The sequence below is a fragment of the Lepidochelys olivacea genome (assembly GCF_965140295.1).
Source record: "Lepidochelys olivacea isolate rLepOli2 genome assembly, chromosome: 22".
NCBI lineage: Eukaryota > Metazoa > Chordata > Testudines > Cheloniidae > Lepidochelys > Lepidochelys olivacea.
Genome location: NC_140432.1, coordinates 18072333 through 18179294, shown reverse-complemented (window position 1 = coordinate 18179294; position 106962 = coordinate 18072333). Strand labels below are relative to the sequence as shown.

General features: G+C 49.5%; 2 protein-coding genes, 1 long non-coding RNA gene and 1 pseudogene across 4 annotated transcripts; 2 read left to right on the top strand and 2 right to left on the bottom strand.

The window, feature by feature from the left end:
- The first annotated feature begins 1655 nt into the window (after positions 1–1655).
- On the top strand, positions 1656–23780 carry LOC311511338 (G protein-activated inward rectifier potassium channel 4-like; annotated as a pseudogene). Its single transcript, XR_014714608.1, has 7 exons — positions 1656–3457; positions 4485–4593; positions 7563–7807; positions 9951–10044; positions 16776–17037; positions 18364–19607; positions 23426–23780. The product of XR_014714608.1 is annotated as a G protein-activated inward rectifier potassium channel 4-like (transcript).
- On the bottom strand, positions 21855–29201 carry LOC311511340. Its single transcript, XR_014709264.1, has 3 exons — positions 29122–29201; positions 26879–26976; positions 21855–24000 (listed from the first exon to the last, which is right to left on the bottom strand). It is a non-coding gene; the product is annotated as an uncharacterized lncRNA (long non-coding RNA).
- A 260-nt stretch (positions 29202–29461) lies between these two features.
- On the top strand, positions 29462–49060 carry ZW10 (zw10 kinetochore protein). The gene is made up of 16 exons (XM_084611884.1): positions 29462–29645; positions 30753–30887; positions 32040–32141; positions 33038–33115; positions 33270–33429; positions 35099–35248; positions 35980–36171; positions 37136–37299; positions 38443–38625; positions 39207–39445; positions 41412–41483; positions 42941–43110; positions 44365–44495; positions 45011–45142; positions 46655–46857; positions 48180–49060. Exons 1-16 carry the CDS (start codon positions 29529–29531, stop codon positions 48298–48300), a joined length of 2349 nt encoding a protein of 782 aa, XP_084468010.1. The 5' UTR covers positions 29462–29528; the 3' UTR covers positions 48301–49060.
- Positions 49061–55971: 6911 nt separating this feature from the next.
- Positions 55972–71455, bottom strand: TMPRSS5 (transmembrane serine protease 5). The gene is made up of 13 exons (XM_084611799.1): positions 71186–71455; positions 69565–69688; positions 68347–68454; positions 67608–67730; positions 65798–65933; positions 64303–64416; positions 63357–63400; positions 62067–62229; positions 61740–61918; positions 61112–61210; positions 60660–60802; positions 58784–58936; positions 55972–57557 (listed from the first exon to the last, which is right to left on the bottom strand). The coding sequence occupies exons 1-13, from the start codon at positions 71261–71263 to the stop codon at positions 57549–57551; spliced, it is 1473 nt and encodes a 490-aa protein (XP_084467925.1). The 5' UTR covers positions 71264–71455; the 3' UTR covers positions 55972–57548.
- Between the last annotated feature and the right edge of the window lie 35507 nt (positions 71456–106962).

Here is a 106962-nt window from a genome sequence, read left to right as displayed (position 1 = left end):
AAGGAGGAGAGAGGGAAACAGAGTAAAGAAAGAAGCGGGACAGAGAACTGGGAGAGCAGGTGTGGGAAGGGGAAGAGGGAGAAGAGGAGGCAGAGGAATTAGGGGGTCTGTGCTAGTGGAGAGCAGGACGGCAAGGCAGAAAGGAAGAATGGAACTGGTGCAGTTAGATTGTTCTCAGGCAACACATCTGAGAGAAGTTGTCCCTAAAAAAAGGTTTGGTGGAGAGAGGAGGGTCTGGCTCTCTGTGCAGGCTGTGTCAGTGTGCTAAAGTCAACCTAACTACAACAGGCAACCAGTCCCATTGAGTTCTGGCCACCACTCCTTACGCAAGAGGGTTAAGCAAAAGACTGACTACCCCACCCCCACCAGGCCTCAGAAACCCTGCAGTGAGAGGCTTGGCAGAGAAAGTACCTCTGAACAAATGGCAGCTCCAAGAACAACTGGGATGGGGTGTTGAGAAGAACCCTTGAACAACTAGAGATGTGGAATACTTGAGCCAAACACCTCCTCTCCCCCCGTTAATGACTCCAGCCTGATGAGTGACTCTCTATCCCATTCTCTCTATCCCATTCTCTGAGGCTTTTTAAAGTGTTGGCCATTATTCAATCATTAAATAAATATCAAAGGAGCTTGGCATGCCACAGTGAGAAATCAATTGTGGGCAGGCCTTTATGAGAAATCCCGTCATCTGCATCTCCCAGGGCTCGCTTGGCATGCCGAGGGGAAACGCGACCTGTTTGCTCAAGGTGGGAGTTGGAAAGACTGCCGGCTGGGCAGCACTTTCGTAATAAGCGTAATGACAGTGATCAGTTCACCTGCAGCACTTTACCTTCAAGGAGCTGGAGGCCATTTACAAACTCTGCTGAATTACACCTTTTAACCTGCTCTAGCGGGAGGTGGGGAGCATGTTAAAATGCCAGTGATCTAATGCCAGGGTGCTGGGCATGATGCAAGAACTTGAAAGGAACAGCCAGCTGCCTTACCCAGATGGGGGAATGAAGGCAGAACAAAGCGAACTCGCTTGCCCGAGGTCCCACCCCATGTCAATGACGGTTGTAAATTCAGGAGTCCCGACTCCCAGTCCTGCTGCTTTAACCACTAGGAAAACTTCCTTTGGTACATATACTTGAAAAAAACTGTTTGAATTCATCTCCTTGTTTCACAGGTGTCATGGTTTTTGCAACCAGGCAGCGCCAGAAGGAGGGAGCCCATGGTCTGAGATCATTTAAACTGAATGGGAACCGGCTCACAATCAGAAAAATGTATCTGTTTGTTTGGTATGCATTACTCTGCTCTATTATTGAGCCAGGCCCATTGGTCCCACCAGATCCACCCTCCCTTACCCAGCAATGACTCCAGCCTGACGAATGACTGGTTAGCAATGGTCACTAGCTGATGCTTCCAAGGAAGGCAAAACATCCCTTGCACTGGTGGCCAACTTCTTCCTGTCCCCAGCTGGTGAACGGCTTCTGGCTTGATGCTGTGTCCAAGGAGATAGTAGAACTCTGCCATCTATGGTTGAACCCATCCCCACCCTTCCTCCAGATGCTGCAGAACCCGCCCTGCCCTGGAAACACTTGTCCATGCCCATTCATATGCTCCCAAAGAGCCAGCTTTTTGCCTTTGAAATACATCAGGTAGCAGAAAATGGGTAATCTAGAAGGGGAGACCACAATGTTGTGGATCCCCAGCCTTCCCTTCTTTCTCAGTGGGATCCCAGAAGGTTCTGTGAATTGCAACCACATCTTTGGACTTAAAGCCTAATGGCACGCCACATCCTCAGGAAATGCTTTGCAAGGATTGATCCTCATGACAACCCAGGGACTGGTCCATGTTGTTATCCCCATTTAAGGGTTAGAGCAACTGAGACACAGATTGGTGCAAATCTATTCCAGGAGTTGGTGGCAAAGCTGGGATTAGAACTGAGGGACTCCTGGATACAGGACATGTTTTGTTGCTGAAATAAAATACCCTGTTGTTTAAAAAATAAATGATGGAATACGTCATAGGGAAGGTCTTAAGTTTCTGTTTCCATTCAGTGCCCATCCATCCCTCTGTGCACAGACGTACAAAGGGAACACAATGTCCAGCTTTTAGAATTCTGTCTTTATTGGGGGATTAGTGACTCTAATTTCTCACTCACTCCTTTGTTATTGAGAAGGATATTCAGGGACAAGGCTGGTAAATTACTGCATCTCCCTCATTGTGGCGGTGGTGTTGGGGATACTGTGGTCTTCCAACTCCACTTGAAGGATTTAGTCTCAGATCATCTACAGCTTGAATTTACAAGTTGTGTCAGTGTTTCCTGTCTGGTTCCCCCTCCAGTACCTGTGTTTTTAGGTGTGGATGGTGAGAAGTTATCTCAGCACCGAAAATCCATTTGTGGCTGGACGTTAGCTACTGGAACTGAAGCTCCAAGTTTGGCTCCTATTTTGTGTTTGGCACACTGAAACCATTGGGCTGCTGCTTAGGACCTGCCCCTGTGAGGCACTGAGGGCCCTTTGCGGGTTGAAGAGCACGCAGCGTCTTGCAGGCTCAGGCCTTTGTGCTGCAGACATTCCAAAGGGAAACCTCTGCTAGTTTAGCTGCCATTTTGCATTGGATTTTCAAGGGCTCAGCAACCACCACTGGGGTCAGATTCTCAAAGGCACTCAGTCCCCAGCAGCGCCCAGTGTCTGAAGAGCTCAGCACCCAGTGCGCCGAGCTTCTTAGACAATCTGGCCACTTACATAGGAGCCTAAATGGGAGCTGAGTAGGGTGACCAGATGATCCAATTTTATAGGGACAGTCCTGATATTTGGGGCTTTTTCTTATATAGGTGCCTATTACCCCCACGCACACACACACACCCCTCCTGTCCTGATTTTTCACACTTACTAACTGGTCACTCTGGAGCTGAGCCCTTTTTGAAAGTCTAGTTCCAAGCGCTCTTGTCCTTCAGCGGGTACCGGTGGCTGCTATTTGGTAACATTGTCAGGTGAGTTTGGCATTGATACAAGCAGCTTGAAGGGGCCATGCCAACGGGGTGGGGGGGACTGATGCATCCCTTCCCAATCAAAGTCACTGTCCTCATACTCCAGATCCCTGTGCGGGAGCCACGGGAACCCCCACAGTAACAAACCCTGGGGCTGACAACTGCACCTCTCCGGCAAAGTATGGAGCACTTTACAAAAATGTGGGCATCAGGATGCGTTTGTTTAGTCTGAACCATTGCTAGCTTCATTCTTTGGGGTAACCATGTGTCCTAACCTCCTTGGGAGGGTTTCTTTCTTCTCGTTGTCTCTGTTTGTTCTCCATTGTCAGGGCCCCTGCTTTCCTGCTCCCTCGGCCAGGCTCCCACCAGGCTCTGCTGTTTAATGTGGGAGGAAAACTTGGAGCCTGTGGCTCGGCTCTTGGCCAGCGTGTGGCACTGTGTGCTGAGAAGCAGATCTTGCTTTCCAGCCCTGGATGCAGTGAGGTGAGGAGATGGCTCTGCAGCATGTAGCTTGTCATTCTGCCTGGCTTGTGAGGTGTGACCTGAATCCATAAACTGCAGCAACTTCCGGCTGTGCATAGTCATCCAATCTGAGCACTCGCTGGCGCTGAATCCCCTCTGCTCCCATGGGAGTCCAAGGCCAAACTACCATTGGTGTCAGTGGGAACCAGATCAGGCCGTCTTAGGGGAATGCAGCTCCTCCATGCACTGCAATCAGCAGTGGGGGAATCATTTCCTCCAGCCACTGCGGGAAATGGCTCTGGCAAGGGGGTTTCAAAGGAGCATAAAGGAGTTAGGCAGTCACCCCCTGGTGAATTTCAGCTGAAGGCAAACTCCCTTCAGCCCCTTAGGAAAGCTCAACCTTTGTCACTGTCAGGGTTCAAAAGGCCAGGCACAGCTGGGATTGGAGAGGGAGTACAGGTCTTTGCAGAGATTCTTCCCCCGGCTCATGGGCACATACACGGGGTCAGGAAGCACAGTGGCATGTGTTTGGGGGAGTAAAATCCCTGCAGGACTTCTCAGAGTCAGGCCAGGGTGATGCTGCCCAGCTGGGATGTCATTAAGTGCAACTGAGCTCAGTGAAGGTCAGAACCGCCTAAAGAATTGGTGGAAGGGGTGGAGGACCTGCTGCCGAGAAGCTCATGGACTGTGTTTGCTATTGAAGCATTTACGGCCCATGCAGGGAATGTGACCAGAGGCTGTGCTAGGGGTTAGTTTACTGGTGTTCTTTAGACTGTACAAACCAAACCTGAAACCCCAGAGAGGGGGCTACTTAACAGGGGTCCCCGGGGGATCTTTCCCTCTGGCTGCACAGGCTATGGCTCTTCCCCAACCTCAACCTCTATTAATGGCAAAATGCTCCAATCCTGTCCCTTTGGAGTGTCTTGGGGAGCAGGTGTTGCTGCCAACACCTGCAGCCTGTTTTCCCCAAGGGCTCTGGGCACAGTCAGGATTCTCAGAAGCACCATGAGGGCTGTTCACAAAGTCTCTTGTATTCTTTGCATGACAGGTCAAGGGCACCAGAACAATGAAGTTCCCGAGCAAATCCTCCATACCGATGCATTGGGCAATGTCTTCTGCTCCTCTTGTGAGAACATTGGCAGAGAGATCGGCTCCAGGTGTGTCTTCCCCCGGCCATGGGGAGAGGTAAAGGGGACTGGCCCGGTGCACGTACCCCAGTGATGTGGAAGGTGCCATTGAACATGCATGGAGCATGAGAAACCTGTTTCTCTTCATTTTTCAGTCCCTGCTGCCTGTCGCTTCATTTGCAGCATTGACATTTTGGCTCCGTGCCCCCTCTTTGTCTCTCACCCCCCCACCCCACCCCACGCCTGCAGAGAGGGGCTGGTTCAGCCTCTTGGGGCTGCACTGTTGCTGAAAAATGAAGAGAAGCAGGCTTCTCATACTCCAGGAGTCTTCCGTGGCACCTCACTTGTCACTGGGGTACACCTCCTCCGCAGTGCACGTAAACCCCACCGCCCTTCTGAGCTCAGGGGGAGCCCTGGGTCACTGGGACCCAGGGAGAAGAGGGGAATTGTTGGCCAGGGCAATGAAACCCACCCATCCCTATCTCCCTCCTCCAAAAGGCACCTCCAGCGTTCACCTGGGACAGCTGTAAGGGACCTGGCCTGGTGTTCCCTGGGGATGGCACTGCACACCCATGGCCCTCTTTAGCTCCTTGCTGCACTGTCATCGTTGGGTCTGTGCCCAATTTGTGGCGCGTGACTTGGGATCTCACTAATCCCGAGGGGAGGAAATTCTGCATTCTCTTCTGGCACAGGGCCTTGGGGCCTGGCAGCCGTTTGGTTAGAGCAAGTGTCCTAAGGGCCAGAATGGGTGTGGGGGAGCGGTTCGTCCTGATCTCTGCGCGGGACTCCCACTGCTCTTTGTCGGGGTATGTCGAAGGGGGGGCCAACCCCCACATTGTCACCGAGCTACATCCGAGAGCAACCTGGGAGTCACTCTCTGTCGCTGACATCACAGCGTGGGTGGCTCCAGGGCTGCTGGAAGGGGGCGGACCAGAAGACCGAATCCCTCGGCACCCGGGGACAGTTCCAGCACCGCCCCCTCTTCCCTCCGCTGCCCTTGCTAAAGGGACCTATCCCTAACCCAAAGGCACCCCCTGGTGTGAGACCAGTCTCCCAGGCCCCTTCTCTCCTTGGGGCTTCCAGCCATGCCACGGTGTCTGGGATGTGGGCATCTGCTCTTTGGAACCCGATTTCACTTCACACAGGCTGCTGAGCAGCCAGCAGACAGCGGTGGCGACTTCCAGTCACTACTGACCTGGGACGAATTTGACATACTGAACATTGAATCCAGCTGATACATCCCAGGCCCAATCCCTTGAGGCAGAACACTTGGGATTGTCACTTACTAGTAAACATGTTACCTAGGACTGTGTTGTTTATTTCCATGGCCTCCTTCATCCCCACGATCCCAAAATGCATGCAGGACTCCGCACTGTTGTTTGGGAGGGTAGGTTTAAACATACTAGCAAGGTATTAACCGGGGGGGAGGGGGGGGGAATTGTATTGGTTTCCAAACTGACCTGTAAATTAAGAATGAATTTGATGTCTTCAGACATCATTTACCTGAACTCTGACTGCAAGTTACTAACTTGTACTGTATTAAGTACTAAACTGTACTGTATTAATAACCCTCGAGCCGTTTAAGACACTGGCTAAGCAGTTATTTATAATGGGGATGCTACCTGTGCTATTTTTAACCTTCCCTCTGTAGGGAACTAGGTTTAAATGTAGCATGTGGCTGCTTTTAACAGCCCCAGTAGCTTACATGGCACTGAGGCGGTATTGATAGGCTGCAAGCTGTTAGTTACCATTACCAGACAACACAACACAGTGTTGTTAGATCCTGAATCGTTAGCAGAGCTGCTGGACAGGCCTATGCTACGTAACCACATGGTTGAATGAAACACTCACAAAATGTCAGTTCTTCGTTTATGGACCTGATGAGAGCTGGCATTGTGGGGGGAATGAGGGGTTGTGTTTCCTAGCGACAGCTGACCCCTACCACCCAAAGACAGAGAGGGAATAGTCCGAGATGGGTGGCATCATGAATGCTAGAGCAGGGAAAAGTCCCCCTTGCAGAACTCCTTATCAGAGCAGGGAATGGTCTTCTAGTTCTTGCCCAGCGGGCCCGGGCCAGGGCCAGGGCCCTGCTCTCATTATGCGTTTGGTTAGACCACGTACTGGCACAGCCATTTCCCCACTACCCGCCTCTGACTGCGGCTTCTTACACTCACTTGCTGCATCTTGTTTTTAACTGAACTGTGAGCTCTTTGGGGCAGGGACCGTGTCCTCCTCTGGCGCATCCGCACACCTGCAGAGCAGCCAGCACCACGGAGGTGCCCATCCTGGCTGGGGCTTCTGGGTGCTAGACAGTACATAGAGCTCCCTTCAGGGAACGCAAGAGCGGCATTGGAGAATCCCAGAGCAGGAAGGGGCTGAGCCTATAAACCATTCTCCAGGGTGGGTGACTGGGGCCACCTGTCATGCTGTGACCCTGTTTGAGCCCCTATTAGAAACCGAAGAACAGCTCTTTCCCCACCTCTCCTTGTCCCAGTCCTTTCCCCTTTCTTGCACCGTCCAGCATCACAGGCAGGAGCGCACGAAGCTCTGCAGTCCTGCTGGGAGTTGGGTGTTATCTCACAGTTCACAGATGGGGAAACGAGGGGTAGATTCTTTCCAAGGGTTTGTGCAGCATCTACCACTGTGGGGTCCTGATCCAGGACTGGGGCTAGTAGGTGCTACCACAGTACAAACAATAAATAATTATTAACGTCTCAGAAGTAGAACCGAGAAGTCCTGTCTCCCAGTGCTTCAGCTATCTGTCAGTACGGTGCTGGGAAGGGCAGGGCTCGTGTCCTTGGGCGGGGGGTTAGCGAACATTTTGTTCAATACCCTTCAGTGTGTTGCACGCACTGGATCAGAAGCCCTGGGAGATTAACCCTGCACACTCCAGCTCTCCCAGGCATGTCTCCTCCTTGCCCAAGCCTTCCTGATTAAATCATCTTGAGGTAATTTTGCGTGTCATTGAGACAGATTAACTGGTGACCTTCTTCTCCCAGAGCGGGATTGGAAGCTGACACTGAGCTCTCGTACCCTGCACACTGCGAGAGGATTTGCATCCAGAACTGATGGGAAGATGCGTGGAGGCAGATGGGATTCCAAACCGTAGGCTGGCCCCAGCCCAGGGACGAGGTTCCGGATTGTGTCGGGAAGGTCGGTGGGAGAGTCGGCTGGAAGAAGAGGGGTTGCATGCCTTGAGCCCACCATTTCCTGCCCTGGCAGGGCACTCAGCTGGAAAGATGAGGTAGGTGCATTGCTTCCCAGGAAGTCTGCAGGCTGTGGGCTCTGAGCTGCTATTGCATGGTTACCGTAGGGGTCCTCTTGGCTAACACCAATCTGGAGGGATTTGTCCCAATGGGAAGGTGCCAGGACGAATGACTGAGCCAACCTCTGTTGGGAAACCTCAAGCAGGTCTATAACATGAGTCTGTTCTGCAATGGGAGTCTGGGGAAGGGAGCTGAACAAAGCATTTGGGGTGCTAGGTGTAGGCCAGAGGAAGATGATGCATGGAAGTGGGGTCTGCTAGGCAAGACAGAGTGGTTTGCATGGCCCTGTGCAGCAGGGATGTTGTTAAGTAGATGGCGTCACTCTGGGAGACACTTACACAAAAGGCTTGTCAGGTGCCAGGCTCTCCCATGTCAGTCAGTCTGGCCTCTCGGCAGCGCGGGATCATGTGCTGGAGGGAATGTGCATTGTCTTGAATTGATGCGCAGCTAGATTGAACTGCAGCTGGGTGCTGCCTGGAGGGAGATTAGAGGCAGGGTCATTTATCTGAACCCCACTCCTGCAATCTGGGGCCCAAACTGCCCTCCCCCAAAACCACATTGAGGAGCAAAACAAAAAAATCCCCCATTTGTCCATTTCCACCTGTAGCACCGTGTCCCTTTACTGTCTGAGTGACCAGTGAGTGCCTGGCTTCCATGGGGTGCAGTGCGGGGCCGCCTCCGCTATAATCCCAGATGATTCTCTGCCAGGCGGAGGCTGTAGGACCCAGCTCGTAGTCAGCATTGATTTAAGATATGCTGTTGAAGCTCAAGGGCTGGCTTTGTGAGCTCTGAAATACTCCGCAGGCTGGTGAACTTGGCTTGGTCCCAAGCAACTTGTAGCTCACCACTTAGTTTAGTATATAGTGGGCAAGACCAAGGGCTGAACAGAGCCTGCTGCTTCTGTCCTGCCAGGACAGGTGGATACTGGGCAATTGCATTAGTGGCAGTAGTTAGAACCTGGGTGCAATTCCCAGGCACTTCTCTAAATAGCAGCTTAAAGTACAGACTAAGTTCATGTGGCAACAGTTTCTTACAAAGTTTGAAATTTTGTATCTCATGTCCCACGTTACATGTTGGCTAGAATCCTTCCCCAAATATACATTTGGGCCCAGTTCATCCACATTGGAATGACAGAACGTGGCTGGAGGGAAAACAACCCCAGCTCCCTACCAACATTGGGTTTCCAGCAGTGGGGTGACTCCGACCCTTGGAAGAATTTTAAATAGCAACTCAAAGTAAATCTGCCCCTAGCTGGGATAGAAATGTACAAGGGCTATCAATTCTCATGCTTCAGGGCATAAACTGATCAGCATCTTAGAGGAAAGATGGCCCAATTGGGAGGGTGCTAGCTTGGGACTCAGCAGATCCATGTTCAATTGTCTGCCCTGCCACAGACTTCCTGTGTGATATTAGGCAAGTCACTTAGCCTCTCTCTGCCTCAGTTTCCCATCTGTAAAATGAGGGTGATAGCACTTCCCTACCGCACAAAGGTGTTGTGATATATTAATGATTGTGATGTATCCAGATCTTGATGGGGGCTAGATATTTACTTTAGACAGACAGCACCTGGGAACAGGAATGCATTTCTCCCTGGAGTTTGCTGGTACTGACCACTGTTGGAGACAAGACAGAGCTAGATGGGCCATTTTCTGGTTTGGAACGCCTCGCTAAATTACTGTATGTAGAACCCAACAGCACTCTAGCCAAGCAACAGTGGGGAAGGACTTTCATGAGTAGCCAGGAGCCAGGCTAATCGTGTGGAGAGGAGACCGGCTGGATGCCCTAGGTGCTCTGCCAGACGATGACAGTAGCTGTTTAAAGTGTGGCGGGCATTTTCCAAATCCCAAAGAAGACCCACTTCCTGCCCCAAAGCGTGTACAGTCTAAAGAAAATGACCAGTGACAGCAGCCCTGTCTGCCCAGTGCTTTGCTGGAGTGTCCTTGGCTTTGAAGGTGGCTGGGGGGCTCTGTCTCCTTTCAGGGACCCCATGAATAAGCTAGCAAGTCCCTGAACACTTGGTAACTCAGACCTACACAGAGCTCTGTCTCAGCTTGGAAGCTTGTCTCTTTCACTAACAGAAGTTGGTCCAGTAAAAAATACGAGCTGCCTTTTCTCTCCAAGATCCTGGGACCAACACGGCTACAACCACACCGCAAAGAGCTGGAGGGGACATTCGAACAGCCAGATGTCCAGCTGCTGTGTATGCGAGTCTGAGGTCTGTCCCTTTTCACTTTGCAAGTCCTAAAGGGCCCATCCAGTTCCAGTTCCCCTTTTTGTCTGAAGCTGATCACGATGGTAACTGGTTTGGGGAACTGTAGAGAAACCAGCTAATGCTGGGGGTACAGCAGAGCCCCTCTCCCCCATGAGCACGGCTTGGTGTTTTGCTGCCTCACTTTCCAGGGCGGATTTCCAGGAACTTGGCATTTGGTAATATCTGCCTTCCTGGGATTAAACCTGCCACAGCTGAGCTGACTGTGGAAGAGAGGAGCTCAAAGCTGATTGGTGCTGAGTGGGACGGGTTTCCCTTCCCCCTCCCACAGCCTTTTAGATTTGAAGCACAAAGCTGAGATGACAATTCTCAGCAAGGAGATGTCTGGGGAAGGGTGTTGGGACTCCACCATGCCTTCTCAAGTGTAAGCAGGGGATGGTGAATCTTGTGAATATTACTTTACAGCCAGGAGTGACTGATGGGGTGGGAAAACTGAACTGAGATCTCTCTTCATTCAGTGAGTGGGGCAAAGAGCAAGTCCCAGAAGAGGCTAGCACATCCAGGCTCCCAGGGGCTTGACCAAGGGAAAGCCACTCCCAACCCAGTCCAGTTCTTAAATGCTAGCTGGTAAATGTTCAGAGACTGAGGTGCTGTTTGGAGCTGTCCCTGGGCCTGCCCAGGCTTGGGGTGACAGAAGAAGGAAGCTAGGTGCTGCTGAGGTCTCCCTTTGCCACAGCAAAGGACGCAACAGTCCGTGAGTCAAGCCAGTTGTTCGCCAGTGCTGCCTGGATGCTGCCAGAGTGGGAGGGCAGATGCCTGTGTCTTCACCGTGAGGTGTCCCTGCCCATCTGGCATTGCCAACACGGGATGTTTCTCCCCTCACACCGCTTTGCTGTTTGGAGATGCCTGCCACATAAACCTCCCGGTAGGCAGAAGTTTCTCCTGATCCCCCCCTCAGCCCTTTTGCTGCCTTTGGCCTTTTCTTAACCCACTGCCTCTTGCTCCTGTGCCTGTGACTCTCAGGAGATCTGCACAACTCTGCCACAGACTGCCTGTGGGACCTCGGACAAGTCACTTAGCCTCTCTGTGCCTCAGTTCCCTATCCGAACTATGCAGATAATAGCCCTGTGCAACTTCACAGGGGCCTTGGGAGGATGAATGCATTAATGATTGCAAGGAGCTCAGGCCCTACATGGAAATGGGACCATTGCAGGCCCTAGACAGACAGGTAGTTATGGTCTCCATGTTCTCTGCCCTCTGGCTTGGTTTGAATTTCCTTGTGGGCTCACTGGTTCTCTGGCAGGCAGAACAGAGTAGGAGTCTCTGCTCCAGACAGGGCTAAGCTACCATGCCAATGAGTCTGTCCCCTGACCTGCAACCTCCACTGCCAGGCACAGCTTCCTGCCACTAGTGTTTGGGCCAGGGGCTCTCGCAAAGCATTCCCCCTCAGCCTGGGACAAACCCACGTCCTCTGAGAGGAGCTCAGTCCATTCAAACAGGAGGAGCCAGCACCACTCAGCAAAGGGATTGATAGTCAGGATCCTTTTTGCTGGATGTTTATATCTTTGCTCTGGGAAAACACCTGAGCCTAAAGACTGTGTGGTCCAGGAAGGAGAGCAGGCGACTGCCATCGTAGTGAGATTGTCACTTCTTCCACCGCCAGGGAATTTCTTATTAAACCCCGGACATGCGGTGCGAACTGAGAGTCATTCCAGCTTAGTCCTGCCCGGCAGGGGTGATCCCATCAGAGGCAGGGAAATCACCTTGCCCATGGGCCCCCTCCTGCCCAGTGTGGAGACCCAAGGTTATGATGGCCCCTGGCTCTCTGAGTGGGTAGACACCAGGAGCTCTGTGAGATCAGTCCCTAGTAGGTAACACATCAGTGTGAATCAGGAGACCCACACCAACCAGTGTTTAATGGCCTCAGTAATGGGGTTTATCTGGGAGGTTAAACTGGGTTTAGCCTGATGCTCAGAACTCTGTTGGGGACGTGGTAGACTCCCTCAAGGGAGGCAACACGGGTCTGTCTAGTTCAGAGCATCTACTGTGTTCTACAGGTCATTGACCTAGTTGTGTGCACAAATGAAATTTAAAACTAGTAACAGTTTGAGCTGTAGTCTCCTTCTGCATGTTAGAGCTGGATGGGCGGTATCGCTTGGGGCTTGTCTGGATGAACAGTTAATGCTCCGCAAGCTGGGTGTCATTATGCAGTGCTGCTGCGCACTGTCTGTGTGGACCCTGCTGCCACGCACTCACAGTCCCCGAGTGTGCATTGACCTGTTCGGTGGCAGGGTTCCTATGAACTGCGAGCACGCAACAGGTCAGTGCACTGTAGATTTACACCCTATCTTGCCATGCACTGACCGTTCGTCCAGACAAGCCCTTGGATTACAGCAGCACCTCAAAGCGCTGACGAACCAGGTGTTATACAAAACAGATTGCCAGGGATAGTCCCTGGTCTAAAGAGCTTACTGTCTAAATAGACTAAAGGAGGCAGGGGAAACAGAGGCACAGAGTGGTGAAGTGATTGGTCCAAGATCACACAGACGGTCAGTGGCAGGATCAGAGGTGAGGTCTCCTGACTCCCAGTCCAGTGCTCTGTCCACTAGGCCATGCTGCCTTCTCGGACAGCCCTAGAGGCTGAATTTTCTACAAGAAAATTACCTCCTTGGCAGTGCAGGCTGTTGCCACTCTGACCCCTAGAGCGTGAACTTTCCAAGTGATGTGTGCGCCACGCTTGCACATGTCTGTTCTCAGCTGGCCACTGCAGCCTGGAAGAGGGGAATAGTTAAGGCCGATAATTATTTCTGAGGTAAACTACCCATCCCAAAGCCTGAGAGACTGTTCCTCCCACCCACGTCCAGAGATGGGCAAACAGTGAGAGAGAAAGGACTCTCGGATATTTGTTGGCCATGTCTTTCACATCAGTACCTTGCTTATTAAACCATGCTCCTCACCGTTTTACCTGCACCCAGCCCTGTCTAGCTTGGTTTGCGTGTCCGTGCCCATCACTGCAGGATAGGAGTGCTCTGCTTTTGGGGCCTGTGCCTACGAACATCAGGTGAATTAGTTTACTACTAGAACCAAAACAGGGCAAACTGTGGGCCAAACTACGCATTGCCAGACTCTGACCGCTCTCCACCTCCCACAGACCTGAGAGCAGCTCCTGGGGAAGGCCAGCTTGCCTTGGTGGGACGCAGAAAGCACCCAGGGAGACAGTTGTCTCCTGCTTTGATAGCTTGGGCAATGCTGTTATGTCACATAACTGGCATTGCACTGGAGCCCCCCAGCCTCTCACCCCAAACTCTGTGTCCCAGCTCTGCCTTAAATTCATTATCTTAACACACTTTGCTGGCACAAGGTTTCAAAGCCAGACCCAAACTCCCAGAGCCACCTTGGGGCCAGACTCTCATGTCTGTTCTTCGGTGCTTTTGAACTGAGGCTTCCCTGGCAGCATTGCTGATGGATGGAGCCCTGAAGAGCTAACAATGGGGGATTTACGGCTCCTGGGGAGGTGGTTGGTCCTGGCCCTTGCTAAATGTCTGCCAGGCACAGTTTGGGGGCTTCCAGCAGAGTTCTCTTCACAGCCCTACCCCTAATCCTGCAGACCTGGCAGTGAGGAGGGGAGGGGGGATGTCAGAAACCAGGAGGATTGGGAGAGACTTGAAAAACCAATATGCTTGACAATTAGCAAATGTTTCAAGTACGGTTTGGAAACACCCTATAGATAGAGTTCTGCTGGGTCCATGGTGGCGTTACTATTAAGTGCTAAGTGTTTTTATTACTAATAGTAATAACTATCCCTATTTTATGATTTGTACTAAGGTAACAAATAGAGGCCCTAATCATGGATGGGATCCCCACTGTATAGGGCAAGTCAATTAGTCTTTCTGTACCTCAGTTTCCTATGGTTAAAATGGGGATAATAGCATTTCTCTACCTCGCAGAGGTGTGGTATCTCTTTGCCTCACACAGGAAAGGTTTCAGAGTAACAGAGCTGGGACACAGAGTTTGGGGTGAGAGGCTGGGGGGCTCCAGTGCAATGCCAGTTATGTGACATAACAGCATTGCCTCACACAGGAAAGGTTGTGAAGATACTACGGGAATGGCTGCCATACGTGAACCATAGACAGATAGAGAACCACTGTGCTAGGGCCCATGTTAGGTAGATCTGGATTTAAAATAGTTCTACCCAGTGGATCTAACAAACGTGCGTCTGTAGATGGCAGGCTTCTAGAGCCATTGTGACCTGCCCGCTGTGACATTCGTCTTGCTCTCCTTGGTGCTGTTTGTGTTTCTAAGTAGCAGTTTGGGCTGCGTCCAGCTTCCCTTCCTATGAAAACCTCTGTTAAAATAAACACAACTTTGGGGAGTGAGCGAAACGTGATCTCAAGACAAAGCGCTGTGTCTCCATTGACGTCACTAACGCTGGCAAAGGATTTAGAGATCTGTCAATGAAACCCTTCTTTTTTTAACCTATGGCTTTGGGCAAATAGTGGGGCTGTCATTAGTGAATGGCCTGTCCCTTTTTTCCCCCTCTACTGAAGCAATCATGCAGAACAACAAGTTCAGGGGATTGATTTGCTGGGGATTTATGTCTTGCTTTGTTAATCCACCTCCAAGCCCCACGTTGTGTGTGTGTGTGTGTCCCACCCCAGATTGTGTCTGAATCTTGTGCAAGGTGCTGCTTCTGTGCTAATGAAAAGTCTGCAGTTCATCTGGGACTTGGCTTACTCCCTCAGAGTTCAGGACAGATGCTCTGGGTTATTAATGCTGGGCGGCAGCACGAGGGGTGAACTACTGGTGAATTTCAGTGGGGCCCTTTAGCTCTGCAGCCTTAGCACACATACAGAGGAAGGTGAGGGGGAAGCGTCAGGGCTCCCCAGTCATAGAGACTGGACCCAAACACTGGTGGTGGGATAAGGCCCAGGGTAACATTTGCAAAAGGATCTAAGGGACTGAGGCACTTAAATCCCATTTTCAAAAGAGATTTGGGCACCTGTGTCGACGCTGCGCAAAAAAAACCAAACCCCACAGCAACAAGTTTCAGAACCCGGGTCAACTGACTCAGACTTGCGGGGCTCGCGTTAGGGGGCTAAACATATCTGTGTACACGCTCCCACTTGGGCTGGAGCTCGGGCTTTGAGTCCTCCTGCCCTTGCTGGCTTTCAGCGCCTGGGGGCAGGCCCAAGCGCGAACGCCTGCACTGTTATTTTTAGTCCTGGAGCCTGGGCTCTGAGACGTGCTGTCGCATTTTGTTGTTGTGTTTTTTGCAGTGTAGATGTCCCCTAGAAGCCTGAGGCCTGGCCTACACCTAAAACTGGGCTCGACGTTGCTCAGGGCTGTGAAAAACGTCATGTGGCCTGTGTGGCGGAGTGAGATCGACCAACCCCCCGGCAGACTCAGCTAGGTCAATGGCAGAATTCTTTTGTCAGCCTCGCTGCTGCCTCACAGGGGGGTGGATTCACGACAGTGACGGGAAGCCCCTTCCATGGCTGTTGCACATATTTACACCCCGGGGATGTCGATGCAGGTGTGCCCCTGGAGCACTGGTAGCCTAGATGTACCAGGAGTCCGTCTGAAAGTCACTGGCCGTAGGCTTCTAAGCGCCTGTCTCTTTTGAAAATGAGACTTGGGCTCCTCAGTCTCTGAGGAGCTGCTCCCCTTGTCTGTCTTGGGAGGAGGTTGCCCTGCTGTAGTTACATCAGTGCTAGCCTCCCGTGTGGCAAGCTCCACGTGAAGTGTCTCCACTCGGGTTTTGCACTGGTATAGCAGTGTAGTTACACTGGTGCAGACTTCCTTGGCTAGACGAGCCCTGAGATTGGCTATCCCTGGTTCCCTTAGAGAGGAAGGAGTTAGGGCATTTGCCTGGAGACCTGGATTCCCATCCCTGTTCTGCCACAGCCTGCTTGTGTGACCTTGGGCACGTCACTTAGTCTCTCTGTGCCTATTTTGCTGAAAGGGGTGAAGGCTGCCTACCATCTGAAAATCAGGCCCCTCTAAGGGGGCTCAGCGTATCCATGCTTCTGTCTCTTTTAGTGATTATCGGGAGATATTCAGCAATCTCCAAATCATGTTGGAGGCTACAAGGGACTGTGGTCTAGCAGTTGGAACAAGTGACGGACTCAGAAGACATGGATTCATGTCCTAGCTCTGCCACACACTCCCTGTGTGACCTTGAGCAAGTCACTTATTCTCTCTGGGCCTCAGTTCCACATCTGCAAAATGGGGATAATGATCCTTCCCTCTCTTGCAGGGGGGCAATGCAAGGAGAAACCCACTGATATCTGTGAGGCACTTCGATATTTCAGTGACAAGGGCAACACAAGCAGCTAGCTAGAGACAGACAGATCAACTGAACTTCCCCCCCAGCTCAGGAATGTTGGGTTCAGACACTATGCAGCCTCTGCAAGTTCAGGGGCTTCTCTGGAGTCGGTCTGTCTGTCTGAGAGCAGGCTATCTCATGGGACCGAGGACAGCCTTTGTCATATCCCCTCAGTGCACCCAGCTCCGGTCAGCGGGACATGGGTGTGTCTGCAGCACTAAGCCATGCTCAGAGGTGAGCACCTGGGCTCTACCAAGCCAGGCTGGCTCCCCTCTATGCTGAATCTGAATGGGGTGCATGTACGACTCTGGAATGAGGACCCCAACCTCACTGACAGTGAGCTGGCTTTTGGTACTGAACTTGCCCATTCGCTGGTTAAAATAACCCCCATCTCTGTGTTCTCACACGGCAGGATTCCCCACTGGCGAAGGTGCAAAGCCCAACACTGAAGGTCAGCCATGGTGCTGCCCATCGCCAGCAGCAGCATGGAGCTGCAGCAGGACAACGGGCTCTGTGTCCACAACAGCATCAGTGGTTGCTGGCTGAAGTACGAGGAGCCTCGGAGCTGGAGGAACTCCATCCCTCCTGTGCAGACTCCCACCGCTAAGCACATGCTTGCCTACCTGCCTCGGCCCCCGATGGACACCAGCAGATATGGCGCCTTCCCTCAGAAGGTAAGGTTGCTCCCATCATTAAAGGACACATCGAGGCTGGGCACCTCCGTTTGACATGTAGCCCTGCCTGATGCAAGCGACGAAGAAATCCTGCCCCACCCCATTGCCCACAACAATCCTGCTGAGTCCTGATCACTCTTCTACCCATGTAGCTAGGAAGGTAGACAATGGGACAGCCCAGACCAGTTGGGGACAATGTTCTTCCCAGCTCCTTTATCTGAACGGTTCTTGACACAGCTGAGGGGTGTGTTAGCTCCAATCATGGGTGATTCCATTCTGCCTCGCTTGCTTTACCCCCAACCTCCAGCCCATTGCAGTGGATTCTTCTTCTGCACTTCCTGTCCTGTGCTTCTCGGCAGCTGGAAAACAGCCACATGTTGCTCCCAAGCGGGGGGCTCCATTTCAGTTAACGTAACTTCCCAGCTCTTAAATCTGTCTAATGTAGCTATCTAATGTATAGTACCCATTAATGTGGCATATGCTACCCTGAACATATATATATTGGCTAAGACGGGGTGGCCAACCTGGGGCTCCGGAGCCACACGCGGCTCTTCAGAAGTTAACACGCGGCTCCTTGTCTAGGCACCGACTCTGGGGCTGGAGCTACAGGGGCCAACTTCCCAACGTGCTGGGGGGTGCGCACTGCTCAGGCCCTGCCCCCACTCCACTCCACCCCCCCCTTGCCATGCCCTCGCTCCTCCCCCACCCCGCCCAGAGCCTCCTGCACGCCATGAAACGGGTGATCGGGAGGTGTGGGGAGGGAGCGGGAGGTGCTGATCGGCGGGGCTGCCAGTGGGCAGGAGGGGCTGGGAGCTGATGGGGGGCTGCTGACGTATTACTATGGCTCTTTGGCAATGTCCAGTGATAAATTCTGGCTCCTTCTCAGGCTCAGGCTGGCCAGCCCAGGCTAAGAGGTATCTAAGTGTTGTACAAGTATTCAAAATGCAGCTGCAATGAGTTTGCTCGACATAGCGAAATTCTTGCAGTTTTCCCTCCTTCCTTCTTTACCTCTTGCTTCCTACTTCCCATCCCTCTAGTCTCCTCAGTAATTGGTTGTTCCTGCACCGATGCTGCTACTGGGCTGGGAAAGGCTTTATCACAGAGATGAGGCTTTTATTTAACTCTGTCATGGCAAGGGCTGGGGACTGAATCTGGTATCAGTATTAATAATTGTGTGTGTTAAGGTAGCACCTAGTTGCCCAGCTGTGATTGGGGCCCTATTGTGCTGTACCATAGACATGAAGTGCTTAAGGTTTAAATAGACCAGACAAAGGATGGGAGGGAAAACAGGTGCATTTCTCTTGATTGGTTCTTTTCCTCTTGCAGCCTGAAATGATGGTCATCCCAATGGGCCTATCAGAAGATAGCCAGCAGCAAACAGACCCTGCGGCTGAAAAGAAAAATGCCCTGATGTCAAACTTTGTCTCCCGCTCCTGTGGCTCAAACATCCCCGATGACAGATCAGTCCTTCAGAGGAGACTCAGCATGGTGGAGCAGAGCAGCACAGGGGCAGTGGTACCCGTGAAGCACCGGCCCAGCGTCTCCATCAACACTGAAGATCTGCCCAAGTACCACCAGGCATCGCACAATGATCCCCTGCCTCCGCTCCGGGACATCAATACCTGGTGGTACCCACGACATGCCCTCAGTGTGCCCAACATCCCCAACTCAGCACGGAAAAATACACCCACCCGGAGCATTGTCTCCATGACGCCCTCAGAACCGGCGTGGCGAGCTCGTCGACGACGATCGGCAGTTCAGCTCCTCCAACAAGCAGCAGCGGCAGCGCTGTGTGACCAAAATGGGCAAGTGCCAGGTGACTCTGGGCCGCTTCCAGGAAAAGAAGAGGTTCCTGTCAGACATTTTCACCACCATTGTGGACCTCAAGTACCGCAGGTTCCTCTTTGTCTTCATGATGTGCTACATCGTCACCTGGGTGATCTTTGGCATCATCTTCTTCTTTGATGCCTGGATCAGGGACGACATCAACCACATAGGAGACCCGGAGTGGAAGCCTTGCATCGAGAATGTGGACAATTTCATATCTGCCTTACTTTTCTCCGTGGAAAGTCAAAGGACCATTGGTTATGGCTCCCGGATTGTGATGGCCAATTGCACTGAGGGCGTCATTTTGCTGATGGCCCAGTCCATCGTTGGGTCCATGATAGATGCCCTCATGGTGGGATGCATGTTCGTCAAGATCTCCAGGCTCAAGAAGCGTGCCCAGACCTTAATATTCAGCAAGAAGTGTGTTGTCTCCCACCGGGATGAGAAACTCTGCCTGATGTTCCGCATTGGGGACCTCCGGGACAGCCACATGGTGGATGCAAAAATAAGGGCCAAACTGATCAAATCCAGACAAACCAAGGAAGGGGCGTTCATCCCCTTGGAACAGTCGGAGCTGAACCTGGGCTATGACACAGGGGAGGACAGGCTCTTCTTGGTGGAGCCACAGATCATCTGCCATGTCATCAATGACCATAGCCCCTTCTGGGAAATGACAGCAGAGTTGTTGAAGAGGGAGCAGTTTGAGATCATCATGATCCTGGAGGGCATCGTGGAAGCCTCAGGTGGGAGCTCCGAGGAGGGTAGGCAGACCCCAGGTGGGTTTGGGAAGGTGTTATCCTTCCCTAGCTCAGGGGCTGCTCCATACTACTAGACCCAGGGCATTGTGTTCGGGTTTCCTTCCTTTCGCAAACTATCAGGAGTCAGGGTACAGTACTGGCAGGACACTCAGTTCTAATACTCCCTCCCTGTGTGTCCTCAGGCAAGTCTGACTCGCTCCCCCATTGGGACAATGAGCCTTCCTTGCTGGGTTGAGGGGGGGTGATGTCAGTAGGGTCTGTAAAGTGCTTTGAAGATGGAAAGCTGGGAGGTGATAAGTATTATTCACCCGTTGCTCTGATCCAGGGCAGCGGGACATTGATGTCTTGCTCAGAGAGACAGCTGGTGGGGCAGGGGGCTAGAGGACCTGACAGTGTGATCTGCTACAACAGGAGGTGCCATATCAGTCTAAATGGCCCAGTCACCTAACCTAGTTCAAAAGATTAGATCCCACACTCGTTGGTCTCTTCATCTGTTGTACTGAGGTGGAGGGTGGAGTACCAGCCTAGATGGTCTGTCCCCCTGCTGCAGTGAGGTGGGATGCTGCATGACATGAACTTGGCTTTGTTATCTCAATCCCTGTGTTCCCCTAAACGGTTACTTAACACAGTGAGCTGACTCAGGGATTTTGTTTGTTTGAAAGACGTCCAAAACCAACCACCCAGGCAGCCGTTGTCACCAACTGCTTCTCCCGCCTACACAGGGCGGGTGGGCAGACTTGGATCCTACACGTTCCACAGAGCCTTGGCACCATCCCAGGGGAGAAGGAAAAGAGTAGTTGGGATCCAGCCTGCCCTGAAGAGAGATGCTGCAGCTCTAGGTGGTACTGCAGGAAATGCCCATTCCCCTGCTAGGTGGCGCTGGGCAAAAACCAGATATTTTGGTTCACTGGCAGTTTTGAAAAGCTGAAACAAATCATTTCAGGTCAGACCAAAAATTAACATTTAAAAAATTTTCAATGATTCAAAAAGTTAAAAAATCATTTCAGGTCAAACAAAATGTTTCATTTGACTCACAAGTAAATGTCTGTTTGATTTTGAGCATTTTTAAATGTTTGAATTTTTTTTAACAAAAATAAATACAGAGCAACAGTTTGGTTTGAAATTTCCTTTAAAATGAAAAACTGTGAAATGTTTCATTTTGAAAATGTCAAAACCAAACGTTTTGATTTTTTCCCCTTGAATGCTTTTTTGGGGTTATTTTCAGAACGAACAATTTGGCGAAACGGGTGCGAATCCACACAACATTTGTTTCACCAAATCAACCTTTTTTTCCCACTGAAAAAAACATTTCGGTCAAAAAATTTCATGCAGCCCTACTGCTACACAGTTTTAGCAAGAAAACGGCCTCCGTTGCCACTACCTGTACAGCTGCAGTCAAGTTCAGCAGCCTGTCAGGTAACCCTGCTCTGAGCCCCACTTACTGTGTTGGCTCCCAGTTGGCTGCTGGCGCAACATCCCTCAGCCCTGACTGGGAAGCACTGGGAGGGATGAGAAGGGAGTTCACAATCCATGGCCCAGCTAACCCGTGGCATCTTTTCAGGATTCCGGCAGAATTAGCCAGAACATGCTCATCAGCCAGGTGGCTATGGGGACCAGTACTGAACCTTTCCCCTGGAGGTCACTGGCATGACTGGGGCACAGGTGGGTAGTGAGGAGTGACCAAAGGTCGTTGCCATCGAAGGGTTGCTGGGAAGCCATGAGGTGACCCAGGGGTGGAGCAGTCCATTTATCAGTGGAGAGAGAGTTTCATTGCAGAAACCATCACTGCAGCTGGTACTGATTGACCACCTTGCTAACAGTCTCAGCAAAAATGCTGTGGACTGAATGGGCCCTTCTCCCCGTTTAATGAGAGGTCCCTCCAGCTCGGGCCTGTAGCCCAGTGTTGAGCTGACGTGGAGGAAGCCTGCTGTGGATTCCCAAAGGACCCAGAGGGGTGAGTCTGGCCCTTTTCACTAGCATGATATTCACTTAAATATGGTGGGAAACTGTTGGAGGGAGAAAATATCCTCCTAACTCTCATGATTTTGTGGGGGAGGGGTGGAAAGACCATTCTTAAAGCCCCAGACTGGAATCATAAGATAACATGAGAATCTCAGCTTTTGTTTGTATAAATACTCACTTTTTAGCCCTCACGGTTGTGGAGAAAAGCTTGAATTTGTGCACCCTAGAGATTCCAAACCCAGAAGACAACTTGAACAAACCAGAAATTGGTTATTTTTAAAAATCTCTTTATTTTTAAGCCCATCTCATGTTCTTTTTTCTTTTCGGGAAGGGGGGGGCACGGTGAGGGAAGAAGGGGCTGACTTGTGATTTTTGAATGCTTGGGGTTGGTGACATTGGAACTGTGTTAATTACAGGTGTGTGGATGGATGATTTGATGTTATGGTGCCCAGCTACTTGATATGAATTTTTCATGTCAATGTTTTAAGCTGCTTCTTCCCCCATCCCATTTAAAAACCCTTTCTTTTTGTTGTTGTTCTTTATCAGTTCTCCACCTCTTCTCTCTCTCCCATACAAACATGCACGCACTTCTCATGGAGCACACACCCTTTCTCAATCTAACTCTGCCACCCTGCTCCCTTGCTGTTCTATTCTTCATCACTTCCAAATAGATTGTCAACTGATTTGGGCTCCCTCTGCTGGTCTTTAGCTCTTGGGCTTTCCTAGAGTCAAAAATGGTGATTTAAAAACACGAGCTGCCAGTTCCCATCTAGTGTTCAAACTTGTTCATGATAGGGATGGGGCGGCAGAGGGACCTGGGTGTCTCCTCCCCCAGAGGGAAAGTTAGGGAAAACTTGCTGCCTTTTAAAGCAGTCTGGCCCATTCTAAAGGCAAAAATATTAGAGATTCACAAGCATTGTTTTGAGGCCCAGGGACAAATCTTCTCTAGCAGGGACAATAGAACCATTTGCAAAACTATTCCCTTGCTACCTCTATCAGGGCAAGGAAATCACCCCTTGCAATCTGGTGACACAATATTGATCAGGCGTTCCCAAAAGCCCTTCCCAGTGTGTAACTGATCTAGTCCCTGCCAGTACATGATTGTTCCCTACAGTCTATCCTCCAGATAGAGTTCTTTCTAGCCTAGTTTCATAGCGAAGCATTGGGGAGACAAACATGTATATGAAGAACTAAATAGCTACTGTCAGTCTACATGAGTCTGACAGCAATCCTAGGACAGGTCAAGTCAAACTTCGGGCTGAGAAGAGAGCCCCGCTGGCCTAGAATCACAGACACAGCAGACATATTTGGTTCCATCTAGTTCATAGCCCGGGGAGCCAGCACAGGATTGGTTTCTTCTTGTATATTTATCTGTATATTGTCCAGTTTAGTTCAAATGTCCTGGTTTTGGTGCACAGATTAGCACTGTCTGCTCCTGTATAATACGGGTCTATATCTGGCCCCCACAGCTGTGCTTGTCTGAACCTAAATATCCATTTCACATGCCTCAATAACTGCGCAAATACCCATTCAGCACAGGAGACTTACCCTCAGAGGCTGAACAGGCACAGGGGAATTGCCAGGTTGTTCAGACCCACTATATGAGTCCCATATCCTATGTCCAACACTCATCAGTACCAGCTGGCTCAGAGGAAGGTACAAGAAACCATGCAGCTATGGGATAACCTGTCCTCAGGCAAAGTTTCCTCCTGACCCCATTAGTCAGCAGTTGTCTTCTGCCCATGAAGCATGAGGGATTATATATCCATTCTGTGTCCCTTTTTGCAATACAACCTGCCCAATTAACGTTCCTGTCTGCATATGCTTCTTTCTCACTGCAGGAATGACATGTCAAGCCCGGAACTCTTACACAGAGGACGAGATCCTTTGGGGATACCGGTTCGAGCCCTGCATGACCCTGCAGAAAGGAGCCTTTCGAGTAGACATGTGAGGTGCAGACCCCAGGAGCTAGCGCCAAGGAGATGTAGGAACTGAAGGAGATGGAACATCAGGACCAATCCACCCTGAGCTTGTACTGGGACCACCTGCTTCTCAGCTGAGCTGAATGATGTCCAGCAGGATGAGGGTCCCCATGAGGAAACCCTGGCCAGGCTGGGCATCCCCAACATCAGAGGAGGAAACAAGTGCTGCGTTCCAGAACCAGATGAGTGTCTGAGCTCCTCCAACACAGAGTGACGGGAGACACCCCCGTGCAGCCACTCGCCTGCCCCAAGGAAGAGTGCCGCTGCTTTGCGGCCTGAGATGTCCCTGGTGCAAGTGGGGGGAGGGGCAGGGGGAAATGTGCACTGCTGTTCTCCGGCCAGCCTGAATGTGCATTGAAGTCTTCACCAGTGAGCTCTGTGGTGGAGCCATTGTGCTCTCTCTCTCTCCAATATGGGCAGTTGATGCTACCTTCCTACGGAGGAAGCAGTGGGGTTAGAGACTCCTGTAGCTCCCTATTGGAGGCTGGGGTAAGGTACCAGGGAAATGTGGAACAAGGGCTTGGGTCACACAGCCAGGAAGCTCATCAGCCATTGACTGTTATGGTGGAGGAAATGTCACCTTCTCTGTGAGTATAAGGTGATGCCGCAGGCTAGGTTATAAGCAGCAGGGATCTAACTTGAGACCTCTAGATCTAAAAGCAGGAGCCTCTACCACCTTGCTAAATGACCAGCTCTGCTAGCTCACAGGCTGTAGCAGACAGCCCTACTGTGTAGGTCACAGGACAAGAATTAATAATCCCACCTTCAGTCATCCCAGGGAGTGCTGCTTGGAGGGGGGGCAGGGAACCCCTCTCCATAGTCTCAGATTCCCATTGGGCCCACATCAGTCACTCGAGGGTTTATGCAGCCCTTTTGGTTGAACACGTTCTCCTGCCACATCCTTCATGTACTGTAGGTACCTGGAGCTGGTGCTTCCCCCAGACGCAGCTCAGGCACTCACGTGGAAGCGTCTCACACTGACAGTGCCATATGGAACTCTCTCTCTGTACGGTGTATCCCTCACCCTGCATCTTCTGACCCGCTGTCCCTAACCTGTAAACACATCCTGCCTCTCAAGGTCTAGCTGCAGCAAAGTGGAATTATTTTTGCAATGTCTTTTGTAATAAAGTCATGGAAAAACAAAAAATTCAGCAGGTGATTAAAATCTCATAGACGCCCAGAGAGTAGTGTTTTCTGGGTGTGTTGGTACTGTGCATGTGTGTTTGCAGACGCAGAGGGTGTCTGCTCAGTCAGCTGAGAATGGGAACAGGAGCCTTCTACCCCTTGGGATATTGTTTCAGATCTGAGCCCAGGTCCTTAAAAGTATTAGGCAGCTAACTCCCACTGAAATTAAGGGAGTTAGGTGTGTAAATATCTTGGAGGATCTGGCCCTTGATCTCTCACTCCCATGTTTAAGGGTAAGCAGGCTGAGGCAAAGACCGAGCATGCCTGCAGGGCTTTGTTGCGGGGGAGAGAAGCCCTTCTGTTGCTGCTGTGCATGGTTCAGCATTCTAGGAATAACCAGAAACTGTTAGGCCCCAGCACTACAAGCTGACACCTTTTGCCAGCATTGCAAATTTGCTTGTGTGCAACCTCACTTCCCAAACTCAAAGATCCATTGGAAGCATCTTCTAGCATTTCCCTCCATCTATTCATAGCAACAGGATTTTCCCCTCCCAGTAATTAAAAAGGAGCAAATTCATCTGTATTGCTCCTTCTATCTGCCACCAGCCTCTGCAAGGCCTTGATCTTATATGATCAATGGGAATGAGGTTATATTTTTCATAGTGTTTAACAACCACCAGGCAAAATGTATAAAGCCAGCACTGAAGGCCATCAGATGCCAACTTTGTCTGCAAGAAACTCACAATTTCTTTGTATCTAGGCCTGTAGACTGTTCTTCAGTTGGGGGTGATCATAATGCTAAAATATAGGGATGAGAGATTATCTCCTACCAGTTATTTAATGAAAGTTCAGAGGAGAGACTATAGATACCTGCTGATAAAATTTTATGTGAGAAAGATGGCTGACTGCAGCATTAAGACTAGTGATTTCCCTCTCCAAACTGTTGGGGAAGGCAAAGCAGCTGGGCTTGCCTGCTACTGCTTGCACTGTCTGAGATACTTGGCATCTCTGCACACTCAGTCTGGTAAATGCAGCAGGGTCACAGGCAGCTGTCCAGATTAACTCAATGCATCCATTGCAAAAGCAGAAATGCAGGGGAGGGAAACTGACAGCTGTTCTCATGAGAGTTCCCTGCAGTTGCATAACAGAGAATGGAAAGTGGGTTAAGTCTGTTTTCCTTTGCTGCTATTTCATAAAATGAGAGATTGCTAAGGGTATTATCTCAGTCATATGTTCCTTGTGATTAGCCCAAATATTATGCAATCAGCCAAAAAGAACCCTGTTTACCACTCACTGATCCCAGGTTTACTTTGAGCTGTTTAGTATTTAATTGTACTGAAGTCTGCAGAAAAAGAATTGCCACTCTGAGATACAACTACAATCTGTGAAGAGTCTAGCCAGTGGTCAGCTGTATCTCTTTAGTTAATTCCCCAGTTATCTCCCACTCCACCTGAAAAATATACTCCTACCAGCTGCATATTATTGCTTTGCTGATAGAACTGTAGGGGGGAAGCAGATAAAATGCAGGTTAAAGACTTTGTAGGTCTCACTACTTTTGAAAGACCAGGTCCTTTTGCATCCAGGTTTAGAAGGGCTCATTATTACTGAAAGCAACACCTCCACTGTAGTTATGGGACAAGAAGAAGAAAGGAACCAATTAACTGGTTGATAGATTATCTCCTGTTTTGTGTGTGAGCAGATGAGGACAGCAGCAGGTTATAATGCAATCTTTTCTTCAGGAGACATGCTAGCAGTCCTGCTCTACCTCCCAGAGAGAAGTTAATCTGGAGAAGGGTGAATGTTAGCTGTATTTCTACCCTTTACAATAAGCGTGCAGGGCCTAATCTCCCTTACAGTATGTTCTGCAGAGAGGACCAGTGCTAGCAGTTCATAGACCATAGCTCCAAGTGGTCATAGATTTGGATTACTTAGGTGCAGGCCTCTTGCAGCTTGCCACCCTGAATCCTAATTGAGCCAACTTTGGGCATCTTTCTCTGCAGCTGTGTTGATAAGCACAGGGCAGGTAGACATTTGAGTTTAGAGGTTAGCAGTGTAGTTTCCTCAGATGCTGGTGGCTTTGTGCAAGCAGAAAAGAAAGAGCACAGTACAGGCTTAGCCACCTACAAGAAAAACAGTCTGCTCTGCCCCAGAAATACACATTCATTTATGCAGCACCCAACCCCTTACCTTGTGGATGTTTGTGTTGCAGCAAGGGTAGGGGACAAACCATACAAGGTTTCTGCTCTGAAGAGCAGACAATTTTAGGTAAGTCAGGAACACCAGAGCTGGTGGAAGAGGGAGAACAGTTAGTGATTACCCTAGAAGATCGCTTTGTTAGAGGGCTCTGCAGCTGGGTAGATATTTGCAGTAGATCTGATTTCTACTACCAAACAGAGGTAGTTCAACCCTGAGGCTTCCAACTCCTGCAGCCTCTTAACTAGGTGTAAGTAAGTCTGACTCTTTTGGGAAGGTCCATTTACTGGAGCCAGCAGCCACCCATCATCCTGATGGCCTTGCAAGCCCAAGCTCTGTGCTCAAAATCTTCTACTACTTACAAGTCCCTCAAGCTACACTGCTCTGGAGTCCCATCAGCCCATGGCTCAGTTCTCAGCTCTCCCTGCGAGAGGCTGAGGTCAAACAGCATGTAAAGGTTACCTGCAGAGAATCTTGCATCCTTCACTTTTAGGGTACACAAATAGCCTCAAACATTTAGCTCTAGAGCAGCAATACTCAGACCAAAGTAGTTCAGGAGCCAAATTAACAATCATTACCAAAAAGCCCCAGAAGTGTGTATTAATTGTTTCATTTACTATAGTTTCATATTTAAACAGTATGACATGGGAAATCTTTAGTTTTTCTATGTTCACAGCAACATCGATGGCTTTGTGCAAATATAGGGAAAGCACCCTGAGTGGTTAATTAAATCAGTGTTTTAATATGTGCTGCAAAGAGCTGCAAGAGACAAATTAAAGAGCTACTTGTAGCTTCCAAGCTGCAGTCGGAGTATCACTGCTCTAGAGTTTGATGTCTCAGAACATGGCGTCCCTGACAGTTGCTGGAGAACCAGGGGGATGGTGTTCTCAGGGAGGTTAGCCAAGCCAGCTGTGAGGGATTTTAAATCAAGCTTCAAAACCTCCAACTCAGAACCTCATAAGCAAGGGGGGAACCACCACACTGTAGCTGGTTGGAAGTTTTGCTACAAGCTTTTCTCTCCCCCCCTCCCAAAAAAGAAAAATCCAACACTTGTGATTAAAAGTGGAAGCTTTTACTGGAAAACCAAAGACCCTTGAAAACCATTTATTCCCCCTGGTTTCTGCTTTTTCTAAAAAGAGTGAGAAATTGACAAGTAAAGTTGGTCTGGAAGGTCACACAGTAAGTCAGATACATTTCCCAACCAGATCTCCCAGGAGAGCCAGCCCCCTCCACACCGGAGGACAGCGGAGTGCGGGTGTCTGATGCAAAGCCTGAGCAACCTTGCAGCAGGTAAGGGCAGGTGCAAAGTGCTTCCCCTTCACCGGCCGCTTTTCAGAAGCCGCCAAAGGGCTCTTCCCCCTTTGCAGCTGCCGCCTCCCCAGCAGGCACCAGCCCAGACCCCTGCCCGAGCCGCCGGCCCCCCCAGCCCCCAGCCCCGGGCCGGCCCCCCCAGCCCCCAGCCCCGGGCCGGCCCCCCCAGCCCCCAGCCCCGGGCCGGCCCCCCCAGCCCCCAGCCCCGGGCCGGCCCCCCCAGCCCCCAGCCCCGGGCCGGCCCCCCCAGCCCCCAGCCCCGGGCCGGCCCCCCCAGCCCCCAGCCCCGGGCCGGCCCCCCCAGCCCCCAGCCCCGGGCCGGCCCCCCCAGCCCCCAGCCGCGGCGGCCCCCCCAGCCCCCAGCCGCGGCGGCCCCCCCAGCCCCCAGCCGCGGCGGCCCCCCCAGCCCCCAGCCCAGGGCCGGCCCCCCCAGCCCAGGGCCGGCCCCCCCAGCCCCCAGCCGCGGCGGCCCCCCCAGCCCAGGGCCGGCCCCCCCAGCCCCCAGCCGCGGCGGCCCCCCCAGCCCAGGGCCGGCCCCCCCAGCCCCCAGCCGCGGCGGCCCCCCCAGCCCAGGGCCGGCCCCCCCAGCCCCCAGCCGCGGCGGCCCCCCCAGCCCAGGGCCGGCCCCCCAGCCCCCAGCCGCGGCGGCCCCCCCAGCCCAGGGCCGGCCCCCCAGCCCCCAGCCGCGGCGGCCCCCCAGCCCCCAGCCGCGGCGGCCCCCCAGCCCAGGGCCGGCCCCCCAGCCCCCAGCCGCGGCGGCCCCCTGCCCAGCCGCCGCGCCCCCACCCCCGCCGCGCCCCCAGCCCAGCTCCCCTGGCCGAACCCCCCCGGACCAGGTCCTGCTCCCGAGCCGCCGCCTCTGGGCTGCTCCCGCGTTCGAGCCACATCTGGCCCGCGGCACCGCCTCCCCGCCCGCCCGCCCTTACCGCCTGCTCTGCGCGGCCCAGCGGCAGCTCCGGCCCCGCTGGGGAGGCGGCTCCTCCCGGCCGAGGGGCGCCGGGCTCGGGTCTCCCGGTTTATATTCCCCGCCCCGCGGCAGCGGCCCAATCAGACGGGAGGGCTCGTTCCCTCGCTCGGCGGCTGCGGACCAATAGAAAGAGGGGGGGAAAGAGCGAAACGTTCTGAATCGGTGCGTCCCACGCCGGAGCTCGTAGGCCCGCTCTGCGTGGTGCACTCTGGGAGTTGTAGTCCCGCCCGGGCCGCCTCAGAGACATTCATGGGTATTGGAGTCCCGGAGTAGGGGGCGGGCGGACTCGTTTTCCCGTGGTGCCGCGCGCTGGCGGGCCGCTGATGCGGAGGTGGCAGGGGGTCTGTGACCGGGCGCTGGGTCCCCATGGCCGCCCCGTCCCCCTCGCTGGTGGCTGCGGTGCTGGCGCACTCGGGCCGGCTGGAGAAGGAGGATCTGGGCACTCGGATCGCCCGGCTCTCCCGCCGGGTGGAGGAGCTGAAGGTGGGGCCGGGAGGGTGATCGGGGGGGCTGGTTGGAGGGGGGGACCCGGGGGGCAGAAGGGGGATCCAGGGGGACTGGGGGGGATCCAGGGGGCCTGGGTGTGGGTGGATCCAGGGGGACTGGGGGGGACCCGGGGGGCAGAAGGGGGATCCAGGGGGGCTGGGGGGGAACCCTGGGGGGCAGAGGGGGATTCAGGGGGACTGGGTGTGGGGGGACTCGGGGGGGGCAGAGAGGGGATCCAGGGGGGCTGGGGGGATCCGGGGCGCAGAGGGGGGATCCAGGGGGACTGGGGGGGCAGAGGGGGGATCCAGGGGGGCTGGGTGTGTGGGGGAACCCTGGGGGGGCAGGAGCAATCTGGGGACTGGAATATGGGGGGGACCCCAGTGTGTGTATGTGTGTGTTGATAGGGGCAGAGTAGGGGTGCTGGGAAGGGGGGAGGAGAGAAGGGGACTCCAGGGGGAGAGGGAGTGCTGGGGGTAGGGGATGATTGTGGGATCGTGGGAGGGGGGAGTTGGGGAGTAAATTAAGGAGGGATAGAAAGGCTGTCGGGGGGGTCCAGAGAAGGGAAGGGACAGGGTGTGAGTATGGTGGTGGTGACACTGGAGTGTCGGGGCACCAGGCATTAGGGGGTGGGTAACGCTGAGGGGTGGTGCATGAGGATCTGGATGGTGGGGTGCTTTTCCTGCCAATGTTTGCAGGCTGTAGTGTTGGGGGATCTGTGCTGCTCCCACCTTGGCCTGTGAGACGTTCCCTTTGAGCTACTTGCCTTTGTCCCGCTAACTGCGAAATCATTCTGCCCATCTCAACAGTGTAGGGTTGCAGAGAGGGCTGTGATGGGGGTGGGAGGCTTTGGCCCTGTGGTCACAGCTTTGGGGTTTCTCTCTGTGGGTGTTTAGGGTTGCCAACCCTCCAGGATTGGAGTCTCCCAGAATCGGCATCAATCTCCTGGTGACTATTGAAAGAAATCTGGGAACTTTTAATAGGGTATTTTAAGAAAATGACATTACATCATGTTGGAAAAAAATATCTCCCAGAATAGCTTCAGTCAGAGTTGGCAACCCTATGGGTGTTTGTTTTTCTGATCCTGAGTCCATCCCTTCTTCCTAGGGCGAAGTCTGCAACATGATTAACAAGAAGTATAACGAGTTCCTCCCGAGCATGCAGAGCGCTGAGGACTTGGTGTCACAGGTGGACAGTTTGTCCAGCAACATCGACCTTCTGAAATCCAGGATCGAAAATGAGGTGACACAGCAGCAGTTTCGCTTCATCTGTATCTAGCAGCTTTCATCAAAGCAATACAACTCCACTGATATGCAGCCATGAGCATGCTGCACAGGAAGGCAGGGGAGGGGGAAAGAAAGATCTTGACTAAGGATTCCAGGATGAATCTCCGCCTCTTATAAAGGGTGCCCTTGACTGAAACATACCAATTTATGATGTGTCAGACCTGGGATATAAATAAAGGGCGGGCTGTAGCTTATTCGTTAATTATGTTGCTGAATGGTTTTCCGTGATGCTCATCACAGTAGTTTCAGAGCCCCTCATGTATATTAATGTATTTATCCTGTAAACCTCCCTGCATTGAGATAGGGAGGAATCATTCTTATTTTGCTGATGGGGAAACTGAGGCACAAATAAGTGGAATTACTTGGCCAAGGTCACAGGAAGGTTCTGTGCGGAGCTGGGAATTGAGCTCAGATTTTCTGTATATTGATTGCAAGTCTGTCCTTTCCCAGCTTCCTGTGGCAATTGACCTGTTTATATTTTTTGTGTGTGTCGTCCTTTCTATACTCCTGGACTAATTCTCTTCGCTGTCCTCTGCTTTGCCACTCTGGCTTTGAAATGTAAGTTAGAAAGGCTCTAATGCAGGTGGGATATAAATCTGGATTTTTTTTCTTCGCAGAGGAGCATGATCAACTCAAAAATCACACAATGTGAAAATAACTTTTACATCTGATACTAATTATGCTATGTTAAAAGTGAAAGAATCTTAAACATCCACTTTACTTGTCTCTGTTTATTTGTTGCTGTGTATTTAATTTATGTTTCTTAAGGTATACAGTAACAATCAATGACATCAGTTACACTTGTCTGTAGTGAATTTCAGCTTCAGCTTCCTAGTGCTGCAGTATTTAAGGTACAGACAATGCAGGAGATGAGCATGCAGTCAAATGCACTAGGTAAATACAATGGGGAAATAGAAGCTTTTCCCTTCTAATGTCTTTCAGTTAGAATAACCTTAGGTGTTGGCTGTAACTTTGGGGGGTACGTACGTGTCAGGCAGCATGCTGGTGTTGTCATGTCGGTGTTACTTTTGAAATAGAAATGGCTCTCATCGCCTTTGGTTACTGTAAATGAACTGCTCAAGGCTTGAGGTCTGTGCTGCTGTTCTAGGTCCAGCAAGACCTGAATGTGGCCGTTGCAGAATTTACTGAATTGAAGCAGCAGCTGGAGCGAGACTCGTTGGTTCTGAGTGTGCTGAAACAGCTACAAGAGGTGAGGAAGGAGACTGGGGAAATGGCTTCAGATTGCTATGTGTTTCTGTATTTTTTTTTCACTGACATCTTTCTAGGTCTCCAGAGTGAATAAATAATCATGATTCTTCTATCGCTATTCATGTCATGATTTTAGAAAGTGCTCTGTAATCTTAGAGCTGAAACTTATTTGTGTGTGATTATAAAATCATAGCAATGTAGGACTGGCGGGGACTTCACTAGGTCATCTCATCCAGTTCCCTGCACTGAGGCGGGACCAAATATTATCTAGACCATCCCAGATATGTCCAAACTGTTCTTAAAAACCTCCAGTGACAGATTTCACAATCTTCCTAGGTAATTTGTTCCAGTGCTTAACTACCTTTACAGTGCTTAACTTTTTCCTAATGCCTAACCTAAATCTCCCTTGCTGCAATTTAAGCCCATTGCTTCTTGTCCTGTCCCTCCTCAGCCTTCTCTTCTCCAGACTAACCAAATCCAGGGGTGGTTTTTTTTCAATCTTTTCTCATTGATCATGGTTTATTGACCTTTAATTATTTTTTTTTGTTTTTCTCCAAATTGTCCACATCTTTCCTAAAGTGTAGTGTCCTGAACTGGACACAGTACTCCAGTTGAGGCCTTATCAGGGTTGAGTAGAGTGGAAGAATTACTTCTCGTGTCTTGCTTACAACACTCCTGCTAATACATCCCAGAATAATGTTCACTTTTTATTTGCAACAGTGTTACATTGTTGACTCATATTTCGTTTCTGATCCACTATAACCCCCACAGTACTCCCTTTCCACAGTACTCCTTCCTTGACAGTAATATCCCATTTTGTATTTGTGCAACTGATTATTCCTTCCTGAGTGTAGTACCTTGTATTTGTTTTATTTAACTTTTATTTAACTCTTTCAGTTTGATACAGCTATTAAAGAATATAGCACTGCATTACTGGAAAAGAAGTATGTTGCAGCAGCTCGCCATCTGGAAAAGGTAGTAACAAGCTTCTCAAGTATATGTAATTATATCTCTTATGAATATCATCAATAAATATCCCGTGATTCCCTTATGTTAGCACTTGCATGCCATCGGATCAATTTGCCTGGTGCCCGTGCTCTGTGCATAACTGTCGTCCTCTTATTGCTAGGCACGAAGTAGTCTGAAAATGCTAGAATCCCGCAAAGGCTTTGAGCTGAAGGTTCTGAAAGCACTAGGGACGGAGCTGACGGTGCAGACACAGAACATGCTCTATCACCTGGGAGAAGAGTGGCGGCAAATGGTTTTGTGGAAGCTGCCTCCGTCAAAAGGTGCTGAACATCTTAGTTTGGTTCAGTGACAGAAATGATCCTGGCTTGAAAACCTCTTCAGAGCTAGGAAGTTAGTTAACATAAGTGAGCTAGGATGGATTCAGCTAGCCCTTCCGGCCAGTGGCATATTCCTAAGTGAGAAGGATTGACTGGAGGCAGTGCTCTTTGAATTTCACACCGTATGGGGGTGGTTTGGAGCTATCACAGGCAGCTTGATACATTCAGTGGCTCTTAAAATTTACTTGAATTGTTTCTTCTGGCGCATACAGCAGTATTTCCTAGTGAGTGATACAGAGAAGCCCAGAGAGTTCTCTGCCTCTAGCTCCTTTCTCAGCCATGATGCAAAACCTGAGAGGTTGTAGGATTTCCCCATATTTTATGTGCTGCTCATCTGCTCCTGAGGAAACGAGCTTGGACAGTATCAGGTTGTGCGTTACTGAGAAACTGACTTGGCCCATTAGCTGGGTGAGGCTTCTGAAATCTTTCGTCAAGATGAACATGCTCGCCCAGCATAGACTCGTTTGGCAGGTTACACCCCCTTTCTCCTGTTCCTTGGAGCCCGCTCTAGTCCCAGGGTGAGGAGGCAATGAAGGAATAACAAAGTGCTGTTTTGAATGAAAAAGTGTAGTTATGGTGAGGAATAAAATAGAAAGGATAAGTTTCCTCTGACCTATTTATGGTAGAAATTGGGCTTAGTTTGCCAGATTGTTGCACAGGTAATTGAAATGGAAAACTGCTGGTAATTGAAACTATGTCTGAAGTGATACTGATTCTTTAACACCTGTGGGGTGTTACAGCTTCCTCTGTTCCATGTAAGAATACCCCGTCCATATCCACATGTTAGCATCTCTGTTCAGAGTGAGCTGTGCGGGTGCAGCATGTCTGATGCAAAAGGATTTTTCCAATTTGGTTTTCTGAGGAAGTTCTCATCCTTGGAGACCCACTTCAGTTAGATCTTTCAAGTGACTTCAGTTTCATTTTCTTGTATATAACTGTAGCTCCTTGAGCATGTCAGGAAATCCAGATTGCTTAAGCTCAGCCTTACAAATTCATCATGAAAACTTACCAGTCCAGGCATTAAAATAGACTCACCCACTCTTACCATGACGATTATGAACACACTAATGATATTTGACTTCAGGTGAGCAGAATTTTGCCAAGCTGCTTTAGATAGTTAGGAAGAGGGTAAGCAACTGACACATAGCCAGTGCCCAAATGTATGTATCTCGGTACCCTCTGTACCACAGAAAGTCCTCATTTAAAAAAACAAGCTCATGCATCAGTTGAGTTTATATTGGAGGAGGAAAAGTCATTAGGGCCAAAATGTTCTTTACATCTTAAATTTGCATAGAAATTGAAATGGGGAAATTGTCTCAAGACCCGTGTAAAAGACCAACACAAGCAGTTTGCAATATGCCGCTATTCAGGAGATAACGATTCCGGTGCCAACTCCCAAGGCCGGCAAGGGCTGATCATTATATGGGAACCAGGAGCAGGACACTAGATCCCAGCCACTCTTGAGATCTCCCTGACTTATGGTCAGGGAAATGAGGTAAAGAAAGGAGAGCTTAATGTTTTGTTTTAGTGCCCATCCAAGAAGTCCTGTAGACTGTCAGCTCCTCTCTAGCCCAGTTTGCATTGTAATGGAGATGGCTATGCTCTCTCTTAGAAATCAGCAGTGCAGAGACGGTGATGCAGACGGAGTTGCATTTATGCACCATGCCATTGAAGGAAGATCAGATCGCTGGACCACCTGTTGCTTCTGTGCTCCAGGCATTTGCTGTCCTTGGAGAACTGCACACCAGGCTTAAACTTTTTGGTAAGACAGGCCTTTGTGTCCCATTAAAATGAGCTGTAGAGAGACCTGCTGTTAAATAGTGAATTTGTTTCAAGAATCTGCCAGCGTGGGACTGGGTTCCATTGTCAGTGCAAAATAAGGAACAGAATGTGGGAAGAGGGAGGCATTTTGTTAATGGCCTAGCCCTTGGTCAGATAATTCAACCCTTCCCTTGTTACACTTTCCTCTTCCCATGACTCCTATTAATGTGCAACTGCCCTGAATTATTTATCCCTCCCTGTCAAGTTGTTTTATTACTTCGTTTTGATCTGTGGTTTTGTGGCTCGATGGGCTCATGTTGAAAACTGTTTTCTGGTTGTAGTCCCCTCCCTGGCACAGAGCCAGGCGTTAATTTCAGGCTGTTGCAGGTGATTATAATCGCAGGTTGTAGTAAAGCAATTAGCGAGCTCTGCCAGTTGCCAGCATACAGTTTCACATGGCTGGTTTTGTAAATAGTTTATCATTTGATTTATAAAATCGTAGGCTCTATGTCTGAGTCCCCAGTTGTATTTATATGAATAAAACATGCTTAAACCAAACACTCTGCCTCAAGAACACTCCCGATTTTACAGCTACCCCAGGGGAATGTTCCTCGTCCTGAATTTGAGCAATCCTAAAACCGAGGTGCTGGTCATAGCTAGTCCACTACTGGAGCAAAGAGCCTACTTGACTGCATATGGCTGCTGAAGATTATCTTTCTCTCCCTTTGTCAGGCCAGTTACTGCTGAAGTACATCCTCAAGCCACTGATTTCTTACCCCTCCCTTCGGCCCCTGCTGGAGGAGCAGCCTGACACAGTCGTCTTGCATTTTGAGTCTGCGGAGCCTAATCTGGAGCATCCATCCCCAATAGAGGTTTTTGGCAAGATCTCGCTGGTGCTTGAAGTTCTTCACACACACTTGTTGAGTAAGTAGTTCATCCCCTGAAATTAGTGTGCGATGCTGCTCTCCACCGCTGGCTCGTCGAGCTGTTGTGGAGGCCACTTGGAATGGTTAGCAGGAAAACAGCACTGGTTTCTGCCAGGGCGCCACTGCTCCCCGTAGCAGTGCCTGGGAGGTTCTGCTATAGCTCAGTGAGGCTTTGCAATGCTTGGGCAGCTTTGAACACTGCAAAACTGCGCTTGGTTCCCTCTCCTTTGGGACCCTTTCATCTATCCAGCTCTGTTGTGCTTCCTCCTGGTGGCTTTGCAGACCGTCTTACCTCCTCTTTTCGTGAGAAGTGTGTGGGGTATGGGGAGGGCATTGATACTACCAGAAGATGGGAATTCCTGAGCGAGGAGTCACTTCTTGAAGACTAGTTTAATTTCCTGGTCTCTTTGAGGAAGGAGCCAGCAGCATTGAAATGAGAAAGTGGGGTTTGAGTGACAGCATCTGCAGTGACTCTGAGCATTCAGGAGAAACCAATACCATGAAAATGAAGAACAAAGAGTACTTAGCTTGTAGAGGATCTAAGAAATGTTTTATTTCTCTGTCGAAAGAGTTGTTCTCAGATGACCAGTATTACTAGATCATTGCTTTGTGAGAAGCTCTGGGGAACTTGAGGAAAAAAGCTTGAAATGCATGATACAATCTACGCAAAATTCCATAGAGGACTAGTCATGGTGGAGGATCTCTTCACGAAGAGTGAATGGGGCACATTCCAGGCACTGAACAAACTCCATGGGAACACAGGTTCAGTGTACATTAAAAATCTGTTAGTGACTCAGGAGGCAGGGAATTCCTGTACGTGGCCCGAGACCAGAGAACATCAGATGAAATGGAACCATTGACAGTTCCTGTTCTGAGCTCTCAGTGGGGTGTGGAAGGGGTTGAGAGGTCTGCCCCCTGGACCATATTTAAAAACCCATTTATGTTCTTTCTTTTGAATCCAGATGTGTCTCTCGATGAGTGTGGGGAAAATGACAAGGACTCCAAAGTGGTATTGGCAGAGATGCTGGGTGACATGGTTTGGGAGGAGGTATCTGGCTGCCTCATTCAGGAATGTCTGGTGTACTCGATTCCAGCAAACAGCAGCAAACTAGAGCAGTACATCGAGGTAGGACTCAAAACATTTAAAATCCATGCAATGTAAAGCCTGGAAAGGCAGATTCTACAATAACGGGAATTGTCTCTGATCTTTATCCTCTGCTTTCAATAGGAACTTTCAAAGTCCGTCTCTGCCTTAAGCAGTGTCTCATATTCCTGCAGTGCCAGTAATGGTGCAATGTTTTTACTACGTATTTTGCTCTCTTCTGTATCCTAGCATAGAAATCAATCAGATGCAGTTAAAGATAGCAGCCCTGAGTCTGAACAGCAGCTCGAACTAGCCTCAGACCTCTTGCTTTTGCTAAACAAGCTGCAATCACCACAAACACTCTTGTTATAAAGAAGAGAGGGTGGCAGTGAGGGCTGGGACTTACTCCCTTCATCGTCCAAAGTTGACCAAATCTGTTGACTTGCAGGGCATGCTGCTGAAGGCATACTTCCTAGATGATGAGGAAGATTGGTAGCTGGCTGACAAGCCAAGTTCCTGTGGAAATTATTTCAGTGCTGCTGAAATTTAATTGAATTGTGTTTACTGTATGATTAATTGTGTTACAGCTCTTAAAGCCCTGGGCAAGGGTCTTTATTATTTTAAACCTAAATAAATAAAATAGAACTTAGTCCCAGTTCACAAATGGTATTTAGTGCCTAACTCCTGTAGAAATCAATGGGAGTTAGGCACCTAAATACCTTTGCGATGCTGGGCCCTAGTGCTGGTGAAAGGTGCCAGACTGACACCTGGAGTCTTTTCCCCAGCAGAGCAGGTAGCAGCAAAGCTTCTCCCATGCCGCTTGTCTGCAGGGAGCCCCTCTCTTTTCAGTTTCATTCACTCCTTGGCACTGTGGTTGAGATTGCTAGCACAGGGCGGACAGTTAGTGTCCACTGTACTATTTTTGTTCTGGACGCATGTTCAACTGAAACAGGGCCACTGCAGGGCTGTCAGGTGGTCACAGTTTGGGGTCATTACTGACTGGAACCAGATCCAAAGCTGTAACCTAGAGCATTTCCTACCCTTGTACTTCCTTTGCACCCACTCTGTGCCTTCTGTTGAAGAATGTCTGGAGAATGTCCAGCTGCTTTTGATCCTGCCTCTTGGTTATTACAACTCACAATCCATAAGAGTGTGAAAATGGTTTGTGTTTAACTCTCTTCTCAGGTGATTAACTCCACTGAGGAATTTGAAAAAAGCTTGAAGAACATGGGGTTTTTAAAAGGAGATGCCACGGACTTACTGAAATACGCCCGCAATGTCAATTCCCACTTTGCTAACAAAAGATGCCAGGACGTGATCATGGCAGCCAGAAAGTTGATGACCTCAGAAATACACAACACTGTAAAGGTGCTAGAGATCACAATTTACAATGCGTATTTCTAAGAAACCATCTAGCTGTTGAGGGGGAACAGCTTAAAAACACTGAGTCTGGTTTTTATAGAGGATTGGTTTGTTTTTGTTATTTGTGTGAACTCTGCAGGAAATGGTTGTTCCTTAAAGCTTTGGGTAGCCCTCAAGTGCATTTTCCATAGGGCTGATATTCTAACTAACAAGCTGAATATGATTTTTTAAATAATGGAATGAAGCCTTCCTCAGAACGAGAGAGCTGGTTTTCTGAGGATCATGACAGCTAATAGAAATGTAAAGAGAAAAGATCCTTTAGATGGTGCTTAAGAATGAGATAGTTGCCTAGTATGCATCACACATTCAGCTGTTATCATGCCATATACATTTGTGAGCCCCTTAGACTAGCTCCCGTGGAGTCCCGTGGAATTCACAGCCTGGTGTGTGTGTTAGTCTCTAAGGTGCCACAAGTACTCCTGTTCTTTTTGCACATAGGGTCTTTGTAATTCACTGTTAAACTGCCTTATGCTGTCTCCGTTCTCTGGGAACTAAGTTGTGATGTGTGCCTCTTGTTTCCTCCTTAGATCACACCTGATTCCTCGGTAGCGATACCAAAACTGCCTGACCCTGGGGCAGGTGATAATTTAAAAATGCAAAAAGCCTCCAAAATGCTGCACAACAAGCTGATAAATTTGGAGAATGAGACCAAACTGAGCCAGCACACATTCTCTCTGCCTACCTGCCACATCAGTGTATCTGTGGAGAAATTAATGGAGTTGGCTTATCAGACCCTGTTGGAGGCTACAACCAGCACAGATCAGTGGTAAGAATTCTGAATTGGTGGGTAAAGCCCAAGGGACGCTCTTGGTATCAGGACACCTGATTACAGGCACCAATACTAGAACGGGCAGAAAATGTAATTCACGTAAAAATAATCAAGGTGAAATTGTTAATGAAAGCTGCATATTTGCCAGTTGGAGACTGAATCCCCAGATTAATCCAGCAAACAGGAACAGCTGCCATGCAGCCTTCCTTGCAGTGCCCTGGTGGCACAACATCTAGTGGTGATGGCCTCTAAGGGTGTGTTGAGATGGGCTTTATTTAGCTAACATGGTAAAATGCTAGTGTGGACAATGCAGTTCGTAGTTTTCAATCATGTTAGCAGATCAGGATAAAAACCGGTGCCTTGTCCATGCTAAAATCTTACCATTTGTTAGCTGACAATTAGTGAAAAGGACTTTTTTCCCAGCCAAGACAAGGTGTTAGAGTGTCATTGCCGGTGAGGGTGAGCTGCCTGTTTTCTTACCACATCATCACCCGAGTGAAAACAAAGAACCTGAGTTGTGCATTAGGCAGGGATTTCGAGGAGCCAAGTGTCCAAGGCTGTATTTGTCTGGCCTGATAACTGGAGACTGTGGCTCTGGTTGGGGAGGGAGGATTGCGTACAGAGTGCCCACCATTCTGCAACAGCAGAGTGTTAATTTTTCAGGCTTGTGTGTGTGTGTGTGTGTGTGTGTGTGTGTGTTCGGAGGGGAAATGCTGTCTCCCTGGTTAAAGATGGATTTCAGAGGTCTCATTCCTGACATGTGGTCTGTGGTTCTGGAGTTGGCCTCTATCTTGTAGGTCTTCCTTGGGTAGCATTGCAAAACTCTCAGGAGTGCAAGCAATGCCAGCTGCTCAGCCTCGATGTGACAGGCTTACCAGAGAGCTTGGGGGAAGCCTTGGTAAGATTTCCAGGATGCTGCCTGTGGCTTACAGACTGTATTTGCTTTCAGAACAGGTCTGTAAAAGCCTGTGCTCTGGGGGTAGATTGCACACTGCCTAGCACATTGGTCCATGAAGGGGGGCTCCTGTTCGCGACCGTAACACAAATATTTGATAGTAATAATAGTTGCTATTCACAAAAATGTGTGCCCCTCGCTATTCCCTGTGCCGTGATTATTATGTTAGTGGAGGTTCTTTTCCCCCTACCCGTGAGGAAGAAAACACGTGGCAAATGGCTGTCTGCAGTTCCAGAATGAACCGTGCTTTCAGCAGTGTGTGTGCCCTTTGCAATGCGCGTTGTGGAGAGAGTGGCATTCATTGGACCTTAGCGCATGAATATAGAGGAACTGCAGGTGCAGCAGGACACCATGGTGAATGAGGTTGGAGCCCCAAAGTGTTTGGTGACTGCTCTTCCTATTCAATATGCAGCTAGGTCTCCAAGTGGAAAGGCAGAGCTAGTGAGGGCCAAGGGTTTACCATATCTGCCTTGACCAAGCATCTCGGTCATCTCCTCTTTGCAACCTCAGGTACGGTTTTCGGAAGTGTCTCTGGGTGTGTCTACACTGGCGCTCAGAGTGTGATTTCCAGTCTGGCTTGAGTTCTGATCAAGTTAGTGCGCTAAAAAGAGCAGGGTGGCCACAGTGGGACAGGCAAGCCGCCCGAGCACGTACCCAGAGTCTCATATGGGAATGGCTAGCCCATCCTGTCATCTGTGCAGCTCTGGCTGCACTGCTATTTTTAGCATGCTAGCTTGATCAGCGCCAGCCCAGATGTGTCTCTCCACGCTGGGAATTACACCTGGAGCACGACGCCCAATTGCCTTCCAGTGGAAACTTGTGCTGCTAAGTTACTTAGGCACTTCTGAAAATCATCCCTTAGTCTCTGCTGGTTATGTTTGATGTCAGGGTCCAAAACACAGCCATTGAATTCTTTCTCCTTTCAGCACCGGATTAAGAATGCGCTGCTTGCTGCATGCATTAGTTCCAACTAGAAGATTGTTAACATGAACTTTGTTTGCCTTGCAGTTGTATACAGCTCTTTTACTCGGTGCGAAATATCTTCCATTTGTTCTATGACGTCGTGCCAATTTACCACAAGTAAGTGAGTGAGTGTTACACAGGGGCCTGCTTTGCGGGGGAGGAGCCAAGCTATTTATGTATAATACTCCTAATGTATAATACTCCTGGGCTTGTCCTGGGTGATCTTTGGTTTGGTGGACGGATACTCCCTTCTCCCTTAGGAAAAACAGCACTCCATCTCTTTTAAAACCCCCTCATATAATAATAATACATAGCTTTTATATAGGGCTTTTCATTAATAGGGCCACTGGAGAATCTTTGACTGTCTGCAATCTTACAACAAAGGGAAACTGTTTTTTGTGTGTTTCATTAATGTGAATAAACTATTTATATCCCTTCTGGACCCTGTGTATGCTGGAACAGTCAGTGCTAGCTACCGCTAAAGCATTATCAAGCCTGGTAGAACAGCTTTTGTCAGCTGTCACCAGACATGGCCGAAGGTAGCTTAGTCGAGTACTTCTTTGTGGACTGGTGGATTGGTATCTGTTAGCACAATTTAAGCAACAATTTTTTAGGCTAACCCCTACATGGAAATGGTTTGTATGCAGCTCATGTTACAGTTGGGTTGGAAACTTCATTCCAAGCCTTGCTATGGACACTGCCCATAGCCTTTCAACCCAAGTGTGGCTTGTAAGACTGTTCCAGGATGTGTTTCCCTGCCCCCATCTGCTGGTGTCTTTTCCTTGGGGAAAAGCAGTGGTAGGAAAGGGTTAAAATCCAAGGCTACAACTGAATTTGAGGACCCTTAGCTCTGGCGGGCCCTGCCACAACCCAGTGCTTTCCTCTCCTTTTGACACTGGTGAGAGTTTCTTGTCGCCTCCCTTGATTTCACCTTCCTGCTATCATCAAATGGCTTTCCTGCTTCTAAGTCTTCACATTAACTATCATTTGAATCTAGACATGGCTAGAGTGTGGGCATGACTACACTGAAAACACTACAGCAGACCTGTGTCGCTGCAGTGCGTCAGTGTGGATGCTGTCTGCCCGATGGGAGGGGTTCTCCTGTTGGCCTGGGTAATCCACCTCCTTGAGAGGCGGTAGCTAGGGTGACGGAAGAATTCAACCTAGTGCTGTCAACATAAGGACTGAGGGCAACTTAACTACGCCGCTCAGGGGTGTGGACTTTTCACCCTCACCCCCCTGAACATCGTAGCTATGCCGAGAGCAGGTCTACAAAGGAAATGATGTTGTGCTACCCTCTCAACATGTAGTTTCCATGGTGTGTGAGAGTCAAGAGGCCACATGCTTTTATTCTCGCTAACTGTCCCCCATGATGCATGTTGCTTTTGATTAGTTAGCATCAGCATTGATCTAAGAGTGGAGGTAGCCTCTTGCCTATTGAGTGTCTGACCTCTTGAGCATTTCTGAAGTATAGAACAATATCAGGATATTTATTTTATTTTTAGAGGCCCAGATCTGATTTTAAAAAAGTCTCTTTATTTCTTCCCTTCTCTTCCTCCACCTTCCTTGGGTAGAGAGAACCTTCAGAAATTACCACAGCTGGCTGCCATTCATCACAACAACTGTATGTACATTGCCCACCACTTGCTGACCCTGGGGCATCAGTTCCGATATCGCCTTACCAACATCCTGTATGATGGAGCAGCTACTTTCGTAGATCTGGTACCTGGCTTTAGGAGACTTGGTAATTTTACCTTTGAAACTGAAACATACTGACTAGCATCTCATCCCAGCATTTGTAATTGAGTGATTTATAATTTAAATGTGACTTGGTGGTAAAAGAAGTGGACTAGGAATTAGAAATCCTGGCACTGTGTGACCCTCAGCAAGTCACTTAACTTCTTTGTCCCTCATTTTTGTTATCTGTGTAATGGGGTAGTGCCTCAATGGGAGATGGGGGCTAGCTCTGAGGCTTAATTAAGCTTTATAGAGCATTAGAAGAAAGGTGCTACAGAAGTGCTGAGTATGATTAATGTTACACAGAGTAATATTGGTCATAACATGGTTTATTCTACATCAATATCCAATGTAATTTGTTAATCCTGTTGATTTCAGTGGGAGTTTGCGTACCCAGGTTTACATTTTCAGTTCCCTGATGCTGTCAGCAAGGAAGTTGCTGTGCCAGAGTATGTCTTTGCCAACTTCCAGGTAGCATTTGAGGTATAACAGAGGAATTCCCGGAGTGCAGAATCCTAACATTTGGTCTGTGGCCATTCCGGTAATGCTAAGGGGTGGTCTCCTGTTCTGCCCTCGTTTGATTAGAGCAGCCTTCTTCTTTGGCTACTGGTGGTATGAATCGTTGTTCTGAGATTACATATTACACCCCCTGCATTTGATGAGAAGGCTGTTCTGTTTGGTAGAGCCCTCTGCCACTTCACAAGTTGGCAAGATAGCCTTTGATTGTCCCTTTCTGTATAATGATGCACAGTTCCAGGAATGATTTTTTTGTACAATCAGACACCAAGCTCACATGGACACTCTGGAACCTGCTGTCCTCTGTTCTGAACATTTGCTAGATTGTTGTAAGAAGCCAAAGAAACAAAATGCAGAAAAAACTTTCAATGTATTGATCTGACAAAAGCAGGGAATCCATAGTTAATGCTTCTGCTCAGATTTTCAAGTTGTTTATTTTATCTTGCATTGTAGGAATCAGATTTGTGTGAGATCTCACATACTGTGGGTGGGTGGGTTATGGGTGCAATTTCATCTTCCCTGCCTGTGTGACGGACAATGTATGCCTGGCAGAATGGTACCATCTGGCTGTTCTGTGAAACTGGAAAAGGCGAATGTATTAGTCTTGTAAAAATTGATCCTAATTTTATGGCAGGTTTATGATTCCAGTGCTGAATGTCTCGGAATAGGCAAATCAGATTTAATGCGGACATCATCTGAGGCTGTGAAATAAATGACTTCTTCCTCCTCTCGTTTGCTCCTCCAGGAATGGAGTGTTTTCTGGCCCAGATGCGTGTGCAGAAAGGAGAGCTCCTGGAGAGATTGTCAAGTGCAAGGAATTTTTCCAATATGGACAATGAGGAAAACTATTCTGCAGCAAACAAAGCAGCAAGGCAGGTGAGTGATGCCAGCCAAAGGGCTGTACAGACCCGAGTGTAATGTGTCTGTGTGGTTTTCCCCTTTTAGTAGCAGTAGGAATTCTTAGCGCAGATATAATGCTTGGCGTTCAAATACAGTGGAATTGAAACAACGTTTTTTTTCTTTTTTTGATACGGGTTTTTTCTTCTCCCTGCTTTCTTTCCCTTTTGTAAAAGCTGAAAAATGTTCGTTTTGATTCCATTCACTTCAACTCAACATGAAAGGGGTTTTTTTTATTTGAATTGCTTTCTTAAAAAATTAGAAGATTTTGGTAAAATTTTCATGTTGTTTGAAATTTTTCAGGGAAAAGAGCTTTTTTTGCACGGGGACCACTTCTAGATCCAAGCTTAAAAATACTAGTTTTTTTCTTAATATGATACCTTATTGCCTTCTCCTGCTTTTGAAATCTAGTTTATAACTGTGTAATTACCTTATCATCTTTAACATCTATCTGTGTTTATGATTCTGGATAAGATGGAGTTGTTATCTTCCAGGTACTGCACCAGCTAAAGAGACTTGGCAAAGTATGGCAAGATGTGCTTCCGGTCAACATCTACTGCAAGGCCATGGGGACCTTACTGAACACAGCACTTAGTGAGATCATTAATAGAATCACTGCCCTAGAGGTAAGGGGTGATTGTATGTGCTCTGCATACCAAGGATCAAATGTAGTTCTAAATAAGGCACTTGTTTACGTTACAGATGAGCTTTCAAGAACCAGCTTTCAGGGCACTCTGGACTTTCACTGATATCTAGGATCCAGTGCAAAAGAAATACTTCAAGCTTCCATCACCCAGAACCAACTGAGACCACGCACACAAACAGGGTGAAATCCTGGCACCATCGAAGCCAATGGAAATGCTCCTACTCACTGTAGTGGAGTAGCTGGATTTCACCTTTTAGTGTTGAATTGAGTGGGTGGTGCACCCTAGGGCTTAGCAAAGTGTAGTAGGATGATGGAGTTTGTAACGTGTTTGCAAAGTTTCAGAGGTGGTTTATCTGAGTATTGCTTAGAGCACCTTTAGTCATTTTGAAATTTCCTGCAAACCAGGGAAACTGAAAATTTTTGTTTCAGAAACATCAAAAACACCAGGATTCCAAAATGAAATATTCTTCTGGGACCTCCAGCAGCTGCTCAGTGAAACTGACATAAATCATGTCCGTTTCACTGTTGCCCGCTACTGAATAGCAACTGTTAATCTGATATGAATCCTAGGGTCTGCTGGCTCTGGGGACCCCAGGGCTTCCAAACTCCCAGGCCAGCTGGCTCTCCAGGCTCCCCAACTCATGCAGGCTGGGGAGCCAGCTGACCTGGTAGTCCTGCTCAGTGGCAGGGAGCCTGGAAGCCCTGAGAGCCCCAGCTCCCTGCTGCAGTGGTCGGGGGCCATACATTAATCTGTCTTCATCCTATCTAGGCACCATATACTGAAATGAGTGCATGATCTCAGTCCCAGATTTTGCTCTGTTTAAATAATCTGGTTGTTTCTACCTCTTTCTCTCTTGTATTTCCCTATTCTATGTCTGTTAAGCGATTGGCAGGATATGCTGGGACAAGTAGTAAAATGAGCATATTAAATTGTTTAAAGGAAATACCATTTCATACCAAATGACTGAAATGTGTTTATCCATCTGATCCAATTGTGATCTGTACACAAGTATACCTGCAGAGAATTAGACCGATAATGCATCTCTTCTTTGTATGAGCTTCTTTACAGGAAGATTGCTATGGCTGTGTCTGCTAATAAATGTAAAGCTTATATTTATTAGGCTGGCATAGTCTGAGCGATTTCCCTATAAAGTGTTCAAGCCTTTATAATCATGTTCCTTGCTTCTCAGTAAGATGTTCTGCATTCCGTTAAGACATATGTGCTCTTTGAAGCAGACACAGATACTGTGCTGAGTGGATGCCAAGAACTTGTTGAAATGCGCACATTCATAAATAAGTTCTCTTGGCCTAGGAAGAGTGGCAGATAGGAAGCTGAAGAAACCTAGTGTCTCATGTGGTATGTTAAGTATGGTTCAGATCACTGTTTTATCTTCACAAAGCTTTCTGGTCTTTTCATGTCACTTTCTGCTCTAAGCACGAGAAAATACTTAATGGTTCCTTTGAACAGTGCTCCCCGTTTGTGCGATTCCAGGATATCTCTGCCGAGGACGCCGATAGATTGCACTCCCTGTGCAGGATCATGCTGGAAGAAGGACCTCTGGTTTTCACTCCATTACTGGAAGAGAACAAAAATAAGAAATACCAAGAGGAAGTTCCAGTCTATGTGCAGAAATGGATGATGTTCAAAGAGCTGATGATTATCCTGCAGGCCAATCTCCAAGAAATAGTAGATCGGTAGATGTCTCCTTTCTTCTAATACCCACAGGAATTTTTTCACAGTGTATGGAGTTGATGGATAATGCCATCAAACTTGCAGTGTTCTCAATTCAAGGAATGCTGTCTGCTTGAAATCGAGTTAGTTTTGGATATTGCACCTGCCAATAGTCCCCCCTTTTTCTTTTTTGTGATTTTTATGCATATTCCCTGTTTCTTTGCGAAAGACCAACCCAAATGGGAAAATGATGGACTGTGCAGGGGAGGAGTGAAAGTGACTATCCACAAAATGCTGCCCAATGCCCAAAGAAAAGTGTAAAACCTAACCAATATGTTTCTCTCTATTCTCTCATAAATCAGCGTAACCTTAGGCCTGCCTTGTGTATCTCATTGCAGCCACCTTGGCACTCTGCCCATCACTTTTGATGTGATCTGTGCCTACTTGCTGTTTACTGCAATTATACCAAAGAGTCAGGCTTTCCTGTGTGGCCAGTTTGAACTTTAAAATGCTGTGGCTTGCTCCTTTAGACTGGCATGGGAGACTCGCATGAATTTTACATGAGGGTTGGGCCAAAATATCTCTGACTGCAACACTAACTGGCAGTAGATGTCTGGAACCAGACAGTTCCCATCCACAGTTGCGCTACAAGCATCTTTGAGGGGTGTGGATTGCCTACTGTCTTCGGCAGTCTTCACTTTGAGGCCCAAAGTGTGTGGAGAGCAAAGAGGAAAATCAACTTCTCCCCTGTATCAAAGAGCTCTGCCACAGCCTGTACTGTGAGCTACTTACAGCTGCTGTCAGAACAACTGGAGATATTTCTGAATGCTCTGGTTCCACCCCAGGTCTTGCAGTCCCAAGAGATGCTGACTTTGTTGGACCCAGTAAATACAGGCAGAGCAGGCTGTAAGTTTATTCTGAGCTAGATGCAAAGTAGAGAGAGCCCTGTCTATAGTGAAAATTCCTAGGAGCAGGTCCTGCTGTTACATCAGTTGCTTTATAAATATGACCATTTTAATAGTGGACACGTGGTTAGTGGGTCGGTAATCAGATACATCTGAAGCTGTTGGAGCAGGCAGTGGTTCTTTGCCCTAGAATTAGTTGTAACAGTACCCAAACTTCATATAACTGGGGTGAGAGGAAGTTATGCAGGCTAGAACTGTTCTTGTAAACTAAGCATAGTTGAAATATTCAGGAGTGTAGGACTGGTTGTGGGGAGCAAGATCCAGAGAACTGGATTGATTTCATTAAAGGGGTCAGAAGAGCTTTTGTAGAAATATATATTGGTATTAACCTGTAGTTGTATAGCTCAGTAAAACGACGATTGCCTTTTCCTCTCTTCCAGATGGGCGGATGGCAAAGGGCCCCTTGCAGCTGAATTCTCCCCCACTGAGGTAAAGAGTTTAATCCGAGCCTTGTTCCAGAACACTGAGAGGAGAGCAGCGGCCCTTGCGAAAATTAAATAGCCTTATGCTTACTCCTGTACAGTAGACCTTTTCCTGGAAAAGCAACAGTAAATCAGGTTTCAAACTGTTATTTGGATTTAACCCTTTTTATACCGATGTCTAATAAGTTTAGCTTTATGAAAGCACTTCCTGGAGGCCTGACCAATGGGAAAGTAACTTCACCCTGCTCAGTATCTATAAAATAAATGTAGCAAGTTAATGCAGCTTGGCCTCCAAAAGCAAAGGAGAGTAACTCTTTGACACTAGCTGTTACTGCTTCATCCACTACTCAGAGAGAGTGGTGTGCAGTAAAACTCTGGCTCCTGACATGTAGTCTACCAGCCCGCACCCATTTCGAGCAGTAAGGGGTAACTTATCAGACAGAAGAATTTCACGGCTACCACGTTAAGCACATTTGTTGAGGTCATCACTGAGGTGGCGGTAGATTCTGGAAGTGGTGCAGTTTTTCTAGATCATACAATGTTTAAATGGGACTGGGCATCAAATTTGAAAAAATCATAAAATCACAAAAAGGGCCGTAATTCAGATGCATAGCTTAATTTTGACCAAAATTGGCAGACATTTTTTAAATACAAATCGTACTGTTTTGGAAAGTTTGGGAAACATTTAGCCCCAGGTGAGCAGTTTTATGCATGTTCCTGTACTTTTTTGCCTTTGGTTAAAGGAAAAGTCTGTAGTCACACAACAGTAAGAGCTTGTTTGTACCATGGAATACATCAAAATATTTGTCATTATTTGTAGAATAGACTGATTTGAGATATTTTTTCTGTCTGTTATTTTTACTAAGTTATGCAGATGACAAGATCCCCACCCCCTAATTATAAAACCTATTTTTGATGTTGTCTGCTCGGCCAGAGACAGAAGCCTAAACCACACATGGTACATATGTAATTTCAGTAGCAATCCATGTGAACGCCTTATATAACAGTAATGACACTTTGTAGAAGGGCTGTGGAATGTTTTGTATGAATATATCATGTGAATAACAAAGTATAGCCGTGTGCTCTCAATGTAACCCCTACATCTAACGATGGGCTATTGAATGTCTAATGCTGCACCCCTTCAAACTATACTCACATAGTCTCAGTAATATGCAGATAGTTGAAACATTTCTGTGCCCCCTGGAAGAGTCGCTGCTGAGTTCGATACTCTGCTGCTGCACTCGTCCCTGTCACAGCTGCGTGCATGGGAGCACAGCAAATCTTCCCTGCGGCAGTCGCATCTCTTCGTCGCACGGGCATTCTCACCGCCCCGCTGCGCAAAGGGCAGGGTGGCTTCTGGAGCAGGCAGCACCACCACCAGGGTAGGGACGAGACGACCCGTGCTGTCTGTCACCCATCCGGGGATTACAGGGAGCTCTTGAACATACTGAACTTGTTGCATGATTCCATGTGAGCTGATACTTTGCACGTTTCAGGTGCCACCTCAAAGAAGCCACTGTTGGTAGCAGTTTCTCACTTGTTTTGTTCTTAGCAAACAAACCGTAGCCCACGTTCTCCAGAGCTGCTTGCTCATACTGCAGCACAGTGAAGATACCAGTGAGACACAGGCTGCCGCCTCTGAAAAAGCTGCAGTTAGCTACCGTCTAATCATGCCAGTGATACTGAGCAAAGGCGACTTGACTCAGCTACTTCTGGGTTCTTCATTAACGCTTTGGCTAGTCAGGTCTGTCCACGCCATTCATTCAAAGTAACGGGCCTAATTTATAAAGGCACCAACGGGCAGAAATATAGTTACCTCCTAGAGAGTCGTATCCTCTTTAATATGTGAGTGTGACAAATCCGCAGTGCTGTGTAGTCTACTGGTTTGGGTGCACACCCTGAATGTAGCGGTTTCAGGTTCACATCTGCCTTTATGCTGGCTAAGAAGGGGTTTCAACCTTGCTCTCTTACCTCAAGTGAATGGCCTAAATGCTGAGCTAGGAGATATTGCAAGGGGCTGGCTCCCTCAGTATTTCCCATGGAAGGTGGGCTACTGTCATTAAATGATTAAATAGTCACTGGGCCACAACCACCCTGTGAGACCCCTGTAGTCCAGTGGTTTGGATGCTTTCTCCTAAAAGAGGGCAGGTGCCACTTCAGAACCCCTTTATGCTCCCTCTTGATTGATCACCTACCTCTCAAGTGAATGGCCTAAGTGCCCGGCTAGGAGGTAGGGGGATGAGGGGTCTCCCTCAGTCCTTTCTGTTGAAGATAGGACACATTCAGTAAATATTAAATTAGAATTCGGCCAGCAGCTAAGTGTACCCGCAAAGTAGTCCTGTGGCTTGGGTACTTACCCAAGACGTGAAGACGTACTGGTTCAAATCCCTTCCCCAGGAAGGGAGTAGCAGTATCATATCTTACTCCTGAAGCGTTCCACTTTCACTATATATTAACTGAGGCAAAGGAAGCTCTCCAAGCCCTCTACGGGGGTGAAGGTGTTCGCGTGCTGTGTGCATGCTCCTGGTTCAACTCCCCTGGGTGCTGTTTGAGATGGGAGGGGGCGCCTCAAATCCCTTTCTTTCTTTCTTTCTTTCTTTCTTTCTTTCTTTCTTTCTTTCTTTCTTTCTTTCTTTCTTTCTTTCTTTCTTTCTTCTTCTTGAAGAGAAGGGGCTTGAGCCTTGATGACTTATCTCTCAACTGAAAGGCCTAAGTGCCTGGTGAGTGGGATGTGGGGGATCCCTCAGTCTCTTCTATTGAAGGCAGGCCACTTTCAGTAAATATTACATGAGAATTGGGAACCCCGCTCACCAGGATTCCCCGTGTAGTCCTGCGGTTGGGCTCCGTGCCCCCGAAGCAGCGAGCCGCTGGTTCAAATCCCTTTTCCGTTTGTTGAGATCAAGGCTTGGGTCCTTAACCTCTTGCCCCGCGAGCGTTCCGCTTTCACTAGGTATTAACCGGGGCAAAGGAAGCTTTCCAAGCCCTCTATGGTATGGGGGTGAAGGTGTTGGCCTGCCGTGTGCGTGCTTCCCGGTTCAACTCCCCTGGGTGCCGTTTGAGACGGCCGGGGGCGCCTCAATCTTTTACCGCTCAAGCCTTCCACTTTAACTATATATTAACCGGGGCAAGCTAAGCTCTCAAGTCCCTCTACGGTACGGGGGTTAGGGCGCTCGCTTGGATTGCGGGTGACCCTGGTTCGCATCCCCGCTCGGCGGGACGGGAGGGCCTCTGGCGGGTGAGAGGAGGCCCCTCCTAGCTGAGCAAGAGGCCCGACACAGGGCCTCTTGCTCTTTTAATTAAAGAGGCAATGCTGCGCTACAGTAAAACCCCCCTCTCACTCTTGTCCACCCTGATCAGGATACACGCCCAGGTTGTGGCAGACCCCAGGGCACTCCCCTGCTCTTTTGAGGGGTGTGAACTGGGGGCCGCCACCTCCTGGGGAGAGTCACTGGCGAGCGATCCCTGTCCGAATCCCCTCTCCGTCCCAAGAAGACAACGGCCTCTTGAGAAAGAGAGGGGCTTCGGACAAGGATGGCCCACCCAAAGGACGGTCGCCTAGGAGGCAGGAAATCCCTGTGCAAATCCCTGCTGAACAGGCAGCTGGGGGATTTGAACCAGGATCTCCCCCAACCCAGGCGAGTATCCTAACCACTGGACTAGAGAGTGAGGGTAGCCGTGAGGCCGGCCCACAGCCCACTTAACTAAAGTGAAACAGCTTCAACGAGCAAGAAGGAAGCAGGCAACCCCCTCGCTAAGAGAGAAAGGTCTAGGGGGACACACCCACCCACCCACGGGGAGATTCGAACCCGCATCTCACGCACCCCAGGCACCCAGTGTGACCATCAGCCTACGGAGGGTGTTGCGGCAAAGAGAGTCCCAAATACCGTTTAATTCAAGTGGAACAGCTTTGAAAGGCAAGAAAGGAGGCACCCCCAGAAAGATGGCCGCCCAGGCACCAGAGGAGATTTGAACTCACATCTCGCCCACCCAAGGCGCACAGTCTAGCCATCAGCCTACAGAGGGAACGGGGTCTGCCTGAGGCCCAAATACCATTTAATTCAAATGGAACCGCTTCCACAGGCAAGAGAGAAGTTGCCCCCCTCTGGCGATACCCAAAACCTACCAGGCCTGTGGTAGGCGCTCATCTCCAGCCCTTTTTAGCATCAGCAGACCTGGGGAATTGAACCCACAGCCCCCACGTGCCACACATGAGGCCCAACCGCTGGACCACGGGAGGAGTGGTGCCGGGCGCTTTGCCTGAACAATAGTTAATTAACGTGGAACACCTTCTCCGAGCCAAAAAAGCGAGGGACGCCACGGATTCAATCCAGGACCACATCTTCTCAAGGGTTTTCGCAACAGACAAAGGGAGGATTGGACCCCACAGCGGCCACAAGCCAGACCAGTAGCGTAACCACTGGACTACATAGGAAGCTGCTGAATTGGTTGGCCCAAATAATATTTCATTAAAGTTGAACAGCTTCACGGGCAAGAGGAAGGGATCACGAGACCCCCCCCACCACTGGAGCTACGGAACCGCAGAACACAGACAGCCCGTAGGGCAGCGCTCGTCAAAGCCCCCCACAACCTTCCCAGCAGAGAGAAGGGGGATTTGAACGAGCCAGCCTCTTAGCCCCTCTCTGAAGCCTAACCACGGAATCAGAGAGGGAGCCACAGCCTGTAACTGGGCTCAGGGCCCTTCAATTAAAGTGTAAGAGCTTCAAGTGAGGGTGCTCCCGTCACTCTAGCCCAGCACCCAATGATTAGGGCCCTCACCCGGGCGGTAGGTGAGCCCTTCGCAAATCCCTTGTGCTCGTCCGGCAGAGGGGCGAGTTAGAAGGTGAATGGCCATAATGCATCAGACCCATGGCCCAGCTAGCCCACTGTCCTGCTTTCCGACGGCGGCCAACGCCGGCTGCTTCAAAGGCAGTGAACAGAAGAGGGCAACTCTCAAGCGATCCGTCCCGTCGGGCCCCCCTCCCAGCAGCTGGCCGTCAGCGGGCGAAGGACGCCCGGACCACGGGGCTGCGTCCCTGACCGTCTTGGCTAATAGCCACGGATGGACCCATTCGCCACAAACTTTCTCAGTCTTTCTTTTCGAACCCACTTACAGTTTTGGCCCACCCCACCTCCACCGGCAACCACTTCCACAGGCTGAGCGTGCGTTGCGGGGCCAAGTACTGCCTTTGGTTTGGGTTAAAGCTGCTGCCTGCTCATTTCAGCGGGTGACCCCTGTTCTCGCGTTGCGTGAAGGGGTAAATAACACGTCCCGATTCCCGTTCCCCACCCCAGTCATGACTGGCTAGCCCTCTGTCAGAGCCAACCTGAACCGTCTCTTTGCCCAGCTGAACCAGAAGCACGCTCCCCCGCACCAACCTCCCTCACCGGCGAGGCCCCGAACCACGAGGTTAAAAGTTACACGAGGGGGCCTCCGCCTCCATCCCCTGGGCTGTTTTGTGGGGCGTTGGGCCGGTCCCTAACCAGCTCACGCTAAGTCACCGGAGGGGTTCCTGGCCGTGGCTGGCAAGCAGAGGGCTGTACCTGGGAGGGGAAGACGCTGGGTCGATTTCTTTCTCCCCGCCTGATGAGCTGCAGGGAGTTGAAGAGGGCTCTGCAGTCTCTCAAGCGTGAGCCCCAATACTGAAGTGAAGAACCGCCTTAGGAGGCTTGCTCGTTGTAGCTTGTCGGGGCCTGTGCCACTTCCATGAAGTGGTAACTGGCCAGCCTTGCGACATGAATCCCTCTGTAGTCCAGTGGTTTGGGCACTTACCCAGTGCGTGGGTGATGCTGGTTCAACTCCTCCCCCAGCTTGCTGAGGAAGGACTTAAACAGCCATCTCCCTGGTCTCAAGTGAATATCCAGCTTCTGGACTAAGAGGGATTCTCCTGGGGCACGTGGGCCCCTGTGCCTTTCTTTTTCTGCTGAAGCTGTTCCACTTTTACATGACATATTCATGGGGCCAGCAGTCCACCCAGCAGCCCGCTGTAGTCTGGGGGGTGTGGTGTGCGCCCAGCGTGTGGGAGGCCGCGGGTTCAAAGCCCCTTTCTTCTTGCTGAGAAGGGATTTGGACTTTGATCTCCTGCCTCTCAGGCAAATTGCCTAGGTGCTGGGCTCGGAGGTTTTCCCATGTGGGGGCTCTCTCGGTCTTTTCTGTTGTGGGAGGGCCGCGTTCCGTTACATATTGATTGGGGCAAAGCCAAAGCAGGCAGGCCTGGGTAGTCTAGTGGCTTGGCAAGCTGCCCAGCATGTGGGAGCTTGGGGTTCAAATCCCCTTCTTTCTTTCTTTCTTTCTTCTTGAAGAGAAGGGGCTTGAGCCTTGATGACTTATCTCTCAACTGAAAGGCCTAAGTGCCTGGTGAGTGGGATGTGGGGGATCCCTCAGTCTCTTCTATTGAAGGCAGGCCACTTTCAGTAAATATTACATGAGAATTGGGAACCCCGCTCACCAGGATTCCCCGTGTAGTCCTGCGGTTGGGCTCCGTGCCCCCGAAGCAGCGAGCCGCTGGTTCAAATCCCTTTTCCGTTTGTTGAGATCAAGGCTTGGGTCCTTAACCTCTTGCCCCGCGAGTGTTCCGCTTTCACTAGGTATTAACCGGGGCAAAGGAAGCTTTCCAAGCCCTCTATGGTATGGGGGTGAAGGTGTTGGCCTGCCGTGTGCGTGCTTCCCGGTTCAACTCCCCTGGGTGCCGTTTGAGACGGCCGGGGGCGCCTCAATCTTTTACCGCTCAAGCCTTCCACTTTAACTATATATTAACCGGGGCAAGCTAAGCTCTCAAGTCCCTCTACGGTACGGGGGTTAGGGCGCTCGCTTGGATTGCGGGTGACCCTGGTTCGCATCCCCGCTCGGCGGGACGGGAGGGCCTCTGGCGGGTGAGAGGAGGCCCCTCCTAGCTGAGCAAGAGGCCCGACACAGGGCCTCTTGCTCTTTTAATTAAAGAGGCAATGCTGCGCTACAGTAAAACCCCCCTCTCACTCTTGTCCACCCTGATCAGGATACACGCCCAGGTTGTGGCAGACCCCAGGGCACTCCCCTGCTCTTTTGAGGGGTGTGAACTGGGGGCCGCCACCTCCTGGGGAGAGTCACTGGCGAGCGATCCCTGTCCGAATCCCCTCTCCGTCCCAAGAAGACAACGGCCTCTTGAGAAAGAGAGGGGCTTCGGACAAGGATGGCCCACCCAAAGGACGGTCGCCTAGGAGGCAGGAAATCCCTGTGCAAATCCCTGCTGAACAGGCAGCTGGGGGATTTGAACCAGGATCTCCCCCAACCCAGGCGAGTATCCTAACCACTGGACTAGAGAGTGAGGGTAGCCGTGAGGCCGGCCCACAGCCCACTTAACTAAAGTGAAACAGCTTCAACGAGCAAGAAGGAAGCAGGCAACCCCCTCGCTAAGAGAGAAAGGTCTAGGGGGACACACCCACCCACCCACGGGGAGATTCGAACCCGCATCTCACGCACCCCAGGCACCCAGTGTGACCATCAGCCTACGGAGGGTGTTGCGGCAAAGAGAGTCCCAAATACCGTTTAATTCAAGTGGAACAGCTTTGAAAGGCAAGAAAGGAGGCACCCCCAGAAAGATGGCCGCCCAGGCACCAGAGGAGATTTGAACTCACATCTCGCCCACCCAAGGCGCACAGTCTAGCCATCAGCCTACAGAGGGAACGGGGTCTGCCTGAGGCCCAAATACCATTTAATTCAAATGGAACCGCTTCCACAGGCAAGAGAGAAGTTGCCCCCCTCTGGCGATACCCAAAACCTACCAGGCCTGTGGTAGGCGCTCATCTCCAGCCCTTTTTAGCATCAGCAGACCTGGGGAATTGAACCCACAGCCCCCACGTGCCACACATGAGGCCCAACCGCTGGACCACGGGAGGAGTGGTGCCGGGCGCTTTGCCTGAACAATAGTTAATTAACGTGGAACACCTTCTCCGAGCCAAAAAAGCGAGGGACGCCACGGATTCAATCCAGGACCACATCTTCTCAAGGGTTTTCGCAACAGACAAAGGGAGGATTGGACCCCACAGCGGCCACAAGCCAGACCAGTAGCGTAACCACTGGACTACATAGGAAGCTGCTGAATTGGTTGGCCCAAATAATATTTCATTAAAGTTGAACAGCTTCACGGGCAAGAGGAAGGGATCACGAGACCCCCCCCACCACTGGAGCTACGGAACCGCAGAACACAGACAGCCCGTAGGGCAGCGCTCGTCAAAGCCCCCCACAACCTTCCCAGCAGAGAGAAGGGGGATTTGAACGAGCCAGCCTCTTAGCCCCTCTCTGAAGCCTAACCACGGAATCAGAGAGGGAGCCACAGCCTGTAACTGGGCTCAGGGCCCTTCAATTAAAGTGTAAGAGCTTCAAGTGAGGGTGCTCCCGTCACTCTAGCCCAGCACCCAATGATTAGGGCCCTCACCCGGGCGGTAGGTGAGCCCTTCGCAAATCCCTTGTGCTCGTCCGGCAGAGGGGCGAGTTAGAAGGTGAATGGCCATAATGCATCAGACCCATGGCCCAGCTAGCCCACTGTCCTGCTTTCCGACGGCGGCCAACGCCGGCTGCTTCAAAGGCAGTGAACAGAAGAGGGCAACTCTCAAGCGATCCGTCCCGTCGGGCCCCCCTCCCAGCAGCTGGCCGTCAGCGGGCGAAGGACAAAGACAGCCCATTTAACTAAAGTGAAACAGCTTCAACAGGCAAGAGGAGAGTAAGCCCACCGCTATTCCAGAACGTTGAGTATAAAGGCACCAGGGTAGATTTGAACCTATATCTCTCACAGGCCAAGCCGATAGGCTAACCATTGGGCTATTGAAGGGGTCTGAAGAAGGTGCTCACCTAAACAGCATTTAATTAAGGTGGAACAACTTCCACAGGCAAGAGACATGAAGCACTACATAGCTCAGGGCACAGACAGCAAGATTATATTTGATATCTGTCCATAGTCCTTCTTAACGCAGGCCAAGGGGAGATTAGAACCCCATTATACACAGCCCAAGCATGGGGCTAAACCATTGCACTAGAGCAGGAGGACTGTAGCAGCCTTTGTCCAAACATTAATTGTTTAATATGGATTAGCTGCAACAGGCAAAAGCAGGGACACTGCCCCTCATTCTACACCAGAGAACACACCCAGGCTGCTGAAGATGCCTCCTTACAGGCCTTGGCAACAGGTAGGTTTTACAGCTCCCTCCATCTTTTCAGTTGATGCTGATCCATTGTAACTACATATTAACGGGGACAAAGCTCCATAGTGGGGATAACTTGTTCTGGACTTTTCTTTGTTTGGCATGTCACCCTGGGGATGGCTCTGCTCCTTAAGCCTATCCCTTGCTTTGCTCCTAGTGGCTCTGTTTAAAGAACAGACAAAAAGCTGTATCAGTTCCATGTTCTGGGATGGGAGATTCTCTGAAATCACAAGGGTCAATATTGTTGCTAATTTGGAAGCAAGAATAAAATCCTGTTACATAAGGTTGGTTGGGGGTGGGCGGGGTTTGGGTAAAGAGTGTAAATGGAGGTTGATAGTCATCTCTGAAGCTCCATGTATCCTGAGATCAATAGAAATATTTTCATTCAAAATCAGAGAAATGAGCTCTTTTTGTGGCAATTTTCTTTTAAAAACAAAAAATCTCCCCCTGTCCTGTCTTGCATTCACACACTGCAGGGTGTTGCTGCACAGTCGTGATATTGACTAGAAACAGACCATGGAAAAAAGAAACCAACTTGTTCTGCCTCTCCTCCCATACAGTAAACAAACTTCCAGCAATGAGCTGCTGAGTGAGAGAATAACTTTCACAAGGCCCTGCTGTCAGTTACAATTGATGTGAGGAAACTCAGTGGGGGCTGTAGGCATCTTTTTTAAGCTCAGAGTCTCCCCTTTAATCTAATGTCCCCTGTAGCTTCTGTTCCTTGTTCCTCTCTGCATTTGTTGCTTTTGACAGCTCTGGAGAAGGGACAAGACTCTCCTTCCCCTGCCTTTGCTCTTTCTGGGGGGGGGAGGCAGGCTGAGATCTGAAGACCCCAAGCTGGTTGGAGGAGCACCGATGTGCTCAGGCTGTGGTGTCTGGATTCACTGGTGGTGTTTGTGCCTGCAAGATCCCAGATGTCTCACCTATGTTTCCCACAGGGAGCAGGGCCCTATTGGCCTTTTGGAGTATTTTTACGTCCCTCTGTATTTAGGGGCATGTGCTGCTGATTGCCCTGTCTCTGGGCCTCTCAGCTCTCTGCTATCCAAAGGAGAGGAAGCCAGCTTGTGTTTCTGATTTCCTTCCTCTGGAAGGCTCTTGCTCCAGAGGACAGAGCTGTTGACTTTCTCCCGGGAGATGCACTTAATCTATAATGGCAGGGGTATTTTAAAACCCACCTCCATTCCCACCCCCCTATAAATGTCTCCTGCAGAGCAAGGTTGTTACAGGGTTCAGGAAGGAATTTTCCCATTGGGCAGTGTTGACCAAAGAGGCAGGTTCTTAAGTGTTGTGTGGTCGCCAGGATGACAAAACTGATGAACCAACACCCTGCTCTGTTCTCGCATCTCCTTGGAGGTCTACCCAGGCCTTTGTCCATTTGCTCCCATTACCTCGATGATATGATAAATCCAGTCCAGGAATTCAGCCACCTTGGTGTAAACCCCAGGGTAGTTGGGTTCAGCACACCCTGTGCCCCAGCTCACGATGCCCACTAAGCGCCAGGTGAGTTCATCTTGGCAAACCAGCGGACCCCCGCTGTCTCCCTGCAAGACAGAGCAAGTGTCACGGTGGGGCAGTGCTTCTGTTAAGCTAGCAGGTGGGATTATGCACCATAGGGCTGCTCCTGCCCTGTGGGCCCTGTCAGCTTTGCGAGAGGCTGAAATGCAGGAAGGGGCAGAGCTGAGTTGCCTGCTGCTAGTACGTCCCCTTGGCATGAAGACGGCTAAACCCCAGCTCTGTTGTATCATTTTAGTTCTCATGATTTTCCTCTCTCCCTTTCCCTCAGTCAGAGGATCTCAAAGCACTTTACTGGCCATTTTCAATCTATGCATCCTGGCGACACAGCGCCAGATCTTCAAAGGCGTTTAAATAAATGGGAGTTAAACAGCAAAATACCTTTGTGAATCTGGGCCAAAATACTGTACAGGACTTTCCACGATGCTCTTCCTCCCTCCTGTTTAGGCAGCCGTGTTGCAGCAGGAAGAGAACTGAACCATGCTGTGTGGGGCCCCTTCATCCCTGGGGGAAGATGCTGCTAGAAGGTGCTCAAGGAGCAGAAGCTGGGATTTGCAGACAGCTTGCAGAAGGGTACTGGGCCCCATGGAGGGTTCTTCCTCTGCACTGCTTCATTGATGCCCAGGGATGCAGTAACACAGCACAGGAATGAAACCCAACAGCCTGAGGCTACCTTTGTTGTATGTGATTTTTCCTGGCCTGATAGATCCCTAACTAATGGACCAAAGATGCTGCTCTCGAAGGCCCAGGTGAACAAATGGAGTTAGATACCTAACTCCTCTCCAAATCCACGGGAGTTAGGCGCCTCAATCCATTTGTGACTCTGGGCCTAGCTCCCCCTAAGGAGCTGCTGTATAGCTTCACACCAACGATCTGCCCATTCAGTGCCTGTCTCCAGCTGGGACTAGTGGCAGTGCAGAAGACGGGGCTAAATGCCTGTAATCAACAATAATGCAGTAGCCCATCTTAAGCAACGTTTGCTTCTGACTACAGGATGTGCGGCTGTGGCTATCTGTCCTAAAGCCAAAGAACTGTAAGTGGAGGATGGAGGGTGTGGGGTGTGAATTGATCCTGCATTGTTCTTCGCTAAGGGTAGCTGCTAAGGAGGTGGGATTTATAACTTCCAAGCAAAAGAGGAAAAGTTGCTGCAGCCTGGTACCCTGGTGCAGGGGGCGGCTGGCAGCTGCCCTCTCTGTATAAAGGAGCATTAACCTAAACCATGGCGGTGCCTGAACGTCTATATTCTAGTGACCCGCTGTTCCCCAGGAGGAAGGGGGCCTGTGCATTAGCTCCACGCACACCCCTGCCATACCCCCTTCCCACCTCTGACACACCCTCCCTGGTTCGACGGAGGGCCTGATCAAACCCCATCATGCCCCCACCCTGACACCCACAGCCTCTCACTAGTTCTACACAGGGTACCAGCACACCCCCAATGTGCCCCTGCGCTGCCCCTAAAACCCGTCCCACCTCACCCTTCACACGCCCCCGCCCTGCCATGCCCTCCTTGTGCCGCACGGGGCCTGAGCATGCTCCTGCCATGCCCTCTTCAGTAAGGGGCTAGAGGGGGGACCCCTCTTCATTTAGATGGGAAGCCACGTTTCCCACCCTCTTCCTCATTTTCATGTACGTGATAGACACCATGTGGGATCCAGCCCATGGTAAGCAGCATCACACTGTTCCTCAGTGGAGGAAAGGACCCGATCCCCCACAGCCTATTAATAACAGGGGTTGTTTTCTCCCTGCTCTCACCTGGCAGGCATCTACTTTCCCGTCCAGGTAGCCCGCACACAGCATCCTGGGGGTGAGCTCACCAGAGTACATGCAGGAGCTGTTGCATTTCTTGGTGCTGATTAAGGGAACAATAGCTTCCTTCAGCATCTCAGCAATATGAACTGGATTTGAGGAAAACAAATGAGAGAGATAGTTTAACCTGCAGCCCTGGTGGCTAGATGCTGGTGTTTGCACTCAAGGCACAGTGGGACATGGAGCATTACAGACACTTCATCTCCAGGGCTCTGGGTGTTGGGAGGAGGAGGGGGTTGGGCTGCGGGTTGGGACTGAGGACTGCAGGAGGTTTGGAGATCAGAATTCAACACTCTCCTCTGGACTCAAACATCCCCTCGGTGAGATGCTGCCTTCGGTCGTCTTCGTTTCAAAAGGGAGCTACAAGAAAGCTCTCCATGCCTCCTGGAGCTGCTCACCGTGTTCAGGTCTGGTGTAGCCCCAGCCGGAGATCCAGCAGTGGGTGCCGCGGGGGAAATCCTGACGGTACAGCGGTAAACACACTGCACGGATGGCATCTGGGGAGAGAGCCATGTGTGAGAGCACCACCAGCTTGGGATGCCCCTCACAGCACACAGCACAAACAAATCGAGAGTGGCTCCCAGGAGCAGCCAGCCTGGAGTGAGCAGGGGTGATCTAGTCCTGAGAAGTGCAAGCGAAACACCCTTGCAGCTCTGCTCCCTCTGGCTCCAGGGGCCGGATTCTCCAAAGAGCTCGGCTCCCACTGTGACCTTTACAGCCAAATCCCAGCTCTTTAGAAAATCTGCCCACTTTATTCACTGTATCCTTGGGAGACAAGGTCTTGCGAGCGTTCTGTCCCATGTGCCATCACCAGAGGCCCCGGGGCTTGCCTGGGGAAAGCTTTCTCTCTGCTGCCCACAGCTGGACCAACCCTCGTTCTGGCACTGCCCCTATGATCGACACAGGCCACCAGCGTAGGAATCAGACCATTGGTGGGTGGCTCCCTTGTGAATGGAAGCCATGGGGCTGCCCTGTGGGGATCCCCACCCCCTCCAAGGGGAAGATGGCTGAAGAAAAGGGTCTCACCGGAGAAGTTCAAGGGCGTTGTGAGTTTCATCAGTGCGATGTCATAGTCGTGACTCCTGTCGTCATAGCGGGGGTGGTAGATGATTTTCTCCACCGCCGCCCCAGCCTGCTGTTGGACTGACACATGAGCGATCATCCCAGCAAAGACCAGCCAGCTGGAGACCTGAGGCTGCCTGTAACTGAGCAAAGACATGGCCCACCTGTTCCTCTGGGGCTGAAGTATTGCTGGGACGGCCAATTCCCCACTCCTTCCCCGGCTGAGGGAACAGCCGTGCTCTGTGCTAGGCTGCCCTCTGAGGCCTCCAGCTCTGACATTCCCAGACTTACTTGTGCACGCAGTGAGCGGCCGTGACGATCCAGTCACGCGCCACCACGGAGCCTCCACAGACGTGTTTGGAGTTGAGGTATAGGCTGACCTGCCACGGCCAGCGTCCCAACGGGGCGTCGCTTCCGCCCACGATCCGGGCCGCCCTGGAGCGCATGCCACACTCTGAAAAGGGGGAGAAACATTAACCTGGTGCCCCCAAACACCTCAACTAGGAGTGGGGGAGGGATGGGCAGCAAAGGGTGTCCGAGAAACTGCTGAGCGGAGCTTTGCCTTGGGGCCGAAGGGAGAGAGGTAAGGTCTTTGAACACCAAGGCTGGGTGAGAAGAGCAGGAGAACAAAGAGTCAGGAAATGGGAGACAAGAAAGGGAAAGCAAGGCAGCAGAGAGGGGAACAGCTGACAGGAGTTATTCCCCAGGCATGCTCCTGCTTCCTGGCTGTGCCCCACCGATGTCCCTGGCTTACCCCCCACAGGATGTCAGGGATTCAGGGTGGCCCCAGCTTTCTCCCTTTCTTTTGCCACCTGTGCTGTTCCCCATGTGAAATAACCCAGAGAAACCCACTCTAATTCCTTCTGTGTGCTCCGAGCTAGTTCCAGGACCTCTGCCTTCCCACCCAGTGACCTAAACCAATCTCCTCCGTGTACGAAATGTCCCCCAGCCAGCATCACTAAGCCAGAGTGGAGAGGGAGCAAGAGAGAACAGCGGGGAACACAGGAGTCCCACCTCTCCACCTGGGCCTTCTCTGGGCTTGCCTCTTGCCCGGCAATAGTCCTGGGCCTCAGGGAGAGAGTTCAGGGCCGCAGCTTCCTTCTCTGACAGCAGGGGCTGCTGAGACGGTTAGGATTTTAGATACTGGGGGTGTTGATGGCACGTGCTGTTAATGGCACAATAGCTACGCCATATGGACAGGAGGGATTTGGGAGCTGATGGTCACGTTGCTGCAGCCGCTTCAGGCAGACCCCAGCTATGAAATCACACGGACAAAGGGGCTGCTCCAGGGGCTTCATAACCATCCTTTTTCCTTTTCTTGCTGCTCAGCCCGCTGGGAAGCTAAATCTTCCTCCCATCCAGACAAGCTGGTTTATGCTGGCTTGTTACTGCCACCCAACACTGAGGCTGCTGGATTGGTGAAAACCACTCTGTGAGGAATGACACAGGCTTTGCAAACCAACACCAGGGCACTCAGTGTCTGGCTGACCTGGGGCTTTTGCTAATTAACAGAGGGTCTATAATAGCACAAGGAATGCAAGAGACTTCAGTGCAATGTGGGGACGGGGCTAAAGCACTTACCGGAGCATTTCAGAGCCACAATTCGCCCTGAAGCACAGCTGCTCCTGCACAAGAATAAAATCAGAGTTCGAAATAAAGTTCTCCCAGAAATCTGCAGCCATGAAACACAGAGCTGGCCCATCACGGGGTGGCCCGCCTAGGAATGGCGACCAGCCAGATTCACCCAGGATGCCCAGAAAGTGGATTCTGATAGGAATAATCATCATGCCCATGGAAGGCTTTTCACCTTCACAGCACTTTGCAAACGCGAGCTGGTGCATGGCAGAAAGCTCACATGCGCAACGACAGGGGCTGTGGTGCTGCAGCAACAAAGCAGAGTTGTTCTAAGAGGGCTAGCGGGCCTGTCTAAAGGTCTGCACGTCAGCTACCCTGTTGGCACTGAGGGTATCTCTGCTCTGCAATCAGAGGTGCGATTTCAGCATGTGTAGACGTGTGACTAGCTCAGGGAGCATTAGCCACGAGGCACAGACTGTGCAAGCCCGTCTGCGACCCAGGGTCGTTATTCTGGTAGCTAGTCTGTGCTGAAGTCCGCGCTGCCAAAGCTTTGCTGCTCTGGGTACTCGCCCTAGCGAGAACAAAGCGAGCTCAGATATGCCCACACCTGCTGAGTGCAGCACAGACATCCCCGCTGTGTAAGCATCAAGCTGGCTTAAGTCCTATTTCAGCGGCATGACCAAAGCACCCAACGCTGTGACCCTCCCTGCAGCTGTGGCTCCTGCCAGTGCAGTCACTGTGCTATTTGCCTTCCCATTTGGCGTCATTTAGTTGCCAGTTCAGATTTTCTCCCTCCCTCCATATTCGCTGATCTGAGTCAATGCCAGCTGTGCAGAGCCTGGCAGTCACCTCCAGAAACATGGAAACTTTTTCTCAGACAATACAGCCATGAAAGGACCTTCTGTTCAGTTCCCCCAATGCCATTCCTGCTCTCCCCAGCTCCATCACCCACCTGACCTGCCACATGTCTTCAATGCTGTTCTTCTGGTTGAGCACAATCTGAACAAACTCTTGCGTATCATTCACCTTGACATCTGTCAGGTTCACTCCTTTGTGATGGGCGAGTCTGCAGAAGCAACAGCAAATGTCATCACCTAAACACAGAGAGAGATCAGAGAGCTCACCTGTGCCTCTGACGTGACAGTGTTGTTATGGTCACTTTCTTCCTCTCTTCTGCACAGAACCATTGTACTCTAGTTTATACATGCTAATTCTGGCCACTGCTCACACAGAGATGAAAGGGCTAAATATAATAACCATCACACACTGGGAGGACGAAACCTTTACCCTGCCATGTTTCATTGAATCACAGTGCTTAAAGAGGAGGGCTACCAAATACAGACACAAAAAAACAGGCTTCCACGCTTGCAACTTGAGTTCCAGTTTTGTCTCTCTCATTTACCAGGGGCAAGGCCCCTGTCTGAAACTGCACAGCACACAGGGACATCTAGTGGCTAAATAATAATATTGCAAATGAACATATACCCTGGCCCTTACTTTACATTCTAACCCCAAAATCAGGAAATAGGTTTGCTTGGATCACTAAAGTATATTTTCAGATGCTACCATCACTTCGCTAGCCTTGCAACGTAGACTGCATATGAGTACAACAGGAGACAGTAATAATACTGTGTCCTTTGCTAACGCCTTCCAAGTGAGGATCTCAAAACACGCTCCAAACATGAACGAGTTCATCCTCACTTGGGAAATGGGTGAATATTATGATCCTTGTTTGAAAGATGGGGAAAATGAGGCACAGAGAAAAGAGGTCACAAGGGAGTAGAGGAGGTAGAATTAAAACCCAGGAGTCCTGTTTCTCATTTATGCCAGAAAACCATCCTCCTCATCTCTATGGGGATGTTCAGCAGAAATGCACAGCCACAGAACAGCAGTGGATAGGAGAACAGTAACATTATATCTGGGAGTGACTCTATAGACAGCAATGATATAAGGGCTTACCCCAATTTCCAGGGAAGCCGATGGAAAGATAATTCCACAGTCCATGATTCTGTAAGCTTGGGAAGCTGCTATAAAAGTCTCGGGAAATAAACCCAAGCTACAGTACATCTAGCATGGGTCAAAAAATGCAGATTGTTTTTTTCCCCACAGAAAATTTTTTCATTTAAAAAAAAATATCCGGTGAAAAAATTTATAATTTGCAGTGAAAATTCCAACCCCCAAATGGTTTGATTTGAGGGGTTTCCTCCCTTTTCCAGTGGCAAAATAGAAAAAGGGTGAGAAATGGGACTAGCACAATGGGACACCATTCTCAGTTGAATCTAGGCCCCAGTGTAATGCAAATAAATATCAGTAACTCTACGGTCCCTGGCTCCCAGCCCTGTGCTCTGATCACATTACTTCCTGCAATATCTTCATAAAAATGGCAAATCAAAGACTTGTACCTGAGACTGGCCGACTGTGTCTATGCTGAGAGGAGCATCACTTACTGGAGATATCCCAGCTGCCTACAGATCAGAGTCCCCAGGGAGAGATTCCACCGCTCGTGACATGCCAGGAGCCAGCCGGGCCTGCCTTCCACCTGCACTTCCAACAAGAAGTTTCCCGTGTTTATTCTGAAAGATACTAAAACCATTTGATTAAAAACATCCTGCAAGCTTCTCTGCGACCAGCTCTTTGCAAAGGCCCAAGCCAAACACAGTAAAGTCCCAGTGACTAACGAGGGACAAAACCATCCCCAAGTCTGGCTATTGCAAACCACCCCTGGACCTTTCTGTGTGTTCCCTGGGCTCAGGGGGTGGCACTGCTGGGTACTGGCAAAGCATTCTGGGTAGTGGTATGCAGAGGGGGCTAACAAGCTTCCCCTTTGCTTCATCATCACTCCAGTGTCACAAAAACAAAGAACTTTGGGGACTTTGGGTTTAAAGGCAAAAGCTGAGCAGAGCGTGTTTGAGTGAAATAACAGCTGCAAAATTAGTTAGAGGCTGAATCCGAGATACTTGCTACTTACATAGCACTTTCCACTTAGAGATCTCCAAGCACTTTAAATAGCACCATTAACACTATCCCCATTGTAGAGGCAGGCCGAGCTTGGTGTCACAGAGTGATTGTGCTGGAGGCAAGCATAGAATCCACTGCCTGTCCTACACTCAGTCCAATGAACCACAGTCTCCTGCATTCAACCTGCAATTAGTATCTCAGGGATCAGAGTAGCAGCCGTGTCAGTCTGTATTCGCAAAAAGAAAAGGAGGACTTGTGGCACCTTAGAGACTAACCAATTTATTTGAGAAAGTGAGCTGTAGCTCACGAAAGCTTATGCTCAAATAAATTGGTTAGTCTCTAAGGTGCCACAAGTCCTCCTTTTCTTTTTATCTCAGGGACTTGATTAAAACTCCATTGCTGTAAACTGGTGACTTTGTGACACACCCCATTCCAAGGGCTAGTTTCAGGTGGGATTAAAACAGGGGCAGAGGTTACCTCTTGGGTGTGAGGGTTGGAAAAGGGGGACCAGTGGAGAACAGGAAGGGGGACATGTTTGGAGCACTGATGCACCCGTACCGAACAACCTGTGCGGAAAGAGGGGAAACCCCCAGCCGAACGGGGCCCAGACACACTGATCTGTGGCAACCTCAGGAGACGGGTGAGGAGGGCTAACGCTGAGCCTTAGACAGCAGGAGGCGAGGGAAAGTCATTCACACCATCGTTGGAACCACAGCTCACAATCTGCTCAGCCCCCACTTTAGGGGGGGGTCAGAATCAGGGGGTCAGTAAGGAGGGGTCCAGCTCCCTGCTCCTCTGCTCAGAACAGAGAGAGAGTTCCAGCTCTTCTCCCTGGCTTGGGTAAGCAGCACGTCCCCCCTCCCGTCCCCCCGCTCCTCCACCTCCTGCTTCGCTCCCCTTTAACCACTGGGCTCAGCTGTCAGGTTGCTAATGTGATGCCGCAGCCCCAGAGATTGCGAACATCCTCCAGGGAGCGAAGAGGGAGGCCGAGGCCTGGCTTTGCCTGGCTTTTTACTGCAAAACTCAAAGAGAAAAACAGAATGTGGGGGAACTTTCTGGCCGGTCGTGACAACGAGAAAGGGGCAGGCAAAGGCATAGAGACAGCCTCAGTCTTTGCTTTGCTTTTGATCTTGAGGAAGGGAAATCTCCTTGTCCTTAGGTCGGACAGGCTGGATTCCAGGGGGTTTCCACAGATCACTGTGAGTGAAAGGTCCCGCTGAAGGCACTAAGTGACACATCCTCTCCACAGGGATCCTGGCAGCAAGGAGAGAAGGGGTATGGGGAGTAAAGATCTCAAACCTCTCCTGGGAACCGTGGTGACAATGGGCTCGTCTTCCCCGGCGTCTCTGCAGATCGGGATTGACTCTGTGTCCTGCAGGGGGCTGGAATCCTGGTCCGACAGGGGCGCTGTCAGGAATTTCACTTCAGGAGAAAGCGCAGAGGATTGAGATGTGATTGAACAGACTAGACAAGACCCCAGAGCACACGTTGTGGGGAACAACCCTGCACTGGCCCCGAGGGGGTTAGATATACCCTTAGGGCTTGATCCAAAGCCTGCTGAAGTCAACAGAGAGATTCCAGTTGATTTCAGCTATTCTGAGGCTGATCTATTATTTGCACTACAGTAGCACATGGAGGCCCAACTAAGCTCGGACCCCCACTGTGCAAGGTGCTGTACAAACGCACAGTGAGAGACGGTCCCTGCCCCGAAGAGCTTACATTGAAGCAGACAAGACAGACACAGGGTGGGAGGGACAACAGGCTCAGCGAGGGGAAGGAACTTGCCCAGGGTCACGCAGCTGGTCATGGCAGACCAGGACTAGAACCCATTCCAGTGCCTGCAGCTCCACGCAGCCCCCTGTACTCTCGCTTCCTGGGCTTTGCAGCTGGGCTGTCCCATGCCTAGTGTCTGTGGTCCTGGGACCCTGGTGACAATTTGCTCATCACTTGCATGACCCCAAAGCCCTGCTCTCCATTTTGGCCACTGGTCTTAAGGGCGGTTTTGAGAGAGGTGAGGAATTCCCCAGGAGATACAGACCTAGAAGCCACATCCCAATGGCTGCCCCTGCCAGCAGCCCGATGGCCCCAAGCAGCAGGAGGCATCTCTTGATGGGGCAGAGGTTTTCCAGGGACGTGTTGGAAGAATCTTTAAAAAACAGAGAGAGGGGGAGGGAGGATGGATACTGAACAAGTTCTGGGTCTCATTGTCTTCTCATCTGTGGCACAATCTGGGGCCCTATCTAGACCCTTGTAAACTCCCTAGCTCACCACAAACTCTCCTCTCTTCTTATGAGGATAAGCCCAGTGGTCCACCATGCGCCAAGGTTGGTGCCCAGGATGGGGCAGCGGGTCTCAGTCCCTAACAAGACTCCCCAGGGTGAAAACACAAGAACTAAGAAAGGATCCTTCCCCTGTACATCTTCCATCTGGCCAGAAAACACAGTCAAAGGCACAGAAGAAGCAGGGTCCTTTCAATTAAAGAAGCCAGGCTAGTGGGACCAGGCAACCTACCTACTTACTAATAGCTGGCTGCGTCTCCAGAGAGGCAACATCTGCAGCATCTATAGCTCACAAGGGAGGCTCTGAGTCATTTACATGAGCACAAGAGGCGGGGACATGGTGCTGCACTGTGCAAACGCTTGTGAAAAGCATGTGATCTTCAGATCGGCACACTAGAGAGCCTGTCCCACTTGGCTGCATTTAGCGATGCAGAGTAGACTGGCTGGTTGGACACCTCCGACAAGGGGCAATTCCCAGTGACCTTCTCCAGGAGATGTGGGGAGGGGGCAGGCGACGGTAACAACCCGCACGGCTACCGCAGCACCCTCCATGCAGGGCTCTCTAGGCCCTGGACACTCGGGGTTGCTGAAGTGAGGGAGGAATGGACTGATTTTTCAGGCTCAGGAGGGTATTTTCCTTTCCAAAGGTAGAGGTGAGGGTTAGGGCCTGTCGACACTGAGAGTGCAGCCCCGGGAATGGCAAAGAAAGCAGCCTCAGCTTCCGCCAGTTCTGGGGTGAGCACGGACAGCTGCCCGAGATTCCCGTCAGTGTGGGATTCCCACGTGAGGCCCCTCAGTCTCTGACTGCTTATCTCCTAGGCGAGGGTCAATGCAGCCACCTTGATGTAAGCAGGCGTTGTGGGGATGCCAGTCCTGGCCCGCTCTGCATCCTATGTGTTCTGTGGGTGCCAGGCATAGCAGAGAAACCCCTTATGCCGCATGCTGCCCCAAATGCCCCATCCCCGTGAATAGCTCACCACGTCCTGCTGAGGTCTGAGTCCTTCCCATGTCTCTTGGCTCTGTTGTCTTGGCCCCCTGGCTTTGGCCAGCATCCCGAGGGCTATGAAGGTCAATGGGGAACTGGGCAACTGGTCCAAGACTCTAGAGGGAAAGAAACAAAGATCTGTACAAATCTGGGGCCACAGGGAAGTAATCAGGGGAATGGCCCAAAATGCACTGGTGGAGGTGGTTCATGGCCCAGTCACTCGTGCTGGGCCCAGATCTGAAAATCCACTTGGATAGATAGGTGAATAGCCAATGCACCCTATTCCCCTGTCGAACCAACTGCAAAGTCCCTATCCTGCAGGCCCCAGGGTCCAAGTGTCCTGCCGTCTCCAAGTGGTCAATGAAAACCTCACAATACCCCTTAGAGAGGGATCTCCACCAATTTGGTTCTAAACTGAGAAGATGGAACCCCTGGCTCAAGAGCCGGGATCCGGTCCCAGCTCAGCCCAGAGGGGAGGCATAAAGCCAGAGCAGTTTGGGAACAGGCATTCCCTTTGTTCTCAGTGGAAGCCTGAGATATGGGGGGTGGGATCCCAAGTCCTAGGGGGAAGGATGGGAGAACAGAGCACTCCCCTGGCAGCCCTGTGTGGGCTGGATACAGCCGGTCAATACACAGGGGGAACTCTCTGGCGGGAAATTCAAAAGCAACAAAACATTTTCATTTCGTTTCAAAAATGTTCACCGAACTTTTTCCAGTTTCTTTTTTTTTTTAAATGAAACGACATTAACCCCCTGGAGAAGAAAATGGGGGAAACAAACAACTGCCCTACCCCCAACACTGAAAATATCCTAGGTTTTCTTCAAAAAACGATTTTGACCAAAACAAAGAGTTTCCATGAAAATGCTCATTTTGCTCAAAAAATGTTGTCATGAAATGTTTTCCACCGGCTGCCGTGCTGGACAGCCTGAGGCTGTCCTCTACCAGCTGTGCTATGGGGCACGCCAAAGCACTGTAAGACGACCTAAGAAAGAAAACAAGCTACTTTATCCAGCAATCTGAGTGGGGCACTTCCTGCGAGCGCGCTCACATACAGACACACATCTGATGCCTGCTGACGAGCCCAACGTTCAGTTTCTTAGCTTTCCATTTGCTTCTTCAGTCACAGACTCTTCACTAGTTTCCAACCCACAATTCCTCCCTCCCATTCGCTGGAACGGTGGGATGCGAATCTCAGAGCGCATTAGATCCTCTAGCGCAGAGGTTCTCAACCAGGTGTCCAAGGAAGCCTGGGGGGGCCACAAGCAGGTTTCAGGGGGTCTGCCAAAATAAACCAGAGCTGGCGTTGGGGCCCCGGGAAGAAAGCCCAACCCCCATCGCAAGGGACTGAAGTCTGAACCCTGCTGCATGGGCCTAAAGCCAAAGCAAGTTAGCTTTGCAGGGCTCCCTGTGGCATGGGGCCCCGGGCAATTGCCCTGCTTGCGACCCCCTAATGCCGGCCCTGGCTTTTAATGTACTGGATATGGAGAAAACCAGTTGTTGTGGCACAGGTGGGCCATGGAGTTTTTATAGCCTGGTGTTTTTTTGGGGGGTGGGGGGAGGCTCAGGAAGAAAAAGTGCATTAAAGGAACCCACAGAGCTCACCAATTCCATACCATGCAGGCCCTCTTAGCTCCAGGCTGTGCACCACCAGACAGTGCATGGTCGTACAGGAGGTAAAAGCTCCTTACCATGACAGCGGCACTCAGGGGTGAGAGCGTGCGGCTAATTCACCATCACTGCTCCACGGGGCCAGCGGCTGCTCTCTGGGCACCCGGGCCTCCCGTTAAACACACACGCATGGGCTAGACAAAGCCAGCAGCTATGGTGTCACAGTGAATAGAGCTGTTGTTTTCCCAGAGAAGTCAGGAGGCTGCCAGACTGGTTTGCCCACCTCCCTACAGTCTGCTAATTGGTGCCTGTAATAGATAAGGGGGCAGTCGCTTAGCAACATCCCACCCTCCTCCCCATGCCCAAAAAGCATGCCACTCTCGGGGCGCCCCACAGGGAAACTCTGTCACTCTGCTGGATTGAGGGTTGAAAGCGACAGAGCAATATTAGCCTTTGTTGAAATGTTTCAGATCTCAGCCCTCTGGTTCATTTTGATTCTGTTTGGACAAGACTTACCTGCAGTGCAGCCATACTATTCCAGGTGATAAATAGAGAGAGCAAGAGGTGATAAATAGAGAGCAAGATCAGCTGCAGCCTATCCTAGCCCCGTAGGGTTCAGTTCATCCATCATTTAGGAAGATGGGATCCTCTTTCCTGAGTCCTGCGGCACCAGCACCAAGGGCACGTGGTGGTATTAACTCTGGATCAACAACTCCCAGCAATTTCTGCTCCGGTCAGGTCGCTGGCAGAAACTCCAGGAGTTCTGTCACGGTTAACACGGCGCATCGGGAGCCGTGTCTTGGGCAGGTTTCACAGCAGCCGCAGAGCGTGATATTGTGTGGCCCTGGTGCATAGCTGTCCTGGGGGCCAGCTGTCACATGCTACAAGGCCATTTCCATTGTCTCTTTCTTCCCTCAAAGTCAGCCAGTCCGTCCTGGGCCTTGCAGCCCGAAGGGGTCTGATCTAATGGGTTGACAAGGGGTTTCCTTGAACCTGCCTTGCTCAGGAGGTGGGAAAGAATGAGGCCATTTGCTATGGAAATGGTTGTGATTACCAGCAGGATCCTTTGCGCTGATCCTAGGGTTTTCTCTCCCTTTGCACCATCTTCCTTCCTACCATCATGGTCTCTGTGTCCACAGACAGGGCTGGGGTACTGTGGTAAGAGCCTTGGGACCCCCATTCCCCCAATACACTTTCACAGGGTCTGTGACAGAGATAGCGCACTGGCTGCCTGTGTCATCCCTGTGTGTCACGGCCAAGAGGGCATGGAGAGGCTCATGGCAAGTCACTCCTGTCCCTGAAGCTGCCTGGTTGCAAGTCAGAATGTACTGGACTGAATTTACAGCACGTAGAATGGTGCATTTTACCCACCTTGGGCTACAGCACAAAAGGAAGAGTCCGTTGGGATAATTAAGCCAGAGCAGACGAAAAGGCATGTCCTGTCAGGCCACTAGTGCAGATCTCATGTGCAGTGGGGCTGGTGGTTACTCTCTTCACCTGAGCAATGTATTAATTCTTACATCCCTGGAGCAGTATAGTGCAGAGAAAATGGCAAAGGTATGTTTCATTGATGCAGGTCAGGACTGAGCTGAACTGGCAGAGCTGGGTGCTGCAGGATTGAATTGTATTATTGGACTGCAGTTCCTGAGAAACCTCAGCTGACTGATGGGTGTCGACAGAGCTGTGGGTGGGAACCCCAGGGCTGGAAGAGCTGTGGGGGCTGCGGATCAGAAAACCAGCAAGGCGCTGCACTTTGACGGCAAACTGCTCCTGAGCCCCTCCACGTCTCAGCAAACCAAGCCCTTGCGAGCCGGGGGGCTTTGACATTTAAAGGTAACTTTCACAGGCATTATGTGTATTATTTGCTGACCACGTGACAGTTACTCAGCACTCATCACTCAGCCCTAAAGCCTGCCTTCACATTGCACCTGTGCATTTGTCTGTAACACTGCAGGCTTAAAACAAACAGAGAGCCAGGTAATTCTCCAGGAACGTGTGCCCAACCCTCAGCTCCCTGCATGTCCCCCTGGCCTTTTGGATGCAGAGTGCAAAGAATAAACTATCATAAAGGTCAGAATGGCAGGTGCCACCATTTCGTGTCTGTTTTGATTTCCCACGTTAATTTCATGCTGGTGAAAGGTGACTGGTTGATATCCCAAGAGAATGAAAGTCTTTTATCCACAGCATGCTCCCCTACCCCCTCTGCCCCACAGCATGGCTCACTCACCAAAATGACATTGTAACATTTGTAAATTGCTAGACATCATCTTGGTCAATATTAGGGACAGCTCGCAGGACCTCTAGCACCAAGAACATGCTCCAGAGTGTGCTAAAGAACCAAGTCCCCAAGCTCGCACCTGCAGCAGACTCCTGCCCATTGTGGATAGGGCAGAGGGGAACCCATGACACACCCACAATAGTGAGTTACACAAACATTGCGGGGGTGTCAGTGTCACATCCTTGCTGCGTCCATATTGCCCAGCCTGGGAGCAAATTACTGGGGAGTTTCCTCTCCATTTCCACATGCATCTAAACCTATGAGCCCTTGATTTCAATGGCTCTCTCTGGATTCACCCCATGCAGCCTCACTGATCTTCCTGCACATCCATGCCGTCTCTGCCTCACCTCTCGCATCTCCTGTTTCCCCTCACCCTATCTGCTCCTTCCACTTCTCTCCTCCATCCCTCACAGCCAGAGTTTCTCCTTCACTTTGCTGCCGGATGTTTTCCCTTGTAGCATCACCGAGTCCTTTCCCTTCAAATTGTCCTTTCCCTTCTGCTTGATGGCCAGCCCCATCTCCAGGCAGACACTTGGCTGCCTCAGGCTCTGTGCTGGGTTAACAACAGTACAGGTGTCTCATTTTTTCTTATTCCACCATTCCTAGACAGCAGATGGTGCTGAAGGACTAGGGAGACGTGAGTGGGGCTCTTGGATGTACAGGACTGCAGCTGGTGGGTGCTGAGTCAGCCGCTTCTTTGCTTGATGCACCATCTCTTTTTCCAATCTACTCGGAAAACAATGGGGGAATCACCGTCCTGTTTTCTGAGGCTGTCCCAAACAGAACAGTCCCCAGTGGTCTGTGGGTAGAAAATTGAGGCGAGAATTAATTCAGCCATATAGCCCCAAATTCCTATGGCTATGGGGTTAGGGAAATGCCTGGATTTGCTGAGGATCAAAGTTTTGTGACTGCAGCCAATAAACACATTGCTCCATTTTGGTGCAAAAAACAAACACTTTTATAGAAATGTGGCTGACCAGAATATAAGAATGAGGAGAGATGGAATAATTTACTGGTTGTATGAGATTAACAGCTGAGCTGTTTGAAGAAAGATGAACTAAATGGGGTGAACTGTAAAAAAACTACAAAAACAAATCATTGCTCTAATTTTATAAAGATGGGATGAATACTGACTGAAAGTCATAACGAGGCTTGCAAGGATTAGATTTTTGTCAGTAAACGTCGATTTCACTGTACACACACAACCCGATGAAATAATAACAATAATCAGAATTCAATAATAATCAGAATTTACAGTTAGGCAAAGTAAGAAAAATGCTGATTAAGAACTTATTATGGTTTGAGTTAAGGATAGTTGCTTTGCACATTTTGACATGGGATGTTGACAATTTGTGTTTTAACAGCTACAAAGCTTTAACTTTCTGAATCTCAGCATTTACTGTCATGAAATAACTATTGTCTGAGCCCCACATGGTCAGACCTCCACTACCCCCTGCAAATTTCCCACAGTTGTGAACATTTAAATTGAGAAAAATAGAGAACAAAGGCTTCAGAATAAACATTGATATTATCCATCACAATTATCAACGTAAAAAAAAAAAAAGAATTCTGCCAAGCCTACTCACAGCCTAAACTGCCTCGATCCTGTTCTGTTCCCTTATCTTTTGTAGCTGCTGAGCTCCCTCTTTGTACTTATGTAGGAAAATAAAGTGTACTGCCTACAATGCTGTTTACTTTAAATAAAATGCTAGTGACTAAGACAGAGCTGGTCAACCGGTTTTTAAATGAATAATTCTGATGAAAAAAAGAAGGGGGAGGAGGGGACCGTCGTGGCATTTTTTACCTATTTTTGATCAGCTCCACTCCGTTTTTTAATGTAGCTATTACAAAACACAAATGCAGGACAGAAACAAACAGCAGGAGACTGCAAACATCAGTCCCGATGCTGAAATATTCCTTCGTGTATTCCATCCATACTGACTGACAGCTGTGGTTATGAAGGATACAATGTTTTCTTAGTCATTTTCATTTAGGAAACCGCTTCCTGGATTCTGTACAATACAATCATGTTTCTAACTTATTCTCTTTGGAACAAAACAATCTCTCGCTTTTGAAAGTCACAAGTAGGGAGGGTGGAATATGTAAAGCAGCACAGCCTCATCAAAGCCAATCAATCTATGTCCATTTACAGCCTCTGGGGATCTGGCCCGTGGTGTCTCAAATAAGGTACTCAGTTAATTTTGCACCATATTTGCAAATAAAATATGAACAAATATTTCCGCCCATTAATCAATGGGGTCTGCTGAGTCTAACCACAAAAGGGTCATTTATTGGCAGACGTGACCATGTTCTTTGGAATGTGTGCTCCTGCCTGTGATTCTCCCAGCTCATTTCACACAAGCTTCTGGGCATTTCCAAACTGGGCCAGATTTGAACCAATGTCTGCTCCAAAGCTCTGTTCTTCCCCTGAGCCAGCCAGTCCTCGTGGTCTTTAACCCATTTAGCAGAGGAGAAGGAGATTCATGGTATTTGCTACTTACCGTCAGCCCCCACAATGAGCCTTGCAGATCGGATGGTTGGACACATTCCCTGCCCTGCAAATCTTACGGCCTGAGGTGGGCATGTCACCGCCTCAGCGTGTGAGCTAGTGGTGGACAATGTAGAGGCTGGAGATTGGCAATGCATTGCTGCAAAGGAGGAGAGGTTCCAGGGCAAGCAAGCGGGCTGCTGAGTTAGGGGACACAATTCACCAAAATGGTGGCTGGGACTGGAGTAGCTGGGACCGGGACTGGAGTAGCTGGGACCGGTTGTTTGCAAATGCAGGACCCTCCCAGGCAAATGTCTCTTCCTTTAAGGGAGGGAGTGGGCAGCAGATAATTCTGAAGAACTCCTACTCTAATGTCTCACTCCTTCCAGCATTGAGAAGCCAGGCAGTAGAGATGCCCAAATCTAATCTCCTCTGCACAGAACTTCAGTGACTGGGCATCAATCCTGTTTGCAGCTTCACATTGCGTTGTGCTCCTGTAGTTGGTGCAGGGTATGTTTCCTGGGTGTTTGATCAACCCTTCCAAGATTTCCCATCAGTCAGGATCAAGTCCACATTCCTTCAGTCCTTGCTGGCATGTGTTTTTATAGCGAAGCTTGGGATGTCCTGTTATTCTTGTTCCCTCTGATAGCTCCCCGTATAGCTTGTCCTTGGGTATGCATCTGTCTTCCAACCTACCCAGATGGCCCAACCAGAAATCTTGGCCAGTGATCATAACAAATGACACCATTGTCTCCACCAGGGCATCAAAGTCCATGACAGGAGCTGGTTCGTACAGCTTGAAGAGAAAAGAGCCCCTAGGAAGCAAGCTGCTCCCAACCAAGATATGTTTCAGAGTAGCAGCCATGTTAGTCTGTATCTGCAAAAAGAAAAGGAGGACTTGTGGCACCTTCGAGACATACATTTGCAATAACTGCCAAAGATCACACAAATCTCAGATTGGGCTATTCAGTCACATGAGACATTGCAAATCATCTACATCATAGGCTGCAATTCCCACTGTCTCTCGCAGATGAAAATCGATCGACCCTTATTGTTATTATTATTGAACATTTGTATTGTGGTGGAGTGTGAATTAAAATGACCTACATCCACAGGATGCAACTCTTTAGGCATATTAAATGGCCTGTTAATATGTAGTTTCTAATGCACTTTGAAAGTGGATTAAATTCACTGAGGATTGCATTACTGCAGACCAATGTTAGTGTGGGAGCATCTCCACTTTGCACTAGCTTGGAAGTACTCCAACTGCTCTCCCACACTGCACTATGCCAGGACCATTTACCTGGCTGCCCTCCACTGCGCTGTGTCACCTTGACCGGATGTCTCCTCCCTGTTCAAATGTCGGTGCAGAGCCAGGGTCGGTCCAGGTGCTGCTGCACACTCCTGGAGTTCCTTTTGATGCAGCAGCTAAGTTCTTCTTCTGGGGTTTCACCCAGTGAGGTGAGCACAAGACCAAACCCTTAGAAGGTCAGCCTCACGCCTTGGGGATTCATCAGGCTGTTTTTCAAGACTCTCTCTCTTGTGATGAAGGATTTTGCTGCACGTCTTTACAAGACATTTTAAATCCTCCTTGTAGGAGGATGTCCTGAGTGCTTTCATTCAGCCTGTCACAGCTGGACAGCCCCAGGAGGGAACTGTACCGGATTTCAGTGTAATTAATCTTACAAACCCTCCGCAATGCTTATCCGATTCAAAGCCAAACCCTCATCCAAGTTGCTAGTCGTCCTATAAATGAGTTTGCCTTTTGAAAAGCAAAATCTTAGCTGCTGTTTCAGGCTCTGAGGCAGATCCGGTGTTTGGATTCCTGCACACGATGGTGGGGAGCCCAGACAAGTCTAGTAATGCAAAACCCACGTAAGCCCAGAGATCCCTGCTCAGGGGACACACATGCTAAGAGCTCAGATGCTGCAGTGGGACAGGAGGAGCCCAGAAAAAGGAAGAAGGAGTCAGCATCAAACAATGCAGGATTCATTTTCTCTGGGATAAAACGGCATGCAGTCTCCTGATCCAGAATTCCCAAGGCAATTAGCTCAGTACGAGGGAGAATACAGAAGGGACAGTCAGCTGGGAGAGCACGTGGTCAGTGTTTGGGTGGGGGGAAATTCAGCAGTTACAGTTCACAGGGTTCTCTGCTCACAGCTTGGTTTCTTTCAGATTTGATTTGAGTAACATTTGCATGAATGAGCCCAAGGAAATCTCAGAGCAAAGTCACCATGTTATGAATGGATTCCCCCGAAACCCTCTAAACCGGCCCTGACGTGCAGAACGCAGCACAGCTCACCCAAGGGTTTTTTTGGGGAAGAAATCCAAAAACGAGTGAGCCCCACCTGTACCCGGGTTGTGCTCTGACAGCCCAGCACACAGTGCTACTGCTACCAATGACGTTGCCGTGTGGACTCTAGCAGTTTGGCTGCTGAATTTGAAGACTCGGTGATGTTCAGTCAGGGTTCTGCTGCCTGGTACCCGGAGTGCGAGAGGAGGGGTGAAAAATAAGATTGATTCTTTGAGCATAGGGTCCATGAGAGTGAAATGCCAGGCTGATGGGACAGCTGAGTGTCTTGCACCTTTTGCCACCAGACTAGCTCCCCAGGGTGAGCGCGGGAGGCATGCTGTGTGCGCACTACATCACTTACCAGTCCTCTGAGGCACGAATGTGTGGAAATCTCCATATCCTTGCTGGAGATTCAGAGCTTTCACCCATTCCCTTGAGGCTCTCCATGGCAGTCACTGTCTTGATGATGGAGGCCTGGACAGGAATTCAAAGCCTGTTAATGTGGAACCAACCGCCAGGATGGTTGTTGCTTAGGCTTCTGTCTACACTGCACAGTTGACGCAGGTAATTGGCACCCGGGTCTGAGCACCTAGGTTAGCCTAGCCTGGAGTGAGCATCCCCACAACAAAGCCATACCCGCGTGTCTGTGTCCTCACTGTTTCTGCACTTGCCCATGCGTCTGGAGGCATATTCCCTGGTTCCTTGTGCTGAGATGCTCTAGGATTCTTTCCGTCTCAGCTGTGTCAATTAAAGAAGAACATGTTTGTTCTTTGGGGGAAATTATGGGAAGGCAATGGAGGACTATCAGCATTTGAGTGATTTTGCCTGCACTTTCACTGGAAAGTGGGTATGTTCTAGCCTGAGGTAAAGTGGACATCGAGATCTAACCCATCTCCCCAGCCAGTCAGCTAGCCCGGGTTTCAAGCACCTCCAAACCCAGGCCAGAGGTTCTTCTGTGTGGGTGGTAGAAAGCGAAGGTTAAAACCTGCGTAAGAGCCTGGATTAACTCTGCAGTGGAGACATACCCCGGCACAGAACTCCTTTGCTCCAGGGACTGAGCATACTGCCTTCTGTAGGCTCTACCAGTCCACAGGGATAGAGACCAGAGCTGGGAATTGGCCCTGGATTTCCCATGAGCAGTGCCCAACTCACGTGTCTCCTGAGGCAGTACAGAACCAGGGCCAGCATCCTCTTTCTTCCCGGGCATCTTTCTTTTCAGAAATTCCCACTCCGCTGCTGAATTTCTCTTGGAATGATACTGTGTGCAGTGAGTGGCTTATAGCTCCTCACTAGCGGCTCTCGCTCCTATCAGCTGACTTAGGGACTATGCAAAAACCCAGAGAAGCCCTTAGAAAAGCCCAGGTCCTTATTTACCAGGTGCGGAGAGCTGCTGCTGGGACTAGATACATATGTGTATTTTACCTGCTTTGTTTTTTTCTGATTTAATGGGGGGGAATCCCGTGGAAGCTAAAGAAGAAACCTTTTTCTTATTTAAGCTAAAAATGAAGCTGTGCTGGGCTCAGGGTGGAGAATTCACGGGCCCTGCTATTCACACACTGACTCAGCTGGTGCCCTCGGCCGTGAGCCACTGCTCTCTCCACGGAAGGCGAAGGCTCTGCCTGAATGCTGCTGGGAATGAATTTGGGGCCAGATCCAAAGCCTGTTGAAACTGACAGGACTCTTTGCCTTGACTCCAATGGGTTTTGGATCAGGCCCTTTGAGAGGGCTAAGGATGCAACCCCAGAGTCTGAAATCCTCTCTCCTGGGAAAAAATCTTAGAGGAGGAGAAGAGTGACAAAACTTCCAGCAAAGTTACACCCGACTCCAGGATAACTTGCCCAATCCCAGCCATTTCCCACTCCCTGTTCACTCCTGGCATCTCTTGGGGTGTGTCTACATGGCAGCTGGAGGCGAGCTCCCAGCCCGGGTAGGCGGAGGCATGCTAGTGGGGCTAAAAATAGCTGTGTGGATATTGTGGCTCCAGCAGGGACTTGCGCTAGCTACCGGAGCTCAGACCTAGGGAGTCAGGTGAGCTTGAAAGCCCGAGCCGCACTGTCCCCACTGCTCTTTTCAACATGCTAGCTTGAGCCCCGCTAGCATGGGACTCGCTCCCAGCTGCAGTGTCGACATGCCCGTGGAGGCTCACATTTGAGAAGGGAATTTATTGCAAAGGTCCCTGACTCTCCCTCCTGCTGGACTTGTGAACTTTCCATGAGGCCCTTTGGTAGCGGATGGGTCTTGCTACACAGCATCCATCTCTGGGAACATGTACCAGCATCTGCCCAGAGATGTTACAAGAGAAGCCCAGGTCGGGGTGGGGGGTGGGGTCAAGTAACATTTTAAACGTCTCCACACTTTCACAACAGTAACATTGCACTTTTCCCCAAGGCCATAACTTCTCTGCTTCCACCCCTCCTCTCCTCTCACCTTATTTCCATGGACTTCCAGCTTCAGAAATGCAGCTGTGTTGTTGTCGTTGTTGTCGAAATGCACTGAGCAGGAGGTGAGTGGTGTATTATTGATCCCTCTGCTTTGCTGGCTTTGGTTTATATTCCCTTCCCTGGGGCTGATCCCTTAGACAAAGAGGAGCAACCAACGTTTATGCAACTTGACTGGAAGAAGCAAAGTTTCCTTCAGTTCCCAGGGCTGAAATGTAAAGGAAAAGCACATTCTGGTTAATGTCATCTAATTAGAGATTAGTTCCTTCCATAGAGGCAAACAGCAGATTTTAAATCTGACGCTTTCAGTGCCAAAGCACAGACCTCTGATGCTTGAACGAAAGGAGTAACTCCATTATCTGGCATCAATAGTAGGCTGCTATCCTCCATGTGGGCCAGTCAGACACTGTGTAAGTATGTTACACTGAGAAACGCAAAGGCGCAGTGCAAGGAACATGAGAGTTTCCTGGCTATTTACACCACAGGCTGTGTTTCTTCCCTAGTTCCAAATAAGTTCTGACATATTTCTAATGTCAGTTGGGAATAATTTCCTAGTGGTGAGCTAGCATGATTCTCCCAGTGCAGTGCCTTCTGATATTGGAGGAAGTCTTTATTTGAAGAGACTTTTTCCTCCATTTGTAGCAGCTGCAGGAGTCCCTTGAATGCATCTCCTGGATGCACAGACATGAAAACAAAGACAAAGGGTGCATCAAACACCACTTAGGAAGTATTCCAATGGCATCTCATGGGTCAGAAAGCTAAAAGCCCCATGTCCACATACAGCTCACTTGAAAAGCATTTACATCTCTTCTCAGACGAGCAATACTAGGGCCAGGGAGGTTCCATTCTCTGAATCACCTCTAGGGTGCTTTGACCCACTGCTTTGTCAGTTTCCACCCCTGCCCTGCTTTACTCATCACTAACTATTCCAGACATCAGGTGCAGAGCAGAAGACACTTCATCAAACATCTTCTCCAATCAGAAGCCATTTTCACCATGAAGGGCACGATCCTTTGAAGGCATGAAACTGCCCTGTCTCCACGCTGTCAATGGGAGCAGAACTCAGCCGGATGTGAACCTGTAATCACAGAGGGAGCTGTGCCTTCAGTCAAGGACTTTGCACTGAACTTACTGAATCTGCTGGCAGCTGCATGTTACAGCCAGCCATTACTGGGAAGTGCTTTATGATTGAAGTTTACACTGAGGAATTCAGCTCCATTTGTTCTGAAATATTACAGATGGGAAACGTTCATTAGGTCCCAAGTAGCATGGAGAATTGCTACCTAGAATGTTTCCCAGTCTAGATTTAAGTGACTCAAGTGGTACTGTTAAAACCTCAGTGTGCTACAGTGACTCTGTTTCCATTTTAAACCCAGCTAGGCCATAAGCATTAACACTGTTAATCACCCAGGGCTGGAGGTTCAAAAGATGGTGGCCAACTTATTTTGTGTTTCAGAAATGCAGCTCCACGCAGTTAAAAGACCCCAGCCACCTGGATGTGCCAAGACACCATATGCTTGGGGGGCATATTACTCTTGATTTACATGCAATAATCCTACTGAGGTCAAGCACGGGACTTCGATGGGACCAGAATTTAGTCTTAGGGTATGTCTTCACTGCAGGTTAGCTAACCCACATTAACTAATTCGGGTTACAGTCACAGTGAAGGCATGGGCAGCTTTTAACTTGGGTTAGTAGCTGGAATTCAACCCCAGACTCCCCTGCAGGCTTTAACTCCAGCTTCTAACCCAAGTTAAAAGCTGAGCTGCCATGTTTTAACTTGTTTTAAGTGCGGCAGGTTACAGTAGCAGTGAAGAACACACCCTTTTTTTGCATTGAAGACATACCCTTGGCTTAAATTTCAGCTTCTATGCACGGCATTCAAGGGATTTCTGCTGTGTGACCCACCATGATATCTGTATGTACCATGCCCAGTACATCCTCCTTGATGTGCCCCTGAATGGAGACATCTGGAGCTTTCTAAACTACTTTGTCCCATAACATTGAAACCCAACAAAAATAAGATGTTGTTATGCTGAAAGATGCTAATGGCTCGCCCACTTTGGGGGGTGTTAACCCAGACTGGAGATTGTGTGAGGTGCACGCTTCTTTGTCTGACCTTCCTATGTATTGCAAAGCAGCTGCCGCAAAAGTCTCACCTCTGAAGGCCATGTGGTCTGAGCAGAGGCACTTTGAACTAGAGGGGTTTCCCAGGTGTAAGGCTCAGGGACTGAGTCTGGGACAGTTCTAGCCCACGAAAGCTTATGCCCAAATAAATTTGTTCATCTCTAAAGTGCCACAAGGACTCCTCGTTATTTTTACTAAGCAGTTGGATTGTGGTGCAAGACCCTAGAGAAAGATAGGGCCCCAGCTTCTTCTTGGGTCAAGGTAAATAACACCTGAGCATTCGTCAAAGAAGGTTCCCTGTGTGCATTTTTCGACCCCTTCTGTTTAAGGAGACAGGACTCGTATAGTGTGTACATAAGCAAAGTACACTAGGAAATTCCTTGACCCACCCCACCGATTTTTGCTCTAAATGGGAAATATACCTAGAAAGACCCCAAATCTTCTCCCCCTCAGCAAGTGGGCAAAAAGATTAAATAAAAATAACAAAACACAAGAAAAAGAATGGCCACACTAGGTCAGACCAATGGTCCATCTAGCCCAGGATCCTGTCTTCTGACATAGGCCAATGCCAGGTGCCCCAGAGAGAATGAACAGAACAATTAATCAAGTGATCCATTCCCTGTCGTTCATTCCAAGCCTCTGGCAAACAGAGGCTAGGGACACCACCCCTGCCCATCCTGGCAAATAGCCATTGATGGACCTATCCTCCATGAATTTATCTAGTTCTCTTTTTGAACCCTATTATAGTCTTGGTGTTCACAATATCCTCTGGCAAGGAGTTCCACAGGTTGTGTGTTGTGTGAAGAAATACTTCCTTTTGTTTGTTTTAAACCAGCTGCCTGTTAATTTCATTTGGTGACCCCTAGATCTTGTGTTATGAGAAGGAGTAAATAACACTTCCTTATTAACTTTCTCAACACCAGTCATGATTTTATAGACCTCTGTCATATCCCCCCTTAGTCGTCTCTTTTCCAAGATGAAAAGTGCCAGTCTTATTAATCCCTCCACACATAGAAGCTGTTCAATACCCCTAATAATTTTTGTTGCCCTTTTCTGAACCTTTTCCAATTCCAATATATCTTTTTTGAGATGGGGTGACCACATCGCCATGCAGTATTCAAGATGTGGGTGTACCGTGGATTTATATAGAGGCAAAATGATATTTTCTGTCTTATTATCTATCCTTTTCTTAATGATGCCCAACATTCTGTTCACTTTTTTGACTGCCGATGCACATTGAGTGGATGTTTTCAGACAACTATGCACAATGACGTCAAGATCTCTTTCCTGAGTGTTAACACCAAGTGCAGAGCTGGCTGACAATCTCTGCTAGGCCGTAGGGGTTGGTCCTCTGGCTCCCGGCTACGGTTTGTCCTAGGCTATGGGATTATCCATTCAGGACTGTCTGAGATGTTACACTGGCCCACTCTACCATGCATATAGACCCTGGAAAGACTGCACTGACAGTCTGCCTTACTGAGGTGACAAGCAGTGTATAACCAATATAGACAGAATTTTTCACCCACTGCTCCTGCCTGTGTGGGTGACCCTATGAATAAATGAAGGATGTGTGATTTACTGTCCCAATAACTCTGGAACACAGCACAGCCACTCATGCTCCAGAAGCAGCAGTAAGAGGGAAAGGACCTTTCAAACTCCTCCAGCCGCCTGTGCTGGACTCAGGGGAGCGTTTCTGCTCTCAAATAGGCTGGTGTAAATCCAGAGTAACTGAGTTCAGTGGAGCTGCTCCAGATTTACACCACAGTGAAGGGAGAATGTGTCTGAGGGTCTTGCAATGACTCGTGCAACATAATGAAAAGGCAACTCCATAACAACAGGTTGCAGGTGGTGTAAACTTCAGAAGCAGGTTCGGGCTTTCCCATGCAGGGGAAAGGGTCCCTGAAGTTTTAGTGCATTGGAAGATGAGAAGAAACATTTAGAGAAAATGGAAAACTCCCCCGCTGACTCTCACATTCCCAGCGGCAATTCTTATCCCTTCAGCCAGCGTCTGTCCAGACTACTGCTCAGCACTTCCAAGTAGCTGGACACAGATGGCTGGACACAGAGAAGTGGCCCCGTTTTGGCATGAGGCAGGAGCAGCCGCTTGCAAAGGGCTAAGTGAGCTTTCAGCTCCCACTGGTGTCAATGAGAGTTGAGGGCTCTCGGAATCGGGCCAACAGTGAGCCGAAGGTTAGGAATATGCATCGAGATGGCCCCATACAGCTCCTACCCCGCAGCACACGTGGTCTCACAGTGCTAATTGGATGTGCAAGCAAGGGTCCTTCTGTAACTGGGAGGCTGATCTGAGATAATGCCCAACCCAGCAATCCTCTCCTTGGAAGGAAATGTCGATTTCTTTCTAATGGAGACCAGGGGCCTAAATTGCTGAGATCAAATCATGAGAATATCATTTTCTTTCAGCCCAAATGAAGGGTAATTTAAAGACCCTTTAAAAAGCCACAGAGAGATGCTGTCAGGAGCAATGAGCAGAAATTGATGGGAACAGAATATTTTGCTTCCATGCAAGGAAGTAGATTGTTTCTTTGTCTGGACCAACTACAGACCAAGACATCTGGGGACAACAAAAACCATGCAATGGAGTTTTGCGCCACAGAGCACCAGGCATCCAGTGCACAGACAATGACTGAGACAGTTCAGCATTTGGGATTCAATCTAATCCCCAGCAAAGCCTGATCCAAAGGCCAGTCAAATCAATGAACAGGTTCCCATTGACTTCAAAGGGATCTGGCCCAAACCCTTTAATGGGAGCTGGCACGTGCCCCTGACGAGCACGAGGCAAATGTTGGAAAAGGTCAGACGTGGCTCAGGTTCCTTCCGAGCTGAGTTTAGGGGAAAGGCAGAGAAGCTGGCTAAGCATTAAGGAATGTGGTGGGTGCATCATGATTATTCATCAGCAAGTCCCCCAAGGGTTTGACACATACTGAACTAGCCTCTTTGGGACCACACTGCCTAGGAGGAGCAAAACTCTGCTAATTCACCTCACCACAAAGCCGCTGCAGCAGCAAGGCATGTCTGCCCCTCCTTTTAAAAGCCTTTATTCTTTACCTTTAGGGCCCCCTCCATCTCTGGCAGCAATCCTGGAGCCTCTTCCCCCCTCTGCTTCCCTCTGAGACTCTTTCGGGGGGTTTGCAGGGCTGGGAGGCTCCTCACTACCACCTGACTCCATGGATATAGGCACATTATAACCCAAGACCCCTCCAAGCATCCCCTGTTCCACTGGACAGTCACCCCAGATTACCTGTTACACCTCAGGTCACCATATCTCTTAGCACACAGAACTTTGATAAGGTTATAGTGAAAACAAGTAAAAATTCATTTAACAAAGTATAGAGATTTGAGTGCTAGCAAGTAGGAGTATTGGAAGCAAATGGTTCAAATGGAACAAAATCATAACCTGCATTCTAGACCCTCAACTTAATTAATTAGATACTCTCCTGTTGAATAAAGTATTGCTCACCAGTGCTTTCCAGCAGGCAGGCTGTGACCCTTTTTCACGAGACAAAACACGCTGTCCGCTTGTCTCGAAGGTGTAGGGTGCTGTGTGTTTCCTGGCATTACCTGGTATATCAGACGAATCCTTTGAATTTAGTCAGAAACAGGACACCGCCCCACAGGTTGTTTTTTCCTGTGAGTTTTCTCTCTTGTTGAGTTCACAATCTGATGTCCGGTGTCTGGCCTGGAATGCAAATAGGCATCCATCGCAAGACATACAATGCACAAGACACACATGACCAGATGGGGAGAGAAGCACCTGCTACCTTCTGTCTGAAAATAACATTTTGTCACCTCCTGGTGTCCTGCCTTAATACCCCTACTATAAGAACATAATTTTCAGTATAGAGCTATAGCTCCTGAAATATTACCGTACACACATTTCGCAATGATTATGATGATCAGTGGGCTACTAGCTCTCAGTAGACTCCTCCTATGCCACCCTTTAATGAATTATTATGCATCTATCCAACCCAACGGGTTCCCTGTAAAACTCCATGTGCCCTCCTTGCCCTCTGCCTTAGGTTCCTGAGTCACACGCTCCCTGTTTCAATCTGCAGTACAGAGGTTCAAAGCAGTGCAGGACTCAGCTCCAGCCTCATTCTAGAGTCTTTCCTGAGGCAATTTGCTTCATGAAGGTTATAGAGTGAGTGGAGGCAATTTCAGGGAAACACATTTCTCTCTACAAAGATTGAGGAGAAAAGCAATCACCATAACCTACTGCAATCAGTTATTTAAAGGGAATCTGGCACCTCATAGAACAAAATGAAAGAGAATTCAGAGGCAATTCAGAGAGATTGTCTGCACTTCTCCTCCCTGTTCTGGAGAATGAGCAGAAAGTTAGAGCAGACTGAGTGCCCCTGTCTTTGCAAACCAGAGTAGCCAGAAGCCATCGCTACCACACAGCAAGCATTAAGAAGGTTCCATAAGTTAACACCCCAGGCAAACCTTCACCCCAAACTGAAAAGGCCAGATTTTCAAAAGTGTCTACCACCAGCAGCTCCTCCTGGGAACAATGAGAGCTACATTTAGGGGCCTAAATGGGAGATGAGCCCTTTGAAAAGCTGGAACAAAATGTGCACTGATTAATGCTCAGAAAATGTCATTACCTTTTTTTTATTTTCTCGTATTCTACTCCTCTGTGCTTCCTGGGTCAGGAGAGGACGTGGAATTACTGGAATTCAGCACAAAACCCCAGCAGAACCCGAAATCTGCCCACGGCCTTTTCTTGTGCTCTTGCAGGACATTCAGAGCCGAGGTAGGGATTAGCAGCATGCAGACTTGGTCAGTCACTGGATCCCTGGGATGTGATTGACACCCAGAGTTACCTCAGTTGTGTTTGACATTTCCAGACCGGGACTGGCGAAGATCCTTTCCTCATGTGACAGATTATACTCTTTGGAGTCATTAAGATAAAGCTCGTTTTCCAATTAACTGGATTGTAATTGCTACAGCCCGTTGCGTCCTGTCACCGATACCGAGACTGTGGCATTTTAGAACTTATCGATGGTAAGCGTGTTTTAGCCTTTGGGATGAGCCCTGACCAGAAAGATGGTTTGTTTTCTTACTCTTTTGCTCTCTTTGCTTCTTTTATTTTTCTGAAGTTGCACCAGGGAATCTCGGGCTCCTTTGCCTCCATGCTAACCACGAGTCACTGGCCCTTGCGGTCAGAGCATGGGCTAGTGGGGTACAAAAATGCTGAGCCTTCAAACTGCTTTACATCCTGCACTGGCTTTGACCTTCAGGTAACGCACATCACTGGGGGAGGAGGGTGAGATGACAGTGGTCTTTCCCTGTCAGCGTGCATGGCTGAGAATCCGTGTGGTGATAAATGAAAGAAAAATGCCCTCTGGGTTGACATGTGAGCTATTTAGATCACATATGATCAAGGAATCTCTGTGTATATATAGATCCCACCTGACCAAGGAATATCTATCTAAATGTGGGTTTTATTGGTCTTCTTCTTTCCTGAGGATAAAGCAACTTCCTGGCATAGGGGCTGGAACTAAGGGTGTGGGGGGTGCTGTTGCACTCCCTGACCTGAAGTGGTTTCCATTATATACAGGGTTTACAACTTGGTTCAATAGCTCTCAGCACCCCCACTAAAAAAATTGTTCCAGCTCCCCTGTTTCCTGGTGTTAGCATAATGAGTGAAGAGAAATGGAAGTGTAGGAACGTGGATGGGGGGGAAGAATGTGGGTCTGTTTGGTGTGACGGTTCAGATGCCTTTATAGACACACATGTAAGGGAAGATCAGGTAATGCCTTAGACAACTCTCCTGGTCCAGTATTCACAGCTGACATGATTGTAATCAATATTGCCTGGAAGAGAAATCTGCTGTGTTTCAGACAGATGGGAGGGTAGTTGTCTTTACTGCTGATGCTCTTTGAGGTGTGGCCAGGGTCTAATTCAAGCCTTAAACCACACAGAAAACTAAACAACGTATCAAGTCTGTGAGTGCATGAGTGTGACTGTGGACATGCGCCAGGGTATGTCAGATTGTCTGATTTTGTGTGCATGTAAAGGAGAGAGAGAACTGACACCCCAGGGCACTGTGACCCAGAGAAGCACAAAAACAGCTGCACTTGAGCCAGACCCGTTGCTTCTTCAGCTGCTCAAAATGTGTTTCAATCACTTCAAGGGCTACTAAGAGGATAAAAGATTGGGAAGCGTGGTGACATCTAAGAGCTCGCTGACACTACCAATAACACTGCCCAACCCACAACCCTGAATCATAAAATACGGTCTGTTGGCTGCAGGGTTAGATTGGGGGAAAACCCAATAACCCAAGGACACAGTGGACTTTCTCAGTCATGACGAGGTTGCTCTTCAGTGCTACGTGCATCAGCATGCTCTATCAGTTGGGTATTGAGGCCAAACAAGTGGGCTAGGTATTTTAATCTCTAAGACCTTTAAGGCCAAATCTGCTGGTGTAAACTGGCCAAACACCATCCAAGTATTCTTCCCAAATCCAGTTATTACCTATTCATCCGTCCGTCCGTCAATGAGCTTATCTGCCCTGTCGTCATGATAGTCCGAACAGACTCTGCTCAGGCTGAGCACGTGTCTGTGTTGCTCTACTGGGACAGAACAGGAACCGTTTCCCTGAGTCCAGCTAATTTCACCATCTGATTCTTTAGCTCAGCCTTGTGTTCGCAGCTAGCAGAAAAACCCAGCCACTCCACAGCTTTACAGGGTCCTGAGCAAAGAGACAGACTTTTCTGTTCTAGCTGCAGTCAAGGGCCATGCTGCTGCCAGTCAGACATCCCAGCAGCTGATCATTTATTGAAAATCCCCAGGATAGGAAGCTGCAAAACAGCCTTAAACTCTTGGAGCCAGATGGGGTCACCGCACTGTTTACTGACCAGATCTTACAGCTGTTATGGGTTTGTCTGAGCAGGGGGTGGGTCTCTGGAGCATATTACCTGCTGAGGGTTGGTGACCTTTGGAGAACTCAAGGAGCAAATCTTCCTTGAACTTTACTGCTTCACCCCAGGGAATTCCCTTGTAAGTGTATTTTTTACACATAGCTGATGTGGCGGCTGGTTTGCTTCTGAAAACGGACATGAAAAGGGGACTTAGTGCTGTGCCCTATAAAATGACATCGGAGGCGTAATTCTGTATGCTGGGGGATGAAGCTGGGTGTGTGTGAGATGAGGGACGACGAGAACAGGCAGGTGTGGTGGGGAAGGCTGGGAAGAGATGGTGGCAGAGGAGCAATGCAAGCAGACAGACACTTTATCCTGTATAAATTGGGTAAAGTCTCAGTTGCAGCATTGTCCGGTGGCCAAGGCCGAGGGCCAGCAATCAGGAGAGGTGGATTCTACCCTCAGCTCTGCTGCATACTCACTGTGGGACTCTGGGTGAGTCCATCTGTGCCTCAGTTTCCCAGTCTATAAAATGAGCATTCTACTGCCTGTCCAGCCTTTGTGGAGCCTATGGATGGAAAGGTCCATGTAGGTGCTAAGTGTTACTATTTCACGACTGCAGAGGCAAGACATCAAGGGTCCCAGCCTTTCATACAAGGGGGAAGAGAGCAGAGATACAACGTGGCCCTCCTTTGCAGTGCTCTGACTGGGAAAGGATTTCCTCTGCTTTGTCCCTCCCTCCCTTAAGCCGAGTTTTAGTGCTGGTGGAAGGTGCTGGACTGACGGGGCTAGAGAGCAGCTGCCAAAGAGAAAGTCTCCTTCCACGCCTGACCTGGTGGGAAGAGGGTCCATTAGAGCTCGGGGGCCGGGAAATCAACCAGCAGCCTGCAACAAGCCACACACACACACACACAGCAGCTGTCCATGTCCAAGCAAGAGCCTTTCTCTCATGGGACGTAGGATTCTGGGTCACGTACGAGGTGCTGAGGGTTGCTCATATGGAACGAAGTGTCTTGCATGCTCCTCAGAAGGGGCTAGGAGTCTGGACTCCAGAGTTCTAATTCTGGGTGTGCACGGCCCTTGGGAAAGTCCCTTCTGCTCTCTGCCTCAGTTTCCCCTTCTGTGAAGCAGGCCTGATAATGATTTTTGGAGTCTGGGAAGGGTTTGTGGAGTGCTTTGAGAAAGCAATGACTGATGTTATTATTCACCCCTTAAGTCCCATGTTGCAGTGACTTCTGCCTGCTAACCCCTGCCCCTCTTCCCCAGGACCAGCGCCACCTCTCCTGTGCTGCCAGGGAGCAAAAAGTGGTTGTACTAGGAACCTGCAATCATGTCCCCTGGGACCTGACCCTTAGGAGTCTCCACTGACAGACATGAAAATGGGATGCTGATTCTCCGCACCTAGTGCTGCAGGGCCTTTGCATCACCACTCCTGACGGAGCAAGGCCATTGTGGTGGTCTGAGCTCCCGGGAATCCCAGCCTGGAGGACTTTATTTTTCCTGTCTGAGCTGTTTTTGCCCCAGGGTAGCTTGCAGAGAGATGTATTTGTTTTGCTGCTCTTGAAACTATCACCCTGCATTAGAGGGGCTGTCAGAGTACTCGAACGGAGCCCCGCATGTGAGCCTTTTCCTATGCTCAGCCGCGGGGGAACTCTTTCCTGCCTGGGAAGCAGAGGGATGCACACTTGATGGATGCATGCAGTGGATGGCAGTTTTTGCATGCTAACAGCTCTTGCATTAAAGCCATGGTCCAGCCAAGCTCCCCCAGCCCTCCTTCCTGTTGATGTCTTCGGAGGCATTTCACGGGAGCACTTTCTGCATGGACAGCGATAAGCCCAAAGACACCTGCCAAGCATATGGCACATCGCTGAGCATGGCTGCTGGCTTCAGCTTCCATACTGATTAACGTCATCAAAGCAGCCGCTAGTGACATGATCTCTTATTCTGCCAAAGGCGGCAAAGAGTCCTGATGGGAAACTTCTGGAGGGCTGCTGAGACCTTAGGAAACCTTTGACAGTCATCTGGATTTCTGCCTCTCTCCGACCTCTTTATTTGAGCATAAGCTTTCGTGGGCTAAAACCCACTTATGAAGTGGGCTGCAGCCCACAAAAGCTTATGCTCAAATACATTTGTTAGTCTCTAAGGTGCCACAAGGACTCCTGTTCTTTTTGCTGATACAGACGAACACGGCTACCACTCTGAAACCTGTCTCCTACCTCTTCCTTTTATCACTAGTGGGACCATCCTTGTCACAAACGGAGCTTTGTTCCTTACACGTCTCATCTTCTCCTGCTGATGTCCCACCCCTAAAATGCTAATCCTCCGAATATCATGCCATCGTCACTTTTCAGCAGCAGGCGGTGATGTCACAGATGGGAGCCGAGAGCTGGCAAGAGATGCTTCCGTGGAGGCAAATTTAGCGAGGTCACAGCCATTTCATTCAGCGGGCCACAGCGGACCTAGCTTCAGTGCATTTCCAGCTCTTGCTGTTTCTTATGGTCCCCACCTGTGGCGCACACACATTGATGGAAACCAGCATACCGCACGGAGAGGGCAAGGCCAGAAAGAGCGGAGTAATAAACAAACGAACAAACTCACACGTGAACAGGGAACGAGTAAAGCCCAAGAAGCTCTCATTGCAGCCTGTTTACTCATCCAGGGCAGGGAGCTCTTGCTCTCTTTCTCAGCAACCTAAACAGCAGCAGCAAAAACCCAGCCAGCCGACCAACAATCCCCCTCCCCGTCCTCCTGGCTCTCAGCCCCGCCGTTCCATGAGCATCTGTGCTCTCTCTAGCAGGAGCCCCTGGCTGAGCATTGGAAAGGCAGGGGGTGGTAGAATGAAAGGCAGGGGGTGGTAGAATGAAAGGCAGGGGTGGTAGAATGAAAGGCAGGGGGTGGTAGAATGAAAGGCAGGGGTGGTAGAATGAAAGGCAGGGGTGGTAGAATGAAAGGCAGGGGGTGGTAGAATGAAAGGCAGGGGTGGTAGAATGAAAGGCAGGGGGTGGTAGAATGAAAGACAAGGGTGGTAGAATGAAAGGCAGGGGGTGGTAGAATGAAAGGCAGGGGGTGGTAGAATGAAAGGCAGGGGTGGTAGAATGAAAGGCAGGGGGTGGTAGAATGAAAGGCAGGGGTGGTAGAATGAAAGGCAGGGGTGGTAGAATGAAAGGCAGGGGGTGGTAGAATGAAAGGCAGGGGTGGTAGAATGAAAGGCAGGGGGTGGTAGAATGAAAGACAAGGGTGGTAGAATGAAAGGCAGGGGGTGGTAGAATGAAAGGCAGGGGGTGGTAGAATGAAAGGCAGGGGTGGTAGAATGAAAGGCAGGGGGTGGTAGAAGGAAAGGCAGGGGGTGGTAGAAGGAAAGGCAGGGGGTGGTAGAATGAAAGGCAGGGGTGGTAGAATGAAAGGCAGGGGGTGGTAGAATGTACATGACCCTCTATCAGAGCCTTTGGAACCTCTGGCCCTGCTCCTCTCCTCCCTGGCACGGTTTTATCTCCTAGGGGTTTAGCTGGTGAAGCATCATCCTGGTGTGTTTGGTTGTTTTTTTGTTGTTGTTGTTTTTACTATTTGCTAAACTGTTTCCATTATTAAACAGACGCCGTTCCTAATTTCCTTCAGAAATCACTCACCTCTATAGCAGGTCTAATTGGAGACATAAACATGATTAATGAAGATGGCATCTGGTGAATAGAAATGCTGATTTGTGGCAGGCTGGCCAAGCCGACAAAGACCAACTGCTACCTGTCTGGAATACACATCTCCCTCCAGAACAGAGTCTCACCCACCTCTCACCTCTAAATGGAACGTCTCTGAGCTCTGCCATTTGCTGTTTCACTCTCCTTACTGAAGAGACTGCCCGTGGTTCCTGCTCCGCAGCGAGGGAAGAATTTGGCAGCCGTATCATTTGATTACAGGGCTCCATAGGGGTTCTTAGCACTTTGGGGTTCATTCCAATGCTCACTGGGGGGCTTTCCATTTAATTCAATGGGCTTTGGACCAGGCTCTTGGAGACCACTCCTTGTTCTATTTAGAGAACACATATGAAGGCAAGGGCCCGGCTCCAAAGGGCTTAGTGGTTGATAGTCCTAGATGTTGAGCATATGCTGAAGTCACTGGGATTTGCAGGTCCTTGAATAACAGGCCCTATTACCGTCTCACTCAAACAAATGCTACACCCCAGGTTCAGGCGTGGAAGTGCTGTCAGCGAGTGGATCACTGCAGGAGGTTCTGTGAGAGAAGCGGGCTGTACGGAAGGATTTGATTGAGAAGAAAAAGGGCTCACTGGGTGAAGCTGACCTGTCTTCAGAGGCCAGCGCACAGCCCAGGCACCACTTACCTCCTACCTTGCAGACTCTTACAGTGGAGGCAGAGCAGGAAGCTCCCCTTCACAGCAGGTTATGTAGAAGAACTTCATGTGTATGCTACTGTACGTCAAAAATGTTTGTGCAATTGCACGTCTCAGGGGACTTGATCCATCTCTGTCAGAAAAGAATTTCTTTCGGACCCAAATGGACTTTACCTGCATCTCCAATTGTTTTCCCTTTGATTCCCTTACCCCTCTCCTTTCAGCCTTGGGTGATAACTTGAAGATGTGACTCATGGTGCAGAAATATTGAAACTGACTTCATTTTTATTCATTTCCCCTGCAACTTGCTTAAAAGCCGTGGAGGACAGGGGAAAAAAAAGTCTTTCCTATAAAATTACATCATCTATCTCAGTCTCTGCGGCTCCCAGGAAGTCATTACAGATGGAAATTAAAGCCCATTATTGCATTTAATTACCCACCAGATGAACTGCATATATAATGAATATTGTAATCCCCAAACATATATAAGGTTTCCAAGTTCATACCTCTCCTGCTGTGTGGCAAAATCATTCCCAAAGTGCTTGATCCCAAGTCCAATTAATTCAAAGGAAGGACTCTCTCAGTCCAGCAAAGCATTTAAGAACATGCTGAATGTTAACCATGTGGGTAGTCCTACTGTCCCAGTGGGTCTATGCACTTCTATAAGGGCTCTGCTGAATTGGGACCTGAATGTGGATACGTTAAATCACAAGGACAAGGAAAGAGTGAGAAAACCTCATGGAACTAGAGAAGATGTGGGCACTGTGTCCATTGCAGGTAGGGACACAGGATGCCCACAGGCAGGACTGCATTTCATGACATGTGTCCACAGTTTACATGTAGACATGAAGTTAGAAAATACAAACATCAAAGGGGTAGTAGCCTTGTTAGTCTGTATTCACAAAAACAACGAGGAGTCCGGTGGCACCTTAAAGACTAACAGGTTTATTTGGGCATAAGCTTTTGTGGGTAAAAAAACCCCACTTCTTCAGATGCATCTAGAGTCTAACAATAAACTATACATATGGATTAGAAAACTACCCTATGGTTTATACTATTCAGAGTGTGCTTGATCCAAGACCCACTGAAGTCAACAGAAAGACTCACGCTGTTTATAATGGGCTTTGAATCAGGCCCCGTTAACCTTGTCTGGTGTGGAAGCTATGGCTGTAACTGCCCACTTTAAAGATTAAAACTTTAGCTTAGACATGATGTGCACAAGTGCAGCTCTCCTCGGTTTCTGCACCAGTTCAAATTGTGCTGCCCTATTGCAAACCCTGAATACAGCCGGAGTTTTCACTCAGGCAGCTTGGCTCATGGGAGTAAGGGAGGCCAGGTGAAGACAAACTCTAAAGATGAATGGGACTGGGCTGGGTGTTTTGGGGTGATCAGAAATTCCACCTGTCACTTTAAACCTGAAACATACCTACTCTTAGCTCAGAGAAAAGTGTTTTGTTCCTGCAGCATTTATGGGATTTTTTTTAAAGGAATACATTTAAACAGTCTCCTCTGTTAAACAGGATACGTTTCACTCCAGGTCAAACATCACTGGAGCCACAGCCATCCTGAGACCTGAATATGATTTTATGATCTTTGTTTTTCTACCTTCTCTGGTCACTGGCAAGTCCCAGCACTGTCGCTGCTGCAGGATTTCTGAGAGCCCTCAGGGCCACAAGCAGACATCAAACTTTAGCTGAGTCTATTTATTTCTGGTAGAAAATCAATCTTCAGATGCAGCCTCCCTGACCCTGCCGTGGATGCTTGGATTTCTTACTTCTTGTTATCTAGAAACTGTATTTCTTCCACCTTGCACTCAGTCTGGGCTGTGTAGAGATAAAGCAGCCACATCTACCCATCTCCTTTTCAGTGGCAAAGGGGAATATGGAAGAAAATGGAAATCATCTCTTTCATGTTATTCCATAGAGTAGATTACCCCTTGGGAATTCTCCAGGGCTCTGGCCTATTTACAGCCCAAGTGCTACTTCAGGAAGACTCATTTCCTTCATTAGAACAGCTCAATGCTCCAGAGTGTCTTTGCTTTCTTTCTTTTCGACTGGTACATTTCTTTTTCCAAAATAAATGTCATGGTGTCATAGTGTTGAAGTAGACATCAGTGCTAGCACCTGATCATAGAATCGTAGAATATCAGGGTTGGAAGGGACCTCAGGAGGTCATCTAGTCCAACCCCCTGCTCAAAGCAGGACTAGTCCCCAACTAAATCACAATAGGGCTTCCATGGACTGATGCCACTTTGCACCAGCTCAGGATTTGCCTCCTCCTCTGCTCTCTCATCCCCTCCCTTGGCTGTTACGAGGGCTGGTACAACACATTTTAAAAGTTGGTTCTAGTTCATAGATTTTGCAGTCAGACCCATTTTCTGACGCTTTTCTACATTTCTCACCATATCTATTGCTTTAAAAAATAAATCTCTCAAAATCAACTTCCACTTGCCATTTTTCATTGGATGGGAAAATCGGGCTTCTGGCAAACAAAAGATTCCAACACAGCTCTGATAAAAAGCGACAGAGGCATCTTTGAAATAGTTGGCAACTTTGGGCCAAACTTTGGTATGGGCAAGGGCTTGGTGTGCCCTTGGAATGATGCACCTAGAGATGAGGAAATGTCATGACAGGCCTGTCAGATGTAGCCTCACAAACATACAGCCAAGCAGGCAGCACCCAGAGTGGACCGCTGCCACCACCACTAGAAGGAATGAGCGTGTTGTTTAGGAATCCACCCCAGTGCTGTTATTCCTTCGGGGCTTTAGCAACTGTGTCAGGAGTGGAAAAATCAACGTGCTTCCAAGCAGCATTAACAGCAAGAGGGCTCTTGCTCTCAGGCCAGAATTCTGCTCTTGGAATCCCGAAGATGGATCTCAGCTCTGATAACCAGCTCTCAGATGACAGCTCTGGAGCCATGATCTGATGGTGGAGGAGAGAGGAGTATTGGTGCACAGCTGGTAGATCAAATAACAAGAATCGTTACATTTGCCGAGCTTTTTGGTATGTGCACAGCACTTTGCTACAGGCAAATCCTTGGTAGGTCCTTGGGCCTCCAGGGCACAAAATCTATTTGGAATCAACGTTCTGCCAGCAAGACACCCACCTGGGAAGACAACTGGGGCTTTGGGCTCTGGTTAGGTCCTACTCAACATCTGATAAAATTCACTCCAGGCACTCACGGGGAACTTGTACCTCTTCAACAATTAACTTTGCAGCATTCCCCATAAGACTTTCAGTTGTCCAGGTTTGCAACTTCTCACTTAGAAAGGCACAGGGTGTTTCCAGGAATCATCGGATACTCTTGCCAGTTGTATCTTGGCAGAACAACTGGGCTCAGAGTCTGCTGAGCTAACTTGGGTCTCACAAGCATTTCTTCCCTGTACAGTTCAGACTGCACTCTGAATTCTGTAGCATCATCATCTCTGCCATACACTCCAGATGGGCTCTTTCCTTCCAGCAAAGGGACAGGAAAACACAGGCCAACACCAAGAACTTGGAGAACACCCTTGCTGCCTGGGGAAGCCATTTGCTTCCCGAAGGAGTTTTGTACACTGTTTTTTTTTATTTTAATCCACATATTTACATATCCTAATTACCTAATTACACAGTTTAATTAGAATGTAATTATAGCCCCTACTTATGTAAATAAATGTACATGCTGTAATTACATACCTGTGAAAGGCAATTATCTAGCAAAGTTGTAGTTAAAGGAAAACTCAACTTTAGGGAACTTTCACTCTTCCCCTCCACTGGGGCCCATGCATTAGAAACTAGAAATCCCAGGGAGATACAAGACACACTGAAATAATGCTGATGGGTGGGTCTTTCTTCCTGGTAAGGTAAGCAGACATTACTCAGAAGGCAAGAGAGGGCACAGCTGGGACGGTGAAAATGGAACCTAGGGAGCTAACAGGAAGAATGGGCTGTAATCTATTGTGCTTCCTGCACCACCAAGATCATCCATCACTCCCATCCAAGGCCAGAATCTTTTCAGCTGGGTAGAGTAGAAAGACCCCAGCAGGACTGCCATGTGCTAAGCTGAGCTGGCATAGGTGGCCAGGTGAGTCCACCGGGGTTATCTTCTAAAATAAGCCAAGTTAGGAATCAGAGTAACAGCCGAGTTAGTCTGTATTCACAAAAAGAAAAGGAGTACTTGTGGCACCTTAGAGACTAACCAATTTATTTGAGCATGAGCTTTCGTGAGCTACAGCTCACTTCATCGGATGCATGCCGTGGAAACTGTAGCAGACTTTATATATACACAGAGAATATGAAAAAATACCTCCTCCCACCCCACTGTCCAGCTGGTAATAGCTTATCTAAAGTGATCATCAGGTGGGCCATTTCCAGCACAAATCCAGGTTTTCTCACCCTCCACCCCCCCACACAGATTCACTCTCCTGCTGGTGATAGCCCATCCAAAGTGACAACTCTTTACACAATGTGCATGATAATCAAGTTGGGCCATTTCCTGCACAAATCCAGGTTCTCTCACCCCCTCACCCCCCTCCCAAAAACCACACACACAAACTCACTATCCTGCTGGTAATAGCTCATCCAAAGTGACCATTCTCCCTACAATGTGCGTAATCACTTTAGATAAGCTATTACCAGCTGGACAATGGGGTGGGAGGAGGTATTTTTTCATATTCTCTGTGTATATATAAAGTCTGCTACAGTTTCCACGGCATGCATCCGATGCAGTGAGCTGTAGCTCACGAAAGCTCATGCTCAAATAAATTGGTTAGTCTCTAAGGTGCCACAAGTCCTCCTTTTCTTTTTCCAAGTTAGGAAGAGGATCAAATGCACCTGCAATCATTTCAACACTTGTTCTTCCAACTCAGAACATGCTAAGAAGGAGGAACTCCGAGAAGCGTACTGCTAAAGGGGTGGTGGGAGAGGAGGGACGAATGCCCCATGCAGTGAGTGCCCTGTACTAGCTCTGTGAAGGAGGAGCACTTTCACCGACCAAAGTCCATTGCTGGTTTGGGGTCGGTAATGTCAGGCTGGAGTTGGACTGCTGGAAGGAGTGAGCTCCACATTCAGTGATGTGCCTTGGAGCTCAGTCCCCAAAAGGTGCCACCTGGGGGCACTTCAGGTCATCTTTGCTGAGTAAGTATCCGAGTGTGTGTTTGCTGGGAGGGCAGTGTGAGAGCCTGAGTGAGTGCCTGATTGGCTGGTAGCCTGCAGGGGGCGGGCATTGGGGCTGTCTGTTTGTTTGTTTCAGGGAAGCCTGGCTGTTTAAAAATAGCCAGAGCTTCGCGAACCAGCTGAGCGGGGGTGAACTAGCTGAGCAGCGGGGAACAGCAGAGCAGCACACAGCAGGAGTTTGCCTGGGAGTTCGCCTGGAGTGAGCCCAGTGAGGCTTACATCTTGCCAATTCTCTGAGAAAGCTCATTGTAGGAAGGTGATATGGAAGGGGGGGGGTTCAGCTGTTGTGACCTGCACTGGATGTGCCATGTTTGTCTTTCTTCCACAGGACAGAAGCAACTTTGTCTGTACAAAGTGCAAGCTGGTCTCCATACTGGAAGAGAAGATTGAAGGTCTGGAGCAACAGATAACGACCCTGCGTTGCATACGAGAATCTGAGGATTTTCTGGACAAAAGTCAGGATAGGCTTCTACGGGCACAAAGCTCTAAAGATTTAGAGCAGGTTGCACAGCGGAGCCAAGAGGCCAGTGAAGAAGCTTGGCAACATGTGACCTCCAGAAGAAGAAGGGGGAATGTCTGGGTTCCAGCAACGTGGATACAGGTAACTAACCGCTTTCATGTTCTCTCCACAGCTACCATTGCGGAGAGTGGACCAGATGATATGTCTGGGGGAGAAAGCAGAAGGAGACTCCGCTGGTTGGAAGGCATGAGATGCGCTGTCCTGAGATGGGGGGTTCCACGACCACCACTCCCAAGAGAAGGAGGCGGGTGGTGGTGGTCGGGGACTCTCTCCTCCGGGGGACTGAGTCATCTATCTGCCGCCCTGACTGGGAAAACTGAGAAGTCTGCTGCTTGCCAGGGGCTAAGATTCGCGATGTGACGGAGAGACTGCTGAGACTCATCAAGCCCTCAGATCGCTACCCCTTCCTGCTTCTCCACGTGGGCACCAATGATACTGCCAAGAATGACCTTGAGCAGATCACTGTGGACTACATGGCTCTGGGAAGAAGGATAAAGGAGTTTGAGGCGCAAGTGGTGTTCTCGTCCATCCTCCCCGTGGAAGGAAAAGGCCAGGGTAGGGACCGTTGAATCGTGGAAGTCAACGAATGGCTACGCAGGTGGTGTCGGAGAGAAGGCTTTGGATTCTTTGACCATGGGATGGTGTTCCATGAAGGAGGAGTGCTGGGCAGAGACGGGCTCCATCTTACGAAGAGAGGGAAGAGCATCTTTGCGAGTGGCTGGCTAACCTAGTGAGGAGGGCTTTAAACTAGGTTCACCGGGGGAAGGAGACCAAAGCCCTGAGATAAGTGGGAAAGCGGGATACTGGGTGGAAGCACAGGCAGGAACATCTGAGAGGGGAGGGCTCCTGCCTCATACTGAGAATGAGGGGCGATCAGCAGGTTATCTCAAGTGCTTATATACGAATGCACAAAGCCTTGGAAACAAGCAGGGAGAACTGGAGGTCCTGGTGATGTCAAGGAATTATGACGTGATTGGAATAACAGAGACTTGGTGGGATAACTCACACGACTGGAGTACTGTCATGGATGGTTATAAACTGTTCAGGAAGGACAGGCAGGGCAGAAAAGGTGGGGGAGTAGCACTGTATGTAAGGGAGCAGTATGACTGCTCAGAGCTCCAGTACGAAACTGCAGAAAAACCTGAGTGTCTCTGGATTAAGTTTAGAAGTGTGAGCAACAAGAGTGATGTAGTGGTGGGAGTCTGCTATAGACCACCGGACCAGGGGGATGAGGTGGATGAGGCTTTCTTCCGGCAGCTCGCAGAAGCTACTAGATCGCATGCCCTGGTTCTCATGGGTGACTTTAATTTTCCTGATATCTGCTGGGAGAGCAATACAGCGGTGCATAGACAATCCAGGAAGTTTTTGGAAAGCGTAGGGGACAATTTCCTGGTGCAAGTGCTAGAGGAGCCAACTGGCGGGGGGGGGGAGCTTTTCTTGACCTGCTGCTCACAAACCGGGAAGAATTAGTAGGGGAAGCAAAAGTGGATGGGAATCTGGGAGGCAGTGACCATGAGATGGTTGAGTTCAGGATCCTGACATAGGGAAGAAAGGTAAGCAGCAGGATATGGACCCTGGACTTCAGGAAAACAGACTTCGACTCCCTCAGGGAACGGATGGGTAGGATCCCCTGGGGGACTAACATGAAGGGGAAAGGAGTCCAGGAGAGCTGGCTGTATTTCAAGGAATCCCTGTTGAGGTTACAGGGACAAACCATCCTGATGAGTCGAAAGAATAGTAAATATGGCAGGCGACCAGCTTGGCTTAACGGTGAAATCCTAGCGGATTTTAAACATAAAAAAGAAGCTTACAAGAAGTGGAAGGTTGGACATATGACCAGGGAAGAGTATAAAAATATTGCTCGGGCATGTAGGAATGATATCAGGAGGGCCAAATCGCACCTGGAGCTGCAGCTAGCAAGAGATGTCAAGAGTAACAAGAAGGGTTTCTTCAGGTATGTTGGCAACAAGAAGAAAGCCAAGGAAAGTGTGGGCCCCTTACTGAATGAGGGAGGCAACCTAGTGACAGAGGATGTGGAAAAAGCTAATGTGCTCAATGCTTTTTTTGCCTCTGTCTTCACTAACAAGGACAGCTCCCAGACTGCTGCGCTGGGCATCACAACATGGGGAGTAGATGGCCAGCCCTCTGTGGAGAAAGAGGTGGTTAGGGACTATTTAGAAAAGCTGGACATGCACAAGTCCATGGGGCCGGACGAGTTGCATCCGAGAGTGCTAAAGGAACTGGCGGCTGTGATTGCAGAGCCATTGGCCATTATCTTTGAAAACTCGTGGCCAACGGGGGAAATCCCAGATGACTGGAAAAAGGCTAATGTAGTGCCAATCTTTAAAAAAGGGAAGAAGGAGGATCCTGGGAGCTACATGCCAGTCAGCCTCACCTCAGTCCCCGGAAAAATCATGGAGCAGGTCCTCAAGGAATCAATCCTGAAGCACTTGCACGAGAGGAAAGCGATCAGGAACAGTCAGCATGGATTCACCAAGGGAAGGTCATGCCTGACGAATCTAATCGCCTTCTATGATGAGATTACTGGTTCTGTGGATGAAGGGAAAGCAGTGGATGTATTGTATCTTGACTTTAGCAAAGCTTTTGACACGGTCTTCCACAGTATTCTTGTCAGCAAGTTAAAGAAGTATGGGCTGGATGAATGCACTATAAGGTGGGTAGAAAGTTGGCTAGATTGTCGGGCTCAACGGGTAGTGATCAATGGCTCCATGTCTAGTTGGCAGCCGGTGTCAAGTGGAGTGCCCCAGGGGTCAGTCCTGGGGCCGGTTTTGTTCAATATCTTCATAAATGATCTGGAGGATGGTGTGGATTGCCACTCTCAGCAAACTCTCAGCAAATTTGCGGATGATACTAAACTAGGAGGAGTGGTAGATATGCTGGAGGGCAGGGATAGGATACAGAGGGACCTAGACAAATTGGAGGATTGGGCCAAAAGAAATCTGATGAGGTTCAATAAGGATAAGTGCAGGGTACTGCACTTAGGACGGAAGAACCCAATGCACAGCTACAGACTAGGGACCGAATGGCTAGGCAGCAGTTCTGCGGAAAAGGACCTAGGGGTGACAGTGGACGAGAAGCTGGATATGAGTCAGCAGTGTGCCCTTGTTGCCAAGAAGGCCAATGGCATTTTGGGATGTATAAGTAGGGGCATAGTGAGCAGATTGAGGGACGTGATCGTTCCTCTCTATTAGACATTGGTGAGGCCTCATCTGGAGTACTGTGTCCAGTTTTGGGCCCCACACTACAAGAAGGATGTGGATAAATTGGAGAGAGTCCAGCGAAGGGCAACAAAAATGATTAGGGGTCTGGAACACATGACTTATGAGGAGAGGCTGAGGGAACTGGGATTGTTTAGTCTGCAGAAGAGAAGAATGAGGGGGGATTTGATAGCTGCTTTCAACTACCTGAGAGGTGGTTCCAGAGAGGATGGTTCTAGACTATTCTCAGTGGTAGAAGAGGACAGGACAAGGAGTAATGGTCTCAAGTTGCAGTGGGGGAGGTTTAGGTTGGATATTAGGAAAAACTTTTTCACTAAGAAGGTGGTGAAACACTGTAACTAGACTAGATGGACTAGATGACCTCCTGAGGTCCCTTCCAATCCTGATATTCTATGATTCTATCTCAGCTGTTGTAATGGGCAGAAAGACAAATGGCCCCTAAGGCAGCCAGGTCCCAGACCATGTGAGGCCTTATAAAGTTAAACCATCACCTGGAATTTAACCTGGGAAACCCATTGAAGTTCACAGAGCGCAGGAGCAGTGAGCTCCCACAGACCCCTCCCACCATGTTTTGCACTCTCTGGAGCTCCCCAATGGTCTCCAGGAGGACCAGTCAGTGGCCCACAACCCCAACTCTAGCTGAGTCCATTCCTACAGGACATGCGCCAAACCCTCCACCCAGAACCGCTTACAGAAAGACTGTCTTCCGACTATGCACCCAGCTTCCAGCAGGGAGGAGCTGTTTGCACATCCTTCAGTGTTTGTTTGCAGTCATTAAGCAAGTCCTTGAAATGCTGGCTGCACAGAGGTATAATTCTTCCATTTCACAAGGTCATATTTATAGGGATTAGGGAAGCCTAATTTACAGATTAATGACACATTCCCAATAAATTGCTTCTGATATGTGCCCACGGTGCAGAAACAGCGTGCAGAGGCTCTCTGGCTCCAGAGCTGGAAACGATCCATTGCTTGAAAAATCAGAGAGGTCAAATAGTCTCTCAATGGCTCTTCAAGCTTTTTATAGGCAGAGTGGCTCTCGAAAGACATCTCTGTTTGATTGGGTTCAGTTAGTTGGAAAATGAAAAAACCCATCAGAGCCACAATTGTAATAGACTCCTTCCCACCGCAATACAATTCTTAGCAGCATAAGTTCTGGTGTCAGCCTGGCCCTCCGTGCTACGGTATCATCTGACTTCCACTGAGTCAGGGCTGGATATGTTATTCACAGTCCTGAAGAAGTTAGCCACGCTGGGATCTGGCCGTGATGATACGTATCAAACTGAAAAGGACAAGGACCTGGCTTCTCATACTGTATCTGGGGGATACCTGCTGAAAGGTGGTTCATCTGCAAACAGCAGGGAACTTAGGACTGATAAAAAAGATGATATTCTGGGCCAGACCCACAGGTGGTGTAAATTGGCGTGACACCGCTGACTTCATCGATTTATACCAGCCCACATGTACCCTTCTAACCTAGTGGGAAGAAGTTCAGTGAGTGGATGGGACCATGTGATGGTCAGTAATACAGGGCCCTTCCTTGGGGAGATAAATATAGAAACATTGTAATGGACTCAGGGGATTGGGGGAATTCAATAAGTCAGCAGCACCACAGTTGTGCCAGACACTTTGTCCCCAACTCTGAGACCAGTCTGAGCAGCGCCAAGTTCAGGGAAATAACCAACACGACCCATCAGCAAAGGCCAAGTGTGGGCCCAGGCAGAGGGTTCTTGGAGAGAATTGAGTTGACAAAATTCAAGAGCTCCAAGCCATCCGAGGTGGCAGCCCCAGCCAAACCAAAGGCGGGGGTTCCCCTCTCCCCATGGGAACTGCATTCACTTTAGGAACAACCCCTTGGCACGTTTCCTTGAAAACAGGCCCCTCCCACTTGCAGTCAGTTTGTGACTAGGTTGTATCTTCAGGCCCAGCCATCAGGGAGGGGTGACATACCGGCACAGAAACCCCTCCGAGGCACACTTCCTCCAGAGCTCCCTGGCTCAGCTGTGCATGGAGCAGTTTGCTATGACGCTCCTCCCCAGCACCCCACATCTCTGCTGGGCTGTGCCAGGTGGCGATGCCGCGGTTCCCCCTCCTACTCGTCCCTCCCTGACATACAGCCCTGATGTTCCCCGGAGATGTGGCGGAAGCAGCCTGAATGCATCCATGCATTGGAGATTCTTTCCCCTTCCTGCAGCGCACAGGACTGTGTTAGGGCTAGTGAAAATCTCACCCTGGAGTATTTATGTTGTTAGCAAAAATTACAAAGTGGCTCCCCCCCCCCCTTGTTTATTTTCCCTTCCTGCAGCTCACATCAGCTAATTACCAAGCGCCTTGCGGTGAAGCAGAGACCTCACCTTATTCTGGGGGAGAACGCCTAGCACTCCAGTCCTGGAAAGCTACCTTTCTCTCTTGATGGTTTCTTAATGTACCCAGTGAACTTCATAAACACAACATCCCCTGGAGAGAGGAGTCTTTCTTCTGTTCCAGCATTAATGGATTTGCAGAACAGTGGATGCCAACTGGCAGGGCAGAGAAAAGAAAAGGGATTTCAGGGCATCAACAAGGAATTGCTACAGTACAGAACTACTGAATTAGATGCTTTCATCCCAATTTGCACCCAGGAAACAAGGGGCCCTGCTGTTTTCCTAAGGAAATGCTCTTCAAAAGGCAGGTCCCTCATTGTGGCAGACTTGGAGCAAACAAGGGCATTTACACATAACGGAAAGTACTTGGTGAGTGCTTTTTCTCAGGTTCCCGAGTTATCTGCTGCACGTTTTCCCTTTGCTTGTTAGTGAAATGTCTTTTGCATTGGTGTCCCCTGGAGCCTGGGACTTGCTTCTTACTGATTTCCCTGCTTTTAAATACATATTGGAAGCATTAATTTTTCAGAGGGGAAACCATATCAGATTCTGTTCTGCACTTCTTTTAATGCAGCCTCTCCTGGGCCACTTTGGGACTGGCACTGAGATGGCTAATAGGACTGTTGAAAGATTTCTGTCGAAACGTTGGGTTGGTTTTTTTTTTAGATCAGGCCCAGAGAGCAGTACACATCACACATATAAAGTGCTCAAGGTGGGGCATACACTCATCATTGTAGGGTTCCCACAGGAGCAGACCATGAGCTGGGATGGAGTAAAGAACCCAGTTCCTCTGCCCTGTCTCAAGCAAAGCTCTGATTACTTCAGCCAGAGATTGGTCTGAGCCTTGGCTACAGAACAGGGCCAGAGAATTTGGGGAAGTATCATCACTTGGTGAAAAAAATTGCTTTAAAGAGAAAATCAACTGAAAGGTAAAAGGATTTGTGCCTTTAACCTGACATATTTCTCCATCCTGGAAATCTCCCATGAAGATACATTACAGATATGGAGATTTAAGCGTTTGTGAAATTGCTCTAAATTGCAATCTCAGGTGACAGAAAAACTCATAAAAGATTTGTGGGGTGTTTGGATCACCGAGATTACCATTTATACATTCAGAGTAGGCACCAAACCACAGATGCCATTCCAGCCTCCTTGAACACGAGGAGTCAGAGGAAAAACAGTTTGAGCTTCACAGAGGGCAGGTGATAGTCAGATTCATTAGAACATAAGAATGTCCACACTGGGTAAAACCAATGGTCCTTCTAGTCCAGCATCCTGTCTTCCAACAGTGGCCAGTGCCAAATGCTTCAAAGGAAATGAACAGAACAGGGCAATTATCAGGTGATCCATCCACTGTCGTCCAGTCCCAGCTTCTGGGAGTCAGAGGTTAGGAACACCCAGAGCATGAGGTTGTATCCCTGACCATCTTGGCTAATAGCCATTGATACACCAGTCCTTCAGGAACTTATCTAATTCTTTTTTTAACCTAGTTATTCTTTTTGTCTTCACAACATCCTCTGGCAATGAGTTCCACAGGATAGTTGTGTGTTGTGTGAATAAGTACTGCCTAAAGTTTGTTTTAAATCTGCTGCGTATTAATTTCATTGGCTGACCCCTGGCACCTGTGTTATATGAAGAGGTAAACAGCATTTCCCTATTCATTTTT

Coding starts and splice junctions, on each gene's coding strand:
- TMPRSS5 (XM_084611799.1), bottom strand. CDS start 71,263: ATGGTAAGGAGCTTTTACCTCCTGTACGACCATGCACTGTCTGGTGGT. Junction 64,417..65,797: donor AGGCAGCTGGGATATCTCCA/GTAAGTGATGCT, acceptor TTGCTTCTGCAG/ACTCGCCCATCACAAAGGAG. Junction 62,230..63,356: donor TGTGGCTCTGAAATGCTCCG/GTAAGTGCTTTA, acceptor CCCCCTTTTCAG/AGTGTGGCATGCGCTCCAGG.
- ZW10 (XM_084611884.1), top strand. CDS start 29,529: ATGGCCGCCCCGTCCCCCTCGCTGGTGGCTGCGGTGCTGGCGCACTCG. Junction 36,172..37,135: donor TCTTCACACACACTTGTTGA/GTAAGTAGTTCA, acceptor TTTTGAATCCAG/ATGTGTCTCTCGATGAGTGT. Junction 44,496..45,010: donor CAAACAAAGCAGCAAGGCAG/GTGAGTGATGCC, acceptor GTTATCTTCCAG/GTACTGCACCAGCTAAAGAG.